Source organism: Calypte anna, chromosome 2, assembly GCF_003957555.1.
Source record: "Calypte anna isolate BGI_N300 chromosome 2, bCalAnn1_v1.p, whole genome shotgun sequence".
Lineage (NCBI taxonomy): Eukaryota > Metazoa > Chordata > Aves > Apodiformes > Trochilidae > Calypte > Calypte anna.
In genome coordinates, this window is record NC_044245.1 from 43,089,468 (window position 1) to 43,233,261 (window position 143,794).

General features: G+C 41.8%; 4 protein-coding genes across 6 annotated transcripts; 2 read left to right on the forward strand and 2 right to left on the reverse strand.

The window, feature by feature from the left end:
- Positions 1–5,690: 5,690 nt before the first annotated feature.
- Positions 5,691–20,114, reverse strand: MTURN (maturin, neural progenitor differentiation regulator homolog). The gene is made up of 3 exons (XM_030445478.1): positions 19,871–20,114; positions 13,798–13,920; positions 5,691–7,673 (listed from the first exon to the last, which is right to left on the reverse strand). Exons 1-3 carry the CDS (start codon positions 20,030–20,032, stop codon positions 7,563–7,565), a joined length of 396 nt encoding a protein of 131 aa, XP_030301338.1. The 5' UTR covers positions 20,033–20,114; the 3' UTR covers positions 5,691–7,562.
- An 11,688-nt stretch (positions 20,115–31,802) lies between these two features.
- Positions 31,803–54,820, reverse strand: EAF1 (ELL associated factor 1). Of its 2 annotated transcripts, none has more exons than XM_008504382.2 (6): positions 54,614–54,820; positions 50,539–50,633; positions 48,220–48,356; positions 45,507–45,670; positions 38,715–38,945; positions 31,803–36,679 (listed from the first exon to the last, which is right to left on the reverse strand). In XM_008504382.2, exons 1-6 carry the CDS (start codon positions 54,714–54,716, stop codon positions 36,633–36,635), a joined length of 777 nt encoding a protein of 258 aa, XP_008502604.1. In that variant the 5' UTR covers positions 54,717–54,820; the 3' UTR covers positions 31,803–36,632. The 2 variants fall into 2 exon arrangements, with proteins under 2 accessions (XP_008502604.1, XP_030300660.1); XM_030444800.1 differs by lacking the exon at positions 54,614–54,820 and adding an exon at positions 53,947–54,160.
- On the forward strand, positions 54,286–63,240 carry METTL6 (methyltransferase like 6). Of its 2 annotated transcripts, none has more exons than XM_030444799.1 (6): positions 54,286–54,370; positions 56,350–56,722; positions 57,377–57,511; positions 58,729–58,899; positions 60,014–60,155; positions 62,742–63,240. In XM_030444799.1, exons 2-6 carry the CDS (start codon positions 56,447–56,449, stop codon positions 62,888–62,890), a joined length of 873 nt encoding a protein of 290 aa, XP_030300659.1. In that variant the 5' UTR covers positions 54,286–54,370; positions 56,350–56,446; the 3' UTR covers positions 62,891–63,240. The 2 variants fall into 2 exon arrangements, with proteins under 2 accessions (XP_030300659.1, XP_008502605.2); XM_008504383.2 differs by lacking the exon at positions 54,286–54,370 and adding an exon at positions 54,660–54,840.
- A 36,335-nt stretch (positions 63,241–99,575) lies between these two features.
- Positions 99,576–116,391, forward strand: PDIA4 (protein disulfide isomerase family A member 4). Its single transcript, XM_030444200.1, has 10 exons — positions 99,576–99,805; positions 104,692–104,863; positions 106,407–106,612; positions 107,217–107,355; positions 107,857–108,062; positions 108,720–108,878; positions 109,954–110,105; positions 110,542–110,698; positions 110,790–111,023; positions 111,613–116,391. The coding sequence occupies exons 1-10, from the start codon at positions 99,694–99,696 to the stop codon at positions 112,026–112,028; spliced, it is 1,953 nt and encodes a 650-aa protein (XP_030300060.1). The 5' UTR covers positions 99,576–99,693; the 3' UTR covers positions 112,029–116,391.
- The last annotated feature ends 27,403 nt before the right edge of the window (positions 116,392–143,794 follow it).

A 143,794-nucleotide genomic window follows, 5' to 3' on the forward strand; every position in this document is an offset into this window, starting at 1 on the left:
TAAACAAGTGGTGGAAGTAAGAAGCTTGTCACAGAAACAATGGAACACAAAGATTTGTGGGAAGAAAGCATAAAATTTGATGTGTTTCCTCAAAGAGCTCATGGAGCTGCTTGGGGAGGCAGGGGGTAACTCTGGACTTCCCACCGATTCTACTTGAAGACAGCTGTGGTGGGAGGCAAAGCAGGAGCTTACAGAGTCAACACAAACTGCACACCTCTAATAGATCTGTTCTCCTTGATACAAAGCCAGAACCTGTCATAACCCTGGAATTTCCTGATTTCCTCACTTGGAGAAGGCATGATGTAGCTCTGGAGAGCTGGAATGGACAGAGCCAGGCTGGGGTAAAAGCTACGCAGATGGATGAGTGTCCCTACCTGCAACCACCACCTTCTGTGCAAGCTCCCCCCCAGAGCAGGGAAGGTTGTTGTCCCTGGGCTGAGGTCCATGTTAGCAGAGAGCTGCTGTATCTGAACTGTCCGTGTTCACTTGACCTTCTGACAGAGGAAAGGAGGTTGGAGCCAGGCAGGGGTTGGTCTCTTTTCCCAGGCAACTCTCAGCAAGACAAGAGGGCACGGTCTTAAGTTGTGTTGGGGGAGGTTTAGGTTGGATATTAGAATTTCTTTACCGAGAGGATGATCAGGCATTGGAATGGGCTGCCCAGGGAAGTAGTGGATTCTCCTTGCCTGGAGATATTTAAAAAGAGACTGGATGTGGCACTCAGTGCCATGGTCTAGTAACTGCAACAGTAGTGGATCAAGGGTTGGACTTGATGATCTCTGAGGTCCCTTCCAACCCAGTCGATTCTATGATTCAATTCTATGATTCTATGAAGTCCATCCAGCAGACCTGAGCAGGCAGCAGGCTCCAAGTTGTCAAACACATGCTGGAATCATCGTCTCTGCTGCAGAAGTGTCTGTATCTGTAGCCAGAACCTAATTGTCACAGAAACTTCCACCATACAAAAGTCTCCCAAGAGGTAGTGGGACTTGTGTTGCCACTAATGTGAGGGAGTCAGTCCTGGCAGGCACTTCACTATGCAGAGGAATGGTTTTAGGGCCAGTTCTGAGGTTTCTGGACACACCATTGGGCACTTAGTTGGCACACTCCTACTGAGTGCTTGTGCCACGGGAAGTGCCAAAAATACACGGTGAAATGCTAAATTAAAGCACTTGCCCCTCCATGGGCTGGAACATGTACTTCAACCCGCAGACTAGTCTCACAACAAAATGTAACAACTGACAGTGTTCCTTCAACTACATCAGCGTGAGAAGACATCAAAGTGACCATTAGAAGTACAGTTTTTAAAGAACAGAAACAAATGAGTTGAACACAATCACCACTTTTCATTTCAGCATAGTTACATGATTCTCAATTAGGACAGATGTCTCCCAAATGTGTACCAAAAAGAAGAGGACCTGGGAGATCTGAAACACTGGCTCTTCCACAGATATTACCACAAATTCCCATTTTCTGACAGCAAATCCACTGCCTCAGACTGCACCAAAGAGAATCATCTGGCATTTCTGAGCTCTGTCCTGCAAAGCAGGACTTACTCTGCAGTAAAACCTCTGGTTCCTTTTACTGCACACATCACAGTTGTGCTTTAGCCCCTCAAAATCCCTGTTCATTTGATTTTGCTCACAGAGAAAACACTCCATGAGGCATGAGAGTTTGGTAAGCTCTTTAATGGCAAACTCATGGTCTAATGACACTGCTGGACTGGATGCCTTGGCGGTGGGAGAGAAAGGAGGTCTAGAAGAAAGGCAGAGCTCCACTGAAGGCTTACACTTTTTAAAGCATTCAATATAAGGGCAACATCTTTTGGCGACCTATTTCACAGCTTCATAGTCCCAAAGACAGAGAGATCTTCCAGCCCGAAAATTGGTAGAAAGCACACCAAAGGCAGCCTTTGCATGGTGTGGCACGACTTGGCTTCTGCTTAGTGTGTTGAGGTCTGACTTGTTCCTGCATTAGTGAAGGAAATCTTGACAACAACAAAAAAAGGTTGCACTGACTGAAATCCAGAGCTGGCATTTCCACCACCTCCCCACAAGGATGAAAACAGACACCCTTTACACGCAGCGTTACCGCAGATCTTTGCCTACATGTGCAACAGCACATTGGTACAGAGAGGGAATTTCCAAGTTCAATGTATTTTACATGAATACAGTGAGCTTTAGTGTAGTCAGCAGTAATTAGTTCAGAGAAGCTGGTTTTTTTTTTTTCCTGTAGATAAATGAACATCCTTTTTGTTAATCTGTATATGTGTTTTGACCAAACTCATACTGATGGTGCAGTCCTACAGTGACGCCATAGAAACGGGGTTTGCAGTAATGCAGATGTGTCCTGAGGGATTCCATTTATTTATTCTTTTTTAATTAACAATGAGAAAAAAGTCAAACACATAGCATGTAAACGAGAAGTTGGCTCACCAAGTGATTGATTGTGGGCACATAAAGAGGCTTTCCTCACACACCTGCCACAGACATCAGGTACCAACACTGTGGCTAAGTCCCAGAGAGTCCAATAAAAACCTGAGGTCTGCCCTCAGACCCTTTCCTATCAGAAGTAAGGACCAAATTTAAGGAATACCTTTATTTTACTATCTACCTTGGAGGTCACATCCCTGAGCCTTCAGCTCTGTGGTGACTCTGCAGGGATCACCTCAATCCCAGCCTGACACAGGGCCAAGAGCCACTTCCCCAAGTGACTCCTGCCTGGATGCCATAGGAAGGCTTTTCAGCTGCAGCTGGCTGCAGATAGGATGCCAGGGAGAAGGGGAGGTCCTGTCAGAATTAAACAGATAAACCAAAGCATTTCCATCTGCTCAGCAACTTACAGAAAGGGGGATCCAGCTACAGCCCCTAAACCCTTCCTGATTTTCCATGTCCTGTGGCTCGACAGAAAGCAGCCAGTGCTGAGAAACAGACCTGGAGGCTGGGCCAGGCACCCTAGTGACTGGCAGCCAAAGAAGTCTCATTTTCTGGATGCCCAGCTTGGAAAGCCTTAATGGCTCCTGATTTTCAGAGACTGGACTATTTAGCTAGGCACTGCTCTCCATGAAAAGACCTTGGGTTAAATGACTGCTCTCTTTTGCACAACCCCTGCCCAGGATGGACCACTCAGTCCTCAGAGGGTAATACATCTCCCTTGGCCACCTTGTGAGAAGGATAACATGGCTCAGTAACACACACTGTGCTGAACCAAGGCTCTCGCTGATGCCAGAGTGGTAGGGATGGAAACGAGGAAAAGATGGACATGGGACCTTCAAAGGCACAGCACTATGCACAGAGGGAAGCTTCCTGGAAAATAACCCAGACCAGGGAAGGAGGTGGAGCTGGAGAAGTCTGTTAGTGTTAAGGACATCATGCTCAGGGGTGTGCTGTTCCCTTAATTTTTGCGAGGAAATGGGTTACAATTTTTTTCTCCTAAGTTCTTTAAGGAGATTTTACTGTACACCTAATGAAGCAGCTTCACGTTCCCTGACTGCTGCTCCTTCCTACTCACACAGTCTCATAAAAATGCTGGGGAAGAGAGGAGAAGGCTTTTTAGTTTGCCTTTTCTCCATCCCTTCCCCTTTCAATCATCTCAATGCATTCATCAGGCAGGGCACTAATGGAAAAACAAACTCAAGGTCAAGGCCCCAGTAAAGTCCAAAGCAGACTTTTTATAAACTGCGTAGGTTCACTAGGCAGACACACAGCATGATGTTTTGAGCTGTCTCAGAAGTCCCAACATCTCTCTGGAAAAGGCCTTGTTCACTCTTCCCCTGCTAACCAAACCAGTTGTTAAATCTCTGAAATCCGCTTTTCTCTGGCACCCCATGTATTTCTCATTCCCTAAGCAGCACTCTGCTTACCACATTCATGCAACCCATATTCAGAAGTGCCAGTTCTGCAAGATGCTCTGCTCTGGTATACTTACATTTAGCTAGAGCATGAAATACCTATGAGCAGGGTATTATTTCAAGTGTGTCCTTTCCCTAAGAGTTTGCTTTGAGGATAAGTAGCGATAATGCTTCTCACCCACAGATCTAAAAGGACTTCATACACTGGTGGGCAAATAATACTTCTACAGAAGGCTTAAGGTGGGACTTCAAAGGAATTACCCTGCTCCCACTGAACTTCATGGAGGTCTGGATCCACAACTGGAGGCCTGACTTGAATTCCCAACTGCTGAGATCCACCTGGAGCTCAGGACAAAGCATCAGCAGAGTTCTGAAAGCACATTTTCTCACCAAGTTCCCGGACTTACAAGTATTTATGCACGTGTTTGCAAATCTTGTGTCTCAGTCTGGCAGCTAAGCCACTGGGTCATGTTACCCCTGGTTAATTAATGAATGGCTACTAACCACAGTATGTGGTGGAAGTGCAGGAAAAATAAAATACAAATAAAATATAAAAATACTTTGTAATACAACTAAACCAGTTCCGCATCTCTTGCATCATTTGGTAAGTTCTGAACAAGTAACACAATAATACAGAAATGTATTCGGTCAAAGTAAGCAATCAGTATTTTCTGATAAAATACATTCTATATTAGTGCTCATTCACATTTATTACACATGTAAATTAAATCTTCTATATATAAAATTCCAGTTTATTCTCAATGCTGCCTGGCCATGCTTCAATTCATGGATAAGCAGCAGGGATAAGCACACTTAGCTCCCAGTGAAGTGAGAGGTGACAAGAGCACTCAGATCTCTGCAGGACCAAGCCTCACACATCCACTGGAGCACTCAGTCCTGCAGGTCATGTTTGAACAAAACCTTGCTGGCTTCAGAGGGAATTTCGCAGGGATGGGAGCTGCAGAAGGGCCCCCCAGCTGTCTAGCACTTGCAGTCTGGTATGAAGGTCACCCAAATGGCACATGACATTCCAAAAAAAACATGTGTTAGTGAATACAGATGAAATATCTACATAATTTACAGCTTTATGTTTGCTTGTGACCACATTAATGCTCAACTGCTCAATTACAATTCAATCCATATGCAAGGAAAGGCAGCAGAGTGCAGTACATATTACAGCCCCCTGTATACAGTGACAAGCACTGGATCTTGCAGTCTTCCTTCCTTTCATGAATTCCTGACTATCCCACTGCCATCCAGAGCCTGATTCTCCACTGAGCCTTGTGCAGTCAATCCTTCACAGCACTTAGGCTGCTTCAGATTGTGTCTGCTCCCCTGCCATGGGCCCCAGACACCATGCAAAGGGTGCAAGTGTCCTTAGCTACCACCCATCCACCCCTACACCTTCCCCTCTGTTGTGCAACCATGTGCTGAAACAAGTGGTGGGACAGATCCGGCATGAAAACTGCCTGTCCCTAAAGAAAGCAAGAGCTTATCTCCCAGCTGGAATGACCCCACAGCCCAACTCATGGATGCAGCCATGCCCAGGGCCTGCGCAGGTATCTGTGTGGGTGCCAGTCACCTCCATCTCAGCAAAGCAGATGCGAGGGGCTGAGCAGCAAACCAGAACAGCAGGACCTTGCCTCCAGCTTGCCCTACTGCAAAAGATGTCTTGTGTTACATTACAACCCCAAAAGATCTACTGGTCCAAGCCACAACCACAGGACTGGATGCTACAAAGGGAAAGGTTCTCCTGAAGCAAGTCTCTGTTTAAGTTTATGGCATCTGTTTTAGCTGGAGAGGAAAGAAAAACTTAGGGACTTAAAGCAGGGATGGAAACCACTGGTCTTAACACTTTATTTTAGTAAGCAAAAAGCCTATTGCTGCTGTACAGTGTTATACAATGAACTGCCACGGTTCTCACGTCACTAGTCCATAGAAATGTGCTGCAACTATCATGTTTATGCCTGCATGCTGAAAGAATGTACAAAGTTGCATTAAGCTCTGTTTCTCTTTCACTTTTTCTCTCTCTTTTTTTTTTTTTTTTTTTTTTTATTCTTAAACTCCCAACTTTTACAGTGCTGCAGTCGCTTCTGTGCATACTCAGGTACCACACACCATCCCAGTAAGGGAAGGTCTTTGCCCCAGATTGGAAAAAATCAAGTGCTATGATCTCTCAAGCCATTATCAGAAATGTAAACCACAAAAAAACAAAAACAAACCTTACTCTGTTAAGTAACCTTGAAAAAAAAATCTTTAAAAAATCTATTGAAAAGGAGACATCTCTAACAACAGGGTTTCCAAAATGGTGCGAGCTGTTTCTGAGAGTTGTCTGAGCATTTTCTCTTTGCCTACTTGTTGCTTTTGGAAAGCTAATTCTGTATAAAAGGGTTCTCAAAGCATGTGACCTTTATTTCACAATTTTTAAAAAATTGGAAAAAAGGAGTAAATTTAGAAATATTTTGCTTGATTGTGGAAAACAACTGCACTACAACAGAATCCCCCTCGTTTCTTATATTTTCAGTACAAAAGGCGAGTGAATAAAGAGAGCCTGCATCTTCAGTCTGGCACTCGTCTGAGTCACTTAAATCTATGCAAAATAGGTATAAAATACGAGGGATCTTCTTCTCCTTTATACCAAAACCTCACCAAACCCTTCTGGGGAGCAAGTCCCCAGCTAAGTAAAACCTCACCAGTTTTTGTATCAGCCAAAGTAGTTGTATTTTAGGTCCCCTCTGACAAGGTGTAATGGCTGGACTAGCTCAAAGGCTAGGGAGAGGCACAGGTCCAGCATAATTTTAAAAGCCTGGTGCTGGTTTATACCCTTATGGCTTCAAAGTTAAGTTGCACTTTAATTCATGATGCCACAAGCTTTGAGTAATTTAGGAGTGTATAAAACCAGCAAAGCTTAAAGTTGTTCGTCATGCAGAAGTGGGATAGACAATAGCTATTTTTTAACTGATTTGTATGAACTGATTTGTATGAAAGCAGCATTTGGCTTTGGGTCAAATGGTGTTGGGGGTACCAGCAGAACAATGTGTATTGCTGATGCTAATTACTACCAGTTATTATTCCAACACTTGTAAACTCAGGTGTCAGTAAAACACTAATACTGCTGACACCAATTTTCCATCAGATTCCCACTTTCTATTATTTTTGTTAGGCTTTCATGTGCACTTCTGCAGTACCAACCACTATTAAACTTGTGTTTTTCAGAAGAAATCTCTCCAAGTTTGATACTTTGTCAAAACCATAGCTGTTGAACTAAGACCATTTAGTTGAACTAAAAAGAAAAGCACAGGTTGTGTTTGCTCTCCACGCTAGTTTCCTTGGAAAGGTCACTGGTGAGGACTCGGAGCTCTCACCACTCACTTCCTACATTCTCAGTACTCTACATTCATGTCAGCAAATGCTACTCTCAAACACAAATTGAAGGAACAAGTCAGCAACAAAACTACTTCTAGACTGGTAAGGGCAGAATGCTACCAAGACAACTCCATAGAAAACCCACTGAAGCAGGAGCAAAATTCAGGTCGCTTCTTAGGAAAGCTCATCACAGATTGTTATTAATTTTTTGTTTGTTTGTTTTAAACCGTTTTGTAAAACCTTTATCTGGATATCCCCTTGTGATGTGCTATTTCAAACAGGCTAACGTGGGATCACCAGACCCCAACTGATACCAAAGGCTTCTGAATTTTTTTAGCTTCTTAGAAAATCACTGCTGACTGACACCCATCTGTTGGTGATCGGCTTCTGGTTCCTCTTCTTCTACATCGGCATTATATTCTTCAAATGCATCATCATCAACATCTGGAAGTCCAAGTAACTACAAAGAAGAGAAGAGACTATGTTACCCACTCTTGCAGCTTTGCTGCAAATCTTTACACAATATCTAGGTGGCACTTCTTGAAAACCTCAAACCCTGGAATAATATTGTTGCATAAGGATCTCAACTCTCTTTCCCCTCTGCCTGTGATACAGAAAGGTTTGAAAATGCACTGTCACACCAGATTAAGTCTCAGAGTCTGGAAGGCAAATAAAACAAAATTAAGGCACTTGCAAAAATCTCCGTGTTCTTCCCTGAGGTTGTGCCTTGAATTGTTTAGACTTGGCAGTGATTTAACTTCAGAAAGAACCATGGTAATATTGTAACGGTAGCTACCTCAGTTTAAGATTATATTTGGCAAACCTGAAAAAGCCAAAGAAGAAAGCATCCTCATGCAGAACTAGCTAATACGAAGCAGTCAAGGAGTCGCTAAAAACCTAAAGATCCCACCATGTTAAGTATTTCCCTTCACTGCATCACACCAGAGGAAACCTTGCATGCTGGGTGAAGCCCTTGCAGTGACAAATACTATGTATTCAACACAGAATCATCCTTGTCCCTTTAAACTTCTGCAAATTTAAATTTCGGCATGTGAAGAGCTGCCAGCCCATCTTCCTTGGACAATGTTTGGACGCCTCCACCTGATGGCTCCAATTACTGCAACAGCACTTCTTTGCTACAAGAAAAGGAGTAAACAGTGATGTCTGAACTTTTCCCCTCCCTTCCGAAAGGTTGCCAAGCCAACAGGAGTCAGGAAGACAGATAAACCAAGTAATAGCCAAAATAACGCATCTGTTGCAAGAATCTCATATTAGAATCCTACACTAGCAGCTATTTATAGCCACAAAGCACAATCATATGCCAGGCATTATTGGGAAGAGCATGTATTTAGCTTGCCAGGACTGGAAAAGCAGCACAGATGCATGCAGCACCCTGTTCAGAGCGTGACGCAGCTGTTAGTGCTTGGAAGAGGCAAAGCCCAGAAAAACCGGGAGGAGGGTGGCACTCATTAGGTAGTAGCATGAAAATGACAAGGCTGTGACAAGGTAGATTTTTAGGGCCTAAACTAATTTAGTCTGTGATCAACAGTCAAAATTCTTCATTGGACACAAATGCAACGCACAGAATTAGCCTCGAGGTCCAGTGAAGCTTGTGTTCCTCACTGTCACTGGGAGAAAACCAGGTTTAGTTGCCGAGTTTCTTTGGCAGGGAAATGGAAGAAGAAATTGCTGACTAAATCCCCTCCTTCGCATTTTCGATACACTGACAGAGAGACCCCAAGCTGAAAATGTTCTTGTTTCCTAAACAGACAAAGAGTAGATATTCCTAGCCATATACGTTTTTCAAATCAAATGCTTAACTGAACACGAAACTACTCAGTTCTTGTTCAGGATGCGGGGGTTTAGTTTCATGTTCAGCTAAAATTAAAGTACCCAGTTTTCAAAATGCAAAATCCAGGCCTCTAGACTTTCTTATCCACCAGTATTATTTCTGCTAAAGTGATTTGGTGTATTCAAATTAAATATAAGTGCTGAACAGCTCTGTTTATATCACCTGGCAGAGCTTTGATCACATTCTTTTTGCCCAGCTATGATTATAATTCCTTGGTTTGCAGGGGAATGAACCACAGAAGTCTTCATTCCATCAGATACTGTAAGCCTTTACCATGCAAAATTAACATGGAAAATACAACATTCACCAGAACTGGAAAGACACACATGGTCCTAAAGGATGACGAGTATTTCCTGCTTTTCACACACCCCCTTTCTCTTTGCCCTCAGGAAACTCAGCTCTCCTTTCTCTGCCATAGCATAAATCAAAGTGATGCTGCAGACATTTGCTATTTTATGAAACACAGGAAGGATGAAGATGGGGTGGGATGGGATGGGATGGGATGGGATGGGATGGGATGGGATGGGATGGGATGCTCCTCCAAGAAGGAAGTACTTTTGGATCTTCAAAGATACCAAGGGAGTTGGCCATGTAGGTCCTTCTTTTTAGGGGTCACATCTCACCGCTTCCCACAGGACTATGGTCCCTCAGTACTATCAACCCCTTACAGCCCTCAGAAGAAATCAGTGAATACCTTGACCCCAAGAGGGAGGACTGGGGTGCAAAGTGCAGGGAGCTTTACAGCTAATGGGTCAAAGCAGAAACAAGGACAAAGTAAGAAAATGAAGGTCACCTGAGTTGACTCTAGACTGTTTCCCACTTTGTCATCAGTCAAACACACTGGTTTCTGCTTCTAGTCCAAGTCTGTGTCCTATAAAAAAGGGGAACAAACCTGCCAGGTTTGGACACATGGGGCAAAGGAGGAGACAAAGGTGATGAAGAGGGAGGGAGGACAACAACCAGCAGTAGTACCTCCTGAACTACACCTGCTTATTCTTTCTGGCCAAACTACCTATCTAGAGGCAAAGAAGAGGTCACTGGGCCATATATGAATTAAATGAATATGGGATAAATGGCTTCTACACTGCAACCTCCCCAGATGGTGTGTAGACTTCTTAGGCTGGAGGTAAGCTCAATGCAGGAGTCCTGAAATTTGCTGCTGAATTGTACAACCATATTTTAGTTCTCTGCAAGCTCTGCCAGCTGGTAAAAGGTCACTCAGGCATTTTTTATTTGTCTTTTTTTCTCAACTCTTTCAAAATGCCCTGATATTTCACAAGTAACCCAGTAGTTTGTAAGTTGCAAACTCACAAAAGCAGAATGACATTGCCTCCTACCAAAGCTGATGTACACACATGCTGAAAAATAAACCAAGTGCAAGACAGAGCTTTAGCTGTTGACATTATGTTATGCTAGGGATAACATGATTCTGTCAAATCCTGGTGTGAAGGGCTTAGTCTCCAGGCAGATGTGTTTACAAGCACCAGCAGAGACACCTCAGATTCCAGAACGACACAGACATTGGAGTAGCTGGGATGCTGTGAGGCAAATGCTGGCATTTGAGGCCTGTGCTCAAATTGGTCTCATTTCATGTACCTGTGTAGTACTTCTGGGTGCTCCCTGAATAAGTGGATAATAAGGCAAATCACAGAGTTTTGTGGAAATCAACCTGGGAAGGCAGAGACAACAGTGCTCCCTACCACCTTCAGCAAAGAAACAGCATGATCTTGTATAGAGCAGGATTTAGAGATATGTTTCAGTTGTCAAGAGCTAATCAGCATTTTTTAAACACCACGTCTATGTAAAGATGCTGCCCTGGCACTGTGTATGCATATAACACATAGGGAAGATATTCCTGAGAGCAGTGAGGGCTGGTATGCAGCCCCCAGACCACCTTCACTACCTTCTGTGCCCAGGAAAGAGTGGCAAGCAGAGGGAAATCTGTCTCTCACTGAGAGGGATGTCAGTCTCTGAGCATTCCCACTCTCACTGTCTCTGAAACACGGTGCCCAGTGGTGTGAGCAGCCAATCCCACCCTGTGCCACAGCCCCAGAGAAAAGTCTGCAGGGGATATGGCTGGGCTGTTATCATCAATGTGCAGAGCAGGGCTGAGCTGAGTTACTGGGCTAAAATCCATCTGGGAGCCCTCAGTTAAGGGAGGGTAGGTGCTTGTGCAATGCACAAGGGCAGGGAGAGCTGCACTGCCAGTGCCTCCTCCTAAATATTTTCCTTCAAAGAAAGAACTCCAACCAACTTTGAAAACTATCTAATAATCTTGGCTGTCTAGCTGGAATTACCAAATGGAAGAGAGTTTCAGAAGGTGCTTAAGGTGCTTACCAAGCACTTGCTAAAAACCTAGCCCCTCCTTAGTGTCTCAGACTGAGTAGCCAGAACAATCAGATACTTCAGAAGAGCCTGGTCTTTCCTGCAGCTGCAGTTTTTCCTAATCTGCCATTTTTCAAACTGAAATTTGCCAGCCTGTTCTCTGACAGCAGACTTGGTTAGGATAGTGGAGAAGAAATGCCCTGTAAATGTACTGTTACCTCCAAGCTGACTGCAAGATGGTTTCATTAGCAAAACAGGTCCAGCAGAGAAAGAATGGAGGACAGCATGAAGTAATGCCAGAGAAATAATTTCCCAATACTGAGGAAAAGCAGTTTTGTTCTGGCAAAGGCTTGAGGGTGCAAAATAACTGTTTCCATGCATCTACTGTAACATCCTTCACTTTTAAAAACCCATTCTACCATACATATGCTATTTCTAATAATTACAAGGGGAAAAATGCCAACACATTCCTTACTAGATCTGCCTATACATAACCATTGCTCCAATGATAAAACTGGTTTTGTTGTACTGACACAAATCTCTAAATACTCAAGAGAGTCAAGAGAGAATGTGAGAAACTTCATCTTTTTGGTACATCCAAGAGAAATCGAAGAGGTACTTAACTACAGTCTGCAAGAGTTCTCTCACAATTCAGGATGCTGGTTTTGAGCAGACAAAAGCATAAGTTCAACAGCTGGGAAGCAAAACCAGAAAAAGACAGATTGCAAATAAAAGAGTTTTTCACAGGAGCAGAACTAATGATAAGAAGAAAAAGTGCCCAGTAGTGCTGTATCTTTTAAGTCACCTCGAGAATTTGCATCCAGACTGGGTGTCTTTGGAAAAGATACACTCCAGCTCAAACACAATTTATAAACACAATTTATGTCGTTGGTTGTGAGAATCATGGGGTGAAATGTGATGTATTAATGGGGGGCCAAGAGTAAATGAGCATAATGGTTTGCCTTGCTTTGAAACTTTTTATTCTGAAGAGTATTTTAGCTTAGTTTGACTGAAGCCAGTTCCTCAGTAACTTCAGTTATGCTGAAATAAATGTGGTTTAAATGAAATGAGTGATCTGTAGCAATTTAATTAAGTCTTTTTGAAGTCCTACTTAGTTAAACCAATGGAAGTTTCTCCTCAAACACACAGCTTTTCTGAGCAGGAGAAAACAGCTATGAAGATCCAAGAGCCAAATATCGTTCTGGGAAACACATTTATATTTTTGTATGTTTTCACAATTACAACCAGCTGTACTGACAGATCAGATTTCCAGTCCTTTCTAAGAAAAGTGTGCATCTGTTCTATTTATTTCCAGTCCCTCAAAGGATTCTTTAGAATGATGCTCTTTTATGTCGACCAGCTGTGGCGGTCTGTGGCAAGGCAATGCAAGGGTGTAACACAGGGAGGGACAGAGTTTTCATATCGGTGCTCCAAGCCCTCCCTTTGGCTCTAAATACTTGGGATACGCTTTCAGTCTTCTCGATTAGGCAGCCAAAAAAAGAGAGGAGAGAAAAAGGTCTAAATTTTCAGCTGAGTATAAAAAACAATCCCTGGGTCAGCTTTCTCAGGGACACTACAGGAGCATGGATCTGGCAACAAACCTCTGCTCTGCTTTGCACCAGCCCCTTACCCAGCCCCAGGCACTCAAAAGGAGAGGCTGTGCAAAAGGAGGATTTGGCAAAAATGAAGGGCAACAGCCAGCTTAAGTCACCTCACTCTGACAAAAAACAGGCTTTGACCCAAATCTTAGTGTTAAACAAGGACAGAGAAAGCCTAGTAGTGGCTAAACAGAAAAATACATGCTGCCTCCCAACAAAACCCAGCTTCTGCTCCAACTTCTCAAGCAGTAACCAAACTGGCATTTGCAAAACCAAATGGCAAGCATGCTAGCAACAAAACCAGGACCACATGGGGGAAAAAAGAAGCCAACCCTAAAATAAAGCAAACCACCAAGGAAAGACTACAATTTCACCTTCCTGGAGGTTTACTTAGATCCTTACAGAACTTCCCAAGTCCAGTGCCAGGAAACAATTCTGACACAAATCCCATGGTGCTGACTTGCACCCTATTCCTCAGACTCAGGCACGCACCACTGGGACCAAAGCTTCTGACACCGGCTGCTTCAACACTTGGCCTCCCACCCCACACTGGAATCTCATTCTCTCAAATGCAGAGATGGAAATGAAAAAGGCAGCTGGCTTCCAAAGAAAAATTTCCAATAGTTCAATGGAACGAGATCATAGAATAAGAACCTGATCATAACTTATGGGCTAATACCTCTCTGCCCAGGCAGCTGACTGGAGATGTAAATCCTTGCAGAAGAAAACCCACCATGCTTCATCCAGTGCTATCCTGTTAAAAGTCACAGGTAACTGTCAATACTTAGAAGAAAAAAAGAGGCACTTACAGGCCTGAAGGATTTGAAGACTTTTTCCAATATCTCATGGAGTGTCTTTTTCCCACAGGAGGAGATGTAATCCTGTGCGAGCTGCAGAAAAGGTAAGCAGTCCTCACTTTCGCTCCACACGTGCTGAAAACCAACAGCAACACAAGAAAGAAAAGGCATTAACAGGAATTCACACTGGCCTTTCCACATGATTTTATAAGGTGACATGTTGTAAACATCTGGCAAAGTACACTGGGCCTGGGCCTCCTGCAGTTCAGACCCACACTAGAGCGGACACTGCAGGCTGCTCCAGATGTCACACTTTTGAGGCAGAACCTTGGTTTAATAAACATGATGCACCAGAAAGCAAGGAAATCAATCCAGAAGAGAAAACACTTTATGACTGCACCAGCAATGATGGGTATGCATGCCCTGCACATGCATCTTTTACAAGTAAAGGTGTTTTTGTTTGACATCTGCCCTGCTCAGCCCTGGTAGTCATATTGGGTTTTCTCTTTTTCTGCATCATTCACTGCAATGAAGCCCTCAGGAAGAGCTAGAGCACTGCTTTGTCTTCCTGGTGTTAGTGGAAATGTGATGAGACCCTGGAGGTGGAACTTGATGTGTAATTCTCTTGACGATGCAGAAGACATAAATACATCCGTGGGTTAGACACAGAGAGCCAAGGGGAGACATTTGGGCACTCACAACATCCTGACACTTCATACCTCCCTTCCTGTTTTGAGGTTTCGTCTTCCTAGACCTGAATCTTCTCTTTGTTGGCAGACACATTTAAACCCATTTGGGATATTCCTCTCACCTTGCCCTTGCTTTGGAGATGCTGGTTCCCTGGCCTGGCTCCGTGAAGCCTCTCCCAAAACTGAATGCTTATTCTGCTGCTATGAGGTTGCTTGAAACTGACCTGGTGAGCAATGGTGGAATCACTCAGGCAGTGAAACTTCTTGCACACAAGGTCAGCACCCAGCACAAGCTAATGCATACTTTTAAAGACCTTCTTTTTGAAGACTTGATACCTGGGACTGTCTGTCTGCTGTAGGTGGTCTGTAGGTGGTCTGCTACGGAGAGAAGCGAAACACTGCAAAATTGGTTTGAGACTCTTACACCTCTGTTTTTGTACAGCAGCTCTTTTTGCCATGCAGCTTTGTACTGTTCTATAAACAGTAGTTTATGCTTAAACAAGGAAAGAATGAGGAAGGTCTCTCTGAAGGGAAAAGAAGGGAAAGAGTCAGAACAACAGATGTTTCAATCCCTAACATAAGGCTGCATGTCGCCTTCCTATCCAGTGGCAAATACCTGCCAGGGATGCAGTTTTACACTCATCAAAGTAACACACCACTTAACATCACTTAAGCTGCATCTTTAAGATGAAAACATCAACTGCCTCACAATGAACCTCACTTGACCTACATTTTCTTTGCTGCTTGTTGCACTTTACAAGCGTAAACATTGTGAAATGTTTTGTCATGAGAACAGCCCTGCCTTACTGAGTAGGTTCTGATCTTTCCATATAACCAGAGTCATCTCTTAACCAGGCTGGCAATAAAAATAAGTTCTTTAAGTTTTACCAACTCTCAAAGGCACATATCACAAGTCTCATGACAGTCCATGCCATCTTACAGTCACGGGCCTTATAGTCCTATAAATACACAACCAAATCTCAGCTTCTGTTTGCAACAACAACAAAAATCTGCACTTTTTGATTTCTACAGGCTAAAAAAGGCAGCGTTACATAAAGTGAGCTCAAATGAAGCCTTTTTAAAATAAAAAATGAACACTTTCAAATAGCAACTTTGTAAGAAAAGCCTCAAGATTTTGGAGGTCTGACCCATGACTTCTTAATACTTGGGTTAGCAATAGTTGTTTGGTTCCTTCTAATCTTTCTGTCAAACATAAAAGCTGGATGCCACAGCTCAGAAATCCCTGGCTCATGCTAAATCTGTTGTAATTGTTTACATGTATAAAACGATTATGACTGCTAATATCCTGATTCTTGCTTAAATTGCAGCTTCTTTTGACTATAAGTGCTATACAGAGGAGCCTCCACATAAAGTATAATCAGGCCCTGCCCTTTTATAAGTAATAGCTAGATTATTCCCCACAAAGTTAACCCCATGTCTTCTTATCCAGTTTTTATAACCTCTTTTCAAGCTGCACACCGTTTTAGACTCCAGCATGAATTTGTCAGCAGTAGCACAGAATAAGATGACATAGCACGAGGGGAAAACCTAAGCAAGTAACTTGACCACTGAGTCTTTGAAGAGACTTTTTTGCATAGCATCCTAAGGCAATAAGAAGAAAGGTTCCAACAGTTCCCATGTCTGCAGAAGACTTCAAACTTTGGCTGTAGTGACAAACACACCAGGAAAGGTTTCACATGCCATTAGGACATGCATCTCATTCAGAAAAGATTTGATTTCATCTTCCCTCCCAACAGGAAAAACCCTTAACCATAGTACAACAGTTCTACAGTTCTCTGTGGAGGTTGAACTCTGCACTGAGGCAGTGCAGGAACTGAGTCTCACCACTGACTCATGCATGTCCAGAGGAACCTGAAAAAGGAATTCTGTCCGTTTTAAAATATAAACACACATAATTTGAAGACTCAGCTCCTCCTAAGAAAGTCAGAGCAGCCAGTAAGGCTGCACACACTTTTCCTGGAAAAACCCTGATGCCTGAGAACCTCTTTGCAGTGGGAGAAGTGAGCTGCTGGCAAACCGGTGGACCACGCAGCCATGGCTGCGTAATTAAAAAAATATTAACCTCATCATCTGAGTATGTTTTCCAAGCTTGCCCAGTTTTGCTCACAGTTGCTTTGTGTCACTATAAAAGCACACAGCCACCTCAGCTGAGGTAGGATCATGGTTGAATTATCTAGCTCGGTACCTACAGACAGGATGCAGCTGAGGCAATTCATGGTGTTGCATCTGGAGGGGTTTGCTTTACCTCTCACACCTTTAGGTGACTCAGTATTGCTGGATGACAGAGTCACTTGCCAGACCATCTTTTTGCTCACCTGTTGAGCATGGCAGCAAGACTTTTTCTTTGTGGGGGTAATTCGACTTGCAGAAAATATTCAGACTCAGTGACTGTGTTCTAAGATATTTTACAGGAAATCTTGCATCAAGGTGGCACCGTATTTTTATTTGCTTTATCAGTTACTTTGAATACCAGCAATAAGACAGTGACAAAACAAATGACAGGCTACAAAGAATAGCAGCTCAATCTTCACCCTGAATGGTTACGTTTATACAAGTCCAACTAATTTTTTGAGAACACCACAAGCCTCAGGAGCTAAATAGCACATAGCTCAGCTTTCTAAAACGCTGATTCAGAGAGTTTTAGTGTCCAGGTGGTACTGAATATGCCAATAGGAATCTAGATGGTTCTTCTGCATCCCTAGAATGTTAAAAACACAGCCCACAGTTACCTTTACAAGAAATCAAAACTACATGATTGTTGTGATCTGCAATCTCTGATTTTATACACAGTTCAGAGTTATTCTCCCCCAGATAGCATCTTGGCAACCTTTCTAAGTTTTTCTCCTCCTCCTGTTTAAGTTCATCATTTCCTCCTTGTAAGTGGGTTATGATGGACTTCTCTGAAACCTGCTAAATAGCTTTTTAAGTCACATCATTATTACGAAATGAAGATGTAAAGAGAACAAGCATTCCAGGCAACAAATGCTTGTTAAATGTGAAGTTCCTTTATAAGAATCACAGGGTGCATAAAGGTTTAAAGTGTGAAACTGTAGAATTTGCTTATATTTACTCAATTTCACACTTCCCCATGTTACTGAAGCCACACAGTAAGGCTGAAGTGCAAATGACAATCACTTCCCTGGCTTGTATTAAGTCTCCTTAAAATAAACTTTAGCCTGTAAAAGCACATAGAAAAGAAACTTATCTTCTAGAACATAAAAAAGAAAATTACTCCAAAAAACAAGATAGCCAAGCTCAGAGCAGAAATTGAGATGCACAAGGGGCAGAAAAGGTGATGCTGGTAAATCAGCTCATTAGTGGTTCTTAATTGCATTAAAGAGACACCATCAAGAGGAAAAGAGATGAGAATGACACCTATCTGCCCATCTTAAAAGTTTTAATACTACAAAAAGTGCTTGCAGTAATTATAACACCACCACCACCAAAAAAAAAAAAAAAAAAAAAAAAAAGGCAGAAGAAATCATTGCCTCTAGTTTTCCACTGTTTACATTCTGGATTCACAGCAGTTGGCCCTTTGGCTCAGTTTTACTACTGATGGCTTTGGGTGGGGAGTCCTCCCCGCAGCAACCATGGAATGAAAGTATTTGCCAAAAAACAAAAAAAAGGGAAAATGTGGTTGCAAACCCACAAAAATTGGCTAGTGTTGGAAGCATGGGAATAGGTTCTGAAACTGCTTTTTTTTTTTTTTACAGCTGACCAGATTTTGTTCTGAAAGAGATCGCTCAGTCATCAAGCAGCATAAAATAAAAAAACAATAAGCATCTAAGAAAAATAAAGAGCTTTCTTCGAGATTTTTTATATCATTAGCATCCAGTAACAGCTTTAGTCCTGCATTTGACTCGTACATATATCCCTGTTTAAGATTCCTGCAGGCGTGGCCCTTTCCAGACACCAGCACTTCTAGAAGGGAATGAGCACTGGGTTTTGACAAGCTCATAGGAGATGGGAAGATGAGTGTGCAGGGCTAATCCCACCATAGACTGGGATAATCCACACCCAGAGATGCTCCACAGCCATGGCTGGCACTGCAGCTGAACGTCTCATGTATCGCTGGACAGATGTATAACTAAACTCCAGACAACTTCTTTCATAATTCAGTGTGACCATCTGCCTGACACAATAAAGAAATGTCCTGCTCGCTGGGATTTGTGGTCCTAGAGAAGTCACCTCACTGCTCTTTGTTTCCATGAACCCATCTGTCAAATGGGTTCATACCACACTTACCTGTTGGAAAGAAAATTAATTAACATTTGTCAAGCAGGTCGAGGGATGAAAGTTGCTCCGGGAAGGGAAAGACCTGTAACATTCCCACAAGAATGGTCTGTACCAGAAGGTATTTCTTTAAAAATAAAATAAAATCCGTTCATTGCCCTTCACTGGAGCTTGGCAGGTTACAAACCCCGTGACGAGATGCCGCTTTTCGGTAACTCTCTTGCACTTCTGCTCACCACCGAGAGGGCTGAGGGGGAGGGGAACGACCCACTCCCCCATCCCAAAGCCACGGGTTGTTTTGCCGGTTCCTTTTCTGCACAGACTTGCCGCTGAACTCCGAGAGGGGCGGGGAGGGGACGGAAAGGGATAGGGCTGGCAGCTCTCCGGGTCCCCCCAGACCCTGCGGGCCCAGGGGGGCGGCGGGGCGAGGGGGTAGGGGGGGGGATGGCGCGGCCCTCCTGTCATCCTGACTCCATTTTATTCCTGCCCATTCTCCATTTGCAGTGACAGCCCTGCCAGCCCGCTCGTCCCTTCACCGTACCCCGGCACCCCGGGAGGATGGAGGGGGCTGCGGGGGCAGCATCAGACCCCGCGGGGCGCAGGAGGAGCGGGGAGGGGCTCGCACTCCTACTCTCCCCCAGAGCCCGCAGACTCCCCAGGCTGCTGGGGTGATGGAGGAGGCCGGGGAGAAGAGGAAGGGAAGGAGGGGGCGGGTGGGGGGGTCGCTGCCCGCAGCCCTGCCCGCGGGGCCGCCCTGCACCGGCAGCGGACTCCATTTTGCAGATCGTGGTGCGCGTTGGGGAGGATCCCCCCAACCCCTCGCCTTGTCCCCGCCACACCCCCGGCCCACACTCCGGTCGCTTCCGCAAACCCCGGCACCTCCTTCCCCCATCCCCGCATCCCTCCAACCCTCCAGGGCACGGCCCCTTCTTCCGACCCCCAATCACCCCCGTCCCCCCCCTCCCCCTTCGGGCACTCCCCCTTCGGGTTCTCCCCCAAGCACCGGGCCGGGGAACAGCAGGGACGGAAGACGGGGGTGTCCCAAAGCGGTGCAGGGACACGCACGAATACCCACGCACACCCGTCACCGCTCCCCCCCCAACCCCCACTCCTCCTCCCGGTCCCCTCCCTGGGGCACTCACGAAATTGTCGCCGCAGGCGGCCTCCGGGCAGAGCACGTAGAAGGAGACGCCGGGCTCGGCGTAGAAGTCCATGCGGCGCTCCGTCTCCTCGGCAGCGATGAGCTGGAAGGGCGTGCGGGCGCACCACCGCTCCGCCGCCTCCGCCAGCGCCTCGAAAGCCATCGCCGACACCGCCGCGACCCGCGACACCCGCCACCCGCCCGCGCGCTCCGCCCCGCGCCCCGCCCCCCACACTCCCCGCACCCCCCCCGCCGCGCCTCTCACCGCCTCCCCCCTCCCTCCCTCCTCTCCCAAACCCCCCCCCTTCGTGCGGGGGGGAGGAGGGAAAGGGGGAGTTGGGGGCTCGGGAAGACCCCGCCCCCCTTCTTCCTTCCCCGTGGGAGGGAGGACGTCCCACAGAGGGGTCCGTTGACTCGGTGTGCAAGGGTCCGTTCGGCACCCGGAGTACGGGTGTGTCTTCATTCCAGTTCGGCAGCCGCGGGAAGCGTGGCCAGTGGGGCGAGGGAGGTGGGTGTCCCCCTCTACTCCTCTCTCTTGAGACCCCCCCACTTAGAGTCCCGTGCCCCCCCCCCCGCCCCCAACAACACAAGAAGGACACGGAGCGAGTCCAGAGGAGAACCGGGAAGATGATGAGAGAGCTGGAACACATCCCCTGTGAAGGCAGGCTTGAGAGAGTTGGGATTGCTCCCCATCGAGAAGACTCCAGGAAGACCTCACAGGGGGCTTCTCGTGCCTGACAGGGCTACAGAAAAGCTGGGGAGGGACTTTTTACAAGGTCATGCAGCAGTGAGATGGGGGGTAGCAGTTTTAAGATGAAAGAGGGTAGATTTACATTAGCTATTAGGAAGAATTATTTCCTGCAAGAGTGGTGAGATACTGGAAAAGGTTTTCCAGGGAAGTTGGGGGTGCCCCTTCCCAGGCTGGACTGGGCTTTGAGCAATCTGATCTGGTGGGAGGTGTCCCTAGGGGGTTTGAAACTAGGTGATCTTTAAGGTCCCTTCAAAACCAAACCATGCTATGATTCTGTTACTTGATGCCTTCTGGCAACTTGAGGAAAGAAGCCCGCCTGGAAAAGAGTTGTCAGCAAGACTATACCTCACTTTGCTTCTCTCTCTCTTTCCAGAAACAATCCATAAATTTTGTCTGTTACTACTAACAAGCAAGTCCACCTAACAATATTCTTTTATGCTAAGTAGTTCAGTACCACTTCTGCTGAGTTTCAGGGACTCTATCCAAGTGCAAGATGTTGCACTGTTTAGACACACATGGATTCAATCCATGAGATGGGAAGGCTTTATAATTTGTGTCAACGATGCTGGGGACTGATGGATTTGCAGTTACGTTCATATTACTCTTCCTAGCATGTTCCAAATGATCATCTGTATGTCTGTCAATGTATATGAGGTAAGAGAGCTGATATGCATTGATAAAGGACCTTAGCTTTGCATTAGTGTCTACTGAAACACAAAGGAAAACAAATCCCCACAGACCTGTGTGAGATTTTGGCTGGAAGCAGGGGATCTCATGGAGGTGACCAGATCGGCCTGTGATGAGCTGGAAGCCCATCATCCTGCTCTCTGGCAGGAGATAGAAGAGTTTGCATGGAAAAAGTCAACATTGTCTTTCAAATAGTGCCCAGTGGCTGTTACTTGTCTCCAGAGTGATATTTAACTGCATTTCCACCATGAGTGGTAAATGCCCATCCAGTGAGGTTTGTGTTGCATATCATATGCTCCCATCATACACATTATTAGTTGGTGCACAAATCATTCAGCCCCTGTTGAAGTTACTGATGTGGTCACGATCTGCAGAGATTATGAGGTTGAGTGGGGCAGCACCAGTACCCTGCCTGCCTATAGCACCCACACTGCTCAGCTGGGCACTGAGGTGTCAGGAAATACTAACAAAGAGTGCTCTGCAACTGTAACTCTGTCCCTTTCTGCACATGGGATGCAATTGCAAGCTGTTTTTTCCACCAAAGGACATTTCATTTACCCCATGCAGATATTCTGGATCTTGTTCTCATTCCTATTAGAGTGGCAAGTGCTGAGCACCCTTCGCTGCACTTCTAGCTGTACAAAGCATAGTGAAAAATGCAAACATTCAAAAACTCATGGCCTAGGTTCCTTAAATCCCAGAACCTGGGGATTCTTTTGTAGGTACTCACCCCACTGCCAACACACATCCCTTTGCCAGGGCAAAATTAAACAACACCAGTCTCCTACCTACTGCACAGGCCTGGGAAGATGGGTGCAGTAGTACCTACAAAGCACTCAGTGGTGATAAAAGATCCCTATGTGGGGTTTTGCAGGTAGGCCAGGGACAGAGTGGTGTGTCCTGGACAGCTAGAAAGGAAATGCTAAACCACTGGCCATTTCCTGAAGGAGGCAGGGGTCCTGCAGAAACCCAGACATGACCACAGGCTGTTGGGTCTCTAGGGGCTGGCAAGGCTGTGACTCCTTGTGCAGGGCTTCATAACTCCAATGGTCTTTGAGGATCTGGTGTTTGGTGGAAGCTTTTTCCAAATGTTTACAGAATAAGCACGAAAATAGGAGATGGAAAAATACAGCCTTTTCTCCTAAAACATGACATGGACACCTTGCCTGCAACCAATGGGCAGGGTGCCACCACCTGGGCAGATATATCCCTCATCACAGGTCAACCCCAGTCCCACCATCTCTTTGCACTTCCCTGAAATCTGGCCTCGTTTTCCATGTTGGGAAAGATTAGGGTGGTGGAATTGAATTGGCCTTCCTTCTCACTTTGCACAGGGTTTGGCATCTGGGTTTGGGGATACCCAAGGTGGACATCCGCATCATCCCAGCCCACAGTGCCCAGGACTGTAGCAGCAAGGGGAAGTTAAGGCTGCATTGCAAGCAGCCATGATTTCAAGTAAACAAGGTCTTGGTGTTAGCACCTATGATTTATGTGCATTTTCAAAACCCCATACAAACATCTTTTTAGTCCTTAAAACGTCACTTTGAAGTATGTGCTGTTCGTTATCTCTCTTCCATGGGTAGGCAAGCTGACAGGTTTTGAATGAGACTTTAAATATCTTATTGCAGCATGCACTACAAAATCCTTTGTCGTGTCTGACAGCGTAGCCATTTGAACTAGACAGCCATGCTCATTGGTTTATTTACATGTGAGGATTCTCTTTGCCCATACACCTGTGCCCCAAAAACAGATTATAAAAGCAACCTGGTAAAGGATGGTAGTTTTGGCAATGCAGGAAATCAGGCTGCAAAAGTGTTGCTTGCAAAGTGAGCTAGGCTTGGTGGTCCTGGCCATCACACCAATGCCAGGGGATGAGGGATGGCAACATGGAGGTGAGGTGGGTCACTACCCATGACACACTTCTGCCTCTTTGCAAGTCAAAAAGCAGAGACACTCGATGATCATGTGAGTAGATGGGTAGATGGGCAGCAGCACTGTACTATGCCTCAGCTTCTCCAAAACATACTGTACAAATCATGTACATGTTTTTGCTCCCAACTTGCTCCAAATATCCATGAGCAACTGTGCCCCAGAGGCTGGCCACATAAGGGGAGAAGCTGTCTTCTTGGGAGAGGAGAAGAGCAGAGGTCAAGGAGCTGTCTGCCGTGGCAAGGACTGTTTGCAGAGTTGAAACCACTCCAGTGGGAAGATATTTGCCCCTGTCTTGCAGAAGTGCACTTCCATTTCCATCTCCCTCGAGGACACAGCAGCTCCAACGCATTTCCCCAATCCAGGCCATGGCAAAGTCAGGGAAATGTTGCTAGATAGTTTCAGAGGGATGCAGCTAGCCTGTAACTATTGCTTAGTGGAAACAGCATTTCCCTTTGAAAAGCATATGGAGAGTATTAGGAAGGGAAAGCACATGCACTGCCAGAGCCATGCGAGTTGAATCTGAAATATAAATATTGGCATTATACAGATGACTTCTGGTTTTATATAGGTCCTCCACCTTCCCAGAAATTAAATTCTCAGGACAAAGGTAAATTAACAGCATGAGTGTTGTGCACATAAATCAAATGTCTGCCGTTTGTATTAGTTGGAGGAGGTATGGTAGGGAAGGTTTTAGAAAGTATGAGGTAACTGGCTCTCAGAAGTTAAATTTACAAAGCCTCACAGGCACCTGGTGATGCGAGTGGTCTAGAAAGATGTAAACTTGACAGTCCTGTGCTCAAAGGAGGAAGGTAAGAGCACCTTGCAAGGTGTTTACTCTTTTCCTATTCCCCCTTGGCACAGAGATACTAAATGATGTGGCGAAGAAGGGACACAAGGGAGGGGGAGTGAGGAGCTGCAGAAGGTGGAGGAGCAGAAGGGTTTCTGAAATGTGCCAGACAAAGAAAACTTGCCCGTGGCTGTGGTGTCTCTCTGAAACACTGAACCACTGTTCTCCTCTACAGTGGGTTAGAAATCTGACAAATCCAGCCCATGGACTGGGCACCTTCAAGATTTTTTTTTCTCTCTTTTCTTCTTATGAAGAGCCCTTATTGGTCTGCTTTTGGTGAACTGCCAAGCAATCCACATTAATTTGCCTGACCAGCTGTAAGAACCCGATTGCCCTCCTGCACCCCTCATTACGCACCCTTCCCACTGATCTAAATACAGAAAGGTCAGGAGGGTGAGCTCCAGTATATTATTAGAGATACACCCTTAATTGCTGTGCTGCATCGGCTTCTTCTCTTCATCTCTACATTATCTCTGCAGTTTGGTCTCTGAAGGAAAGACTTGCCCCAGGAGAGAAAAGGATTGGGAAATCCTGGGGTAAATAAATGGGGCTCTGTGTGTGTATGTGTGTGACCTCCTCATGACCAACCCATCCTAGGCCTTCTTTACACCATGGACCTTGAAGTAGAAAATATTTCTTACTGTAATCAGTACGAGCTCATTTGCAACCTGCATTTCACAGGTCCAGAGCATTGACTGTTGCACTTGCTTGAGAGAGGTGCTGAAACAGCTGTCCCTACACAAGCCAGGTCTATGAAGGGCTTTCAATGGTCCTTTCACCATCATGGCTTCACAGGTTTTCACCAAGCCTGTGACAGCACTAAATGTCAATATTAAATGCAGTACAGCAGCAGTGGGTTCTTCCAGGGACTCAAAATGAGTGACTACTGCCAAAGTAAATCAGCTTTTAACTGCTGAGCATCTACACTGAGTTTATTAAAAAGTGAAAAATTCCTGGCTGCTACAATATTTCCAAACCACACACTGGATGCAGCATCCTCCCCCAGCACACAACCCCAACCATCCCCTGAGGCTGGAATCCAAGACAGCTTGCAAATTGTTCCCCACCTGACTTCCCTGCTCCTGAGGATACTCCTGAGTGTCTAGACAGCAATTTGTGGTTTTCTTGTCTTTAATGAGAAATGCAGCTGTGGTTGCTGTCTTTGCTTTGGGTTGTTTTTTTTTAACCCATTGCCATGGTAAATGGAGTTGAGGAAAGGGCAAGAAAACTGTGAAAAATGATCCAAGCCAAGAAGATGTCTTAACGGGAAGGTGAATTAGGAACGTATGGTTTCTCAAGTTTTAAACTACAAAAAAATATTAGTTAGAAATATACACAGAACGAAGGTCCTGCTGCTCCCACAAATCCTGACATCCTCCTTTTGAAGTCAATGGTTGAATAGACTATTGCTTTGGCAGTAAGAAATCAAGCACATAAATAGTGATGAAGATCTAGGCAGTGAAAAATCCACTTTCTAATTAGCAGCTTTCCCTGGTGGCATTGCCTTCTCCAAAACATGAACTTAGATCATCAAACAAGCCCCAAATCTGTTCTCCTCCAAGTCCCTGCTTTTGAGGAAATAGGAAGATTATGTGCTAAATGAGAGAGAGAATGTACCAATGCACTGTCATCTTCCTGGTCCTCCAAGCAATTTGGGAGTCTATTGCTCTTGACACACAGACCAGCAAGATCGTGCCATGTTGCTGGGCTCTCTGCAGTAACAGGGGAGTCCTTCCAGGCTTGACAGTGCTATGCTTTTAGTAAAGCAGTGGCACGTTACATTTGTGACCAGTGTACTGAAATACATTGCAAATATTTGATGACTCAGCAAACTGAGGGTAATACAAGAGGCTGGATTCACCATGGGTCACTTCACCTGAAGTGCTGTAGAAATTTCTATCCATCTTCCATTCATCCTGACCCTCAAAGCCTAACATGAAGCCTTCATGCCACCACATCAGGTAAAAAAATTACAAAACAAACCAGCTGATTTTGAAAGAAGTTGATTTTGCTTGATACTTTCTGAAGCACAGGCTGTATACACATTTAATATTCAGTGCCCTTTTGGTAATGGTATGGCTCATCTCAAATGTAGACACAATGGCTGGCATGAAGAGCTGTGAACCTTTCTTAGGGTTGGCCAGCTGAGGGTCAGCAAGCAGCCAGACAGACATGGACAGAAATGAGGCTTAGCAAGCCCAGGCTGGAGGCAGAGATGGGAGAAATCAAATGAAGAGCACTGGACAGCTTCTACCCTGGCATCTTTTTTGTCAAAGCTTTTGACATGCCACTGTTTGCCAAAGCTCTTTATCTTTGGAACTGTGTAGACATGAGCAGACCATGTGGCCCCACAAGCCAGCTGTGGAATATGTTCTGAATTTGTTTATTAAGAGCTGAAAGGTGGTTTTGCAAAGAGCTGAATGTCATAAGGCACCACAATCTCTTCGGCAAACAAACAGGATTTTTTGTCAGTTTGCAACCCTTTATGATATTGAAAGGGCATAGAGCTGCAGACTGTCCCTGGTTTTCAGATTAATTGCTCCACTAGTATAAAAGATATTCGCATAATAGTCCCAAATTAGTTGATTGCATGAAGTGCCAGAATCCTTAATGCTCTGCTATTTTAAACACATGGAAATTGATTCAACACTTATCGTCTTTTCAGAGATGTAAATTTATTGAGAAAGATGCCACTTCTTCTTAAGCTTCAGGCAAGCTCTGATACTTAGCTTTCAGGGCACAAGCAGGTTTTCACGGGGACTTGTGAATTTAACACCAGTCATTTATTTTTCTTCTAAAGGCTCAGAGAAACAGAGGAAAATTGTGCTGTCTACAGAGGAAAAAACAAAAACAACAACAAAAAACCCAAACAACAAACAAGCAAACAAACAAACAATACCAGTACAAGCACTGGTGTGAACTGGCACAGATATGGCAGTATCTGGCACATCATACCTGGAGGGTCTTCTCCCAAGCACGGACACTGGCCCAGACCTTGCCCTAACTTCTGTTGCAAATGCTCTGTCAGTAGCTCCACGCTGGTGTTAGAAGCATCACCGAGCTCTGTTACAGTCATTTGCTTCAGGGCAAGAGCAATGAAAAACAGAGAGCAGGCAGTGATGGCAATGACATTGGACAGGTCAACACCCTATGGCAAAGGAAGTTCCCCCTCCCTTTCCCAGTTCATCCTAAGCTTCTAAAAGCAAAAGGTATTGATTGTTCATCTTCAATTAAAAGCTTGTCTCTGAAAGTTAGGCTGGTTCCCAGCTTCAGTCTGCAGGGGACACCTTCCTCCATGGGCAAACCCTATGTTGATGTTGAGGGCGTGCGGCTGCTATTAGGATTAGATGAGAAAAAGCTGCAGCCTGGTCCTAGCTCTGCTGCTGACAGCCTTTTTTTTTAAATTTGGCATAGTTATTTAGCACCTTAAAAGATGGAGACCTATCTGTATTATATAGGAATGCTGTTCATGCCTTAAAGCTTGTGAAAATATGAGTTTCTCCCATGGAAAAAGGTTTGGGTTTTTTTAACGGTTAAGCTTCCGCTAATTGATCACATGCTATCATTCAGCATGATTCATCATTCACCAAGGGACCTGGGAGTCTGGATTGACAGGAAGCTAAACATGAGCCAGCAGTGTGCCCAGGTAGTCAAGAAGGCCAATAGCATCCTGGTCTGTATCAGGAACAGCGTGGCCAGCAGGTCCAGGGAAGGGATTCTGCCCCTGTACTCAGCACTGGTGAGGCCACACCTCGAGTCCTGTGTCCAGTTCTGGGCCCCTCAGTTTAGGAAGGATATCGAGGTCCTGGAGCAGGTCCAAAGGAAGGCAACCAGGCTGGTGAAGGGACTCGAGCACAGACCCTATGAGGAGAGGCTGAGGGAGCTGGGGGTGTTCAGCCTGGAGAAGAGGAGGCTCAGGGGAGACCTCATCACTCTCTACCAACTCCCTGAAAGGAGGGTGTAGCCAGGTGGGGGTTGGTCTCTTTTCCCAGGCAACTCTCACCAAGACAAGAGGACACGGTCTTAAGTTGTGCCAGAGGAGGTTTAGGTTAGATATTAGAAAGAATTTCTTTACCGAAAGAGTGATCAGACATTGGAATGGGCTGCCCAGGGAAGTGGTGGATTCTCCATCCCTGGAGATATTTAAAAAGAGACTGGATGTGGCACTCAGTGCCATGGTCTGGTAACCGCAACGGTGGTTCAAGGGTTGGACCTGATGATCTCTGAGGTCCCTTCCAGCCCAGCCAATTCTATGATTCTATGATTCTATGATCTCTATAAAGCCTAATATTATGCTTCTGTGATCAAGCAGTATTTCTTAGTGTCTTTCTTATCCCCGTATTTTTGCAGAAAAGCTGGAACGGGACCAGTTCACATAAGGTGCCCACACACCCATGGTTAGCTTAGGTCAGGAGAGCATTTCCAAAGCAAATGCCCCAATCATCCCCACTTACTTTCATAGAATCATAGAATAGGCTGGGTTGGAAGGGACCTCAGAGATCATCGAGTCCAACCCTTGATCAGCTACCGCCACAGTCACTAGACCATGGCACTGAGTGCCATATCGAGTCGCTTTTTAAATGTCTCCAGGGACGAAGAGTCCACCACCTCCCCAGGCAGCCCGTTCCAATGTCTGATCACCCTTTCCGTGAAAAAATTCTTTCTAATAGCCAATCTGAACTTCCCCCGGCACAATTTAAGACCATGCCCTCTTGTCTTTTTGAGAGTTGCCTGGGAAAAGAGACCAACCCCTGCCTGGCTCCATCCTCCTTTCAGGTAGTTGTAGAGAGCAATGAGGTCTCCCCTGAGCCTCCTCTTCCTCAGGCTGAACAGCCCCAGCTCCCTCAGCCTCTCCTCATAGGATCTGTGTTCGAGTCCCTTCACCAGCTTGGTTGCCCTCCTTTGGACCTGTTCAAGGACCTCAATATCCTTCTTGAACTGAGGGGCCCAAAACTGAACACAGTACTCAAGGTGTGGCCTTACCAGGGCTGAGTATAGGGGCAGAATCACCTCCTTGGACCTGCTGGTGACGCTGTTTCTGATACATGCCAGGATGCCATTGGCCTTCTTGGCCACCTGGGCACACTGCTGGCTCATGTTCAGCTTCCTGTCAATCCAGACTCCCAGGTCCCTTTCTGCCTGGCTGCTCTCCAACCACTCTGTCCCCAGCTTGTAGCGCTGCATAGGGTTGTTGTGGCCAAAGTGGAGGACCCGGCACTTGGCCTTGTTGAAGCTCATCCCATTGGAGTCAGCCCATCTCTCCAGTCTGTCCAGGTCCCTCTGCAGAGCCCTCCTGCCTTCCAGCTGATCAACACTTCTCCCCAGCTTGGTGTCATCGGCAAACTTGCTGATGATGGACTCAATCCCCTCATCCAAGTCATCAATGAAGATATTGAACAGGACTGGGCCCAGTACTGATCCCTGGGGGACACCGCTGGTGACCGGCCGCCAACTGGAAGCAGCCCCATTCAGCACCACTCTCTGGGCCCGGCCCTCCAGCCAGTTCCTAACCCAGTGCAGAGTACGCTTGTCCAAGCTGTGGGCTGACAGCTTTCTCAGGAGGATGCTGTGGGAGACGGTGTCAAAGGCCTTGCTGAAGTCCAGGTAGACCACATCCACAGCCTTCCCCTCATCCACCAGACGGGTCACCTGATCATAAAAGGAGATCAGGTTGGTCAGACAGGACCTGCCCTTCCTAAACCCATGCTGGCTGGGTCTGATCCCCTGTCCATCCTGCAGGTGCTGTGTGATTGCCCCCAGGATGATCTGCTCCATAACCCTGCCAGGCACTGAGGTCAGGCTGACAGGCCTGTAGTTTCCCGGGTTTTCCTTTGTTTTGCCTTGCATCATGGGGAGGGTGCACGAGGTGGATTCCTCTCGGGTAGGGAAGGTGGATGCACATTGCAGTCTCAGCACTCCTCCCAGGCTGTACTAATTGCTAGCATAGACACAACTACAGTACATTTACTGCACCTTAAAATCTCTGGATGGCATTTGGGAAGTGAGTTAACTGGCTGGATTAAGCACCAGGTCTGGGATGGATCTGGTTAATGCTTAATCGGGGGATTTGTTTTCTTGCTTACACCACTTTGTTTATGATGTTCAGTCTAGCCTCAGAAACAAGGAGGAAAAATCTGGTTCCATTCCTGAGGTAAAGCATGTTTGACTTTTTCATAAGCTTGAAATAATTTATTCAGAGTAAGGGGGGGTTACCACAGAGATGGATTTTGGAAATGCCTATTCACTTCTGGAGGTCAGGTTCAGTCAGTATCTTTTCTCCTAGTAGGAAGTGGTGGTCTCTCTTAAAGACCCATTAGCTTCAATTTGAAAAGTGAAGGGAAACACCAGAGTCTGCTACTGCTGAATGGTCCCCACCCTTCCCTTTCCCCTTCTGCCTTCACTCTGCACCATCGCAACCCAAGCAACCAACTATCTCCCCTAATTATGCAATGACTGCACGCCTAAAAATACCTATTACATCATGAGGAGGGTGACAACCACCAGCATCTTTCAGAGCAAAGCCTTTCCCCCGTACTGGTGACTTATCATGTTGATTGTGCTGAGCTGCTACAGGGCTACTGTGTGACCTGGCTGAATGGCCCCTGTGGCTGGCACCACTGGATGGACTCCCACCTTCATGTCCCCTTCACCTCAGTCCCACCAACAGCCCTGCTGTCATCTCCTCTGTGCAAACCACTCCCAAACATCTCCTATTCCACTTCCCAAAGCACACAGGGCACATCCTCTGCCTCTGGCATACACAAGAATTCTGATGTGTGCCCAATATACACTTAAAAATTTTGACCATCTTTGTTACATGTGACAATTGTCCAGCCCTATTATCCCAGGCTCGGTGTTCTTAACAGACTATCACAATCCTGAGATTTATTAAAAGCACAGGAGTAAAACTCACGCTTCTCACTGAAGTGTTGCGTATCTTTTTTCCTGAGCAGATGATTGTTTATTTTTGTTAGTGATTATAATGTCTGGCAGTAGGTAAGTGTTAAGGAGGTATCAGAGCTAGGGAGAAAAAAAAGCCAACTCCTAAGTTATGAGGGGTGATGGCATAATTTACAGGATGGATGGGGATGCAAAGAAGTGGACAATTATATCTTATTTGCAACACACATGCTTACTTGCAACATGCATGGATCATTTTCTTGCAGACCACGCCTGTTACACATGTGCCTTGAAGGCTTCTGCACAGGGTCCTACAACAAACCAAGCTGATCATGAAAGAAACACAGGACAAATTTTCATGTGAAGCTTTCATCATTGTTTTTAGTGCATTTTGACACCCTGCCTTGCAGAGAGAGCCATTTTTATAAAAGTTCAGGAGAAGGAAAGTCACTGGCAGGTGTACCTGGTCACAGACCAGGTGTCTGTGGGTTTTCAGGTCAAATTAATACAATTCCTTTCAAGATATCCCATCACCTGTTTCAGTTTGTCAGTGCCATTCTTAAAACACACAGTTCAAATAAATCCAACAGCTACCACAAAAATTACCACACCAGCCTCACTCCAGCCCCTTCTTCCTGCCCAAAAAGTCAGGCAGACATGGGCTCTCTCCTTATGTACAGCATGTGAAAACTCACAGCTAAATGAAACTCAGCAGGGCTAAAACATCTCACCAAAACTCTTGTGGAAACCCCTTTAGCAAGATATTTGTAACCCGCTTCTTCTCCCAACTCTATTTCTCCCAACCACAGGGCAGCCTTAGTGATGAATTTTGTTTTTTATTTACAAGGATGCTAGAAGATCAAGTGAGCATAGCTCAGACCATGGCTTCATGAGAGAGCTCCCTCCAGGTATGAAGCAGCAGCTTGAGGTATTTCACCATCTCATGTTACATCACTTATTTTTTGTTTGCTGCCCAAAGAAAAGGTGTTTAGTCCCAGTAAAGGCCAAGTCAACGAGCAAGAGGAAGATGGGCCCATTCACAATGTCTCCTGTCATTTACAAAACGTTTAGAGCACGGATGAATACAGCTAATACATTTGCAACATTTCAACACCCACACTGTTTTTCTGTAAATTCATGCAGGATTCTGGAGGCAGAATTTATTTCCATGTGCTAGAAATAAAGGAATTACAAAATAAAGGAGGGGAGTGCAAGCACTGGAAACAGGAAGAACAGCTAAACAGATGCCTTTCAATGTATACACACAGCCTTCTTACATAAACCAGAGGTAGTTATCAGCTAACTAGTAGTTCATTAATCAGCTTATCTTTTGTGAGCAGAGTTTGGGTGTACTTAACAGTCAGCTACTTTAAATTCATGTCTGTCCCAACGATAACCCAACAGCACCACAGCTTCTGTTTCTAAGGTAAGCATAAACAATTTTTTTTTTTGCTTTAATATTCCACGTTTCTGTGTGCATATAAGAAACTGTACACAAGCAAGGTAGATTCCTCATTGTTAGGAGCTGAACCCAGGACTCTCCGAGTTATCAACAGGAGCCTTCATCTCCTCAAGATGCCCATTGCTTGGCAGCTGTGTTTTCCACAGGATCTCTGACTCAGTGACTAGCAGGAAATGCCTAGCACATTGAACAATGAAGCATGGGCAATTACTGAAAATAAGTGTTCTCCATTACAAGTAATTCCAGGCTATATTTCTCTTAGTACAAAAGAAAAAAAAAAAAGAAAAAAAAAAAAAAAAGAAAAAAAAAAAAAAAAGAAAAAAATGCATGGACTGGTGAACTTATTTTTTTATTATTATTATTCAAATAAATGGACTTTGAGGGAGGAAAAAATTATAAAGCATTGCAAAGTGAACTGTGTTTGTGTGTACGTAGGTATAAACAGTCATATAGCTAGTCTATAATAAAGCTAACTATGAAAATCAATTTAGGCACAGACTCTTGAAAAGGGATGCACTCCCCCCAGTTAAGCTCTGAGCTATTCCAAGCTGTGCTGGAGAAAACCTTTTCCTATCAGTCTGCTCACTCAACAGAGTGGGTTCTGCCATGGTTCTGGTCAGTATCAGGAGTGGGTCCTGATACTGACAGGAGTAGGGTGCCTTGGTGGAGCAAGAGAGGGTCCTGCTGCATTGCGTGACTCCCTGGTCAGGGGACTGGGACATGTTTTTCCCAGAGATGACCATGCCCTGTGGTTTAGCTGGAGTGAGCCTGCTCCCAGGGCTGGTGAGCCCTCAGGGGTGGAACAAGGGCAAAGGTGGGTGGAAGCTTTTCTGCATGACTGGAATTTGAAACACCAGCTTGGGTGCTGCTGTGATAGTATTTTAAGGTGTCCAAGATGGACAAGCAGGTGACAAAAACAGTTCTTGAAACAAAACATTTTTATTAAAATAAATATTCACAACTATAGTTGAAATTATAACAATCTAATTGAATCAATTTAAATTATTATTGACTATTACTTGTAGAGCAGTTCTAATTATGGGAAAAGGTTATAAGTGGGCCATGCTTGCTGCTGAAGTTTTAAGCCAAGTCAAACCACTGAAATGGATGAAATCACTAAACTGAAGAAACCATCATAATCCAAAGCTGTCTTGAACTGCTAACCTCACCATAGCCAGCAGGCAGCCTTCCTATGAATGCCAAGTAATATTTACTTAGTCTTGGTTCATTTGGATAATTGCTTTCCCTATGAACTGCTAATTCACATTTAAACTAACTGGCATATAAAAGATGTTCCTACTTTATGTGGAAAAAAGTAGTGTAAGATGGCAAGATCTGCTAGTGCTAAAAAACCCTGCAGGATTAGAACCTACCAGGAATGATCAGGACTATATTGTTCCACTACCAGGTTTAATCAAAACATACTTTAGTCAACTTATTTCTCCAGCACGTTACAGGTATTGCCAGCTAATTAAAATAATTCTAAATAACTGATGTTTCTGCAAGTAAACTGAATTCCAATTTCCTATCCGAACAAAGCTTGCAGCAAATAATGAAAAAATGAACAACCATCCAATAGATAGGGATAAGCAACTTAATATATGAAACATAAAATTTTAAGAGACCAAACCAAAATGTCAGTCTGGTGATGGCCTTTACATGTGATAGCCTCACATGTGATTAGGGGAAAAAAAAAAAAAAAAAAGGGCAGACACCCCTTCTGATCAGAAGTTGCCTTCTGAGCTTTCTACATGGTTCATCTTCACAAAACACACCCCATATACCTGTGAGAACTGTGGGAAAGGGGGAGATGACAGGGAACTTCTGTCAGGAGATGCCAGAAGCCACTTGGGACACAGTGGCAGGGAGGGACAAGCTGGTCTCACACCCATAGATAGAGACTGTGCTGCTTACACCCATGAGCAGGCTGATGGCCCCCACATCACTCAGCCAGCCCATGGACAGCCAGATGCTGTTGTCTGGTTATGGGATGTGTGGCTAATGAGCACACGAACAGGGTGGATGCTACAGTGCATCTCCAGGGGGCACAAAGAATGGACAAATGCAGTTTAAGAGCTGTATGAAATCATGTGAAAAAATGCTGGTTCTGTTACCAACAGAGAAGAAATCTCTTATGGTGGGAAAAGCTGACCTAGTGTAGAAATGCAAAACAAAGCAGACATTGATTATCTGAATGAAACTTTCCCACTTGCTGATCTAAACCATAAATAAATTTGTGATGCAGCCTCATGTTGTCTTATCCTCTTAAGTTTCATATATTTTATGTACACATAATGAATAAACTTCCTATGACATGTCCTGGATTTTAGAATGCATGAGTAGCAAGTGAATGATAAGCACGGAAAATGCTGCTCTGCATGCAAGTTCAAATGCTGTCAACAGAATTCAGGAATAAGCTCCAGTAATGGGGAAATGACATCAGAGAAATGTCTCCCTGCTTAAGCTGGGGAAAAGTCAGGAGCAGTATTAGCATTAATTATACTGCTAGCTACCATGCAGATCTCCTGTACCAATGTGTAAAATCTGAACTGGTACCAGCTTGTTAGAATAGAGCACTTTTACTGTCAGAGGAGGAACAGGGGGGGAAAAAAAAAAAAAAAAAAAAAAAAGGAGAGCAATTGGTGGGTTTGCATCAAGCATATTTCCTAACTGTCTGTTAAAACATGTGCCCACATCATAAAACACTTTTTAAAAAAACAAGTATTTTTAAATGTATGTACAATAACGCAAAAATATGCCTCAATATGTATCTAATACAAAAAAATAAACAATTTATTAAATTCTCCCTGCAAATGTCCCCTTTCTCTTCAACACCTTAAAAGAAGAAAGAGCTCAGTAAACAAAGAGGAGTTAAAACAAACTCACTGACAGGCAACAGCAGTGCTAAGCAGACGCTTAAGAATGGAGCACCACTTGTCCTATGCCAGTTATATTTTTGTTCTGAAAAGCTAGCCTGGTGTTCCAGCTATGAGATGCTGCCTGTAGCTCTCGTTATCCATGCAAGCAAAAAAAGTTAATGATAATCCAACTAAAAGCACCCTTTAAACCCCCTTAAACAGGGGCGAATTTCGTCCTAGGCAAATATTTCATGTTCTGTGTAATCCTGCCAAGCACAGAGATCCTGTCCAACAAACAGTATGAACTTAAGTCTACCTGGACACGTGTGGTGGGAGAGTGACTTCTGCTGTTTCACAACAGTTTTGTCATCTCTTTCTCCATACACCAGGGCTTAATTTTAAGTCCAGTATCTCATATTTGTGACACTCTAATTTCACTACTAATCAGACTCCTGAGTATTTCCAAAGACTAGGTCTGAATGTCTGAGTCAGATAACACACTTCATGTGTGACTCAAGGAAATGGCCACCTGCTTCTTATTTGGATGTGTTCAGGTGACTGATGTACACCCTTTATCTTGCAAGAGTACAGCTGGCTGTACATGAAATATAGCTCTTGTTTGCAAAGGAATCTGAAGAGGTTTCAGTATTGCTGCCTATAGGAAAAGTGGCAGGAATTGAAGCTCTGTTAAAAAAAAAATACACAACTGCTTGTAAGGCACTGGTGCAACAAGGTTTGTCATGAACATGGTTTCAAGATCTATCTTTTTCAGCTGTTTAAAAGTCCATTAAATCAACCATAAATAGCAATAAAAATATATTAGAAAAGCCCCAAACCAAAGTAATCAACTTAGCATTGAAACTTGATATGACAGTTCCACTTCAGTGCACACAGCAGATTCTGCTTGTTTTTTTAAAACTCATAGTTGGCTCATCCACACCCTATGTACAAAAGCTGCCTCCCCCCCATCCCTCCCTTAAGTTGTGATGGGATGAGTATCTTCTACAAACAATAACTTTTTAGGTGACATCATAAACTTACACATTAAACTTACAGATCATGGACAGGAACATAGGAACATATACTGGCTTACCCACTGTACATACCTATTTAAAGCTTTAAAAGAATATACACAAAATATACACTTAATTCACAAAGTAAAATAGCCCTCAACATCTGCTGTTTTGTAGGGATTATGCGCTTCCTCCATTAAAATTCCACACATGGAACCATCTCTGTGCCAGCTCCTCTTCGTAAGCAACAGGATCACTTCAAGGCAAATTAGTTCTTCACTTATATGTAAGAGAAACAGCAAAAGCTCAGCCTCTAGTCATCACTGTCACTCCCAGACTCACTCAACTGCAAGTCATTTCCTATAGAAAACAGAAAAACACAACAAAACACCAGTGGGAAGGCGTTAATTCACATTTCATGGCAACCAAACCAAAGAACAGTCACATTTACGCTGGAAGATTTAAATAAGAATAAGACAAGAAACGAATGCAAACATCAGCTGTCATTTAATGGAACTGCTCCCCATGCCCAAAAACATTAAGAGCTGCATGGGGCTAACATGGAGCTGGATCCAGGCCAAACCAAATGTCCTTGGCTCTAAAGCCACCAAAGATGCTCCCTGTTGGGAGAAGAGCACTCCCCACACTAGCACCTGTGGAAGGGATTCCACAGCCCCCTCCCAGTCAAGCTCCTGTATACGGCTCTGGGACAAGGCCAGGGAATTCCCTGGCTTTCTCAATCTTTTTAAAATACATCTTTCTGGTTTAAAGCCATTTGGGTAGAGAAGGTAAGGAATCTGTATGTCACTAAGCCAAAAATGTCTGTCAAAGCTACTGCAGCTCAAGGCTATCCACTGGGCTAAGCCTGACACATCCCATGACGGTGAGGGCTCCCCTCCAAGGTGCAAAGGTCAGAGAAAAGGCGGCCAGAACACGGATCTCAGCCCATGGTCTCAGCCCCTGTTTTGCACAGCACTTGTGGTTTAGTGAAGTGGAAGGGATAAAAACGGGCAGGAACCATGCTTGTGTTAGAATAACTGAACCCAGCTCTTCAGCACTCTCCCATGGCCCTACCCCAAACACAGGTCCCCTGCAAAGCAGTTATACAGTGGCTATGCCCTGGATTTCTTCATCTCCTCTCCCCTTTCATGAAACTTGGATTGGGGGTGATTCTCCCCATGTAGATGGTCACTAGTGACTTGAATAGGAAATATTAATCCTTGTCATAAGAATCTTAAATCCAAAGGCAAAAATCATCGCATGAAAGAAGGAACTACCCTACAAGTTCCCAAGTTCCTCAGAGGCTTCTTGACATTAAATAATCTATGCAGTATAGTTGTAATGGCCCAGGGAAAGCAGGGAAGAGGCAGCTCACAATCAGAAACAGGGAGAGGGAAAGAGATTACTATTGACTTTGTTGACCTCTGGATTTCACTTTGGCATCCATTACCAACACGAAGACTGATAAACCTCTCTAGTTTTCCAGCTGGCCTTTTAAAGTATTGTCTGCACAATGTACATGTCTTCTCAAAGCTGGAAACCCCTACATTTAAGCCCTATTTAAACTCCATCTCTTCCCTAAGTGTGGGTGCCAAGAGATGTACACAAACATGCCTCAGGAGGAATTAAGAACAATTTCTAATTTCTTGTAAATGCAATACTTTAACTCCAAAGAGTTAGAATGTATCTGACCTTGCATAAGGAAAGAGCAACACAGCTGTACACCATCTCCCCAGGGAGAGTCATGGGACAAAACTACACTTTAAAAATGTTTTTTACACTTTTTCAGCAGTGGAGTAAGCTTGCACTGATTCAATGCTTGCAAATGGTAACATCTTAACAAAATATGTGGCACTTTAAATTTTCCTTCAAAACTTGTTATTTGTGAAAATGCAGCTGAGACAAGCACAGTACAGAGCAGATACTCTGACAAAGCAATACAGCTAATGGCGAAGACCACAGGCTGCATTTATGACCACAGGACAGCCTTGTACTGTACACAGTTCTTTACAGACCTTTAACTGACACACGTTACAACCCCAATATTCATGCCTGTGTTTTCACATGAAAATAATTCCCATCCCCTGGTGCAGCAGACCCTCCTGCACTGATGCTCTGCTACCCACACATCCCACCTGGAAACCCTGAATCAAGGCTCAGCATGGTCAATGGTGGCTGTAGCACTGATGCCTACACGCTCCAGACCACACTAGAACCACCTCCACACCTTCAGGCAGGTCTCAGGCTTGTGTTCCAAAAAACCTGCCCACTGCATTTCAGCCAGTACAACTCCACAAGACCACCATTTGGCAAGCTGCACTTCGTGGAGGTAGCCTAACATGCTGAGAAAAGGAGTGGCCTCCAGCAGCTTCCCAGAGTGATAAGATTTACTTACTGAGCGTGTTCATGAGCTGATTGCTTCCTTGTGGCCTGCTGGTGCCATTAGCAACAGCATTCCTGTTGTTATACTGCTGGTGTGGTGGCTGGGAAGGAGAAACATGTGCTGACTCTTCCCCCTCACTGCTGGAGCTTTCATCTTCACTCCCAGATGAGCTTTCCGAGTTCGATGAGCTGCTTCCGCCACTGCTGCTCATCTGCTCAATAATTTCAACCTCTGCTCTCAGCTCTGAAATAAAAGGACATTCATCTGATCAGAACCACAAAAAGGGCCCCACGGAATTTAGGAAAAGAATGTGAGAGTGCAATAGTTTTGTCAAGTGTAATTCATCATATTAAAATATCTCGCTTGAAAGAGAGAGACAGGAAAGCAAAAAATTCTGAAAACTTTTTCACTGAGTTGCTGTAGCCAAATTTAAAGAAGCAACAGCATGTTAGTATCATAAAACCTTCACATCCACTATTATTATTTCTACCCTTTACATTGCTGAAATCACTTCCTGCTGCATTATTTCTGACAGGTCATATGCTCTACATACAAAGTAAGTACATTTCCTGATGGAGTTGTACAGGCCAACAGTCAGCCCGTTTTTCAAAAGCATCTTGATGTGAAGGAATCTATATTGCTCCATGTCAGTGACATTTAGGCTTTTGGAAAACACAAAAGCAGGGGCACAGGTGCATGATCACAACAGAAACTGCCTTGACTTCAGATATGCTCCAGCACAAACTCACACACAGCTCATTTTAAACAAACTTCAGAAGCAGATGGATGACACTGAATAACTTTGCAGAGGGGCAGATGAGACTAGATTATGATATTCACATGTTGTGGAGTGGTAATATTCTGCCCTAACCTCTATAAAGCTTACAAATAGCAAGAAAAATACAGAGACTACTCTGAAACTATGAAGTTACTCAAGACAGGCACACCCCTCTTCAGGGTTTCCAGTGCAAAGAAACACTGGAATACCATGACAACCACATCAGCAACAGGTAGTGTTGGCTAAACAACTAGTTACCAAACAGCTACTAAGGTAAGTCACCTCAAATCATACCATATTGTTAAAGTTGTCATAATTCCAAGTGGCCTAAGCACTATTAGAGGACAATTATTTTGTATGCACCCACAAAGTTGAGTATGTAATGACTCAGTTCACCCAAGCAGGTCTCCTGAAAAAAAAAACTTCACAAATATGTTAAGCATGGGACAAGAGACCCTCAAACTTTAGGTTTTTGTTGTGCTAGCAGTTCTGTACCCACAGAGTTAGAATTCAGTGGTTGGCTGCAGAAGTCAAAGGCTAAAGGGACAAGAATGAAAGAAGGGAGAGATGAGGTATAATCTCTACCTGACAAATGGAGAACATACCAGAAGTAATTCACTTTAGGTCAGCTGTGTGTCAGACTGAGATGAACTCCTCCTCAGCTGGGGACATCCTTCTTTTGTATAGTATAGCCAGAAATGAGTGTTTCCTTTATGTAAAAATGATGCTATTTTAATGATTCTTTTATTCAGCCCCTGCAGCATTAAGTGTGAGCAAATGGAACTTTACCCTTTTTTAGTAAGACCCCATTTTCCTTGGTTGGCTTTACTCTATGAGTCACACCTAGGTTTTCAGCCTCCATATTATTTGCTGGACAGAGGTCCTCTAGTTCAGCAGGTATTAGTTTTAGAAATTAAGTTTCCTTTTGCAATATTAAAACCACTACTTTTCAATTTCAAACGCTATAATTACATTGAATCAGAGGCAAAGGAGGTGTATGGAAAAGGAATAACCATATGTCTTAACTTCAGCTGAGTAATTTAAGTGTAGTGGGGTGGTTCCTCCAATTTACTTCCTGAATCTAGATTCCTGGCTACACCACCTGTGTTCTCTGTATATTATTTGTGTACCAGGCAAAACTTTTCTACCCTAAAGACAAAGCATAAGAGACCTCTGGAAGAAGGAGGAAGATTATATGAATAGTCCAACAGAAGATACGGCTTTATACTACTACTATCTTTCTCTCTTACTGCATCTTGACACATCTTGCAGGTTTTAAAAATTCATTTCATGCCTGGAGTCTGATACACAGACAAATTAACACTTGCAGGTCACCATTCTTAGTCCACGTGCATCGAGGATTTCAAATGGTTACTGTTCTCAGTGTTCAAGGCTATGAAATTGATAGAGAAAGCTCAAGGAATACTAAACAGAAATAAGGGTTCCTACCCTTTAAATAGCCCAGATTGACTTTTTTTCCCTAGCTTAATGGTGTAAAATTTACACATACCTCTAGTGATGATTAGAGTAAGTTATAGCAGTAATAATAATATAGTATTAGAATATTCTGGATTTGTACAGCATAGTCCCTACCACAAAAAAGATTTAATAAACAAGTCTAATCATAGAATCATAGAAAGTTAGGGGTTGGAAGGGACCTTGAGAGATCATCAAAGTCCAACCCTGCCTGCCAGAGCAGGGTGACCTACAGTAGTAAAGGACAAGTGTCTGGGAATTGCACAGATATGCTCAGAGCTGAAGGGTCTATGGCTGAAACAGAGGATTGTTGGTACACATGCCAAGAACACAGCAGCCCCGAGAGCAGCATCCAAAATATCATGAAGATGGTGAAGCAATCTAAGATGCATTGGTGGTGAAAGAGAAAAGAACTACAGAACAAGAAAAAATAAACTTAATGAGAAGTTTGAACTCAATACAGCAACTGAGGAGAGAATCGAAGGATATGATACAGTCTGATAAATGGGAAAAGCTGATTTTAAACAGAATTAGAGATTAGCATCAGAATGACAAGTGAGGGTTTTCTGCTGGGCAGAAACTAAGGACCACATTAAAAAAGTGCTGGTTATGAGGAAGGAAGGAAAAAATGCCTTGGAAGAAGTGGTGATGCTCACTGTGCTGAAAAGTGGCACAGAAAGCAAAACAGCACCAACATCACAGGCTTCAAGGACTGGCAAGTTAAGGGTGTTATCAGTGATAATGGTCACTGGTGGAAACTTGGTCTGAGCACATCTTCTAGTTAACTTTTGCCTTGCAGGCTGTCACCTCAGGTCTGTCTTGTGTCTTAATTACTTGAGCCCAGAATTCTAAACACCTAGTCTGGGCAGATGAAAAAAAAACTCTAATTGTTTCCACAAATATTATTGTGGCTGCTACCTGGCTAAAAGTCTGCCAGGCAGAACTCCAGCAGGACTACTAAGGGAGTGTGGTCAAAATTATCTCCTGTCCCCATGTCAAAAAATGATGGCTAAGCCACACCTGCTTGAAAATTGTCTTATTTTCCATCTTCCTATTTGCCTGCTAAGCTTAGTGCAGTTTTGGATACTGAAGCCTTGGCTAAATGTTTCCTCTTGGTGCCTCCAATTAAAACAATTTTGTGCATATACAGATATGCTAAGCTGATCAACAAAAAAGTCAGAACTTTCCTAGATATTTTGCATTGCCAAGATCAAACATCTCATACTGATACACATTTACGCTTTTAAGCAGTGAGGTTTTAAGAGTGAGGATGTGCAGCAGCTACTTTTAAGAAAGCTTTCCAGTGTAGTTTTGAACACTTGGCTTAATTGAGCCTACATCACCTGAAAAGGCTGACGTTGCTAGATCAACCTTATCTTTTGTAGAGTTCATGTTACAACTGTAGGCTTTCTTTCAAGAAAACAACATGCCTTACTGTTTTATCCTGGCAGCCAATGCAGTAAAAAAAAAACCACAAAAAAAAACCAAGGTCAGAAGGTCAGAAGTCATTATACAAACAGAACAGCATTTCTCAACAGGGCTGTCTTCCATACATATTCAGTCTCGAATGCCCTAATTACTTTCCACAAACATATCTAAGGGTTCTTATTTCTTCTCTCAATTCCAATAGCCACAATTTTTAACTAAAGCCCTAACCTTGGGCTGCAAGAACACCAAGGACATTTGGAAAGAAAGTAATTCAGTTCTAGGAAGGATAAGATTGTATGCCCATAGCAGAATGCTGTTAATGATATGCAAGGTGGAGAGAAATGAACTTGAAACTGGCACTTAAGAGTATGCAGAGACTGCAGCTAGAAGAGGCAGTATTTTACACCAAAGTGCAAAAAAATTGATAAAGGTCTCAGGAGACAAACACAGCACTGTGGAATAGTCCTTACAGACTACAGCTGCTTTTTAAGTAAACAAGATTTGCTCAGATTCTTAAGCACCAAATTTATAGGCTCCAAACCAGAAATAAGCTCCTGTGGTTTGTTTTTTTTTTTTTCTTCCCAAGTATGGCATGCTGCAATTATGTCAATATTATTAAAAAACATTTCTGTTGTGGTCAAATATGTCTGACAAAAGCTGATTCTTTCAGGCAAATAAATGGCTGCTTGTGGTATATGTGTGTAAATGTTTACTGCCTAATGAAATGTTATCAGATGTAGCCAAGTATTCAAAAGAACAAGCTTTCTTATTCTCTCTTTAGCTCCATTCAGGAAGGAGGAAAATATAAGAGCTTGCAGGGAAAAAGATTTCCCTGGTGCAGGACCCTAGACACAGCCTCCCAAATGCCTCTCTGCATGAGGGACTGGTTCAGCCCCTACATACTCTTTCTTAACTCTGTCCTCCAGCACTGTTGTTTGGATAGCTGTGTAATGGGACAGAGAAGTGACCTACCTGGAAGTTTGTTTCTCAGATAATCTGTAAGGGGATCTTATGGGAATACACAGTGGAGGGTACAGGGAGAAAGCAGAAACCTGCACTGAAGTTACTTCAAATTATCACTAAACATCAGACACACCCTTAAGTTGGGCATACTGGGAGCAAGAGTGTTGTAAAGCCAAGGATGTTTTCAACCACCTTCTTTGGGGAAAAAAAATATCAGAAATTTCATCCTTACATTTATCTTTCTTTCATACAAAGGGGTACTACACCCAAAAGGAAAGCAACTGCTTCAATGAAAAGAACAGTCTCATCAGAACTTGCAACTCTTTGTTCAAAAAGAGATACATTAAGGGAAGAAAACTGCACTGAAGCCTCTCTTGCAGATTTTACAATTAAGTTTCATTAATTATTTTCATAGTCTGATGGTGCCATTTTAGTTCTACCTTTTCCAAGTAGGCCCTTATAATATAAATGGTTCAATAATTCTGCTGCAATGACAGAAAAAAGTTATAAAAAGCACTCACTGTAAGCAAAACAACCCCTGCCCTGGTATTTGCATTCTCTCTTTTTGGGCCTCAAATGACTCTCTAAAACACCAACTTGGAGTCATATTTTTAGTTTAAGTCAGCTGTTCTTTTGCTTGATTTTGGAAAGAAAACTCTACAGGTTGTTTATTTCAAGATACTTTCCAATAAAAGACAATTCAGTGATAAAAATTACCAAGATAATTCTGAACAATTTGACTTGTATTTTAGACCACTACAAATGGTCTTTGCAGAAGAGACGTCACATTAGACAAATGTATTTTACTCTAATATGACCTTTACAAACTGCTGTACATATAAGAGTGCTCCAATGGTTAACTAACTTATTAAACCCCACAATAAAAGATACCTAAAATTCATAAGCAATTAAATTTTTAAAATAATGTTATCTTTCTCCTTACCTATTGCACAGAAAATAAAAATGGCAATGCAGCCAAGGGAACCATAGCTAACAGACTCTCAGATACTGACTGTGCCTGCTGATCACCATCCAGGCATTTAAAATACTACTGCTGTGAAAGAGTGAGACCAGCCAGCACCTATGCAAACACACAGAGGTAGCAGTAAATATGTCACCTAGTGATTACTATGAGATGAAAAAATACCCTACTAAGTAATTAATATAGTCTAGGCAATTAACACAGGCTAAGCCTACCGGCAAAAATAGCTATATGGGACAGAGGGGAAAAAAAAAAAAAAAAAAAAAGACCCAGAAAAAGAAAAAAACTAGGCAGAAAGAACAGTCTTAAAATAAAATTACATGTGATGCCAGCCAAGAAACACAAGAACAAAATAGAAATTTAAATTTAGTCTTCCTCACTCTGACTGTGTTATCCACAGCAAAACCAGATACCACACCTGTATGAAAGGGAGGAGACTGGCAACAAAAGCATGCCCTGCCCACAGCAGAACACTGACCCAAAGCATTGCTTGAGCAGAAGATTGATTTGAGACAGTCATCCCTGTCATCCCTTTCATTCCTTCAAGGAACTTTAAGAGTAAGCATAGCAACTATATGGCAGAAGTGATCAAAGCTGCAGAGGAGTGGTTGTGGTAAAGGTGAAGATGAAGGATTGTTCACCCTCTCATCCCTCCCCTCCTAGCACCCCTTGGCAGGGAACAAACGCCAAGTCTTGTGATGAGGACACAGCCACCCAGCCCTTCTGTCCCGTTGGCAAATGGCTCCAGCCTTACTCAGAGGAGTTACTTTCATCCAAGTTACTTGATTGCATAACTACATCTTGGACCATTGGCTGTTGTTGTTATTGTTGCCTAAGACACCCGTTCAACTTGTGTAGTGCTCAGCTGCAGGTTTCTTAATTCAAGCTTATTTTGTCTTCTTTTCAGAAACGAGAAATAGACTGAAAGAGAGAAAATTATCCACCAAGAGAAAGTTCTCTCATGCCAGGCAAACATCTATGCTGGCACAGGAGACTAAGTAATGCACTCAGATGCCTTATGACAAGATATAAAGATGACAAACCAGCTGTCAAAGTACTATCTTTTAGACCCTGAACATTCTAAAATGTTTTTATAAATTGCATAGTCACGGGTTTTATTACAAAGAAGAAAAGACAAAAACAACCAAAACTGAGACAACTACAAACCCTCCTTTACCTCGCTTAATGTCATCCAGCTGAGGCTCAGGTGAAGGATTATCTTTCAAAGGAGAAGTTTTAGATCCAACTGCTGGTTTGGTTGGGGCTCGGAACTGTGGAGGCTGAGATGCTCGAGCAGACTGTTGTTCCATCCGGGCTTGGATCTTACTGCTGCCCTCTGCTCTGAAAGAAAAGCCAGAGATATTCAGCAGTATTGTGCAACTACGTTCTACTTTCTCAACATCCTTGCACTAATGCATCATCTGCGACTTCCTTTTGTACAGACCCCTACTTTGTTTTATAAGATAAAAGGTGAATTACAGCTTTCTATAGATAACGCTTGCTTCCAATAGCAAATACGCATTTACAACAGCACTGCAACACCCTTACAAAATCTATTTTCAAATATGGATGTGGTTCAGTGGTACCAAATTCTCTACTTAAAGAACAATGAAGGCTTTAATTTAGCAATCAGTATTTGTACTTTTAAAATAAATGCGATCATATTAATTTAAGGTAACCACAGGATAAAGCAAATCCATTCATAACAACTTCCCATTTAAAACAATTGCAGCAAAAGAAACAATTTTCTCACTTGCAATTAAATCATCTCAAACTGAACTCTCTGAGGTCAACCTGACTAGAGCAATCATTCTTACTGCTAAATACAGCATGCAAACACCTAATTCCTATTTCTCATTCATTTGCTATTATCCTTTTAAAAATATTTCAACCTGATTCCTCAGTGGGAAACAGTCTCCAGAAGAAGGCTCTGCCTAGCTGTTCAATTCAGGCCAGGTATTTCTTCCTTTTACTGAATCAATGACAGAATTCAGATTGTAGGACAGTCAACATCCTTGGCAGAAAAGGACCTCAAAGCAAAATACTTGTTCATGTCTCAACCCCAACGAGGCTGAAAAGTGCAGGGCTTTTATGGCATGACACCAAAGCCTTTGGGTGTGTGGCTTTAAGCAGTGTAGCACAGAAGCAGCTCATGTGGATATTAAAGAGTTCAGTTCCAGTCCCAGCTCAAGCAGTGTGAAATTTTGAGCCTGTCAGATAATTCCACTGAGAAACAAATTAAAACTAGCCCATGTGGAACTTTTTGAGACTTGGCATAAACCACTTCTGGTATCTGAGCTTGTACATGCAGCACTGGGTATCTCTTGTGACCCATCAAATGGTAGCTGCAATTCCCAAAAATAGGCACTGAGCCACCTCTTCTTTCATCACCAAAATGCAGCTATTAGACACCACATTAATACAGAAGTGAGGATCTGGTAACATGCTCACTTTATCATGTGAAAGGTAAAAGATTCTTTCTAGTGTTAATTATGCTTTTGGAACTATATGTTGAGTGAGTGCAACTACGCCCCTGTGAATGTCATTAGGAAGTTAATACTAAAAACTCTGCTCCCTCAAAGTGTCAATAGGTCACTAAAGATCAAAGTAGTCATAAAAAAAAAAAAAGACAATGCTTCTGATCTACAAAACTGAATGACTTCGCAAAGAGCTACTCCTCAAAACAGGAATCCTCAATTTATTGACCACCCTGCTACTGGTTGAGAAAAGCTGAAATATTTTTCACCTCACCAGGGCCAAAACTCAGTGGATTCAAACACTTCACTGAACCAACCCCTCCTCCACTTCTTTGCTCCTTTCTGACTTAAGCTTCACCTGGACAAAATCCAGTGGAACTTAAATTGGAAATTCAAATGTCATGTATGACAAGCTGATATCCACTGGACAAGATGAATGCCACATGGATGAGTTTTCACATCACTGATTCTGAGGAGTGTTACACTCTATTTACCTTGGAAAGAACCCGAGGTGGTGTTCTTGGCAAACTTCCAGCCAGCTGCTGATGAGCTGTAACCCACATTTATAGTAGTTTAGTAAAAGTTCTACACTGCAATAGTTTTTTTTTTTTTTTTTTTAAATGTAGAACTTGTGAAATTATTTAACAGTTGCTTCTTCATGTAACATTTGAGTAACTGCTTCTTTGTCTTTAGATTTATCCTGTGGCCCACTGATGCCTAAAGAACTGTGCCAGAGACTTGGGGTGCTTGCAGAGCAGCAAGACTACAAAAATGTTCCAGCTGCCCACTTTGTAGCATTTGTGCAGTGAAGAAAATACTGGGTCAGAGAGGATTTTTGGCCTCAGCAATTCTCACAACAGCAAAACCTCACAACTGTTACTTCTACAGTTTTCTCCCCTCCTCACCCCCAGCTGGAGGCTGTGGACTTGGGTTACACTTTATATATCACTGACCAAAACCAGAGATAAGTGGTTTTTTTTCCTGGAGAGTGTATTAGTAAAGCATCATGACTCCCACTGCAAGCTGTAGGGAACAAATCTAGAAACTCTAATAATCCTTTTGACAGCCTAATATTGCCATGTTTTCTTCAGTTAGGCAGAGATTCCTGAAACATATCTCATCCTTCAGCCAGCTTCCGAAGCTTCAAATCATCAGAGGTGTTTCTTTGCAAACTATAATTACGTCCTTTTCAGCAGTGAAGAACTGACAAATTCTTTACTCTTGGATTCACACTCCTATTTGCATTTCTGGCAAGATAATTGGCCATGTAAAGCCCTTAAGGCTTAGTAATTAAATTTTGAAATTAAACATCACTACTAAACAAAAGAAAACCAAGTTCTGGTTCAAAAGACAATCTGAAGAAGAAACTTCACCAAGAATTCATCCTACCAACAGCCCTGTCCCCAGCTTTACCTTGTTTTCTTGACTTGAATGCTGCTATTAAGTTTTTCCAGCACATATTCCCCAGTGTCATGATTGATAATAAGCACACAGTCCTTCTGATATGGCCTTTTATTTCCTTTAAACACAGTCATTGGTGGAGTTGAACCCTGGTATCAGAGAAAGAGCACACATTTTGTTTGTTATATTCCTCTACCCAAAAGTTTACAAACACCAAGAGAAAAGAATACATGTATCCTTCTGACCAAGAGGCTAAGAAGCTAATGTTTGGTTCCTACAGAAAACACTCATTCATGAAAAGGGAGAAACACAGTTATAGGCAGTCAATCAGACATTTCCTCATAGCCATATTATGCCTTTCATAACTTTAAGTGTTTCTGCAGTGACAAAATACGTTCTCAATTGTTGCCATTATTTACAGTTTTCATTCCCAAAATGGTAACCTAACCAAATTTGCACAGCTGGCTCTGACAAGTGCCAAAGCTCTTCCTGACATTTTTGCTCTGGAAATCTTGGGTCCAGATAGGAAAATAAAGTCCTAATTATTTGTGTAGCAGAACTGTTGCCTAAAGAAATACATTGAAAAAAATAATTTAAACTGCTCTGTATTTAATCTCAAAAAAAAAAAAAAAAAAGGCAAAAAAGGATTGTGATTTTTGGCTAAAAATTTAAGCAGAAATAAAATCCTGCATAAGCAAATAAACAATCTCACCCTTTTATTTAAAATTAAATGTTTAGGGTTTATGTTAGTGACTAAATAACACTGGCTTACAGATCTTGCTGATTACAGAACAGGAGAAAAAGGTAGCTGAAACAGGTGACATTTCATAAATTTGTTTTCATGCATGAAAGTTTTTAAACAAACAGAAGTTCTTCACTTCCCCAAACAAGACTATTTATCAAATACTAAAGCCACTAAACCTATGTATAGAAATAGTACTTCAATTTATCCAAGCAGCAAGGGAAAGCAGAGTATCTCCACTGGACAAGCTACCAGAGAGATCCTCAGGGACCACTTTCAAAAAACAACTTAGAACCTCAATCCTACCCAATTGTTCAGCAAATCTTGTCTGAGTGAAAAGATCTCAAGACTTCTCACTCTTTTCCTGTATGCTGAGTGTTCTCCAGCTCTCCATCTGGAACAGAAAGCACTGCACGTTTGCTGCATTTATTGCAGCCAACTACCCAGGCCTCTGAAGCACACTATAAATTCAAAAGCTGTCCATAGTCATGGAAAGACAATCAAATTAATCTCATCAGTACAGAGATTTGGAAAGGGACGTTACAAGAGATGTTGTCCAATACAAAAGATAAGTGTACCACACTGTTGCCAGTCAATCCAAGATGAATGTCACTGCTACTAATTGCATTGTTACCTGCTCCCAAATAGCACAACCACATTCATAATTTTTGTAGTCAGAAACCCCTATGTGACATCCTGCAGCAACAAAGGTGACCAAACTCACAAATGAAATAGAAGCTGGGAAAGCAGGCTGAAGTCTCATTCAGAGACAATTATCACAGTACCACCACCTACCAATTAAAAACACCAGCATGCCAGAATAAACAATGCCAAAAGGATCTGACACATGGCTTCCGAACTGACTGGTGCCCCCCTGCAACCACTGAACTCATTGATGTCTGTGAATTCTAGTTTATTGGCTTGACACACAGCATTAGCTTCAGCTAATAAACAAATCCAGTTCCAGCATGCAAGCACTTTCTTTTGTTTTGGAAAGGAAACCACTGAACCTTCAATTACAAAGCTGCTGCAGCTGTAAACAGTTTGATCCCTTGTTTTACTGCTCTTGTTTTACCATCCTCCTCACAAAGCAGATCTTTATGGCACCATTTGAAGAGGAAGTGGATGGGAAACTACTTCATTGTCACTCACCAGAACCATTCCTCTTGCTTTCACTGATAAAGCTAAACCTAGGGAACCCTCTATGCTATCTGTATGTTTTAGTAATGGCCAGAATATGCTTAGAGGCCTACCCGTGGCTTCTGAACACCAAACTAATGCCCAAATTACTCTGGCTTCCTTCATTAAGCCATAGCACTAAAAATGGATGGAAACCAGGTACGGAGCTTCATCTAACAGTAAAAGTCTTCTTGTTATTCAAGAAAGAGCAGGAAGGAAGAAGCCAAAAGTAAAGAACAAACTGGAACTGTACGGTCCTTTCCTGAGGTATCACACTACAAATCTGGCTGCTCAAACATTGAACCCACTGGCATTCACAAAGGCAAAAGTGAAAATAACATTTACACTGGATTCTAACTATTTGTAGATTTGTTTGAGAGTAAACAAGGACATATATATAACAAACTTACTGGAATATGTGGCAACGTGATTGTTACGTCATCTCCTTTACCAACATGGAGGTCCCCCTCACAAGATGTGTCGATCGATGCTGGCTTAAAATCATCTGCAGAGGAAAACAACTGTGATTACATTTCTTAGAGCCTTCAGAAGTGTGATCCTGCCCCACCAAGAGTCATACTCACTGCATATTCACTGTGATTATAGGGAATGCTGAAATACACACTGCTGTTTACAGCACACGTGGGATAAGGCAGCAGTACAACGTCTCTGTGCTCGGCACCCCAGTTACACGGTGGTCCTAGATTCTAAACCTCTTTTTTAAAACAGCAGTAAGGTTCTAGACCTTGTGTTTTAAGACCAAAGGCAGACTTCTCCAAACCTCAAGCTTGAAGTGACACTTAAGTTTGCAGGCAAGTGGAAAACTGGACTATGTGCCTAAGAAGAGTATTGACTTCCGAGACGCAGGGCTCTGAGTGGTTCCTGCCAAATATAAACCTGAGGATCCTCTCTGTGAAAGATTAAATTAGTAACAACATCCTATTTAGCCTTACTGGTATTCCTGACTATCTAACATCCACCTTCCCTATACAATACCTCCTTAAGGGTAAGTGAGATCTTGGATCTCACCTGAGGAAGTCAGAGGTGCTTTCTTACTTCAGCAGGCTCCATGCTAGTCCAAAGCCACTGTAGATGGAAAGCATGACTAAGGTGAGAAACTAATAGCTTTAAACTAACACTAATTTTAAGTATTTTTGCTGACAGTATAGAATGCTTTGTCCCCCACACAAGGCACTTCTTTAGTGTATTTATTTGAACTAAGAATTTTTTTAATTTAAAAGTACTTTCCCCTCCTTACTCTGTCGCGCTGATGAGCTATATAAAAACCAAGAAAAACTATTAGAACCTGTAATATTTTGACAAAGGATTTAGATAAAGTGTAATAAGATCAGAAAGATATTAGTGGGTCTTTTTTGTTAGTAGTGGTATCTGGTTTGTTTGATTTGGTTTTTGTTTGATTTTGTTTGTTGTTTTTGGTTTTTTTTCTTTTCTTTTTCCTGGTTTTGTTTCATTTTTGCTTGAAAAAATAAACCTCAATTCAATTCTAGCATTTCTGGATATGGAGATGTACAATCATATTAATGATTAAGGCTTTTACTTACTTACTGCTGCATTAGCTAAGAAACTGGTATCTCAGAACAAATGTCAAATAGAATTCCACTATGAAGAGCACATTTGCAGGAAAAAGAAACCAATGCAAAAACCTCAGCTTGTAAAAAATTCTCATTAAGAGGAATTTAATGTCTGAGTTTTACTTTGACAGCACAACAAGCAGAATCAGGCACACTTGACTTAATCCTCATGCCTTTACTGCCAGACCAAATCATACCCTTCATTTTCATCTCAGCAATCTATCTCCAGCTATTGTTTTCCACCTAGTTTATGTGCAAGCTTGCTAAATAAAACAAACCAGCTGTACAAGAGCCGGTGTCTTTGCCAAAAAGGGATCAAGAGTTTCAACAACGCAGTCACTAAATTAAAAGGAATATCACTGTCACACTTCTTTCTTGGGTATCAGCAAAATACAGGTACTGTAAACACACACTCAACAAACTGTTTTAATTTGGTTATGTTACTAGGTGTACGTGCTTGGCTAATCTTGCTGTAGATGGAGAGATTATGTCCCCCTAAATGTACCCATAGTCCTTTTCCCAAAACCCAAATGTTTTAAAGATGTGTTTTCCAGGGCTAATCCAGTCTTTCACTACTTCAGTATTTCATGAACTCTGCTGAAAGGAATGAAGTATTTTAAGGAGGCCAAAACAAATTCAGACTGAAAAATCCTCTCACTGTAGTTCATGTGAAGAGGATTAGGGGGAAAATCAGATCCCAGATAAAGCATTCCAGATCAAAAATTAGAAAAATAATTTATAACCAGGAAATGAAGAGATCTCACTTGATTAAGTCATGGTTGAAAAATACAACATACAGAAAGCTCTTTTGAAATAAAACTGCATTCTTTCAGTTGTAGTCTGAAGAGCTTTGGCTTTGCAATCCCTTAGGAAATTAATTATTCTAGAAAACTAGTCTGGACATGGCTTAGGTTTAATTCGTTCACTATAGACAACAACCTCATTCATGTCATAGTTATGCTGTTAAAATTTGGAATTATAAGTGGAGATTTGCCAGCATGTTAGTGCTGGATAAAACTATTCAGTGCGGGATAAAACTGTTTAACTATTTAGTTAAACGCACCAAACATGTGGTACGGTATTTTTTTAGCACAGTCGAGTTACATATAACCACAGAGGTGAAACTCACAGAGTTTAAATGATAATTCACTGAACTGAGTTTACTGTTGCACTTTCATTCTATACTGAGCTTTATTGCTTCAATCACTGACCACCTGCTTGAGTAACAGCTCAATCTAGAAAGCTTCACTTTCAAGTCACACTCAGGTGATTTAATATCACGGAAATTACTTACTCATAGTTTATGAATACAGGCCACGAGACTGGGCCTAGCATCACAAAATGAAAAGTCCTACTGTTAACCATGTAAATCCCCCACCTTAATACAAATCTACTGGAATCCAAGTTTGGTTTTACTTTTGTTTGCTGTTGATGATTTACTATTAATTTTAAATTCTGGACTTATTCAGGGGAAGAAAAAGCAATTCCTTGCCCACAAAATTCAAATACAGAAATACAGAAGGTTATCTGCAAGAGGAACTAAATAATATGAAGCCAGATGTACCCAGAGCTAAATACGAGCAAACGGGATAATATCTGGTGTCTTAAAAAAAAAAAAAAAAAAAATCCCCACCTATTTTTCCAATTATTCAAAAGCTTCCTAACTGCTCAAGACCCTACCTCAGGACTTGTCTTACAGCCATCAGGCATGCCTCTGAGTCCTTTCTGCTCACTTTTCTGTGAAAAGACCGACCAGGGATGGGGCTGCTGGGTTACATGTTGCCTCATCACAAAAACAGCCAGTTAAAAATCAAACTGCGGGTGTTCTGGCTGCCAACCTGCCGCGCTCATCCTCTCCAGGCCGGGGCCTGAGGTGACTTGTCCTGCAATTGCCATTAAAAGGAAAAAGTAAAACAAAAATGGCAAGCCACCCCCTTGCGAAGGGAATCGTCTTACCCTCCCCAAGCGATTCACGCACATTTAAAGGAAAATTAAAACAAAAATGGCAAGCCACCCCCTTGCGAAGGGAATCGTCTTACCCTCCCCAAGCGATTCACGCACATTTAAAGGAAAATTAAAACAAAAATGGCAAGCCACCCCCTCGCGAAGGGAATCGTCTTGCCCTCCCCCAGCGATCCACGCACATTTAAAGTAAAATTTAAAAAAAATGGCAAGCCACCCCCTCACGAAGGGAATCGTCTTATCCCTCCCAAGCGATTCACGCACGTTTAAAGAAAAACTTCCCAAGCTGTCGGTCCGCCCTGCCCTGGTTCGCTGAAACCTCCTCCCTGCCAGCGCTCTCAGCACATTTCCACCTTCCCCTTCTCCCCTCAGGCTGCCAGCCGGGGTGGGACATTTCGCTGTGGGGAAGACACTATCGGGGGTGACAGGGAAGGAAGAAAAAAGGGGTGAGGACAGCGCTGAGGGGGAAGCGGGAAGGAGGGGGACGGGAGCTGAGGGGTGCGGGAGGGAAAGCGGGGAGAAGGGCACTGAGGGGAGGATGAAGCCTCCAGGGTTGCGATGCGAAGGAGGCGGTGAAGGAGGAGCGGCGGCCGGGGCTTCGTTCTGGCGAAGTCCGCCGCAGGCTGGCATGGAGGAGACAGCCCTAAACGAGTAAGAAGCCGAGACGGGACCCCCGCAGGAAACCTGGGTGAGGATGGCGGGGCGCCGGGCTGGTACTGCGAGTCCCCGTGCCGGTGCCGGTGCCGCCCGGCGGGATGCGGTCCAAAGAGAGGGGGGCTCGCCGGAAGGAGGGGTGGGTGCGGCGGAAAGATGAAGCGGAAGGGAAGAAGGATGAAAAAAAGGGGACGGGACGTGGGGAGCAGGAGAAGAGGAGGGAGGAAGGGGGTGGCGGCGGAGGGGCCCGCCGGAAGGGTGAAGGGGTGGTGCTCACAGCGAATGGTGTGGAAAGAGGCCTTGGGCCGCCGCTCGAAGCTCTCGCCCAGCTCCAGCGGGTGTTCGTCCTTGTCAAGCAGCGAGTTCGCCGAGCCGTTCATGTCCCCGTCCCGTTCCGTCCCCACCCCTCCCGACCCGTCCCTTCCTCTCCTCCGTGTTCTGCCGCCCGGCGCCCTTCCGGGGGCCGAGTGCAGCCGGGAAACTGCTCCGGAGCCGGCGCAGCGGGTAACAGCAGAGGGAGGCGAGGAGGGGTGCTGGGCCGAGCAGGGGGATGCTCTCCCGGCGGAGGGGGAGCGGGAGAGGTGGGAGCCCCGGCGCTCCCCGCCCTAGGGAGGGCAGGGCAGGAGGGGCCATCCCTGCCGGGATATCTAGCGCGGAGTTGGTGGCCTCGGCCCCTCGGAGGGACCCGCTGTTGGCGGGAAGCCGGGGGCTTGCCCAGAGGTATTACCTGTTTGAGGTAGGGTTGGGTTAAACACCTTTTTAAAGGCTTTTCAGACTGAAAAAAAAAAGGTTGTTAAAAGCCGTGTTTATCATCGTGTTAACTACCCCCCCCCCCCCAACACACACGCAGCGATTCTCTGAGAGCAAATGGGTCAGTGGAAGGACCGCCGTGGGTTTCCTCTCCCTCTTCTTTCCAGAAATACAAGTGCTGATCTTTTTGTAACGTGCCAGGTACATAGTAGAAATTTTGCTGATTAAGCTGGGGTTTTTTTGAGGATACATGCTTCTTAAGGAGACTTTCTTTCGAGGCAACCTGTTATCTGTAACCTTTTCCTTTCTTTTTTGAGTTAAAGAAGTGTCATCTCTCTCCTGTAAAGCTGGATAAAGTTTTGGAAGTTCTTTATTTCTTTTGCATGTGTTTGTATTCTATGTTAGTGCTTGTATCATGTCAGTTAAAGTATATAAGTGAAGCATCACTTTTTTACTTCTGGGTGGGAATTGGTGGTTTTTTTCTCATGTGCAGCTCTGGCATACATGAGTGGCATATTTTGGCTGCCTGGGTTTCACGAGGAATTACTGTTTTTTTCAGGATTTAATTCACATGTTCCAGCTTCCAGGATCGCGATGTTTGTGGCAGGGTAGAGGTCAGAACTAGTTTAACAGCAGGGAAAAGATTTGGATCTCTTCCTAGTCTATGCAGAACAATTTTCATTGCTCCATTTTGGTAACTTCAGGAAGTAAACCAACTTGTTAAAACCAGTGTGGATCCTCAGGAGGAGACAGTGGAAAGAGTGCTGGCACAGGTCAGCTATGGGCATTTGTGCTGCAGTACTGCTTTTGCTCACTTGGTGCTTTCACCAGTGTTTTCTCACAAAGATGAGGGCAGGCAGGAGAAAGGCTAACATCCATACAATTTGTTCCATCAGTTTTAGTGGGCCTTCTAAATGTCACCTGTTTTTCAGTTAGTTTCTCTGAGGTGTTCTAGCTAAATTTAATAAGAAACAAAGACCTTGCCTTCGTATTAGTTTTAGTGGAAATAAGCTTAGAGCTATGCCATCTTTCTCTTGTTCCTCCTTTAGGGAGGCAGCAGAGGGAAGACCAGCAGACTCTGTTAAGTATCTTCTTAAACTTTGACATCAGTGTGATGTTGTATGCAGTTAGTTGTTTGGAAGGAAGGTTTCTTAAATGAAGAGAAATGTGGTGCCATTACAATCCATCAGGTAGGGGAGATCACTGTAAAATTGTAATAAGTGCCCACTGTAACTCTTTCTTATTTTTTTCTCCTTCTTCTAGAGCCGTGGTTATTTTACCTAAGTGATGGAAACATACAGTAAAGAAAAAAAATCACCCTTGTATCTTTGGCATTCATATTTGTGTGAAAGAATCCGTGATGTTCCAAGAAAACACATCAGCCAATTGCTTAAGTATAATAGCATCATCTACTGAAGATGGACAGAAAAAAGGCCACAGTGCAAGAATCCTTAGCCCAGAAGAAGCTGAGAGATTGGCAAAAGATCAGGTTTTGGTGTCTGAGTTTAAACAGCTAAAACTGGAGAAAGAGGCACAGAAGAACTGGGATCTATTTTACAAAAGAAACAGCACCAACTTTTTCAAAGACAGACATTGGACAACCAGAGAGTTTCAAGAGTTAAAAGCATGTCGGGAGGTGAGATTTATACACTTCCTCTGAAAAGATGGGATTGTTTGTTTCCAAAGGATTTACTAATACTTCGAACACAGCTGTTAGGGCAAGAGCTGTTACATGTTAAGTTTGCAGTGCCCTGTGTAGTCTCTTAATATCAAAGATACCTTCTCAAAATCAGATGCATCAGTTTGGTTTCAGTTTATAATTGATGCATACTAGATTATAAGAACGAAATCAGGAATATTTCTTGTGTGTCCTTTATGAGCAACTTGTCTGCCTGTGATGTGATGTTTTCAGATGAAAGTTGGTCTGCTTTAACTACGTGAAAGAAAAGCATCCAGAATTACAGGCTGATTGCAAAGCTTCATTAGGGGGAGTTGCCAGATGAATCTGTTGTTCATTATAGCTGAATGAAAGACAAGATAGAAATGGTACAACAATCGGTTGATTACTTAAGAGGTAGATGGCCAAAATAATATTGATATATTCTGAAAAGATTTGTAAATTTGCAGAAATCAAGATTTCTGTTTTGTAGTGTCAGATTATCCAGTGGATGCCTACTTCAGGTTTTTAATCCATGATAATTAAAATTGGTTATAGCTTTTAAAAGGATGATTGAACAATGCTCCTGCTCATATCATGAAGAAAACGAAAATCTTGGATATCTCTTTCCAGTTTGCAGATCAGAAACTGACCATTCTGGAGGCAGGCTGTGGGGTTGGGAACTGCTTGTTTCCGCTCTTAGAAGAAGATCTGAATATTTTTGCATATGCCTGTGATTTCTCTCCTAGAGCTGTTGAGTATGTGAAGGTTGGTATGATATTTGGAACTTCTTTTAGAGTGTCTTCAGAAACTTCTGCGACTACAAATTACAGGAACTGCAGACTTCTCTTGCCTTCCTTTTTGTAAGAAGGGTAGAATAGCTCATGCCAAAAAGGGGAGGCTGATCTATTTCAGTGGAGCTTCTATTCAAGAAGCTGAATCATTGCTCAAGACATAGTCTTTCAATGTCAGATTGTAGTATTACGGTAATATGTGCATATTACTTGAATGTTTTTTTGAAAACAAGACTTTTTTGGGTGCACTACTATGTCTCTGCTGACTGTGCAGTACAAGCAAAATTTGTTTGGGATGGAAACTTGCCCTTGATATTTGTGGGGGAGAGGGTGTCCCAAGGAAAATCTTGAAAACAGGACTATGAAAGTTATTGTCAAGGTTATTTGTCTGAAATAGGTATTCTTGTACTTATTCCTAGGTAGATGGTACTGTAGTCCAAAGTTAAGTCTTCCAGGACAGCTGATGAGGGCTTTGGGTTTTAAAACTCTCTTTGGGTTTTTAAAACTCTTTTATTGAGTTTGTAATTACAGGTAAATTTCTATATATCTGTTATTTGAAAGGTGCATACTCTATGTCTCATGGGAAACGTAGGAAGAAATATATGTAGCAAACTGGAGAGGACAACAGCTCCCTGGGTTGCCAACAGCTGAGGTTGGGCTGAGTGTGTACTTTGGGTTCTGAATGCCTTAAGAGTGTTTGCCACCACATCTCTTGCTGACCTTTCTTGCCAAGCTTCCTTTTACCTGGCAGAACTGTGGGGCTAAGGCAGCCCAGCTGCAGGTTCTGTGACATGAACCTGAACTGTTTACAGCCGACTCAGGAGATGTACTTTGATCACCTTGTAATGCAGAATTTCTTTTAATAATATGCCTGCGTTTGTAAAGAGTAGAGGCAGTGGTAAAACAGAAATGGTATATTTTCTAAACTGCCTTAACACACATTCCTTCTCAGGTTCCTGAGAGCAGGAATTTAGTTGTGCTTGTTTCCAGTGGTTGTAGGTTCACTACTGTAGTAATTGTAGTTTCACTATTGTAGCACGCAGCGAAGAATTTCTGGTGGCATTAGTCACCTGTTGCAAGTTAATCTTCTTTTGCCACCGTGTTTTGTGTTGCTCTACTGATTTTTTACTTTTTTGCTGTAACAAATGCTGTGAATTTTCACTGAAAGCATTTTTTTTTTCATTTCCCTAGAAAAATGCCTTATACAGTACTGAAAGATGTAAAGTGTTCCAGTGTGATCTTACCAAAGATGATCTTCTGGAAAATATACCAGCAGATTCTGTGGATGTTGTCACACTTATATTTGTGCTTTCTGCCATTCATCCTGACAAAATGCATCTTGTCTTGAAGAACATTTACAAGGTAAAACCAGCTGATTTTACAGCTTTTAAAGCACTTCCTTTTTAGCTTGAAAGTGCAGGTTTGTTTGGTGGGGTTCTTTTCTGAGAAAATGACCCCACTTGTAATGGTGATTTTTAATATTACATTCCATGGATGTGTTTAATTCTTTCACAGAAAATATGGGACTAATTCTATGTGGGATTTTTTTCTTTCTTGGTGTTATGAAGTTGTTTTCATTCTGGCCTGATGTGTGTCATAAACGTAACAGAAAAGTATGATTTGGGCTCCTTGGTTGAATGTTAACAAATAATGCTAATGGCTCACAGGCTCACAGGAATGTCTGTGTTAATAAGGTTTGAATTACAGTGAACCAAAAGAGACTCCCAGAAGTTAAAGTCACTTCCAGTTAGGATGTTATTGTTACTGTTAAACGGGTTTGATCTGTGCTGATTTAGAAGCGTGGGGTATTCAGAGATCAACTTTAGTCTAGAGACACTCCTCTCCCTCAGCTGCCTTTGTTAGGTGATAGACTAAAATAGGCCCATCCAGAGGGTGGTTTAAACAATCTGAATAGTGATCTGCGTTTTCCTGTGGTGCCATATATTGACTGCAGAGGGAAATATGCATAAATAAAAAATTATGTTGACTAGGAATGCATTTGGGGTTTTATATTACCAGCTACCCTATTTGTTTTATCATCAGTAGTCTGAAAAAGGAGTGACAGAGTTTTTGGAATATCTCCATCTATTTTCCGAAGTCAGGATTGGTTTTTAGCTTGTGCACATGAAAAGGCTGATTATTGTTTTCTCTGTGAAAATACCTGGCTCACTTAACTCACTGGTATGTTTTTGCACAAATTTGCAAGAGGCAAGAACTCCTTTTCTCCTTTAACAGATACATCTGGTATTTGATATGGTAATACAGTGATTATAATAGTTGATAACAAGTTGATAATTCAGTTCATACACAACTTTTTTGTTGCACAAGGAATGAATTGTATATATATCTCACTTCTGTACTGAATGTGTTAGGATACCTTGCTTTAGTTACATGTGTCTGTATGTGTATACAAATAAATATATACATAAGGCTAACTCCATTTACATTATTAAAGCATCTGTGTATTATATGACAGGTATTAAAACCAGGCAAGTGTGTCTTGTTCAGAGACTACGGACTGTATGATCATGCGATGCTGAGGTTTAAATCTGGCAGCAAACTTGGAGAAAACTTTTATGTTAGACAAGATGGGACAAGATCGTATTTTTTTACTGAAGGTAAGAAATACTGTAGAGTGCTTTCTCTTCTGTAAATCTTCTGTTTTTTCTTACTTCAGGGAGTTGCCAACAGACTCAACACAAATTTTGTCTTACACAGATGAACTGTGAAGTCGTGCTGTACTTCATTTGCCATTTTTTGTGGGGAGAAGGGTATTTAGACTGGCAGGACTTTTTGGAGCACTTTCTTGTTTACAAGCTTCTTCCATGTGCTGTACTGTTTCAAGAGCAGCAGTTTCTGAATCTGTTGAATTTCATTCAGATTCGTTAGCTAAGGGAAAAAGACCAGTGGTCAGTGGCAGAACTGATCATCTTTGTAAAACAACTAAGCTATTACCTTTGCTGGGTTTCTTTGTTTTTTTGTTTTTTGCAAGGCTGTTCTGGTGTTTGATGTGAGGGCTGCTGAAGAAGTCGATGGTTTCTAAAACAGAACCATGACATAACCACTGAGAAGCTTGTGCACTGAGAAGCTTGTGCACAATCCTGCTGTGACAGCACTGACCAGCTGTAGTCACTCTGTCTTCTGTTTGTTTTTTTGATTGGGTTTTTTTTTTTTCAGTAAAGATGATTCAAAAAGCATTTCCATGTGATACTGTGTTTAAATACTTTTTTTGTTCAGTGCTAGTAATGCTTTGGGAAGGAAGGTAGTTACTGCAATTTACTGGTGGAGAATTTGAAGCACAGAGGCATGAAGGAATTTGCTTAGTCTCTCTCTCAATGAGTTCGGATTATAGTTTGTGTTTAACTCCCAGTTCCTCATGCTAAACTTCATTGAATTGTTACTTCCCCCCATCTATTGTAGGGCATTGTGTAATAAGAGCTGTGTGTTTATTTCTGTGGGGCTCATTGTTCTTGGTCTAAAGCAAAATATAGCAACTAAAGAGACCAATTTGGTGCTAAGTAAATGTTATTCATATTTTATGACATAACATATTACCTAATTGCTTCTGATATGTAAAAACCACTAATCTTGTCTGAGCTCTCTCTATTCTTTATAGGACAATGATGAAATCTAAGATAATGCAGGCTGTGCTACAGCTTCAGTAAAGCATTTCTAGAACTGTTATTTATTGAATGATTTTTAGTTCTGTTTAAATAATTTGCTCTTACAGAGAGAATGGATGCTAAAGGGAACAAGTAAGAGAGTGAGCTAGCTGTGGAATTTTAAATCCCATTTTTATTGTGTGTTAGGATTGTTTCTGAATGAGAAATTCCTTGCTAGTGTGCATGTTTGCTTTGGGGAAAGAACTGATGTAGGGAGGAGAAAGAGGAAGGGAGGATAAAAGAGAGAATTTATTTTATATTGTTCATGTAAGCAGTTGTTTTGCCCTGGGCTGGCTTGTGACTGTCTCATGGACCACCTCTACTCCCGTTTTTAATCATTGTGATCTCATTTATCTCACTGATTTTCATACAAATATTGCTTAGCGCTTCAAAATTCTTTTGTTACCAGAAATATGACTCATAATTTCCCCACAGTTTTCTTACATGGATACAAAAAAAAAAATCCATTCTTCCACTGTTTGAAATAACGCTATGGCTGAAATTCTGTGTTATGAAATTATGTGCAACTTCCTCACAATGGGGTTTCATTAGGTCCAAAATTAAATGCTGTTTGCTTATATTTAATTGAGGTGGCTCCCCCACTTTCCATGAGCACACTGTGTTTATAACCAAGGCATGTGCCTTTGTGGTGGGCTTAGGCTGATACAAACCTGCGCTACCACCAAAGCGAGTGGTCTCATCCTCCTTCCTCAGCACGTCACCTCTTCTGGGACTGGGGTTCCTGTGCCCACACCTTCAGCCATTTTGTCCATCAGATCCCCTAAGCAGTGAAAAAAATGTCATGTCTTTGCTTTCTATCAAGTGGCACAAGTTTCGAATGCCCTGGATTTATTGTGAAATTACGACCTGAGTAAATAAAACCAAGTGCAGGAAAGGAAAAGCACTGATCTTTAATGAGCAAGACAAGTCAATAGCGTGAGCAACCCTCTCTGGTGCATATGTCACCCTGTTTGGGAAGTACTTCTGCCTTCCCTAAAGAAGATATGCTTTGAATAATACTCTTTTGTTTCTGGAAAATACTTGCAGTTTGACTCAGTGGAGACTAAGTACCACTGTATCCACTTTGTTATTTTGTTTGTTTTCCTGTTGAGCAATGGCTTATGAATGTCTGGTAACATCGGGCAGAGAGGCATCTACAGGGCTGGATTACCTTTGAAATATTTGAAATGAGTGATGTGTTCAGCTAGTGTATGTCAGCTGCACAAATGTGAAAATGTGCTGGCATCAGCCAGGAGGAGAATAACAAAGCACAATAAAATGAGATGTGGCACATTTTGGAACCTAAGCTGAGTATCTAGCTTAAGCTCCAGTTTTGCAAGCAGTTTTGCTTAGGTTGATGTTTCTGAAGATCCATATTGATTTTATTCAGCAGTCTGTGCACAGAACAGCTTGAAATCTGAAAGCCTGTGTGAGTTTCATTCTGTAACACGTAAGAGCATATGCTTATGGAAGTGTTGACTACTGTTTTAAAAATAGCTTAAACATAATATTTGATCTTTTATTTTTTTAATTCCCTTCTAGAGTTCTTGTCTCAGCTTTTTAAGGCTGAGGGATATGAGCAAGTGGTCAGCGAATATGTGCAGCGAGAAACTGTGAACAGGAAAGAAGACTTGCGAGTTCCAAGAGTTTTTCTTCAAAGCAAATTTCAAAAGCCTTCCAGTAAGACATAAGCTCTTGCTGATTAGCAACAGCACTGCTTGTCTGGAATGGAAGCCAGCACATAGTTTTTCCTTGTGTGTTCTCATCTTTCTGGTAAACCAGAAATTACTGCATCCAGTACCTCTTGCTGGTTTTCATCCTCAGATATGAAGTATGAGTGCTATTTTTAATTCACCTTTAAGATGGTTTAGTGATGCAGGCAAACTGTTGAGTATCTGTATTCCTGCTTCTAAAGTAAATCCTGTGCAGCATTGCTGGAGGATCAGGTTAAACATACTAAATATGGTAAATTTTAAGAACTAGTTTTCATTAGTTACTATCATAATTGTTATTTCCATTTTTATTAAAAACTATTTAAAAAATAAGTATCCTGTGTTTCCTATCACTTACTTTTCTGTGGCCTGTTGAAGTTACAGTATTTGTAGGGCTTGCCTATGATTTCTCAGAGAAAGGAGTGACACAGACTCAGTGAGTGCTATAATAAAAGCTGCCTTGGTATTTTAATAATGGCATCTTTTTAATGTGTTCATCATTTAGATAAGCAAGCAAATGTTTATTTTCTAAACATGATTCTAATTTATCTGATTTCATGCCTGAAGAAAGTTGTTAGAGGATCAGGTTGTCTTTATTCCTAATTAATTTCAGATGTTCTTAATTTGATAAGCAGATATAATAACTGGGCAAGTCAGTTTACCATTTCAAACTGAAAACAGTGACTCAGAAGTACTTTCTTTTATATCAAGTCTAGTTAGCTACTTCTGTCCTGAGCCAGAGGTCTCAATTCTTTTCCATCTCTGTCAGGAAAGGTGTTGGTCTTTGCTGTTCCTATCACTCCAAGCAACTCTATTGATGCTGTGGCTCATAGCTTGCTACAGACCTGGCTGCTTAAAGGAACTTCATCTTTTCCTTTAAGTAGTCTTGGTGATAAGCATTGCAGAACCTCTCACTTGTTACTCAAAAACATGCCTAAATCTTTAACTTGAATATTGAACAGCTGCTCTGCAGCAGAGGAAGCTTGGAATTATCTGGTGACTTGTGCAATGTCCTGTGTGGGTCTTGTGTAATGCCCACAAGTTGCAGCAAGGGAAACTCCAATGGAATACTAAGAATTTTAATTTTTATATGTAAGAGGAGCTCAGATGCTCGGACACAGCCCAGGGAATTGTGGAATCTCTGTTCTTGGACATACCCAGAAACAGACTGAGCAAGGCCTTGAGCAACCTGTGGCTTTATTTGAGGGTGGCCCTGTTCTGAATAGGGATTTCATCTCTTGCAGTTTATATTACTATTTGATTGATTTACTCAGGCTGTCACACACATCTGATGTGGACCAGAGGTGACTATTTGCCTCAAAAAAGCCAAAAAATGTGATTCTGTTTTTTTTTTTTTTTTTCCTTCCAGCACTTTTAACTCTGTGTGTGCATGGAGGGAAAGAAGTAGTTAACTTTTCCAGCCTAATGTTACAAAGTTAACCAGTCAGATTTTTATTTTATTTTTTTTTAACAAATGGGAGCTGCTAGAGCTCTTGCTCAGTTTGTATGTTAATAAATACATTTGTAGCAGATCACTGCTCTGTGTCAGGGCCCAACACCTTTTTTTTTTTTTTTGTTCTGAAACTGTGAGCTCCAAAGCTGGATTTGTTGTATTTGTTATTACATGACATCTCATATTTTTATGGAGAATATCATCCCCAAGATTTATGCACTGCTGACCCTTGCTGCACAACCCATTAGCCCTTTCTGCCATACTGGTAATAAATATCTAGTAACATTTCTAGTAAATGAAAAAAATGTGTTAAAAAGGGGAAGACAATGATACCATTATTCTGTTCTGAGCATTCATCATTTTGTGGCTTCCCTCAGAAATGTTCATCTTTAGTACAGCAGTTCTGTGATGATTGTATCCAGTTTGACCTCTATTGATTTTTAGTGGGGTTTGGAGCCTACAACTCCAAGTGCCTTATAGCACATAAATGGCACTGAAGGATTTCCTTCTGCTGTGCCACTGACAAATGATTGTCAGCATATGCAAAGGCATATGCACTGAACCAGGCATCCTCAAAAGAAAATTAAATATAGACAAGTGTTAAAAATATTTATCAGAATGTTTGAATCAACCAAGTAGACTTGGATGCAATCAGCCACTGACTTCCTTTTTTCACTGAACTAATGATTGCCTGCACAATAGTTTACATTTTTGTGGCTGCCTGTAGTTTCTGTGTATTTCTACTTGAGGGACTACGGCCACTTTTTCAGTAGCAGCACATTAAATGGAGAGCAGTGTTTCTAGTTTTTTTATTTCTCATTTGGTCTCATTTCCAGCCAAACATGGAAAATAAAGTAGTGTGCATTACACCCCTGCCAGAAAGGCCTACAGCTGTAGTTATCATAAAACAGAGGTTATTTGGGGATGAGTGGTCAGAAAGCTTTATTTGGACTCTATGATTCTGCTTCAGTCAAGTATAAATCATTGCAAGGTTTTGTAACTATGGTAAAGTTTGAGGAAGTTGAGTCAGCTCTAAGAAATCCTTGCCCCATCGTGTGAGACATGGGTCCATGTGGTTATTGCAGTGCTGAGTAAAATTAATATACTCCCCTGCAACCCTTCAGCCTTTCCAAGCTCATGTAACCTCACTAGAGGTGGCATATGCCAAGGAAACCCATACCTGGTATTCTTTACTGAAGAACTATCCTTAGGATGTGGTAATCAGGGTAAATAGTGTCAAAAAGACATGGAAAGAGGATACACGTGCACTGAATCACAGAATCATAGAATCATAGAATGGTTTGGGTTGGAAGGGACATTAAAGACCATCCAGTTCCAATCCCTTTGCATGGACAAGGACACCTGCAGTTACACCACATAACTCAAAGCTCCTGGCCCTGAACACTTCCAGGGAGGGGATAGCTACACCTTCCCTGTTCCAGTGCCTCATAGTGAAGAATTGCTTCCTGAATGCCTAATCTAAATCCAGCCTTGTGCTCAGCTTGCACAAACAAGCTTCTGTGCCATGATGGTAATGTCTTGATTGTAGTTTGATTTAAGTTGTCTTCAGTCAATGGGGGCTGCTGATACTGACTGAATTGTCTGTAGAAGACCTTCCTTTTTTTTCCTTTAATCTGAACTAGCTCCTCTATCTGGCAAGCATAAATAGCAAGTTACTTCATGCCACCACCTTATTTTGAGAATAGAAGCAAATTATTATTGAAGGAGTAGTAGAACTAAGAAAACCCAATTTATTTGTATAAATTTCTTTGTCATTTGATGCACTGTGATTGCATTCTCTGATGTTTAATAAGGTAGGAATTGTGGCTAAAGTTTTCCTGCTGTTAGAGAATCCTAAATGTCATATTCCAGAGTGAGATTTTCTGATATCTCTACTAGAACTGAACAGCATATATTTAGGGATAATGCTAATGGAGCAGTGTGCCACTGGGGACATTAGTAAGGTCTTTTTGTTGTCTCTTTTAATCAGATTTGCTGAAATATAATGCCTTTGAGTCTTCTGACATTTTGTGTCCTTTACTGTTGTCAAATGTGATTGCTACTGTCCAATGTGTTAGACAACAGGCTAAGACCAGGCAGAAATCCACACGTGCTGTGCATATGCTGTATACATCGATGGCCTTTCTTCCCTGAGGAATAAGGGTTACTGAGAGAAAAACAGTTGAACTTTAAAGTAGTGGTACTGCAGCAGGTTTTGTGTGGTTCATTTGATAGATAAAAGCTATTTCTATGTATCTTTCAGCTACATGATAGTTCCTGGAGTTTTAAAGGCATGGTATTTAACTAGTTAATACAACGCTGTCCCTGTGGTTGATAATTTCTGTGAAACAATGTGTAGTAAGAGTGGGATCTGAAACTCTGGCATAAATAAGCATCTGCAGACAGCTGCTAAACACCAGTCTTGGTCTCACAGGAGGAAACTGGTATATGGAATATGAAAGGTCATTCACAGACCTAACTGATATTCTCTTTTTTTCTTGATTTGTTGTACAGTTTATACACCTGAGTATAGTGAGAGATACAAGTTAACCCATTAGGAAGTATTTTACTTTAAAGGTTATTTGAAGTATATATCTATATATTTGGAGAGGATATAGTTGCTGGATATCAGTATATGAAGGAAAAGAGGTAAGGCTATATTTAAGCTTCTGGTGGAAAAAGAGTTTGAGTTTCACAGGCCAGGGATGACACACAATTAAATGAGTTGTTCATCTAAAAGGTAAATGTTTGGGAATGAAAGTCTGCAGCTTTCAGTACTAGGCTGATATTACAGGCACACAGAAGGGTAACATCTAATTGTGTGCAGTGTTAGGAATATACATAAGACAATCTAGGAAGCTGAATTTTATATTGGAAAGATTGCATTAAAATACAGTTGATGAAAACAGGTCTCTGTTTATGGATTTTTACTTTCCATGATGTAGCTATGATGAATTTTTCACTGACCACTCTTGTTATTATTAAGAAAGATTGTGAGCCATTTCCAACATTTGGCAGCAATCATTTACTAGTTATATACTCTTTAAAAACATCTGGCCCTTGGTGCAGGAGGTTCAAGGTAGGAGTATGTTTGTGCTCTGTATTTGTAATGCAAGTTCATTTGTTAGAACCAAGGCAGATGGTGAGCCTGTACTGTTGGGAGGGCTCACAGAAGCATTACTTGAAAAGATAAAAGCTGTTATCCAGGTGAGATGTTCCATTGGAGAACTTTTTTTACTCCTACTTCCAAGGCTCATGTGTACCATTTATGGTGTTTGCAGCAGAGAGAAAAAACTGCTGCTGTGAAATCAAGGGAGGTGTAAGGAAAAGAGTGTGTGACTTTTTTTGTTGTTTTTTTTATGACTAGCAGTTTCGTATACCTTTACTTGAATGATTGTTGGTTGAGAGCATTTATCCCCTTTTCCAGCAAGTCTTAGTAAAACTGAGTCACTTTTGAAGGTCTGCCACAGACACAGGTGTAACCAATGCATGCCTGTAGAGTTTGTGCAGGGAAGGATGGGGAAAGGCAGCTGTGGAAATGAAAATGTAATTCCAGGTTTGTTTTTCTCCTTTGACTTGTAAAAAGCTTTCTACTTCACATTCCCTGCACTTTTGAGCACACTTCCCTGTGCTTTTGAGAGTTCCCACTCTGGAGTGTTGGTGTTGTCTTATCCTTTTTTAAACCTATCAGCTCCAACTCAGGTTTCCAATATCTGTCGTATCCAGAGAATTTAGAATAGGAATGACTGTGGGTATTTGTAGGGAAAAGTCAGAGAGCAGACAAGTCACAGCCAGACTGCTATTTTGGCTTCACTCAGTACTTTTCTACAGTTAGATTCTCTGGACCCCTTGGGTTTCTGTAAGGGATTTTGAGTAGTAGGGAAGATGCTTTCCAATGGGTTAATAATGTCTTCATGCATATTGGATTGTGCATTTGAAATATAAGGATTTATGTCATTCTTGATCTGTACTTTGCTGAGACATGGCCAAGAGAAAGCCTATTAGAAATATGAGTAAAACTCGTAAGAGTGAAGAACCCCCTTTGAAGTAAACTGAAACAACCAAGCTGATACAGAGCCAGAGTGTATTTTAGAAATACTAAAAAAATCTTCCTCTTACAACCATAGTTTGCTCTATAAAAAGTATTAGCTTGCCCTTTTGCTCAATGGGTCCTTTTCAAGCCATTAAATAAAGTCTTTTAAAAAAGAACATAACTGAACCTCAAAGGAAAATACTCTGAACAGACTCTACAATCTCTTAAAGAAGGGCAGTGGTGTTCTCAAAAGCCCACTGAAGGAGGTTAAGCTTGTCAACTGCTACTGCTACTGAGGGCTTTTACCTTGATTCTGTAATGCACAGTAGATATTTCATTTGTACACACTTCTTATGGGAGCTCTTTCTCTGATTGGTCACCACTAGTAGATCAGTGAAATAGATTGATTTCTGCAGTTATAACAGAACTTTAGATGTAGTAATACTTCTGCAAAAGAAAGCCTCCTTGTGAACAGCGTATGAATTGAAGGAGCAAGACTGTCTTGTCAGTGCTAGCAGCAACATGGTTTGTTCATGTGCCATTCAAGCCTGTCATTTGGCAGGAAATGCAATGTCAGGCAGCATTTTGTAGTACTGCAATAAAAAAATCCAAAGATGATCCTTTAAAAATTTTGAACCAAAGCAAATCAGCTTTCAAAAATTTAAAGAGAGGAGTTAGAGTGTGCCTGGCATGCTCAAAAAGCATGCAAGAAAAACTGTAGCTGCATCTGTGGTTCTATTTGTATTTAAATACCAAGCAAAGCTGAAGATGTGCAACTTTACTCTAGGGACACTAAAATGGTTTTACAGCACAGGTAATAGTTGTGTAGCTGTTGCTGTAATGATAGTGTTTTGTTTCATGTAGCTTTGTAAAGAGCTGGGAATATGTTACTGTTGACTATGTTCATAAATATGAGTAAAGTATGAGTCATAAATATGAGTAAAGTGTGAGTAAGTATGAGAAATTGGCTTTTGTAGCTTGATTTGACATTTCCTGGAGCCTTTAACATTGTATATCCTTACTTCAGTGAAGTTTCTGTTGCTATTGATTTTATGGTGCATGTCTTGAATATTACAGGAGATGGGAAGAAATATAAAGTGCTGAAATGGTAGAGTGCAGAACTACAGGAGATTTTCAGAAACCAGGCTGAATGAAGCCCAAACGTCAAGTTTAACACACAGTGACTTTCAAAGAGGATTCTTTTTAACAAAGACCTTTACAAACATTCAGTGCATGCTTGTTGTGGTGATACCTGGAAACCCACGAATGGGACAGCATTGTGGTGAGTGCTATGGACAAAGAAAAGAAGAAACAACCCTTGTCCTAAAAATTGTAACCATCCAGTTATGCAAGATGGGTAAGAAGAGGAAAGAAATATCCGATTTGGGATGACGTAGAGATCATTATTTTCCCTACTCCAAATTTAAAGAAAGTTCTGTGAAAATGGGACTGAATAAATAATTTCCCATATCTTGGTTCAGTATCCTAATAGCAACCCATCTTGCTGCATAACACATGCTCTGATAATGCGACATGGAGGAAAACATGGTTCCTGAATGTCTTGTCACTGCAGCTGGAAAGACTGTACCATTCTTAACCCTGCTTCTGTTTTCCTGGGTCATTTCAAGATTTGTTTCTCATTTTCTGCCCCCTAGGGAAGAGGGAAACATCTTGGAGTGAAAAATGGTACGTAAGAAACAAGTAGCAACATTTGCTGTGAGTTCTAAGTCTCCTTGTTTTCCTATTGCTACAACCATCAAGCCTTTTAAAATCTAGGAGATGAAGAAGTAACTACAATGCATCCTTGAAAAAGGAAAGGATTGGGTCAACAGGCAGCACTGGAAGGTACTTTTCCACTTTGGAAATGGGCATGGTAAGAGGCTCCATCTGTCAAAGTCAGTGGGAAAATTTCATCTGACTTCCTTGTTGAAACTCCAAGATGGCAAAGGAAATTGCAGTTTAGGGTGGGAGATCCTTCCTCTTGCTGACCACTGACAGGGGCAAACCTGGTCATAAAAACTGATGAAGTAAGTGCTCAAAATACACGCCCTGGAGGAAGGGGTGGGGTGGGAGAAAAAGATACAAAAATGCCTTGATGAGGGTTACACAATAAATATTTTTTTTCTTAGCAGAAGTGTTTCAGCTAGAATTGCTGTGGGGGGGGGGGGACAGACAGTGAATCAAAAATGTTAGTGAGTTGTGAGCAATGGCAGTGCTGTCCTTTCTTTGGCTGATCTCTTCTGTCTTTCCAGCCTGTTGCTGCTTAGAATACAGGAAATCCAACCCCTGTGGAGGCCGTAAGGACAATGGAGAGTTTGTGATCCCTGGGTTTGGCAGCCTGCTGGATTTATAGCATAAACTCTTTTCTATCTGATAGTTTTAGTGCAACCTTGTCTTCCAGTGCTGCTTGAAGCCCAGGGTCGAAGAAACACAGGTTTTAAAGAAACTGACTTAAAAAAAGGAGGGAGAGTTTGTCAGTGCTGGTTAGCAAAGTCTGTGGCTGACATGATGTGTATTTCTTGAGTAATGGCAACATCAGGTATTGTTTGCAAAGCCAGGAAAAAGGAATAGCTTCCCTTACACATCTCTACTGTAAAAGAACTTTCTTCTCTCTAAACCGTCTGTACTTTGTTAAGCTCTTATCTGGCCTTGTTGGAGGCTTAGTTTTATGCTTTATGGCTAAATATGGAGCTGTTAGGATGAAGTTATTTGTGCAAATGTTGGATTTCTTTGCCCTCCCCTGCTGTGCAAGTGCAGTTTGACTAAAGAGGGTGAAGGAAGAGAGAGTGTTTGGGAGTTTGTTCACAAGATGGCACTAGCCACTAACCAGTATTCCCTTCCTTTTAACTCTAGCCCTAAATTGTTTAAATCTTTCACAGTGAGAAGATAGAGCTGTTAATGATTAACTATAGACAAGGCAGCTAGAGTCTTATATGCAGTTAAGTTGTCTTTTTGTCTACTTAAACAGCTCTTGGATCTCAAAGACAGAAAACAAGTTTTTTTTAACAGGAAATACAGTTGCGTCTCAGAGATACTTGTTATTTAGAGGGACTGTTCCTAGCACAATGTGAAGAATGAAGTGCAATACTATTACTGCTAATGCCAGCTGTGATCCTAATTGCCTCTGCCCATGAGGCAATAATTTGTTGCATTGACAGCTACAGTTTGTTTGTGTTTTGAGTCCCTCTCAACTGGGACTTTGGAAGATGCAGTGACTTCAGACAGATTTCAAAGTGCAGTGCCTTAGTACAATTGTTTTTTACCTCAAAAATTATTAGACACATAAAAAATATTAGACACATTTCTGTTCATATGAACTGCTCCTCTTACCGCTTTTTTTGTGTTCTAGATGAGCTGCTCTCCAGTTGAGCAAACATTCAAGCAGAGTGGTGTAAGATGCCTGTAGCGGGAAGAGCCTTTCTTGCTCCTGAGGCTTGACAAGCTGCTGACCTCTCCATTGCCTCACACCAGAGTGAGCTGCTCTCTGTGGGTGTGTGTCCCACCTTTATTGGCCCCCTGGTAATAGGGGGCCTGCCCTAACCAGGCACAGGTGGACTCACACCCACTCTTTGGCAACTCGAGGCACCTGGTTTATCTTGTTTCTCTACAGATGCCCATGACCAGAGAGGCTGCATCTCTCACATTAACTGCTGTGTGAAGTCAGCTGTAGTTCAGTTTGCCATTTGGCAGTTCTTCCTACTTTAGTTATCTCCAAGCCCGTTTTGCTTCAAGAGAAAGAGGAAGAATAGAATGAATCTACCTTTACATCTTCCTGGTTTTACATCTCACTTTCAACACATCTACTACTAAACACATCATGGATTTAGTGTACTCCATTGCCAGGTAGTGCTAATAACCTACATGTAAAATAGCCTCAATTGCATTTTATGCTACAATAATTCTTGTGGATGTTAAATATTTGAATTAGTGGAAATGCTGATTATCTCAGTGTATAAAGAAATTTGTAGAAAGGCGGCTCTCTCCTTGCCTTTGTTAGTCTTTCTCTTCTCTTCATTTTTGGACTGGCTTCTTGCATAAGTGAGTGGGATCTGCCAACCCTAAAACAAGGAGCTTCATGGAAAGGCTTCCTGGAGTGAAACCTCGTTACTGGGCAAAGCACAGAGACTGTATCCTAGATGGTTGCTTCCCAGCAGCTGGATGATAGGCAGAAATGGAGCAGATTGAAAGCTGTCTTTTCCTGCTTCCCAGGGCAGTGGTGAGTGGGACTAATAGGTGTGTTCAGCCTGAGAGATGTGTTGTTAAGGACTCTTTTTCCACAGGCACCCTCTCCAGGAACTGTTCTTCTCTGGTCCCTCTCAAAGTCCTGTGGCTGTATACTAAGTCAACTTGTGGGCTTTCCTACTCTGAGCGTTATTTGCTAGCAAGAGCCTGATCCTACAAATGCTGAATTTTGCCATCAATTTCTACTGACTTCCATGGAGGGACCACAGCATTCCACATGTCTGGGCCTTTAGACTCCTCAAGTAAAGGTTACTTTGATGGGGAGCTGCAATAGGGGTTTACAAGTATTAATAGTGCAGTACTGGAGCCTTGCACATGGTACTTCTCTTCCACCAAACTTGTCCTGATTTCTGCCCTGTATAAGTAGTATCTGGACTACCACTTCCTCTCTAGATAACCAGTGGTCAAAAATAAAATGTGTCACAGGCTGAGAGAACAACAGACCCAGAGATGGTGCCAGCTGACTACTAAAGAGGTTGGGCAGAACAAGAAGTCTTCTCTTTCTGGTTAACATAAGATGCTGGCGTGCCTCAGAGCCCACTGAGACTGACATTTCCCCATTTAAGTCAAGATTGTGTTCAGCCTTGACATGTCTTTTCAGTAGACACTGAAACAGCAGCAGAGGAGGTATGTTGAGCAGTACCCTGGGCTGAGGTGTTTCTGTTGGCAGGTTGGTCTGTGTCACACTGCCTGCGGCTCCGAGGATCCATGGCCAGCTCACAAAGGAGAAGGATGAGATTGGATGCTTGAATTCTATAGTGTTTGCAGCAAGGCAGGTGCTCAGTGCCAACAGCCATACAGCCTGCAAGAGGGCATTTGCCCATTATTCAACAGGTAGGATGATCCTGTTACATACTTATCGAGGCTGTATCTAATACATTGTTAGTGACAACACCATAACCCCAGCCTTCCCTCTCCCCAGCCTTCCAGCATTCTCTAACACCAGGCTCAAGTGTAGAGTAACTTGGACAATTTGTATCCAGAATATGCAGTGCTTTGCACTGCTCCCAGCCTCTACCCTTCTTCCACATATCCAGCATGAAACTGGGAACAAAAGGCATCTGGAGGCTAACAGAGTGCTTTCTCCCTCCTCTCTTCAGAGAAGCTGAATGGAAAGCATGACTGGTTTGTGTTGGAACTAACTGGTGGTCACAGCTGCCTCTGAGACTGTGCAGGAGTGTTGTACCCCTGAGAATCCATGGGACAAGCAGTTGGAATTGGGTGCTGTGGTGTGCTGTGGCTTACGTTGTGCCCGGCTAAGCAATTAGGGGCTCTTCCACTGAATAAAGCAGACTGTGGCCAGGCTTGTTGGCACTGTATGACTATTGTATGGCAGATGGTACACTGAGTATAATGGGCTAAGAAAATACTCTGAGTGGGGAAAATGTCACAGCTAAGAATGTCACCACAGCTGATGTTCTCTGGAAAAGCAGAGGCCAACTGAAGAAGTCTTTCATGCAGACAGTGGGTACCAGCAAAAATGAAAATAGTCATGAGATATTTGTTTTCCTCATGTTCTGAATCAGTTGATGCCTCTTGGACTTTTGAGGCATGCTTCACCCTGCATGATATTAGCCAAATAAAAATAAAAGAGGAGTGTGAGGGTTTTTTTTTTTTAGTTGGTTTTTGTTTTTTTTTTTTTCACAGAAATACAGTATGAAAATGCAAATAGAGGTACCATCTTTTTCCATCGGGGAGTTAACAGTCTCTGATGAATTACTGTATGCTGACTGGGATCTGAGAGAAAGCAATCAGAGAAAGGTTATTACTAGAGAACACAAAACTGACCAGTTATATGACAAGTTAAGTGAAATTTATGAACCCTGAACAACTGTCCAGTACCATGGAGGCACTAGAAAATGAAAACTATGGACTAGATGTAAGAAGCTGAAATGCAGAAAGGCATGCCAGAGCTGAAAACTGGGTCCTCAAGAAACAAAATGTGACAATGCAGAGACTCTGGCAAACATTGTGATACAGGACATTTGAAAGAAACATTCAAGAAAACCCGTGGCTTGTATTTTAGTGGCAGCAGTGAGAATATGTTGGGCTGGAGGATGGTGAGCTTCAGGAAGGAAGGAAAAGTGGATAATGCTGTAGCTGAAGCTGTATCGACTGATCTCCCCTAAAGCAGACAGGACATCTGTTAACAATGAGTTAGCCTCTGGGACACAAACTGATGTAAGAAATGGGAATATCAATATTGACATAATTCCAGTAAGGCTGAAGGGAAAAAGATCAAGTCTGATGGTAAAAGATGTGTACTGACTATCTTGAGAAGTTGTGAGTGGGCACTATTACAGTTTGCTGGGAGATAGGAGAGGGTAAGACAGAAATTTTTATGGGAATCTGGGACTTAACTGGTTGCTGAACTCCTCACATAGATATACCCATTAGAGAAGCAGGAGGCAAAAAAAATAAATTTAAAAGAACTTGAGAATGTGTTTACTGATCAGCAGTATTTGTAGCACAGCACCAAACACAGGTAGTCCAACTCTTCCATAATTTACACCTTTAGTAAAGTTCTTTTTGTCTTGAGGCTGAAGTCTGGGGAGAGGCAAGCAGATTGATTGCATTAAGAATCTCTAAATCAATAGTAGAGCTAGCAGAATGGATACCCAGTTGCCCATTATGGTGGGAGACAGCAAAAACACACAATCATCCACCTCATATATGAACCCAAAGAAATTTAATAATAATTTAGAGAGGGAGCATCTTTCCAAGACCCAGAAAAATTCTTGAAAATGTCCAATATTTTTATTAAGCTTAGTGCACCAGCAAAGTTCTGAAAGGTGTTCCTAGCCTAAAAAAATGGCATGCATGTATTCAACAGCCACATCCTTTCCATCCCTTTCCCCCATTTTCTGTAATGTCCTTTCTAATTCTCCTTCTTCAGAGAAGCTCTGGCAAAGTAAATACTCTGGCAAAAGCAGTGCTGCCTTCGTTGGTCTCAGTTCCTGATGAACTAGCCTCATTTGCTAGGATTCTGTGCTGGAGGAAGTTGCTCTACATCCAACACAGGGTTAATTGCTCCTTATTATACCCTTATTCAACATCTCTCTGATTTTTCTTTATCTTTTTCTAGTAAGTACTACAAAAAATGTTGACAATTCAGATTATTTTTTTCTTTAATGAGCAGTAACAGCCTTCTCTGGCTCCTTGTTGCCCTGACTGGCAAGTTCAAACAGTTTGATGTCACTCTTCATGTACAGCTATTTGGAGTGTGTCATCCACCCTTTTCTCTTCAGTTTTTTGTTCCCATCTCAGCAAACTCTTTGGATCTTGAAGATCCTAAATTGCATTGTTTGGTCTGTGAGCCTTCATGTAACACAAATGTCAAGGTTTGTGAGGCTGCACAGAAGGAGAAGAAACCATTCATTGTAAGGTTATGTTTTAATTTCTTTCAGCCAAGTGGTTCTTGCAATCATTTGTGTAAAGAAAGCACCTGTTCTCTGTAGAGCTAGGACCACTGCCTATTTTCCAGTTTTGGGTTGTGTTCCCTTCAGAAAGTAGGAGTGAGAGGAAGAAGGGCCCAGCTGAAGAGAAGTGGGATATTTTGAGGATGAACTTCAGCTTTTAGGCAAAACAGAGGAGGAGCCTATTTGAATTATTGGCTCTGGCATGTATGAGAAAGATGACACAAGCTGGTAGGCTTCTTCTTTGGTTCCAAAAAACAAAAGTTGTGGAATCCTGCAACCAGGAGAGAAGCATGAGTAGAGCTAATTGTTACCTGGAGAGTTGCTTCAGGTTAGGAACTTTACTGTAAAATGAACATGGACAAAAGGCAAGAGTGCTGCAAGACAATGTAAGTGCTACTGCTAGCTCTGCTCTAGCCACTTTGCTTTGTTCTTAAGAGTTGCCTGGCCAGTGGGATTTATCCTGGCCAGGTAACTTGCCTAACTAATATAAAGCTGGCTAGCAAATGAATGGTAGTGCCTTACCTTATATGCACGAAATCTGTCTGGAGAATCTCAAACAGTAGCTTGTGTTTCTTGAGGCAAGGGAGGAATAAGCAGTAGAAACTGATGGGCTGGGCTCACCAGCAGATGTGCATTGCTGAGACTGTATACTGAGACAAGCCAGGCCCAAGTGGCTGCCAACTCTGCTACCCTGCAAGGGTGTGGACAAGGGAGAGAAAGCTGGGTTAAACAGCTCTGGAGGAATTTTCAGACACTCTCATGGGCTGTTAAGGATGTGAGAACATGACCAGAGGGATGTAGGCTCTGGTTTTCTTTGAGGCTGAAGTTTCTTGCCTGTTTGCTTGTTTTCAGCTCTGTGGCTCTCTGTGAGCTTGGTCAGGAGCATAGCCTGGGTGTCAGACTGGGCTGAGAGCTGCTCATATTGCAATCTTCATTTCAGTGCTTGGGGCAGGGGTGGCAGCAGCAGCTGGGGTCAGGCTGTGGCAAGCACAGGAGGAGGTGTGCTGGTTCATATATTTATTCTCCACTTCTCTTTTGAAAGAGGCAGAGGGATGGCTCCAGCCAACAGTCCTCCAGTGAGGCCAGGTGGCTTTGTGAAGACACCAATTTAAAGTGCCTGGCTGAAAACCATGATTTAGTGGAAAAGCATTGCAGTGTGTTTGCTAAATTATTCCAATGTAAAGAATTCTTGCTGTTCTAAGAATAACCTTTCTTTATATAGATTAGAAAAAAAATCCCTGCTTGTCTACTTTTTTTCAGTAATTTTCATAGAATTATAGAATTGGCTGGGTTGGAAGGGACCTCATAGATCACCGAGTCCAACCCTTGAACCACCGTTGCAGTTGCTAGACCATGGCACTGAGTGCCACATCCAGTCTCTTTTTAAATATCTCCAGGGATGGAGAATCCACTACTTCCCTGGGCAGCCCATTCCAATGCTGGATCACTCTCTTCGTAAAGAAATTCTTTCTAATATCTAACCTAAACCTCCCCTGGCACAACTTAAGACCGTGCCCTCTTGTCTTGTTGAAAGTCATCTGGCAAAAGAGACCAACGTCCACCTGGCTACACCCTCCTTTCAGGTAATTGTAGAGAGTGATGAGGCCTCCCCTGAGCCTCCTCTTCTTTAGGCTGAACACCCCCAGCTCCCTCAGCCTCTCCTCATAGGATCTGTGCTCAAGTCCCTTCACCAGCCTGGTTGCCCTCCTTTGGACCTGCTCCAGGACCTCAATATCCTTCCTGAACTGAGGTGCCCAGAACTGGACATAGGACTCGAGGTGTGGCCTCATGGCCTCATTTTCTCACGGTAGTCTATAGAATGCAGACTTATTAGAGAAAGTGTTTCTATTTTTCTACTGAATGGAAGAATCAATGTTCTTTGTTGTGAAATCAGACTGTAAATATGTAACTCCTGAAAGCTTAAAGTTTATCTCTTGCATAAGGCAACAAATGCATGTCAGAAGTCCAAATTTCAAAGTTGTGTTTATGTACAGTTATCTTAAGTTTTAAAGATTAGTATTTTGAAGAAGTAGTGGATATAGACTAATAACATTCCAGAGGAGAGTTCTGAGCCCTAACTTTGGTGTTCCCCAGCAATGTTCAAAAGTTCCTAAAGCTTTGCTTATTTTTAAGCCATTTATTTACTTTGTCTGTAGTTGAATTATCATAAAATTAGGAAACACATTAGCTACACATCTGTTATCAGAGTGGCTTAATCAAAGCCTGATTACAGCAATTTTAAAAATCAGGTCTTATAAGTGAAGTCTGTAGCACCTGTTTTCATCAGGATAAAACATAGCACTTTTTTTTTTTTTTTTTTTTTTTAAGAGGAATTGATCTAACTCTGCACATTTGGATACCAATTAGGAACAAATTACCTCTGTAAAAGCACAAAGAAGAGTGGGTGGAAGGATGTACATTTCTTTAAAAAGGAATTGAAATAATACCCTTTTTACAGTTGTGTTAACCATGTGAATCACAAAATGTAAAACTGAGTGTGAGGAAGGTGCACCTGGAAACAAGGCATAAGCAATGAAAGGGTGCTGTACTGCTCTGCTCCAGCAATCAGGTACAGTTCAGTGTTAATGCCATGTATTTCTTATAGGTGAAAGCGTGATGTGCAGAATCTTTGTACCCACCATTTATGTATTTTTGGAAGAGAGCCTGTTTCCTCCCCAAACAGCTGTAGTTACTGTAACCCTGAACAACCCATATCATCAGCTTAAAAGGAACCAAGAATGATGTTGCTGTTTGCCATATGGGTGTAAGGTCAGCTGCAGTTTGCAGGCCCTGCAGAAGACTTAGGTATTGGAGTCCCAGGCATGCTCAGCTGTGTTGCCTTCATCTCCAGCCTTGTGTATAACTGGGGTGGAGGAGAGGCTGCAGCATTATGGTGCAGCTTGGGGTACTTTTTGGAGCCAAGGGACCTTTTGCTAGAGGGTGATTTTCTATCAGTAGCTTTGTACCATGGCCCTTCCTCTATCCTGCAGGTAAGAGCTGGCCTTGTGCCCTGCCTTGTGATGCAGCCAGTGAAGCCTTGAATGTTGGACTGAAAGGAAGTGGGAAAAGTCTTCACCTTTGTGCCCATGGGTTCAGATGGGCATGCAAGCTATGGTGTGCGTGTGGTCCCACAGTGATTGTCCACAGGCACAATCCTGTCCCTGGGGAAACATAGGGGAATTTGAGCTAACGTTGCCCTTCTTCTGAGTGTCTTTTCCTGTACAAAGAGGACCGTACTACCTTGTATCATGATTTTTTGCATGTAGGCAGGTCATGACTATACCCCTTGCTTCTGTATTGTAACATTGACCCTGCTGCTGATGGGGCTATGGGCAATCCTTCCTCCCCATAAATGACCCAAAAGAGGTTACTCTGCACTTTTACCCTTTGGGGCTCTTCTGGCTCCTGTCTCCTCATCTCTGGCATGCTGAACTGGCTCTTCAGCTGGGAGAGGGGCACAGCTCCCTTCAGCTCAGTGGGGTTTTGCTACTGTGAGTGAGTGTCGGATATGATCCATTATTGTTAGTGTTCCCAGGGGGTGATTCATGTCCAGATGCTCTTACTGTAGGCAGGGGATAAGACACCACAGTTGTGTCCTCAATCTGTATCTTTGTAATGTGATAGTGGGGGGGAATGGTGAAGAAGCATCTCCCCTCCTCTCACTTCTGTTAGTGTTTACTCACGGGTGTGACAAGCTTCTAGTTTGTGTGAAAAGTGACACTTCATTTCCCTTCTCCCCATTGCAGCCTTGCCAATGTATTTGCTGCATGAAGATATAGATTTGTATTCATTTCCCTAGCAGATGTCATAGTGATTCAGTGCAAAATCTGCTTGGGGGCATGATTATAATTGAATTGTTCTCCAGAAAGGGGAGATAAATGCATGGGTATTTTCTGCTTCTGTTACAGTACTAGAGCAATGTATTTCAGATCCTTGATTCGAGGTTTTAACTTTCCATTTTGCACAGGAAAGAGGCAATGTTTGCAACTGTTTTAAACTCTTCAGAAATTCTGTAGGACCACATATATAAATAATGAAAGTATCTGATCCTAAAGCAATAATTTAGATCTATGCTGGTTTATATGACAAGACTCTGACTGTCCAGGCAGTGGCATATAGTGCAAGCTGCAGTTTCTAAGGTGTTTTAGACAAGGTTGGATGAGATGTACTGACACACTGACATGAATTTAAGATGATGTTTCCTGCACATTACCTAAAGGTGTTTAGGAACTGACTTTATATTCAGTGCCATGATAAAGTGCCAATAGTTTGATATTTAGATGCACTAAAGTCTTTATGAGTAGAACACAAGTACTACTGTTATTAAAAATAAGGTTTAATTAAATGCAGCTCCTGTTACTCAGAATTTTACTGAGAATGCATATCTCCTTTCTTTCACTTCTGCACTGAATTTACATGGAAAAATCATTCTCTGCTGAGGCAGTGGCTCAAGAAGGTTTGGCACTCTTATAACAACATAGCAGGGGCACTGCTTCCCCCTTCAGAATGCAAGTAATTATGTAACTGTTGCAAAATAATACAGGAGCCAAATTTAAAAAGAATACAGAGAAATTTTTAGCTACTCACATTGCTGCTGCTATGCTGTATTTTTTTGATAGCTGTATAGTTGATGTGTGGCTGTGATACACAATCTCTAGTTTGTGTGCACGCTTGATGTCTATATATTCTTCCAGGAGCTCCCAACTGCCTGCTATTTTCTGTTGTTGTGAGTAGATGCTTACATAGCAATGTGCCTCCAGCTGGCTCTTGACCAAGCCTTCTCAGGGCTTGTGAAAAAAACCCTCCTTTAATAAAGTTAATACTGGTTGAGACTGCCACCTTCAACCATTTTGGTATCCTTGGCACAAAGGAAATGCTGTTTCTGCCCTCTGGAGGATTAGGCAGCATTAAAGCTGCTCTGCCTGTGAAGATTAGCACACTGCTGGGTGGGTTGTTTTTTCTTCCTTTTCCCCCCCTTGAAGGAATTATTGCTCCAAAGGGGTGCCTGCAAGGGGAGAGCTGTACTGCAGGCTGCCTGACATCTGCTTTGCTCCTTTTGCTTTCTCTGCAAAATGCTTGCATCTAGAAATCAATTTAATCTCCTGTTGTTTGGAGAGAGCGTTCCTGTTCTTGCATCCCCAGCACTGTGTGACAGCAGTTGGAGAAACAGCTGTACCATGGCAGCTGTGGTCATTCTGGGGGTCCCTTCCCATCCTGCTTGCTGAGACTGAGAAGTGGCATGGATGCCAGACTGAGAGCAACTTCTGTCCTTCTGTGTCAGGACTGCATTTCCATTGTTGACAGTCTTCCCAGTCTGCTTCAGAAAACTCAGGGAGGAGCGCTTTGCATTCCCAAGGTGCTGAGCACACTGAACTCTCCCTTGTGATGGTGACCAAGGAGGCAGATCCATCTCCTTTCTGGCAGGCTTGCTCTTGAGAGATCTGTATATCAAACATCTTCTAAAAATATTTTGCAGTATGTGGATCCTTCTCTAAGTAAGTCCTGGATGACACCTGTCAAACACAACCTCCCTTGAACTACCTTCCTTTTTATCTGTGTTTTGGCTGGTGACCATGCCAGCCATTCAGTCCATCCGCTGAAGCAGACCTGGCAACAGATCACCTGGGTATCATTTCCTTTCCTAGACACTGTGCCTGAACACCTCTTTTTTACAAAAAGCAATGTGAAAAGTTTAGAAAAACAAAGGTACCTTTTCAGATCAAACTTCGGACATGAAAAATCCCACTGTCCTACCCAGAACCCACTCCAGGTATCCATTATGCCTACCATTTCTGGGCTATTCAGATTCTTTCCATCACAGGAGAGCTGCTTGTACCTTGTCAGCTCATCAGAAGTGTGGGTGTAGAGGTGTATGTATGACTTCTGATGCTAACAGCTCACTTGCAAGGAGTTACCCCTTGGGAAAGTCAGAAATTAAAAGATTGCAGGAAAGTGGAAGAAAGGCCAAAGGAGCTACAAGAAGCCTGAGAGGTCACGTTTTAGATTAGTCCCCAGAGTGGAGGGATTTGTGTTCATCTGCCTGTTAATGAACAACAATCTGTCAGGCTTCCCCCGTGGTCCTCTTGGGCAGGATTTCCTGGAGGGTTGAAGCATGCTCCCTTATCTCTTCCTGCTGTTGTGAAGCTTGCTCCTGGGATAAGCACTGCCTCTTGTAGCTGGGAAATGGCCTGCCTGCACATTTGATCTGGAAAAGCACTGTTCTGATATAATCATCAGCTGAGAATGAGGGAAATGTTATCTTCCCTCCTTGTGTCAATAGAACAAGGAAAACAAAACAAGGAATGGCCTTTTGGGAAGAAAGGGAGCAGCTTTGGAATCCAGTCATTTGAAGCAATTGTTACCTGGCACATAATAATCTTATACAGGCAAACACCCCCACCACAAAGGCTTGGCCTTTAGAGGGAATAAAACAAAAAATTTTAAAAAAAAGTGAATTTCCTGACTGTTGGGTGAGTTGCAGGGCCTCCCATGGTGAGATGTTTCACTTCCACCCCTATGAACTCTTATTCAGTGGGACTGTAAAGCTACCCCCATACTGGAGAGATTTCAGTGGAGAAGAAGTTGTAGCACCTTATGTTAGTCTTTTCTAGGGTTAAGAATGTTTTCTGTGGCAAAAGAGACTCCTCTGGTCTGGGGAGGATTAGCATAATCCAGGTTGTACCCTTAGAATTTCCCAATATCTACAGAAGGCAAGAAAACACATCCTTAAAACAGGAGTTACAATGATGTAGCATCATCATTTGGACAAACACTGGTGCTGAACCATAGCTAATAGCAAGTGCTAAGGAACAGTTTATATGACAAGAAAAGAAAGCTGTTTTGGAAATAATTTATCACCATTGCAAGAATTAAGGTGTGTGAGATTTTTTTGTTTAGCTATGTAACTTGTGCTATGGAAATCTTAGGGATTGTTTTAGGGACCATGTGGTAAGGCATTACTGCTAAATAGGTAATTCCAGTTCAACATTATTCCAGTTCAATTTGCAGAACTAGAGGAATGGAGCAAGGATGAAATGTGCCAAAAATGAGAGTGTAGAAGAGAGGTTAAAACTAGAATTTAAAAAGTGATGCTTGCGGTCAGATTTTAATCTTGCCATAAGATTCTTACATGCCTTTTTGGAGCCATTTAGCCTCTATATCTTCATGGCTTTGTCTGAGAAGTAGATGTGACAGTAATACTGGTACAGATCTTCTCTCAGTCTCTTACCCAAAGCTACTTCTGTTGGCATTCTCTGGTACAGTGCTTGTTTTTACCATCCAGGGCAGACCACAGCTAGCCCTGGGACCAGGTTTTTTCTAGTATATTGAATTAATATTTTTAAGCCTAGGCCTACAACTTGTGTGCACCTGCTGGTGTAAAAGAAGAATCTGAAGCAGGTCAGCTAATATTGAGACCAGGTGCAGGTGTCTGCAGTCTGGTAGCTTAAAAGGTTTGGTCTTGTGCCTTCAGAGCTCTCCAGTTGATGGAGATGCAAACCACTCAGTATCATGAAAGTCTGATGGCCTTTTTCCCTCAGTGCTCCTGCATATCTATCCTTCACTTTCCTGACAAAATGCAAATTTGTACAAGCTGTAAGGATTCCCTAATCCTTGGAAGTCCACAAAGCAGTGAGAGCAGTTTTGCTTGCTGTTTTTTTTGTTTGGTTGGTTTTGGTTTTTTGTTTTGGTTTGCTTTGGTTTGGGTTTTAGAATCAATGCTGTGTTTTCTTGCTGCTGCCTTTGTTCCTCTTGGTCCCTCAGGCATCCCCAGCACTTTCTGCTTTATGCCTTCCTTGCCTTGTGTGGCTGCAGGATGCAAGAGCTGATGAAGGGTGGGATGGGTGAAGGCCAGCCTGAGGATTGGTGTCTAGTCTGGGCTGCAGTGCTGAAAGAGTGCTGCTGGGACTGTGTTTTCATGGTGAGAAGTTGGGGGGTGGGGAAGTGAATGAGAGATGGGGTGAAACAGAGAGAGAGGAAAATTTTAGCTGGAAGTGTGAGTTTCTAGGAGAGGGATTTCCAGGACTTACAGTTGGAGAAATCAGAAGAAGGGCTAAGAGAAATCAAGGACCAAGACAAATTAAGTAAGGAAGGAAGCAATGGATTAAGTTATACTTGAGATGGAAAGAAGAGGAACATATTAAAGCTGTGGAGAAAAAAAAAGAGGATGAACTTGGAGATGAGGGACAGGCAGAGATGGCAGAACTGAGGAGTGGGGAGTGGAGGTGAGAAGGAGAGCCTGTTATCTGCACAGCAATCCTAAAGTGTTTAATCAGCTCTTGGAGATGTGAGGCACTTGGTCAGGCACTGCCAAGAGCACAGTTGTGGCAGTGAGGCTTCAAGACCTGCCCTGGGTCACTGACTCTGGGTCAGGACGGGTGTCAGGTGCCTTGGTGCTGCTCTGAGCTGCTGTTGGGCACCAAGGTGAAAATGCAGGGAAGTGGCTCCCCAGCAGCACGACCCTGCAGGTTGTGTCACAGGGGCAAGCAAGGAGAGGGAACTCAGATGACTGCTGCTTCTTCTCCTGATATATGAAGCTGGATGCTAGAACAGGCTCTGCTTCACTCCTACATACAATGTGCTTGACTGCTTGATTTTTATGTAACAGGAAGCACTGTAGAGCATGATTCTGCCAGGCAAGAGGGTGGAGGGCAGAAAATCTTGCTATTAAAGGTAGGAGAGGGGGGGAGGGGTTTTCTATACAGGAATCATTTCACTTCTACACACCTGAGACAGATTGATTTTTTTTTTTTTTAACATTTTAAAGGCTTATGGATTTCCATACATATCTGAAAGGGTCTCTTGAAGTGTGGACACTTAGGATCTTGCAGGCATCAAAATCAAATTTCTTAAGCTGACAATGTTTTCTCTATCTGGATACATGGTGAGTTAATATTTTCTGATACAAGGTAAATCAGGCTATAATGGGCCTGGAAATGGAACTAAAGGCAACGGTAGAAAAAGACATTTCCTCATTCTCCTGTTACTGCTTATGGGGTGGTTAGGAAGCAAAGAGACTATGTAAAAGCCTTTCTTAATATCTTACTAATGAGTTTTGGCTGTGGAAGGGCCTGTTGCCCATCTCTGAGCTTCACAGCTGTTTCCCTCTTGTCTGCCAGTTTGCCTTCACAACTCAGAGGCAGGAGTTCCCCTTCTGTTACCAGCCACCATCTTTTTTTTCCTCTAAATATGGACCAGAATTCTGCTTTTTATTTTTGTACTTGAACTGGTCATGATGATAATGAGGTCTTTTTGTAGCTACCTGGTCTACTCAGCCCTCCCTTTGAAAGCTCATTTTGAATAGGTGTCTGTTTCCCTGATCCTGTGGGCCATCCTTGAAATACCTGTGCTGTTTCCCTCTACTTAATCAATTAGCATCTGTAAGAAATAGGATTTGTGCAGGAAACCCAAGGGAAAACTGGATAGCTGGTGCTTGGAGGAAAGCTCTGAGATCATCTGATGAAAGGTGCTTCTGGAGTCTCAAGGTGTTAATGTTGTGCTCTCATCAGCTTAAAATAGGATATGGGTGAATTTCCTGCCTGATAGCAAGATTACTAAAAAGGGAAATCTGTGATCAGAGAGCTTTCAGCTCTCAGTCACCAGGCTGCTTTTTCACAGCACTGTGCTCCAGCCTGCACACACGGGGTCTGTTCTGTAGGAGGTGCCTCACTGTCAACAGAAAGGTACTTGTGAACAGTGTCACTGAGCACCTCTCAGGAGCATTGCCTGTGACTGGGATGTGTAAGGAGCCCCTTTCCTGGTGAGCTGGAAAATTACTTTGTGCTGAATGCCTGGAGCAGCCATGCTGTGTGAGGGAGTGGTTGTGGAAACAGCCACCTTTGGGCAACTGTTCACAGCTCTCACTGAAGTACACCAGGCACAGAAACACCCTGAACCAGACCTACAGGAGCTTCTCTACGTGGAGTTTCTTGTTTGTCATTATGTTTTCATAGTGCTGTGTTGCAGGGACTCCTGCCTTCTTCTATCATTGTTTCATGAGTAGTGTGAACTGGTGGCACGAGGCCAGTGAGAGGATCTTACCCTTTAAATCTACCAGTGGGAAGCCTACCACTATAATTAAATAGCCACAGATATGGACTAAGTCTAAACATTAAGCAAAAAAAAAAGACTGGAAAAAATGAGATGTATTCTTGCACGTGGCTAATATTATTAGAAGTGGTTCCTTAAATAAATGTTTTACACATGGTTGTAATAGATGTCTAAGTATAAAGAATAAATTGATGAGGGTGGGTGTTTTTATACTGAATAGCATTGATGTATCCACAGCACTGCAGAAGCAGGACTGAGTTGTCAGGCAGGACAGAAGAGAATGGCACTTGCATCTCATTCTGGCTCACAATGTAACACCAGTCTAAGGCCTTATTTTGAGTACAGTCTTAACACCTTTGCATTTGATCCTGCAAGAGATCAAACTGATAAGTGATGAGACTACTCTTCAAGGAAAGCAGACCACAGGACTGGGAGCCTGGGTGAACATATTCAACTTAAAAGGGTTAACTGAATTTATTAGACTGTGTGGATTCAATGGCCTGGCACATTAGAGCCACAAAAGTATAAAGCCTTGGTGGACACTGGTGCACAGTGCACCTTAATGTCATCGAATCAGAAAGAAACAGAATCCATCACTATTTCTGGAGTGATGGGGGGAATCTAAAGAACTGAGTATTGTGAAGGCTGATGTGAGCCTCACTGGAATAAGGTGGCATAAACACCCAATAGTGACTGGTCCAGATGCTCTGTGCATCCTTGGCATAGACTAACTCAAGGGAGGTGACTTCAAGGACCCAAAAGGGTACTGGTAGTCCTTTGGTACTGCAGCTATAAAGACTGAGAATGCGGGATGGCTGCATGCTTTGTTTGGCCTTTCAGATAAGTCCTTTGTAGTGGGGTTGCTGAAAACTAAAAACAAGAAGATGCCATTTAGCTAATTCAATAGTGCATCAAAAGCAATATTTCACCAACAGAGATGCTGTGATCCCCATTCACAATCTGATCCAGCAACTAGAGAGGAGTGATCAGCAGGACTCACTCACCCTTCCATAATCCTATATGGCCAGTGTGAAAGCCTAATGGAGAGTTGGAGGCTGACAGTGAACTATCGTGCCCTAAACGAGGCTACACCCCCACCAAGTGCTGCTGTGCTGGACATGCTAGAACTTCAGTATGAGCTGGAGTCAAAGGCAGCCAGGTGGTATGCTACTACTGACATTGCTAATGCATTTTTTGCTATTCCTATAGCACCAGAATGAAGGCCATAGTTTGCTTTCACCTGGAGAGGTGTCCAGTACACTTGGAATTGACTGCCCCAGGGGTGGAAACACAGTCCTACCATCTGCCATGGACTGATCCATGATACCTTGGAAAAGGGTGGAGCTCCAGAACATCTACAGTACATCGATGACATCATTGTGTGGGGTAACACAGCAAAAGAAGTCTTCGAGAAAGGTAAGAAGATAATTGAAATCCTTCTAGAGGCTGGTTTTGCTATTAAAAGCACAAGGTCAAGGGACCTGTGCAAGAGATACAGTTTCTGGGGATTAAGTGGCAAGATGGAGGTACCCACATCCCAATGGATGTGATTAACAAAGTAACAGCTATGGCCCCACCAACTACCAAAAAGGAAACTCAATCCTTCTTCGGAACTGTGGTTTCTGGAGGATTCATATTCCCGCTTACAATCAGATTGTGAAACCTCTCTACGAGGTTACTCAGAAACAGAAAGACTTTAAACGGGGCTCAGAACAACAAGATGCTTTTGAAAATATTAAACAGGAGATTGTGCAGGAAATGGCCCTTGGACCAGTTCAAACAGGGCCAGACATTAGCACATAGAGCACAAAAATGTGCTCTATACCGGAGCTGGGAGTGATGGTCCTACATGGAACCTCTGGCAGAAAGCTCCAGGAGAAACTCAAGGTCAACCTCTAGGACTCTGGGGTCGAAACTATAAAGGCCAGCTACACAGCCACTGAAAAAAAGAGATATGGGCTGCATACGAAGGACTTAGAGCTGCTTCAGAAGGGATTGGTACTGAAGCACAGCTCCTCCTGGTGCCCCAATTACCTGTACTGGGTTTTATGTACTCAGGTAGAGAATCTTCCCTTCATCGTGCTACTGATGTTACATGGAATAAATGGATTGCCTTACTCTCACTGAGAGCTAGAACAGAAAGACTCAGTCATTCAGGAATTGTAGAAGTGGTAACAGACTGGCCAGAAGGCAAACACTTCGGAATGCCACCAGAAAAAGTGGTAAAACAGGCTGAAGAAGCCTCACCATACGACCAACTACCAGAGAAATGCAAAATAAGGGCAGGGGCCAGGTGATGTATAGATGAAGAACTCATCTGGAAAATTTTGTTTTCTTCTAATTTTTTGTTTGTTTTTTGTAAAATAGCAACATGGAATATTCTATTGTGTATTTGTGATTCAGTTACTTCACTCTATAAGGAAACTTAAATTGTAGAATCTAAAATATCACTTTTTAAAAAAAGAATGAGAAACTGGTCTGTGTTTCTGCCCCAGCACCCTCTCAATTAACTTTATGTGTGCATAAATAGACTAAGTTTTTAAAACATTCTGATACTTCAAATTTTATTTTTAACTGTTTTTCAAAACATTAGCGTTAGCAAACAGCATTTTTAGATGCTATCACTTTTATGTTTAAATGATGTGTATTCTAAACTTACTACTAGGTTCCAGCAAAGTTAACATAAAAATATTTGTCTTTTTCCTATAAATAATGCAATACTGCCAACTAGAGGAATTGGGAATGATCAAATTCTTGTCTTACGAACCCCATCAATGAATTAAAGGGCCGTATAAACATAAATACTTAAAGGTTGCTATTTACAGAAATCCCCCCCATATCCTGCAAGAACAGTGGTGTTTGTATTTAATTGTCTTTAGATTTTGGTACTTCAGTAAGTCATTTATTGAATCCAAACCCTACATCACATCATCCAGAAACTCAAACATAATCAAGTCAGATGCCAAATTAACTTCAGATTCTTCAAAGTGTTACTGAGCCATTCTAGCAGTTTTTGGAAATAGAAATTCACAAGGCATTGCAAGTATTAAAAAGTTTCAAATTTTATGCGTATGTATTATTTTCTTTGATCATTTTCTCAGCTCACTATTTAAATTAAACTTCATAATTTATTGGAGTAGAGAAATCATAATCTATTCAGGTGGGCTACAAACAGATTGCTCTCAATTTTCAGCTCTGTAAGATGGTTCACACTTTGAAGAAGAAGGTATTTGTTCACACCTGAAGCAGTGAGACTGAAAACAGAGAAACATGCACTGGATCATAAAGACTTAGTTACTGCCTGCTGCATGTAATTCCATGATATGCATGTGCTTGCTATATCACTGTATGAGAAGAGGTCCAACACAAAGCTGTTGAGTTTGGTGCACTGTGCACAGACCAGAGACTTCAAAGCCCCACTCTGTGGCCCCTGTCCTCTTCCCTGCCATGCCCATGATGGTAGGGGCAGCAGTGTGTAGCTGCAAGTCCTCATGCCAGCCAAGGTCCAACAGAGCCTTGGAAAAGCTCATTCCAGCCTCATTCCAGATGCACTTGTCACTCCTCTGCCATATCACTAAATCAAATGTAACCCTGGGCACAGGGTTCTCCAATAGGGAGGAAAAGAGTAGGCCTGAGGGATGGTCCATACTTCCAGGATTATTCGCTGGGCTTCAGACTTAGAGCGTGTGTACAGTTCTCCTCTTTTCTCATTAAGAACAGCAAACAGAAAACAGCCCAGGGAGCTGTACCTGTACCAGGTACCTTTGGAAAGCTGTTTCCAAGGAACTCTTCTGAGATGGAGAAACAAAAGCAGGCAGGTGGCAACCCTTAGTGTTCCTTGGCAACAGTCAGCAATCTATCCAGCCATATACAGAGGAGAGAATGTTGTATCCCTCTCCTGTGCTGGAAGCATGTGCCCTAGGGTGCACCAGGAGCTTGGGAAGCCAAAATGGTTTCCAGGGCTCTTCCTTGCTATTGCTCTGTGCTGATACTCAGATGGAGAGATGCCTGGTTCTAAATAATATGGCTTTTCTTTAGCAGAAGCCTAGAGGTTTGGTTGAAACCTCATGGCTAGACCCACAGTATAAGATGAATATCTGATGTAGCAGGGCAAGCTCTGCCTGTCAGAGCTCACACTGCTTTAAATAAACACACTGTCCAGAGTCCCTTTTGGACTGAAGGGAGGAGCCAACACCATGCAGCATTAGTTTGCTATTGTTTACCAAAACACATTTATTCTGTAAATCTCAAAAAAATTAATGACAAATATTAAATTACATTTTTCTCCTGAGTGTCTTGAGAGCTTCATATCTATAAAAGTGTCTGGGAAATCTGAGAACCCTTAGAGGGCAGGAAAATAATCTTGTTGGGAAATGAAAGCCAATAGACAGTAGTGACTCACAGAGGCACAGAGCTGCAGACCAGCTCACAGAAAGGTGAGAACCAGGTTTTCAAGGACTGTACCACAGACCAGTTAAAGGATGGAGGAACCAGTTTCCCAGAAATGCAGAGAAAACTCTGAAGGGGGTTGGAGGTGACAGTACTGGAATAAGATGAAGGCTTAGAAGTGAAACCATGGACACTGGCCTGGAATGCAGAGAATATGGTTTGCAGACAGTATAAACCACTGTAAAAACCAATTCAATAAATGTTTTCCCAGTTATATTATTATGCTTATGTTCCACAACAATGTCTTTACAGGAATACAAAGCTAAAAAGTACATTGATCCAGTGGAAACACACCTCTGGGAATCAGGCAACACAGGAACAGTTTTTCACTTGAGCGTTACATGAAGTTATGCTTTTAGGAAGGAAAAAACAACCCCAAAAAAGTGTATCTGTTGTGAATCACCTTGTAATACCAGAAGCGACATTTCCACATTGGTGACTATTTTGAAATGCACACAGAGAAACAAAGCAGTATGCCATATCTAGATTTCTGTAAACACCTTTATTGAAATGAACCAGAAGTTTTCTAATAATGATTTTTGGCTGCAAGTCAAAACCTAAAGCCAATGGACCCAACATCATTTCTGCACCGGACCCTGTGCAGGATCAGTGCCATCCTGAAGAACCTGAAGCAAACACGTAGCCCAATTGTTGGTGGTGCTGTGGGTAGGGTTCCATGGGTTGGTGAAGGCTAGTAAGAGTTTTTGGTGGTCACTCTTTGCATTTGAATTCCAGGTGTGTTCATGTGTGCTTGTGGAGATAGTATCCGTTAAAGTGGAAGACAGTCTAAGGAGGGGATGGGGCTCTCAAATCATTAAGATTTTAGGTCCTAAAGCAAACCCATCACCCAGTTATTAGTGGTGCAATGGGTAAAGTTCCATGGGTGGGTGAAGGCTAGCAGGAGTTTTTGGTGCTCAATTTTTGCGTTTAAATTCCAGGTTGGTTCTTGTGGACTTGTGGAGGTGGTATCCATAATGGTGTGAGAGTGGCTGAGGAGGGAGACGATGGCAAACTGTTGAGGTTTTAGGTTCTAAAGAAAACCTGTAGATCAAGTGCTGGTGGTGCTGTATGTAGGGTTCCATGGGATGGTGAATGCCATCAGGAGTTTTTGGTTGTCACTCTTTGCATTTGAGTTCCAGGTCTGTTCTTGTGGACTTGTGGAAGTGATATCCGTAACATTGTGATACTGGCCAAGGACGGGGGCTTGTTGAACCATTTAGGTTTTAGGTCCTAAATGTAACCCATAGCCCAATTGTTGGTGGTGCTGTGGGTAGGGTTTTATGGGTTTGTGAAAGCCAGTAGGAGTTTTTGGTGGTCACTCTTTGTGTTTGAATTCCTGGTCTGTTCTTGTGGACTCGTGGAGGTGATATCCATAACAGTGTGAGAGCGTCCAAGGAGGCCGTGGATGTGTCAAACCACTGTGGTTTTAGGTCTTAAAGCAAAGCCATAGCCCATGTGTTAGTGATGTTGTGGATAGGGTTCGATGGCTGGGTCAGGGACAGCAGGAGTTTTTAGTGGTCAGTCCTTGTGTTTGAATTCCACGTCTGTTCTTGTGGACTTGTGGAAGTGATATCCGTAGCAATTTGAGGGCAGCTGAAGAGGGGTGGAGGTGTTGAATCGTTGAAGTTTTAGGTTTTAAAGGAAACCGTTATCCCAATTGTTGGTGGTGCTGTTGGTAGGGTTCCAGCAATTGGTGTCTGTGCCTTCATGACTTCCATCATATGGTGCTCCGTATGAGGAATTCAAGAAGAAATTGAAGGACTCAGAAGAGTTCTGTTCAATTCCACAAAGACACCCCCAAGTGAGCTGAACAGGAAGATGAGCAAAGACATGTCCATCCTCGAGGAAAAGTATTCGAGAATTGCAGCCAGGGGAAGAATTAAGATGGGTCTGTCAGTGACCCGATCCCAGCAGCTTCATCATGAAGTTTTGCTGCACATAATGAGAGAATAGGGTTTTAAAATGAGCCCCCAGAAATTGACTTTATTATTATCATGGATACGCCCATGGTAGAATCAGGGGCTTACAAAGTTATAGAATGGCAAAAAGTGGGTGGCGAATTGTTAAATGCACAGGTTGCTGGTCAAGATTTTTTACCCAATCACCTGATAACATGGAGAATGCTAATGACTGCTATGAGCGTATTATATACTCACCTGACTGACTTGCCAATGCTATCTGATTCATGTCCTGTTGCTTGAGAAGCAGGGTAGTCTGAGAATGCTGCCGACAAGGAAAAGACCCAAAAAAAAATCTTATGTCGTTTGTCACAGAAGGCACGGGAGCTATAGCCAAGCCGCTTGTCCCTACTGTGGAGGGCATGGCTGCCACAACCAAACCACATTTTCAATAGAGGACTTTGTTTCTCCAAGGGATGAGGACTTTTTTGATCTGGGGGTATTAGATATAGAAAAAGAGCCAAACTTATACTTCCCCCTCGCCGGGGGAGGGGAGTATAAGAGCTGTGGCGGTAAGTTCAAAAGACATTCTGACAGCAGTGCATATGAAAAGCAAGAGAAGGAGGGAGGTGGAGAGGGGCTCTGAAAGAGGGTCTCTGTGTTTGCTCCTGACACCTACGGCACCTGTGCTGACCCCTGCAGCATCGCTTGCACTGACACCAACAGTGCCGGTTGCGCCCGTACCACATGGTTTCAGAAATAATGTTAATCCTTGGTATCCTATGCTGGCACCTTGTTCTAATGAGACTTTACAATATTCATGCAAATTAAATTAGATGTTGCTGTAATACATATCCCTATCACGAAAGCAGATTTTGATATAGCTATTCAAATGTCTTTCAAATTGCCTTGGAGAGGTACAGTTCAACTTGCTGAGTCACAAATTTTTAGTCTCTGCAAGAGCTAACAATCCAGCAGTCAATAGTACCACTAGAGGGAGGTCATACTCAATTCCTGGACGGATCTGCACACTCACGCAAAGCAGTGGTAGCTTGGCATGGTTTTACTTCAGACCAGTGGCGATCACATGTGCTACGGGAAGGATCAGCACTGGTCATAGACTTTCGTGCAGCAATAGAAGCCTTTTGATTATTTTCAGCAACAGATATTAATATTGTAGTGAATTCTCAGTATGTTTATGGAATGTTAGTTAGAATAGATGCTTGCTATCTTAAACATATAGATAATAGACCTACCTTTACACCGTTTTCAGAATTGTTGCAATTGGTAAACACTCAGAATCACAATTATTATGTTATGCATATCTGTTATCATACACAGTTACCAGGAGCCATCACTGAAGGTAACAGGACCACAGACTCATTAGCAGCAGTAGTGCAAGTGCCAAACGTACTGCAACAAGCATGCCTGATGCATGATTTCTATTGTAATAATTACAGAAGTATAGTGAAACAATTCAGCATCACAGTAAGGCAAGCCAAAGAAATGGTTCAAATGTGTCCTGACTGTCAATTAGTTACACCAGCTCCCACCTCACTAACAGCTGTTCCTAGGGGGCTGCAGCATGATGAGGTGTGGCAATCAGATGTTATACACATTCCTGAATTTGGTTGTCTTAAATATGTGCATGTATCCATAGATACTTCATCTCATTTCATAGTGGCTACTGCTCATGCATGTGAAAAAGCAAAAGACACATGCCTACATTTTTTGAAAGCAATCACTACTATGGGTCTGCCATCTCTTATCAAAACTGGTAACAGTCCTGCATATGTATCTGCTGCTCTTTTGAAATATTTTAAAGAATAGAGAATTACACATCATACTGGCATTCCTCATTCACCAACTGGGCAAAGTATAGTGGGAAGGTCCCTTCTTACATTGAAGTGTATGCTAAGTAAATTAAAAGGCACATTTAGGTCAAATGCTACACCCCCTGAAAAATTAGCAAAGGCAATGTTTGTACTCAATTTCTTAAATAGAGGGGATGACAATTACACACTGAATGAAAAAAGACATTAAAACATAAGTGCATTCTCAAGTGTGGTTCATTCAGATAAATGTTTGGGTCAGGTACAATTACTGACATGGGGTTGTGGTTATGGCTGTGTTTCTCTTTCAACAGGACCATATTGGCTTCCAGCAAAGCAATTTGCCCTCATCATCAGTTGCCACCATCTAATAATTAGAAGGGATGAAACCATGCATCATTTGGTTGATGTGGATAGCATCTTTACCATAGACAACAATCAAAGCAGATGAAAAAGGCAGAGTAGTGTACATGGCTCATCTGCTGAATCCACCACTATTTTGACCATTCACATGATGGGATGCATCTTTCCCAATCACCAACAACGATACTATTTGGGCAGGTGGCATCTGGGTACAGCTGACAGTGAATCAGTTGAGAGAAAATGTCACTTTGTATAAGGACTCTTATACAGTAGATAAGTGGCCTGTCTGTGTTACCGATGCTAACAACCACACATTCTGTATCACATTTACTCCTCAATGACATATATTAGCTGCATGTGTGACTGATAAGATTACTAACTACATTAGTATTGATTTGCCAGGTGTTACAGGGCAAGAATATAGTTTAACTCACAGAACTCTTTATCCTTAATGTAAAGTTGTTAAGCAAACAAATGTAATCACACATATTACTTGGGAACCATGCATGGGATTATTTCCTAGACAAGCAAACTTGAATTATACTGTGAAAGATACAGAAATTATGGACTGGGGACCATATGGAACATTCATGAGGGTTGATTCTACCAAGTGGAACAATGACTTATTCTGGACCCATATTGCAAGTGTATCGAAACCATTCTGGTAGTATGGTTCAAGCTAATCTACGGTGACTAGCATTCCCTTTTGTAAACAGAACCAAGGCTCATCTTATTCTAAACAAAGAGGTGTTAGAACTAGATGATCTTAAAGGTCCCTTCCAACCCTGAAAATTCTATGATTCTATTCAGAAATTGCTCATTACTCTGTGAGGTGTCATACTTTCAGTGCTACTTTGCTCTCTACAATGGCTGCAGAAGTGACTTGTATGGCCATTTTTTCACATAAGACATGCAGTAAGAGACCTGTACAATTCCCTTTTCCATGCATCCAACCTACAGATGACCCTATACTTAGTCATCTGCTCTTGGCTCTGTTCCATCTACCTTCTTCCTACAGACCCTCCTAATAAACAGGAGGGTTTTCATGTTACGAACTAATGTGAAGAGTGAATACTTGTCAAAAGACAGCAGTGCTCTTATCAGTACTGTTTAGTTCAGAGCATTTTCAGATCCATATGGTCATCCTCACATCTAAGTAAGCCTTTAGAGAGCAGGAAGGAATCTATTGGAAGACCTGCACAGGCAGCACGCTCTTTCCAGTGCCCAGGGTACTTCATAATTGCACGGACCTTACATCCCATATGGTCTATGGTGTGCTATTTATGACTCATGGTGCTACCCTGTGTTATCCCAAACTAGGAAGACAGGCACAGCCACGTTGGTTTGAAGACAGACCAGACTACAATCCTTTGCCAAGGCCCTGTTTGTCTAGTGGGATCTGCCTAAGATCCAGCCTACCAGTACTGTTAAATTCATTCATGGCTTGGCTTCACAAATGAGATTTCAGAAGGGCTCTCCCCAGGCTTGCTGCAAGCACACTGATGGCTGATAAGGCCAATGTAGGGACAGGCAGTTCAGCTGCAAAAGGCCCAGCAGAAAGTCACCTGTGAGGGGACAGCCAAAGCACGGTTCTTTCTGCACTCTCTTTTCTCCTCGAGACTGATTCTATGTGTGTTCTTAAAGGAGGCAGCAGCACTATGGATGGTGTCTCCATGTGTCCCCATTGGAGGCCAGAGTGGACCACTGCTGGCAGTCAATATGGCCAAAGCTGAGGGATTGTTTCAGGGATCCCTGTATCTCCTCTTTGGCGCTCCTCTGTTGCGGCAGCCGGTGGCAAGTTCACTACAGAGCACAATCTTAGGGAGGAGGTGATCCTCCTGGAGATGTGCCCTGCCCAGTGCAGCTGTGTCCTCAGCATCATGGCCTCCATACTGGCTGTTTAGGGACAGTGACATTGGTCATGTAGTCAGTCCATTGTTAGTCCATTGTTAGGACTGTACAGAGGCAGCACTGATGGAAGCGTTCAAGAAGTCGCAGGTGATGGCGGTAGATGACCCATGCCCACACAATTAACCCACAACTTATAAAATATCTCAGTCAGATGACCAGGCTGTCCTTGACTGAAGAGGGATTACAGGGACACTGTCTTGAAGGCTTTCTTCCTGCACTTCAAAGAAACAAATTTTTAAATTCCTGTGTTTGTGCTATTTGCACTTCCTTTTCACTATCTAGATGGATTTTGGTGTTTGACACCTTTGACTGCCTAGCAAATCTATTAATCTAACTTTTCAATCTGGTTAACATCTCTAGGCATAAAACACAATAATTGCAACCCATTACAAAAGGAAAACTATTTAATACTGTATTTCACATTCTAACAGATGAAATTAATACTTACACCACTTTCTCATCTTACTTGACTATTTTTTTGGCAAGATTTTTTAATCTGTTTTCCAATGGCCTGGACAATGTTAATTATGAAGTACTGGGCCTCACAGAAGTCTTCTACCTCGACAGGTGACTGGATAATCTCCATCCTAAATCAGTATAAAATGGATTACAATAGCCACTATTTCTTCTATAAACACTGATGATAAAGGCACTAAATATTTCACACACCACCACGGTATTCAAATCAAGAGTTGTGATAACAAAACAGTGAATAGATTCTAATAAAAAATCCCTTTCCTACTCTGATTTTTTCCCATGTCCAATCTGATTATGTGCTATTATCATATTACTCACTGAACCACTGCTCTGTTACAACCTAGGTTAGTAAGTCCAGTTTCACCACAGCTTTTTGGAAATACAAAGTTAAGCCTAAGACCTTCAGACAGGTGACAGTATGCGAAAGAACAGTGGACAACACGCAGATTAATATAATCCAAGTATTACTGTTTATTGAGAGTAGCAATAGCCCTTTTATACACAGTCAGGCTGATAACATAATACAAGCATTTTGCTGATTGGTACAACACATTCTTCATATGCCGCAGTGCACTATCTAATGGGTTAAATACAACTCTTTATGTGTTGTCTATGCAATGCTTTCCCAGCCTGTTATTCTTCTTTTCTACTGCCAACTCCCGTATCTTTTGCACATAGCTGATCTTTCAGTAACCTTGCAGCTGGGCCTCCAGGCCCTTACCTCACTCTGGTTAAAGCTAAATAGTCAGGATTGCTCATATGCCCGTTTCCTTCCAAAAACTCTCCAGCAACAGTATGGACTGTAATAATTTACATATAAAGTTATATTTGTTCATTTAACCTATGTAACTTTGTTTATAAAATAGAAGTATTAAACGCAAAGTTATGTGCCAAAAACATTGTGTGACTGTGACAAATCGTAATAACTTACATATAACGTTTGCTCATTTAACCTAAGTAGAAAAATTTTAGTGTATTTACTTATAAAGGCAAGATAGAAGTAGTGAAAGAAGATAAGGATGTTAACTGCAGAATGGACTTTAGAGAGAAAAAGCGTATTGTGACAAAATGCTGTGTAATCATGTTTAAACTTTCTTATAGAAAACCTTTGTAGAAAGGGGTTAATCAAAACACAGGATGTGTCTGCATAAGAAGAATTAGTGTAGAAAAGGGTTAACCAAACACAAGATCACTCTCTACAACTCCCTGAAAGGAGGTTGGAGCCGGGGGCGGGGGGGTGGGGGTGGGGGGTGGGTGTTGGTCTCTTTTCCCAGGCAACTCTCAGCAAGACAAGAGGGCACAGTCTCAAGTTGTGCCAGGGGAGGCTTAGGTTGGAGATTAGAAAGAATTTCTTTACCGAGAGGGTGATCAGACATTGGAATGGGCTGCCCAGGGAAGTAGTGGATTCTCCATCCCTGGAGATATTTAAAAAGAGACTGGATGTGGCACTCAGTGCCATGGTCTGGTAACTGCAGCGGTGGTTCAAGGGTTGGACTTGATGATCTCTGAGGTCCCTTCCAACCCAGCCAATTCTATGGTTCTAAGATGTGTCTGCATAAGAAGAATTAGTATTGTCTGCTGTGTCTGCTCAAGAAGAATTAGTACTGTAGACAGATTCCGAGCTTTCCCAGCAACATCGGGCTCACATGGCCATAAAGGACTATAAATACCGAAGAAACTTTAAGGAAGTTTTGCTGTCTTGTCGGAGCAGACTCCCAAGCACCCAGCACTGTTTTTGCTTGTTGTCGCCTGCTAATAAATTCTAATTGTTTTTTAATTGGCATGTCCTGCTCAAATTTTATGGGACGTAATTTATAACATGCACCCTTACTCTGCCCAAGGCCTGTAACACTTTTGCTTACAGTCACTAATTACAACATGACAGGTGGAACTGCTACGCCAGACACCCATTAGCCCTATGGGACACCCTGCCCCCCTAGCCCTATCAAACACTTCGGGTAAGCGGCACTAGGTTCCAACATCAGTGAATACAACTTTGGGACCTCCTCTAGCAGCAACCCAACTCGGCCTTCCTCACAATCTGCCCCGAGTTGCTGGCACCGGCGCCAGCAGCACCGGCGCCCCCAGCCCAGCCCAGCCCAGCCCCGCCTCCCGCCCGCCTCCCGGCGGCATCCCGCCAATCCCGAAGGGCGATGTGGCTTCTCGCTCTTGCTTCCCGCCCCTCCACCTCCACCTCTCCCTGTCCCAGGGCGGCTGCGCTTTGGGCCGCGTGGCAGCCGGCGGTTGGCGGGCGCCGCGCAGCCAATGGGGGAGAGGCACCTCAGAGCACGCGGGGTAACTTTACGCGCGGCGGCGCGCGCTCTTCCCCGTGTTCCGTCGGCTCGCGCTCGTTTCGCGCGCGGCGGCCGCTGCCGAGGAGCCGGGGGGCGGCGGCGGGAACGCTCGAGGGCTCGAGCCCCCCAGTGACGGAACAGCCGCCCTCGCGCGGCCGCAGCAGCCTCGGAGGAGGGGGGCGCGAGGCGATTGGCGGCCGGGCCACGCGCGTCGTAGGGCGCGTCAGCCAATCAGGAGGCACTGCGCTCCGCGAGGGGCGCGCCGAGCCGGGCCGGGCCGGAGCGAAAGAAAGGGAAAGGAAGGGAAGGGAAAGGAAGGAAGGGAAGGGAAAGGAAAGGAAGGAAGGGAAGGGGTTACGGCGGGATGAGGCCGAGTGGGGTGCGGGTGGTGTTGCTGCTACTGCTGCTGGTTCTGGCCCAGATCGCCGTCCCGGCGCGGGGTGCGGCAGCCGAGGAGGACGACAACGAGCACGGAGGTGAGTGTAGACACGGTGTAGGTTGAGTGCGGGTAAGGTGGGGGACGAGCTTGCGGCGGTGATACCGGCGGCTGCGTGGCTCTCCCCGAGAGACGCGGGTGTGACTTCGGCTCTTAGGCCCTGCTGGGAGCCCGGGCTCCGTGAGGCGCTGCAGAGGCTGGGATGGCTGGCTGCGACCGGCGGCTCTGGGCAGGCCTGAGCGGGTCGGGTGGCAGCACGGTGCCGGTACCCCTCCGCCAAGGCGCTGATGTTTCGTAGGGCCTGCTTGTCGCAGTGCTTTTCGTTTCTCCGATGTGCAGCAGCCCTGCCCCTCCGAAGTAGGGAATTAATAACTACTAATTAGCCATGCTGACCAGTACTGCCTTTTAATTTATCGGTAAATCGCCATTTTGTTAGTTGGCGGAGCGCTCTTTGCCTCCCCCCTTAACTCAGGGGGATCTCTGCATTCAGTGTGCTTCAGACCGATTGTTTTTTTATTTCCTGGAAGGAAGGCGGTGTGTTGCTTGTTTCGTCCCATCCTCTTTGAAATTCCCTGATGCATGTGTTCTCCTTTTCAAAATTAGCTGAAACAAAGCTGCTCGGGCTCCCCAACTTTAGCGCCTGTACGTAGGAGGCGGGCATTTAAAGATGTTTCTTTTTTAGTTTCATTTAAACATTTTTCACACGGTTTTGAGAAATCCTACATCTTCAGTATTTTCTACATTAACACTGCTGAATGTTAAGTACCAGAGGGCATTCAGGGAGACCGGATTATGGATTAGTTTATGAACTTATGTCCTGCAAATTCTTGCACAGTGAACAGCCAGTGAACCTTTAAGAAATGCATTTATGCCCGGTACCTGATCTGTTTGACGCTCTGTATGATCTGCAGGATAAGGATCAGGACATTTTTGTTCTTTTATGTATGGTATCTACAGAAGGAGATACAGAATTTTTTGGTGATTTTTTTTTTTTTTTTTTTTAATTCTAGGCTGAAATACATGTACTATGTCTGCTTCTCTTCTTTAGGCTAGAATACTTGGATATCTGCTTTTAGCATATGGCAAAGCCCAGTACTAGTTTCCTCTGCTACCTACAAATGATGAAATAACACCTGTGATGTCACACTAAAGCCTCTGTCCTGTGGCTGACAGCAATATTTCAGGTTCTCATGGGCTCTCAGCAATGATTCCCTTGTAAGCTGTTCTTACTATAGAAGTTCTCAAGATCAAAAATGCACAATGATGAACATACATTCTCCTTTCTGTGCAAGGGAAACACTAATCCATAGCACACCTTGAGTAATTTTCTTATTTCTGTTGTATATCTCAAAATTGTAAATAAATCATTAGCTAGGCTTTACCAAACATTTGCTTTAAAAATTGACATAGTGAGGGATTTCCATTTTTACCTTTGAAATGCAGACCTGTCTGAAGTTAACAGGTAAGACTTTGCAACAAGGAGGTAACCTTATGAAAATTGATTATTCAGGAGATTAAACTTTCAGATGGAACCAGGCTTGTTACACTGTGTGGTTTTAGAAGTGAAGCTTGACTAGGGCAGTGAGGTGAACATGCTCTCAGCTAGGTTAGCCTAGGTCAGGATGGTTACACTCTCTGAATCCTGATGAAGGAAAAGGAGGGATTGTGTAGAGGATCCACTACAGAAATCCTGGGGAAGACTGCAGTCATTAAAAAAGCTACTGAATGCCCTGAGAACAGATTACAAGGCTTGACTTTGGTGTTTCTGAAAAGTGACCTTATCCAGTTCAGAAAGACATTACAGTGCACTCCTCAAAATGAAACTTTCAGGAAGAATCCAGAAGTCATTGATAATCTGGATGAGGCTTTTTCATGCAGGACTCACCCTACTTAAGAAAAGCTACTAGGCCAGACTAATAATAAAAGCTGAAAGTTCAATGACATTACTGGAAGAATTGATTCTGGTTAGAGTAGCTACCAACTTGAAGAAGGCCTACCAGCCAGCATCATATGCCAAGGGTCTTAAAATTTTGAGTGTCATCTTCATAGGTTTTTTTTTTACTTCTGTGATAATGTGTTGAAATTTGTGGAAGGGCTTTGTTGGAGTAAAAGGGACGGTGCTTCTCTTACTGGAGGACAGGTTTTACCCACAGACATCGTTTGTTGGCTTGTTCACATGCTTTGCAAGTAGCTTTAAGAAAACAAAGTTGAGGTGCAGCTATTTTATTTTTGTTGGCTGTCTTATGCAAATATTTATTACCTACTTCTGCCATTTTAGGGGTCACAGTTAGACTCTCTAGTTGTTACCTTCAAATTTTGAGTTATTAAAGCAGAGGAAAGTTTCTTGCTTTTGATGAAAATAGTACTTAATCAGGTCCTTGAAGCAGGTCTTAGAAGTCTCTTTACTAAAGGGGACATTAGAGGTAGGCATTGGTGAAACTGAAGAGTACAAAGTGAGTTTGCTCTCTGCTAACCAGATTGGAAAATCTGGAATTATCTCTGAGAAGTGGATGTGCATAATGCCTGTGACATCGAATCACTGTCAAGAAAGTTTTATGCTGGCAGGCTATACAGACACCTATGAAAGACAGAGAACAATTTCAGTGATGGATGTTAGGTCTAGTGTTTTAACATTTTCCATTTGTGCAGGATGTTTTCATAGGTGTTATTTCATTCTCAGCTTTCTAAATCATGAGCTTGTGCCACGGTTGCTGCAGTGGTCTTTCTCACTTCTTGGGGGACAAGTGATTAGCATAGTGAGCAGGAATGACAGTGGCAGCCTGATGGTTAGTTTCAGAGATGTGTGAGCAGAATTGGCTGCATAGTTTTGTTTAAATTCCTTTGTGTCATGAAATCCAAGTCTGCAGTGATTTGCTTGGAAAAGCAATGAACATTGCACAACTCACTGGGAATTCAGGCACAATGAAATATAGCCCTTAAAACTGCTGGGCACACTTGTAAGCAGAAGTTTTGATTTCTGAGCCCCCTGAAAACTAGATTTTATCACCAGCACAGTCCTGTGGGTGCATGACACTGTAGATTCACTTTAAGGGTGTTTGACCGTTCAGTCACTTCACTGGAAGTGCTCAGAGATGGCAACACAGGAGGCATAGTCCACTTGCAAGTAGAACTTTTAGTTGCGTTGCAGATCATACTAAACAGTAGTAGTTGTTAAGGAAACTTAATCCTAAGTGATTCCTGTTGTGTGATAAATGAGCTCTTCTGTGATCTCTCCTCTCATCTAAAGCTTTAATATTTTGGCAGTGTGTAAAGCTGGGTTCTAATTAAAATTAACTTCTTCTCTCCAGGGACACATCCTGTTACCTACTGGCAAATATTTTTTCAAAGCCTTCTTCCAACAGAGAAATTACTGCTGCAATTTAATGACATAATTTTATCCATGGTGAGCTTGTCCCTGTGGTCTGCTTTTGTACAGAGAATAGTGGGGTTTGGTTTTATCACTTCTCCATACCTGTATACTGCATATTTATCATTCTTAATACTCAAATTCCAGGGAAATCAGGCAATATTCAGAAGTCTTGTCCTAAGTAACTTGGACATACATGATTTTACTGTTTTACTGTCCTGTTTTACTGCAGTAACTCATGTAAACTTAGTGAAGAGCCAATTAAAGCACAGAATAATTTTGAACAAGAAACCTTAGTACTTTCTTTTGTGGTGTTTTTTGTATGTTTGTTTGGGTTTTGTTTGCTTGGGTGTTAATTCTGGAACTCCCAGTGGTTGAAAGGGCCTTGGCTTCAGTGTTGTACAGGTTTAGTTTGGCTTGAGGTATTGTCACTTGTTCTGTGACAGTAATTCAGGAAGGCCTACTATCCTCAAATGATACATGTGAAAGATCAAATATTAAAGAAACCATCTCAAATTCCAAGACTGAATAAAGATTGAACCAGCTGAAATGTCCTGGTTTCAGATTTTATGTGTTAACTTTGCTTAGGTAATTTAGCAAATCTGCTTTTTCCTTGAAAGTCCTGTTCTGGACCAGAAGTTTTGGTCTGCCTCCCCAAAATTTCTGTGAAAGATTTTTTTACTCCATTTCTTTTAGAAGAGTGCCTTTCCTCCAGGAGGTGATCAAGGTGCTTAGGAGTGTGACTGTCACTTACTTGATTTTTACTATTTTACTCTCACTCTTGCTAATGCAGAGCAGAGTGATTCTCCTATGGGTGGAAAGCCTCTTTAATGAATTACAAATCTGAAGCCATCTCTGTAACTGAAAGCCAGATATTGAGGTAGTAGGGGTAGGCTTGAACAGTCAGGAACAGAATCATCATTTTCAAGTGCTTCCTCTAAATAACCTTGCTAATAGTGAAAGGATAGCATTTGAGTTTCGAGCAAGGCTGTCATTTATTAGAGCTTCACTCAGACTGGCAGAGCATAGCAGTTGTGCTGTTACAGGTGTGAGTAACTGTACAAGCCCTGGGGACAGATAGCATCTGCTTTTTGGGTAAGGACAGCTGTTTTGCTGCATGATGGAGGGCTTCTGACTGAATTCAGGTACCATCTGTGTGTTCTTCTTGCCCAACAAAACATGTCTGGGTGCCTCACTTCCCACATTTCAAGAAGATGCGTGCAACAGACCTTGGTAGCCATTGTCACAGAAGTCTGTATGTATTAATTCTTGTTGCATCTATTTTTCTAGTTGGCCCTGAAGAGTGAAATGGACTTTGACTCTTAACTGAAATACGGATATAGTTACTGGCATACTGTGGACAGAAATTAAATGGGACTGCTTCAAGCACTTTGCCAACTGAGGGAGCTGTTACTGTATATGGAGCAGGAATTAACTTGTGTTGATACTTTTTTTTAACCACAGAATATATTTAACCCATCTTCAACTTGGTAATGTTATTTTAATATTAAACTTGCCACAAGAGAATCTGTATTGCAGTTATACTTTTCCTTCTCCAGAATCAGTTACAAAAGAAGATGATGATGATGATGATGATGCTGGCAGTGAAGATGATGATGATGATGATTCTGAAGTTAAAGAAGAAAATGGTGTATTAATCTTGAACGATGCAAACTTTGACACCTTTACTGCAGACAAGGACACTGTTCTGCTGGAGTTCTATGCACCATGGTGGGTTCACAGCCTGTGGAATCTCCTTAGATTCAGAATGGGGTGGCTGTCGGGGGCTTCCCTGACAGAACACACTGCTAAAAAGTGAATTTGAGTTGCAGTTTCAAAGGTAACATAGGAGTAGCTTGCCTACCTGAAAAGCACTGGGTTCTGCCATAGTCTGAGGCAGGAGACTGTTCTGGTGGTGTTAAGGTACCTTTTTCTCTGCCCCTGTACCAAACGACAAATATCTTCATTTACAGATGTGGGTTGTGTTGAGGGATCACATACCAAGGGAACCACAACCCTGGTTCCGTCCTTGCTCTGTGCCTGTTCAGGGAACAGAGACAGCCCCAGTGAATTCCAGAAAAGTTATGCAGTGTTGTCTTGCCACCTGTCATCATGCCCTTGTGCTGGCCCACTGATAACTGTGAGTTTTCTGATCTAGCTGGAGGAATGGAGGAGACTTCCCTAGCAGGGGAATTGCTAGAAGGCTTTCCTTCTCAGGTTCAAGTCTCTCGCCTTGCCAAAAAGGTGTGGTGTGAGTAAGGACAAGCTAATTCGTATTACCAGTTTACATAGCCCTCATATCTCTATGAAGTTACAGTAATTCTGCTGGCATACCAAGATGTTAAGAGTAACACTAGTATGCTCAGAGGAGCTATGGTGGATTCACCTGCATACAGCTGAGACGAAGAATTTAGACTGGAATTTACCTTTTCTTGCATTCTTATGAACAAAAATAATGGAGGTGGCTAGCGAGGAAAGAATAGAATATATTGGCTGTCAAGCTGCTAACTTAGTGTTGCAAGCCAGCACTCCTTTTGTGGCTTAGTGATACAAAGTAGACTTACTAGCTTGTCCTTTTCTATTCTTCAAATAGAGGGAAGAATATGATCTTGCATGACATAGAGTTGCATTTTAACTGTTGCCACTCTCATTGCAGAGAATCCCATTCCTGCTTGGCTCTAGGTAAAATTTTCTTCCTTTCACCTTCAGCTTGTTAAGCTATGTTCATCTTTTCTTATGCTGGTATCCTCTGTCAGGCCAGCTTTTGCAGCAGGAGCTTCTGTTCTCCCCAAAGAGTTCTAGTGTGGCTAGAGAGAGAGCAGGTGCTGAGATATTGTGGGGGGTGCAAGATTTCATTAGGCCAGCTTAACAAGTTGTTTATTTTTCCCTTTAGTTCAGTTTAAGATCCTGGACAGAAAATATGAACTCGTATTAGGGAGAAGCTGAAGTCTGAATGAGACTTCCATATTGGGGGGCCAGGGAGGAAGGAGAAGCACAGTAGAAAGTTTGCAATTTTGTTCTAAAAGGAATTGTTAATTATTGTTTTCTTACAATGGCTTTTGTAAAGCATATATGGAAATGTGTTGCATTTTGAATGGAAGAAAAAAAAGGGTTTGGACGAACAGCATAGTAGCTACAGTTACTCTCTACCTCGCTTAGCTTGATGTCCTGAACATCTGTCAGAAGGCATCCTGGAAATGCTGAGTAATTATTGTGTAATATTCCTGTGGGTCTTTTGTACATTTATATATCTATTTGTGTCTTTGTCTCACAGGTGTGGGCACTGCAAGCAATTTGCTCCTGAATATGAAAAGATAGCCAAAACTCTGAAGGAAAATGACCCTCCTATTCCAGTTGCCAAAGTAGATGCTACTGCATCAACTTCGCTAGCAAGTCGTTTTGATGTCAGTGGCTACCCAACCATCAAAATCTTGAAAAAAGGCCAACCTGTTGACTACGATGGTTCTCGGACAGAAGATGGTAAGCACCAGTCCTTTGCAATTCTTTGTAAGAAAGCAAATAATTGTATGGTCTTGCTTCATAATGTGACTATTCTGAAGGAATGTAATCTTCATTTATCTTAAGCAGAATGATATTGCAAAGGCTGAAATTTTGCATGCCTTCTCAACTGTCTGTTTTAGAGGACAATGTTGGAGGAAGTGGGTAGTGCTGTTACTTATGAAAGGTTTTCAGAAGTAGCCACATGCTTGCCTAAGAAACACCTGGTCCATATATGGACTTTATATAAGACTACTTGTTTCTTGCTTAATGAATGTGGCCATCTTCAGTCAGAGAGGAAAAACTACATTTTCTAACTGTTTTGACATGGAATCGATGTGCTGTGGTGCTGCACAGTACAGATCTGTGTTCAGCATATGTAGAATGCTCTGTGGGTGAAGAGAAGGCCTTCTTGGCAATATCAACAATGAAATAAAGCATAAAAGAGTTTGATTAAGAAAGTGTTCTTTTTTAATCTTGACATGTAAGCTTTGGTGTAAGACCATGCTCGTCACTCTGATTGTAAATTCTTGATACTCACTCTTGCATTCCCAATTGCTAATTGGGCTTTTGAACTTTATTTCAGCAATTGTGGCCAAAGTCAAGGAGGTTTCTGATCCCAATTGGACCCCTCCACCAGAAGCTACCCTGGTATTGACCCAGGATAATTTTGATGACATCGTGAATAATGCTGACATAATCCTGGTGGAGTTCTATGCACCATGGTAAGCAAGAAGGCAGTCACCTGTACTTTCCTGGGACAGCTCACATAAACACACTTGGTGAACCTGTTTTCAGTTGCTATGCTTCTTTTAAAAAAGCTTGCCTTGTGCAGGTATGTGTAGCTCTGGTGTACCTTAGTTCTAATCTAGACCTAGGTTCACATGACAAGTCACTTGAAGACTTGACAGTATATATTGCTCAACAAGGGGTGGTCTGCAAAACTTCACTGAAGATTCTCATTTAGTATTTTGGAAACACATTGCGAGATACTGAAAACCAAACAGAGTTTAAAAATTAAACCTCTAAAAATTAAGCTACCTATAGTAATGTGGGGCTTCTGCTTGGAGAGACAAGTCTTACTAGACTTTAGTGTCTTCTGTAGCTTGAATAATCCCATTTCTACTTTCTCCATTCTGGAGGATATAACCCTTCCAATTCAGAGGTAGAAGGTACCTAGCAGGACTCACAGATTGTAAGAACTGCCCTTCTCCCTCCTTTATTAGGTGTGGACACTGCAAAAGACTTGCTCCAGAATATGAGAAGGCTGCCCAAGAGCTCAGCAAACGCACGCCTCCTATTCCTCTGGCTAAAGTCGATGCCACTGCTGAAACTGAGCTTGCCAAGAAGTTTGATGTTACTGGCTACCCAACTCTGAAAATTTTCCGCAAGGGCAAACCTTATGACTACAGTGGTCCCCGGGAAAAATATGGTACTGCAACTTCTGCTTTTTCTTATTTTCTGAGGGCTTGACCAGAAATGTTTTGATATGTTTATAGAACTTGCACTCTTGTTAACATCACAGCAGTGGTATTTAGGGAAAGATGAAAAACTGCTCTCATACCTACTTTGGACAGCAGTATAAATCTTTTCTCTAGGCATTGATGTCTTATGGTGGTACTATAAGCTCCTTTTAATATAAAGTAAGTTAAATACTCATGGTGAAGCAGTGGCAATACAAGTAAATGGGTAACCTTTCATTTCACTGATATGTAGCATAAGGGCCAGCAAAGTGCTCAATATTGAGGAAGACTTAAGACTATCCATATAGTTTGGCTCATAGCAGTCAGGAGATGGTGAAGGGTCTAGAATGTTCAAGGTTTACTTGAAAGATCAGTGGGTATTCATAGAACTTGTGCTTGATCACCTCTTCTGAAACCAACCTGAAAGAGAATATCCAGAGCTGCAGTTTTAAAAACTTGAACTGAGGTCTTGCTGATTTAATCTCTTAGTTACTTAGGGAGGGATGCACAGAAGGAAATGTATCCATGAGAAATGTGGTATTAAACAAGGTCATACAGGGAATGCCTGAACCTTTCAGTTCAATAAATGTTCTAAGCCCCTTTTTGGGTATATGCTTGTCTCACAGGTATTGTTGAATACATGACTGAACAGGCTGGTCCTCCATCCAAACAGATTCAAGCAACCAAGCAGGTACAGGAGTTTCTGAGGGATGGGGATGATGTCATCATCATTGGTGTCTTTAGTGGAGAGAATGACAAAGCCTACCAGCTCTATCAGGAAGCAGGTAAAGAACATTTTAAATATTAGTGTTTTGTTGAGATTCTGTTTAGGACTGTAGGCACAAAGAGATTCTTTATTTCTGCTCTTGGTTCAGTGGGAGAAGGTAGAGAGGAATGAGAGGAAGAAGATGGAACAAGCTTACACTACATTTTGAGGCTGTAATTGAAGTATGAGCCAGTCACAGGAGGTACCACCTCTTGGTACTATGTCCATAAAAACATGCAATCTAGAGAGGACAGACAATTCTAGCTGAGGAGCAAATCCCAACTTCCTGGCTTTAACCCTTCCTAGTTTTGCCATCTGCTGTTGTTCCATATCTGGCAGTTCCAGAGGCTGGGCTCTGACAAACTTGTATGGAGCCTGGAGAAAGAATACACCTCTGGATTAGTTTAGCTATATTCTTGGTATTGTTAATTCTTAAAAATGACTTTGATGTGACACAAGGACAGTCCTATTAACAATAATTTGCTACCACACAGAAAAGGCTAAGCCCTTGAAGTGTTTGGTCCCTGTGTTTCACATGATCAGACTTCTAACAGCCACTCTTGATTTCTTTTAGAACCTTGAAGAACAGTATGGGCAATTCTTGTCTTGGTTCCTGGGGCTGCAATCATTTATAGTTGGTTTAGGAGCTGATTTGGTTGCTGCAGCATGGCAAGAGATTGAATCCCAGGCTGCCCCAAAGCAAATAGATTAAGCTGTGAGTTCCTTTCCAGCTCAGCTTTTTGTTATGTGGGAAGAAGCCAAGAAGAGTGATAAACAAATGTCTGTTTCACTGTGTGTGTTTTGGAAGCTGTTCAGCCTTTTTGAATCTGTAGAATAACTCCCCAGGTAGATGGGTTGTTGAAGAGTATTCAAATAGCACTATGTGAATTGCATGTATTTTTGCAAGCTTCTCACCTCTGAGAATGAGAGCTTCTCACCTCTCTGAGAATGAGCTGTTCTCCACGACTGAGTGTCTCTGTGTTCCACAGAGAATGGGAAGAGAGTGTCCTTCCAGTGCCATCTCAAGATTTCAGCCAGAGGCTGTCAGTTCACTTCCTGATGACTTTTCTTTCTCCCTAACCTTAATTTTTCAGCTAATGGTTTAAGAGAGGATTACAAGTTCCACCACACCTTCAGCAATGAGATTGCAAAACTGTTGAAAGTATCTCCAGGAAAACTGGTTTTCATGCAGCCAGAAAAATTTCAGTCAAAGCATGAGCCCAAGATGCATGTTTTGGATCTTAAAGTGAGTAGCTGTTCAAAGCTAGAACATTTGTGCACATATTAAAGATTCTCTTTCTTGGTATATATTTGCAGTTGTCATCTTGCTGTTGGAATTCACTAGGTATTTGAGGCAACCTGCTTGTCCCCTGAAATTGCATTGGTTGGTTCAAGAAAGCTTTATAAAATAAACCCAGAGGTTATATATGTAAAAAATAATTTACCATTACAATATTTTGGGGTTTTACCATTATAAATATTTATCATTACAATATTCAGTTTAAGGGTAGAATAAGATATTATCTTTAGGACTCAAGGCTTTTAATAACATGGCAGCAGCATTTCTTATAACATGCTCCTCTTCCTCATTCATGTATGCATCCATGTTAATTTTCAGTAGCTTGTAATAGAATTGTCATTTAAATCAGGTTTCTGAGCTTTTTCCCCATTTTCTGAAGCAGGACTCTGCAGATGGATCAGAGATTAAAGAGCATGTTCTAAAACATGCTTTGCCTCTAGTGGGTCATCGCAAACCTTCCAATGAAGCTAAAAGATATGCCAAGCGTCCTCTAGTGGTTGTGTATTATTCTGTAGACTTCAGTTTCGACTATCGTGTTGGTAAGTTAGCTAAGATGGCCGTCTCCATTTCTGAAGGGAGCAAGCAATAAATAACTAGAAATTACAAATCTTCCATTCTGCTTTTTTTCAGCTACCCAGTTCTGGAGAGGCAAAGTCCTGGAGGTGGCCAAAGACTTTCCTGAATATGTGTTTGCTGTTTCTGATGAGGAAGATTATTCTTCTGAAATAAAAGATTTGGGCCTACTTGAGAGCGGAGAAGATGTCAATGTCGCCATTCTGGATGAAGGTGGCAAGAAGTATGCCATGGAGCCAGAAGAGTTTGACTCTGATGTGCTCAGGCAATTTGTGCTGGCATTTAAAAAAGGTATAGTTGTTGAAATAGAGGTCTCTAAGCCATTTGGTTTGTTTTCCCTTCCAAGAGTTTTTCCTGAATCAGTGACTGCAGTAATATAGTCAGTGACTGCAGTAAAGTACTGTGTGCAGTAAAGCACACAGCCTTGTGTGCTTGTTTAAATGCATAAAGCTTTTTTCTTGCCTTGTATTGTTTTAATCTCAGTTCATGAACTTTGCCTGAACTATTCTCACACTGAGCATATTTGGCAAGCCTAAAATGTTTTTGTTGCTGTGAAGTGTGAGCCAATCATTCATATTTGGAACTAGTGTAATAAATGACTGTCTAACACACGGATGGACAGTTGTAAAAGGATGATATAGAAAGGTTCTAGGAAATTGTGAAACAAATTTTTGCCCATATTTTGTAAGACTGCTAAGCTAAAACATCATCAGCAAGCTTACCTGTGTTTCTTGCAGAGGTTCTTGCAGAGTTTCTTCATTTACTGGTGTAATGCTTTTTTCTTAGTGGGAGGGTGTACTTCTGCCCTTTATTCCTGGGGGCATCATAAGGATTGCTTTTACTGTACTCTAACAATGGTGTGTATTTTGCTTCTTTCTAGGAAAACTGAAGCCTATTGTGAAGTCCCAGCCAGTGCCAAAAAGTAATAAAGGGCCTGTGAAAGTGGTAGTGGGCAAAACTTTTGATACTATTGTAATGGATCCAAAGAATGATGTTCTCATAGAGTTCTATGCCCCGTGGTGCGGACACTGCAAGAAACTAGAACCCGTGTATACTGAGCTAGGAAAAAAATACAAGAATGAGAAAAATCTTGTCATCGCCAAGATGGATGCTACTGCCAATGATGTGACAAATGAGCACTACAAAGTGGAGGGATTCCCTACTATCTACTTTGCTCCAAGGGAGAAGAAGAACAACCCTATTAAATTTGAAGGCGGTGACAGAGATTTAGAGCATCTGAGCAAATTTATAGAGGAGCATGCAACAAAACTCTCTAGAACAAAGCAAGAGCTTTAGATAATATGAGAGTGGTGAAGAAAAAGTGCTTGTACATTGTAGTTAAGGGCAAGTTACTGACAACTTTGAGAGAAGAATAAGCAGTTTGAGCAACAAAATTCCTGAGAAGTAAAGTTTCCTATTGCAGTATCTTTTTTTTTTATATGGCATAAAAGTTTTTCTGGACACTGAACTTCTCTGATATGAAAGTCATACACTAGTTACGGTTTTGGTCTTTGGAGAAAAATACATCCTTTATTTTTTTTGACTATTCTGAGCTTGATCATTTTACTCCAGTGCAACTGTTTTTTAATGTAAAAGGTATTACCAAAAAGAGGGAACCAGATCTCTCTGCCAAACAGGTTTCTTTGTCTTATTTGTTTGTATGGTTATTGGGGGGAACAGTGTTTTGAGCCAGTCTCCTGTTTTATTTCTGTATACCTATTGATTTGACTATTTCACTGTATTAATTGCTGAGGGTAAGAACGGGAGTTTTCTAAAGCATCAGTGAATTATTTGGTGCTATTGAGATAAGACTTACTAAATGTGCTTCTAGACCTGGCTTTTTTTGCTTTCTTCCTCTCTGTAGAGAGTGATGCTAAAATAGCAAGTTTTTCTAATGTACGTTTCCTTACTAGTCCATATGGACTCATTTATATCTTAGTCTTCCCATGTATGTTTTGGAGTAATTGGAGTGCAGCAGAAAGCATCTAGTTGGGTAGTGATGCTTGGATTCTGGTGTCAGGTCTGTTATTGTTTCCTTTTGCAGAAAGTGTTTGCTAGTAGATTGTTCTTTGGTGAAGCAGATCAGTACCTTCTGATGGACTTTATTTCTGTGGCAGTTTCTGCAGGTACAAAGGATGATCACATTTACTCTGTGCTCCACTTGGCAGTATGTGCACTTGAGAGTGGATTTTGATGTTGAATGCCCTAATACAGTTTAGTCCATACATTTATGGGCCACGTTGGGTTAGCAGGCTGATGTGCTACAGAAGCACTGTCTGCCTCTTCTCAGAGCTGTGATGCTGCCATGTGTGTGACTTGAGTATCACTGAGGCAGTTTTGATACATATTTCATTCTACAGGTAGTGCTTCCAAGTGTTTCTTAGTTTTACTCCTTTTCAGTTCTTTGGAGGGTGTGCAAATCTAAAACCACGACCCAGTCTTTTTTTGTTTGGGGACATAGCCTTGTGGTTAGCAAAGGTTAAACCCATGTCCAGTAAGTTGCTGTTAAGGTGTAGTCTAAGGACCTGAAAGGGCCTTCAAGGGGATAATCCTTACACTTTCTGATGTACCTCCCTAGTGCCTTGACCGGAGTACTGTTCCTGACTGTTAACAGCCTACATAACAAAGTGTGCCTATTGAATTGTTCTTACAGAGGTCTTGCATGAAGGCTTTCTCTTAATTAACAATTTACCTGAAGCTACTGAAAAAAGCTTACCAGCAGATGATGAAGTGTATCAAATCTCCATGCAGTGCTGGGGTGTGCTTGAATGCAGTTCAGCTCCTGTTGCTTAGCAGCAAAAACTGGGAAGTGATACGCAGTTATAGAGGATCAGATCTCAGTTGCCCCTTGGTGTTAAAGCAGTGCAAATCAGTCATTTCAGGCCCTGCGACTGCCAGTCTCCTTTTTGTGACAGCTTTTTCTCTTCTGTCCTTAAGTGTAAAGGTATGTGTTAAGCTTAGGCGGTATTTCACCTCCAAGACACCAAGTGCGTTATCTTTCCATCACTTGTTCTTTTCTGTTTGCAGCTTTTCTGTAGAGCCTTCAAAAGGTCTGTGATGAATGCACGGAGGCCACAGGGACAAGATCAGACTTAGCTGAACACAAGCTTACATTAGAGGTGACTTTCTTCAGCTTTAGAAAGTATCCATCAGACAAGTAGTAAGCTCTGTCCTGCCTGCATGTTGAGATCAACTCAAGTTTAATAATCCAACAAGTAGGCACTGACTTTCTAAATCACTTCTTAAACATAGTTACATCCCTAAGCAAATGCCTCGCTAGGGAAGGAGGGAACTAAATTGCTCTTGCTTATTAGCTGCAGGTTTGTAGGCATTTATTTCAAAACAGATGTCATCTAACCAACAGGAGTACATGGGTAAATATGGAACATGTAGATGGGAGCGTATGAAGTCCCCTATTAGTGGGGACTGTAGTCTGGGCTGAAGCTCCATACTTTCCAAGCCAGTGTCAAAATGGAGCGTAAGTTTCTCACCTGCCTTCTTGCAAGTGCTACCTGATTTTCCTTGATTTTCACTTCTTACAGAGGAAAAAAAATAAGGCATGCACTGCAGAAGAACAAGGGAGCTTTCCTGACTTTTTGTTACCTACAGCTGCATGAGAAAATGGCGTCATTTCTAGTTACAGTTCCAGATGGAAGAAAGCCTGCAATTTATGCTTCAGCACAGGACTAATTTGTGTGGCAATAGTAGTACCTAGCCTGGCCTGTTGAAAATATCTCCCCCACACACATTCTCTAGAAAACAAAAACATTTCTGTAAACCGTAGTACATTTTTAAGTAGTCAGACTTGGGACTTCTTCAAGGCTGTATCTTTCACTTCCAGGACCAAGGACTAAGGTAAGCGGCAACTCTAGCACAGCCAGTGAGGACTGAGTTTTTTCATAATGGAAGATTGATTGTTAACAGTAGAGGGCCAGGTCTTTCTATAATCAAGGTTATTATTTGGTTTCCACTTTAAACAATTTTATACTTCAAAAATGTTAAATTATTGTGATGCCTGGATATGACCCAAGATTGGACTAGTGGCATGCAAGCAAGGTACTGCAGAGCTGAAGACTACACACGGTTTCTCTGTCCTCTTGTACATGAGGCTGTGTGTTCAGGAAAATGGGCTTCTAAAAGTGGAACATAAGTAAGAATATATGATATACCCTCAAGGCTTTTCAGAAAGTATCATGGTCAAAGTCAAGTCATCAAACTTGCGTGTAATTTCTTTTGTGGCAGGCAAGGGAAACCCCTACAAGCTGTCCATGGTTCAGAAGGTTTTTTGTTCACAGCCTGCATTGGTAATTCACAGGGATCAGAGGACCAAGTACTGAGTCCTTGATGTAGGTTAAGGGGTACTTCAAGCCCTGTGCAAACTACTTAATCCACCTAGTGAAACTAGTACAGTGTCTTGAATTTGTTAAGCAGTTTGGCTTCTGTTTGCTGTGCTCCAGTTTTCAGTGCAGAACAGGGATCTGTGAGCAACCCTAACCGAAGGCACTGAAATGCTGGAGCATCTTTTCTTATTTGCCAGGCATTTCTGGGACTCAGCTAGAAGTGCTGCACAGCTTGAAGTATGGACATGTTGCAGTCGATGGTTAGGGGAGGGCTTTTGATTACCAACTACTGCAAACCTTGTCCTGCCTGGACCCATGAAGACACACAGCCACAGGCAGAGAAAATGTTTTCCTGGCGTGTGTTACCTGTCTTGATACCTCTGTGCCCAGAATCCCACAAAACTCACAATGCACCTTCTTTTTCTTTCAACTTCTTCAGAGGTTTCTCTGTGCTGAAGCTGCTTCCTTTAGACATGGCTGTGAATGTTCTCAGAGGCCATGGACTGATGTCACATGAGTGTTTGTTGTGCTGGAGTTTCTGTGCCATGAACAGCGTTTTATAGGAAGCCACTATGTTGTTATCTAACCCTTAGCAGCATTGTTTTTTGCACAATTCCTAAACGTCTGGGCAAGCTCTGTACACACCGTGAAATCCAAAATGTCTTTGCAGAGTCTGGGTGAGACTGCTTGGTTCTGGAAGGACAGGGTTCTGTTTTAAAGTGAAGGAGAAATCTGCTCTGTGAATTAACCATGAATCCTTACACTAGAAAGGTGGAAGTTTAAGAAATACTCTTTGTTCAAATCCCAAGCTGTGTGTGACTTGATTAGCTTTATCCCCTTTTATGCTATATTTAACCCAGTCATGCAAAGAAAACCCTTATCTCCATCATTAACCAAATCCTCTGATGGATTTCCATATGCTGGGTCTTGAACTGCCAGTTGTTTCTTTATAATGAAAGCCGATGCTTGTCAGCTTGCTCATGATTAATGCTCTCATACTTGCTTTGTCCAAGTTACAGTAGTTTTCTTGAAATTTAGTATGTTTTGCCTTTACAGTAGGGGAGCTCTGCAACACAGCCTGGTAAATTGCTGCTTAGAATGATAGAATCAGAGTAAAGAAAAACACAGCAGAAGGGTAGGTTCAAATGGAAAGCAAACGATAACCCAAATTTCCATAACACATCAAGGCTAGACCAGACCATTTGCTTACTTATTTTGATTGCTTTACATATTGGGTCACAAGTTTTCAGCTGTTTACTTTCTATGTTCAACCTGGTAACTTGCATTTAACCTATGTACCTGTTCCAAAAAAAAAAAAAGGATTCAACAGAACACACACCTCTGCTACGTACTGATTTCTGAACTACAGAATGCATTAAAGAAATGGAATATGACTCAAAAGTGGGGCTGCTCTGAGTAAGGAAGGCATATTAAAATTCACTTCCCATGAGACATAATTAATATGTTAGTACTGCTAATCCCTTGAGACAGTAGATTTTACTTATTTTAATGTACAGTCTGGGTCTTTCGTTGTCTGAAGATGGGCTAACAGCTAAACGATAGTCAGTAAAACTCCTCTAGCTTGATTAAGCTGTAGCTTTTCCCAATCAGCAGAACTTCACAGAGGGCCTAGTGACAGGTGCATTGAGCTTTGTTCAAGAGCCTTTTAACAAACCTAAGGGAGCAGTAATAGAGCACATAATTACAGCAGATAGAAATCTAGAGAGGTGTTTATTGGTGTATTAACCAGTCCATTGAAATGCAAGTGGCATTACTTTCCTACCTCTTTATTTTTCTGGGAGATCACCTTCAATGTTCAAATTTGGACAAACCAGACAATCTTTAAATAGAAAAGCTACATTTTAAATAAAAAAAGGTCTCTGGGCTCTTTTTCATTCTTTTCACTTCCAAGATGTACCAAAAGTATTAATGATACCCACAAATAATGCTGTTTTCCACAGCAGCACAGAAGTGGTTGTAAGGATCAGTATTTCTTTGATCCGAGTTACAGGTCAGCGGCGTCAGTATGAGTAGTTCAGTGTTTGGGTGTTTTTTTTCCCAACAGTATAGTCTGTTTTGATGAGAACTGTAGGAATGGTCAACCTTCATCAGACATCTAGTACTTAAACACCTCAGCCTGAGAGGATTCTGTTGAACTATGAATAAGTCATCCTCTTGGCTATGAAATGTTGCAGTTTGACATACCAGACCTAACTTGCTGATGGCAAACATACTGCTTGGAAAGGAAAAAGGAAATTATGATAACTTATAAAGACCCTACACATGTGTAACCGTGAATAACAGGCAGTACCAGGCAATACAGTCACCTGCGTATGCCCCTCGCAAATATAGATAAGTAACTATGTGAGTACAAGAAAATCTGGGAAAATACTGTATCTTTAAATGTATCAGATCAGTCGGAGAATAAGATGTTCTAGTGGGGAACTGCAGATCTTGAATTACATGGACTTAAAAAACCAAACAAAAACACAAACAAACAAACTGGTTTGATTCCAATCTTGCTTGTTTTCAACTAGCTGAAATCAGTAACTAATTTAGGCTACACGTTTTAAATGGTGACAAAAGAATAAGCACTAGGTGACTTGGGAGGTGCACCTCTAATAGGCAAAGAGACTTAACAGCTAAATTTAGTTGCTTCATGGAGTTTGACTTCAGAGGTACCATCAAATGCATTCATACTATAGGATTCATTTGCTTTCCAGAAGAAAAAACATTACTATATGGGTCCATGGTGTCTGCTAAAATTCCTTTCTTCTAGGTGAATTTGTTTGTCTTCTCTTTCATAAACTGAACTCCGTGTTAATTAACCTTTTGGAATACAGCACTGTGGTGGCAACAAAGGTTTCCTTATCCCAAGTCATGATTTATTAAATCCAGTAGAAGACTCAGTACCTAAACATCATTAGGTGACTGGTCCCCACAGTGGGATGTGAAGTCTGAAGTTTGGTATCTGGAATACACCTGCAGGGAAAAAGTCCTCCAGGACTGGGAAAATTAAGCACCTCAGACATCATCCGAAGCAAACAAGATAGTGAGGAAGGATCAAGCAAGCTCCAGCCAGCATGAGATGCTGAGGGAAAAGGTGTAAAAGCCACTTCTCTTTCAGGCTTAGGCACATTTATTGAGTCTCTTGTGATCCTCATCATAAAACTCCCTCTGGAAAGCAGGTGACTGACATTGAATTAAATAATTTCTCCTTAAGCAGGAGGTGTGACCTTCAATGTTTTCATAACAGTGGTTATGTCACCTGTCCATGGGCAAGGAGTCATCTTCCCATTCTTAAAAATATTCGTATGTACATCTTCTGAGATGATGTTCTAGGTCTTTACCTATCAGAAATAGCTAGGCTGTCCCTTTTTCTGCATCTGTTAAGGTTGAGTTAGAGAAAGAAAACAGAAGTTTGCCTGATAATTGATGGAGAGGACCATTTTGCTGATCTTGTTTGGAAGGCAGACAGGTCCTTCTTGCCTTGTGCTGCCCAAGAGGCAATGACTTGGCTGCCAGTCTTGGTCCATGGGGCTGCTGCTGTTCCCAGCCCACCCAGACAATAGACTCTGTGGCTTGGGAAATGCTGGAGGGTGCAGCTCCTTCCTCCTCAGATCTTCATGTGAAGCCAAGGAAGTGGGAGGAAGGGGTATTTTGAGAATTACCTTTCTGTGCCACTTGCTTTGAGGGAGAGACTTCTTTAAGGAAAGTGTTGCATGGGGCAAGGAGGTATGGAGCTGAAGGAATGAAAAAGGAAAAACTGATGGAAGGGAACAGAGCACTAGTGATAAGGGAAACAAGGTGGGATGAAGAAACTAAGGTGGAAAAGTTAAGTAAGAAGTAATTAAGTAGTTATTTTAAACCTTCCTTCTTGTAACAGCCACCTTCTCTCCCTATATCCCAAAACTACTGATTACATTTCAATTGCTAGACCCCTACCCCTCATGATTTGTGACTTACCAACAGACTAAATGTACCTTTAGAAGGTCTGCAGTGTGCTCTGAAACTCCTTGTATCTGACCAGATACCCTTTCCAAAGTGAAGTTCTTACACTACTTCTCAGAAATACTTGGCAATATTTCTGATTGTCCTAATGAAATAGTATGCATTTATAAAACGTGTTTGTATTCATAGTTAGTTTACAAAACTAAGTTAACTACTTTAGATATTTCCATTACTTCAAAATTAGAGAGAAAGAAAAAAAAGGTTTTCTCTTTTTCCCTGTGTTGTCTGACCTTCCCCCAAACCACCCTCAGCTTTTAGATTCCCCGAATTCCTCAGTTGTTGGCACTCCTGAGGTCACCACACTGTCTGAGCTTAGATTTTGAATCAGCCCTTTCCACAAAAACTCAGGTTTTCTTCTAACACACATGAACCTGATAAAATCTTGGGTTCCCCCTGGAGCTCTAAAATCCCACATTTTCTGACTCATTAAACCCCCTTACTTGCAGGAGAGACAGACTTTACACTGCCAGTGTGCTATTGATTTGCTTCTGACTCTTCCCCATGTGCAGCCCTGAGTAAAGGGGTGCAAAAGCCCACAAGTGCTTTAGTTCATACAGCTAATGGGAGGCCAGTCAGTGGCTGCAAGAAGTGCATGGAGCTTTCATGGCAGAGAAATCTCCATCCTCTCTGTCACCCTGATCCCCAGACAGGTGGGAGAAATGCTGGCTGCTGTGCACTGTGCTCAGCAATCCCAACACACTGTTTAGGTGCCATAAAGTGCAGTTAGGCTTTATGTAGCAAATTTTTGAATTTTTTTTTAATCAGCTGGGTTGGAAGGGACCTCAGAGATCATCAAGTCCAACCCTTGATCCACTACTGCTGCAGTTGCTAGACCATGGCACTGCCACATCCAGTCTCTTTTTAAATATCTCCAAGGACGGAGAATCCACTACTTCCCTGGGCAGCCCATTCCAATGCCTGATCACCCTCTCTGTAAAGAAATTCTTTCTAATATCCAACCTAAACCTCCCCTGGCACAACTTGAGACCATGCCCTCTTGTCTTGTTGAAAGTCGTCTGGGAAAAGAGACCAACCCCCGCCTGGCTACACCCTCCTTTCAGAGAGTTGTAGAGAGGGATGAGGTCTCCCCTGAGGCTCCTGCAGGCTGAACTGACAATTATGTTTGTCTCAAAGGGTCATCTCTGTCAGGAGTACCTGGTGCTTTTGGCGTGTCACTAAACGAATATAAAGAGATTATGTTGTGTTCTCCAGAGGTTGCAGTCAATTCCAGGGGAACCTCCGTTGAGAATTTGGAAGCGTGAGTATTGCAATATCAGGCAGTTGATTCTTGTTAGTTTAAAAACTTCCACTTCATTTTGCGGGTGCTTTTCCTTTCATCTCAGACAAGAGACCCGTGGTGGTCGTGCGGCGTTTCTAGGGCGGGATAGAGGTGCAAAAGACCAGTCAAGGTTGGTAGTGGTAAGGGGGGAAGGAGAGCAGAAGGAGATCAATCTGTAACTGACTGTGAACAATCGATTGCGATAGCCACTACCTTCGGACCAGCCGAAGAAACTCTGCACTACAGAGATATTTATACCTGTCCCATCTCAATGCCTCTGATGTTGTGGCTAGTCGCACGATGGGACCTCAAGTTTTCCCGAACAGCGTATCTAGGTCTCTACTCCCATCAGCGCTACGAAAGCCACGATTGCAAAGAAGACCTTGAAGTACAGCAGCGAAATTCCGACATCGCCCCAACTCCGGGCGGCCCCACTGCATTCCGGGAAATGCATTATGCAAATCTGGAGGCTGCTCTCAACACCGCCTCCCGATTCCCCTCTACTGCCAGCAGCGTTTCTTGTTTCTCATTACGTCTCGGAATTATTACTTTTTTTTTTTTCCATGACCCTTATAAGAACGGGCGGGTTTTTTTTCTGGTTTTCTTCATAAAGTTAAGCTTCAAGTGTTAGGCTTGGGTACGCTCAGAATTGCTGCTTGTTTGCCTCTTCTGTCATTAACGTGTTTTAATAGCTTCTGTAGATGGAACTGCAAAAAATAATACCATTTCTACGAGCTGAGTGGGAACTTATGTCCAGCGGGAAGAAGGGAGCTCCTAGGCACCCTGACGGAGGGAAGTTTCACAGTTTCCAGAAAAGATATTTAAAGAAAAAAAAAGCAAGCCAGTGAACATGCTTCAATTACGGGAAGAGCTCCCATCAGCTCTGTCCAATACCTGAAGTTTGCATTAGCTCACTGAGAATCTTGATGAGCACTGGAGGTAGCCCAGGAGCACATGCTTAGGACAAGTCAGCTATGGCACCACCACACCTGCCAGAAGCAAGATGTTAGATCTGCTCAGCTGCAGAAAGGAACTTTATGTCTAAGAGCCTCCCTAATTTTCAGGTTTCTCTGCACATAACAAAGATATGAGTAAGCACTGATTCATAGAACTTACTTTGGCCAAGGCTTCATTCCCTTTTCTCAAGAAGGCTGCTTTTGCTGTGGGAATACATCCTACCTCTTCTGCCAGCTATGTTCTCTCCTTCCACAAGTGGAATCAATCAGTAGTCAGTCTCTTTTATTGCTACCTTTTTCCTTCCCCCCAGGCCCGTGATTATTGCAGGAAGCTAGGTTTTCCTGGACTTGGAGGGCTTCTCTTGGATTTTGGTTCCAAGATCTCTGGGTACTTGTCTCCATTAGTCATTTTTTAGGTCTGGTGCAATTCTTCAGTGTTTTCATAACTGACTTCACTGAAGTCAGCCAAGACTGTCTTCAAAATCTTGAAGTTTCCTCAGTTAATTATGTCTGAGATAGAAGTTAATCCCGTTAGGACCTTGTATTGGTTACATTGTTCTAGTGGAAAATGAGGTCTCAGCTGCTTTGTTCACTTCTTTCTCAGTTTAACCCTGAATTTTACTGGTTATGAATACAAATTCATTAACATATATTAGAAGTTTTAAGGAAATTCACACAAACAGCTTGGCCTGATCTCTTCTCCTTACAGGAGTTAATCCTGTCAGGATCTTTCTCTTTTTCAGTGCCAGCATGCATTCTGGTTAAAATCTATTCTGGTTACAGGATGGGTGGGAGAGCATACAGATTTTTTCCTCATGGTTCTACTCTGGTGGGTATATAGTAAGATATAACATGTTCAAGCTGCATGTCATGCAGAAAAAAGTATCTGATTCTTTAACCTCCCACACAGGCAGGAGGAGACTTAACTACCTATGCCTCACCCATTGCTGTGCTTTCATTCTCCTCCTTGTCCCTTCTCAGAACTATGGTGGTAGGTGCTCTGGCAAGCTGCCACTTGCTATTGCAGTGGGAGCTATTGACAGAAGCCCTTGTGACAGTGTGATGAAGCAGATTGTTAAAAAACCTAGTGACTGCTGTGGATCTGGAGTCACCCGTGATCATGGCCAGTAACATGAGATGGGTAAAACTGACTGTAACAGGAAAGGAAACTCATCACTCTGTCAAAAAACAGCTTTCAGAAGGGCTGTGTGTTACACGAAGAAATGATGATGAACTCTTCTAGCAGTGGTTAAAACCTGAAACACAGAAGATGGTAATGCAGAGAAATCCTTCCAAGGGCTACTCTTACCATGCTTGGTATATATGTGCTTGCATAACCATATGATAAATGCTCCTTGTTTTCCTTGAATGTTCACTTTCTGTACAGCTGAAAATACCCACCTGTGGAGAAGAGATGCAGTAGAAGGGTGGGGATTAGCAACGGATGGGTGCTTATGGTTTGGATTACCAGTAGCAATGTTTTGACTTTCTGTTTTGAAGCAAGAGCTGCAGCATTATTAGCTATCCAAACTTAAATCTTCATATCTGATCTTTATCTCACATTGTTGCTGCATGGTCTGCAATTAAATATAGTCACAGATGAGCAATGAGATACTAAGATCCTACACTTTTGTATCAGTTTAGTTTTTCTTCTATTAACGCTTTATTATATATCATCACAAATTGAGTAAGTTCTGTTCTATTTAGTTTGGGTTTCTTTTTTACTTGCTTATTAGAAGACCATGGACTTGGATCATTATCTGAACAGCTTTCTGTTCTGGAACCAATTACAAGAACACAAATCAGGTCTGACTAGTTGCCTACTGCTCTCTACAGTGAGAGCTCTCTACAACAGCAGAAAGTATTGGAAACTATTTGGAGTCCACAAGTGCCATTCACTGTGGCTAGAGAAATTTTCTCAAAAAAAAAAAAATTTTTTTTTAAATTATTTTATCCATACTGTTTTGCTTCTCTGATTTTTTTTCTCAAGGGATTGTTTCATGTGGTGTATCTGCATTATTCCAGCTAGCATGTGAATAGGCTTCCATTTTATTTAATTTTTATACTTGCTGATACTTCTATAAGTGTAAACCAATCTTGCTTTATTAACACCAGCTATTGTTATTTACATGTAAAAAACATTCGTCTTAACAAAACCAGCATTCCCTCTGACAGACAACAGTTTAACACAGGCAAGAGAGACTTGCTTGCAAGATCCATAAGACAGAGATTTAACACCTTCCCATTTACATCAGCTCCAATCCTTGGATTATTCACAGGCCTAGAAAGGTGACAAGGAATAAATATTACACACTTAACCACAGTGCATTCTTAAAGCCTGTCTCCTTTAGATGTTTAACTTGCCACTGTTCTAAGTTGGTGTGGAACAACTTCTTGAATTATAGGTATGTATTTTCAAGACAAGAGAGAAAATTATTTCATGTGACCCTGTTAACAGCATTTCCTTCTGAGGCCAAGGAAGACTTGAGTATCCCCTGGTCAGGGTCTCAGTCCTATGTCACAATGAAAACAATTTGTGTTTTCTGGGATGGAAAAAATTGTGAAATATGTGGAATTACATGTCTCTTTTTCTTGCATACCTTCCATACATTTTAGAGCTTGGTAAATCTCACTCCCCACTGGGAATTAATTAAAGTAACTTTATTTAACCACTGTGGACTATAGCTATTTGTATATTCAGAGCCTTCTAACACCTTCCCCTAGAGAATACTTGCTTAAAGAATAGCTCAGCTTTTTCAGTGTAGGTAACGTTTTGGCATATTTGCAAGTATTATTTTCTACACTAAGCATCCAAGCCAATATTTACAGGATTCAGTTTAAACAACAAAACAAACTCCTAGTGAAAGGATAACTTTGCCTAGAAAGAAAGTACCATGTCCAACTCCACTTTGAACTATTCTGTTCAAAATGTTTGTTTTACCTTAATGAGAGAATCCATTAGCCTTATGTGATTTTCCTAGCACTCAGCTAAAAGAAATTGAATAAATTTCACAAGAAACTTGGTCATACAAGAGATTATTTTATGTATTTTTGTTTACCATGGTTCTGTCTTACAGGTTGATGGTATAGATGTTGTGGCCAAAACAATTGTGATTATGCCTAAGGACTGATGTGGAGGATAGAGAAACAAAAGTTTTCCTTTTGCATCAGATATCGGGTACAACTCCCTTCCTGCAGAGGTGTTAACAGTGCTGTAGCTTCCGAGGTCTGAACTGAGTCACAGTGGTGGCAGGTGCTGCACAAACAGCATTAGCAGAAGATTGAGCTTTCACACCTTAATGTGTCTGATTTAAAAATCTCTTCCATTATTGTTAGAGGTAAAAGACAGAGTATAGACATCAGAGGAATGTTTTTAACATTGCTTGCACCCAGCAGGAAAAGACCATAGAAATTTGCATTTGCATAGCCATAAGTCTTAAGAAACCAGTTTATATTTGAAGCTGCTCACAACAGCAATGATGTGCAGAAACACTTTATTCAGTGGTTATGTTTATTACAGCACCGGGTGCAAGGGGGATCTCTCCTCCTAACTTGCACACTACTGCTAAATGCAAGCAGGTATTACACAAACTTATACATATGCAATACATATGTATATGAAACATGCATATGCATACGAGAAGTGAGGTTATTCAAATCAGCTATTAACATAAGTTTCCACCCATCTCCACGTGCACACTCTCCCCTTGGTGGCCAGGGGCAGGGGTGTCTTTTGGAGGAAGGCTCTGAGTCTTCCTCAGGGTCTTTTTCACCTTTGCTGAGTTGGCAGGGCTCCAGACCACAAAACTGGTTTCTGCCCACTTAATGCTCCTCTTAGTCCCTGTTACCTGTTATAGAGAATAGTGAGCTGAGTAATAGGGCTTCAGTATTTGGCCTTCTACATTTTAACCCAATATTTTCTGAATCAGCAGTAAAGTGAGCAGTAAAGCAGTAAAGCAGTAAAGGAAAAGACTTACTGCCAATGACAGAAAGAAAATGACCAATATGCTAGTTATGCCTAGAGATATCTATTCAGCTATGACTGCTGGTGCATTGGGATGACACTTTCCAGCAGGAATAATGTACGGTGAGGGATGTCAGGGATTAACAGCACACTGAAATGAAAGAGGATACTGACTCTGCATCCTGTGAGGACCCTAGGGAGGATACTGCTGGGTCTCATTTAAGAGAATTTCTTTAAAAATAAGCGCGTCTGCCTAAATGATTTGGCAAGTGGGAAGGAGAAGTGCTTAGAAACAGAATCAAGATTGGGTTTTGAAAGAGGGAAAAATCCATTTGAAAGCAAGGCAGACAAGAATCATATACTGTAAAATAATTTTTAATATATTAATTACTCTGAATGCAATGATGACAAATGCAGGTGTCCTTCCTCACACACTGGATACTGCCTAAGTTTTGGGTTTTTTTTAAATATGTCTCCAGCAGCACACGTTTTACACAGCACTTTTGCAGAGAGTGGGGTGAGTTGGTCACAGCCTCTCTCACCGCAGACATAGCAGGGCTGATGCTGAGCCAAAGCCAATCATGGCCCTGCCAGTCCCACATCATGCTGGCTGAAGGATAGGTAGTATCCAGGAATAAGGCAGGCCCCAGCCATGACCAGGGAGGTCAAAAGCTGCAATAAGGCAGGAAAGAGAAAATGTCAGCAAGACCTGGCCACCAACGAGCCACTGCAGGCCATTGGCAGGACAAACGAGCTGCTGGCACAAGCAGGGAGGCACGATGGTGAGGAAGGACAATGTCAAAAAAGAAGGGGATACTTCCTGCCCCTCACAGAGGTATTCCACTTCCAATAGGCTCCCAGATACCACTCTGCCCCTGGCAGCACCACAAGTGGGGCTGGCCCACTGAAGTATTGCTGCCTACAGCTTTGGCTGGTCAGGATAAAGCACCCAAGGGCTCTATGGTTTCCTTGAGGCACTTGCTAGCCCACCTCCTCCCAGAAAAGGTGCAATGTTAAGTCAGGAACCCATCTCTAGGCAAAACATCTAACAGGACACCAGATAGACAGCTGTGGGTGTTGCAACATTGAGTGAACTTGCGGCCTCTTCGCTGGGGATGACAGCAGGCACGATTGGATGGGCAGCAGATTCATGGTCAGCAGCCCAGCCGGGGTATGTCTTGCATCTCAGCAGTATCCCCGAGGCACATATCCCTTAGGATTTTGAATGGCTGTGTCACTGTGGAAGAGAGGAGAGGGCTCGTGGGTGAGGAACTTTTCAGGGCTCTGTGCTGGAGACAAAGTTGACTGCAACCATCGTATTCATTGTCCAGCTGGGAAAGGGAGCACAATTATCATCATGTTGAGTATGTGGCAAAGGGGAGACAGTGGAAAGCTACCTTTAGCCCTCATTAAGAAAAAGTTTCCACACTCTACACCTCTGTGTGTGTAATTGAGAACTGGTAAAGAAAATCCTGAAGGGAGAGGTGATAAATGACTGGATCTCTCATAGCAGCAAAGGAGACTCAGTTTTATTTTGGCAAATAAAGGCAAGCAAACAGCGCTGGGTGTGTAGGGAGTCTCCACTCCACTCACATACACACCGTAAAGTTGTGTGTGTGCTTTTGGCTTATATTGCATACTTTAATACATATTCATAACTGCTCTAATACATATTCATGACCATTCTAGGAGTAGGCTGGGTTATGTTTATTAGTTCTTGGAAGAGGCGGGCCTTCAAAGGCGCATGCCCACTTTATCTCTGGGGGTCTTTTTCACACCCATCTGGAGGTCATTGGATGGAATCAGTAGTCTGCCTCAGTCTGCCCTCTCCTTACCCTTCGATTCAGCACATGCGCTTCTCCACTCTTTCCTGTGCAACACTATGCAGTCAGCAGCAAAACCAGTTTAGATTATCACAACAGGATATTCATTGTAGCCTTTTTTAGGGTACAAGCCTTGTAGTTATACAAGGAAAGGCTACATCTCATTCCCCTGATTCAACACCGTGCCATATCGACAGGAATCTGTGTGTTTGCATATTTCACAGGGGAAAAATATATTTGATTTAAATCTATTACATCATGCAGGTTTGTACCGGTATATTTGTGTCATTTGGGCTGACATGTTGAAGTATGTGGTTCTTTATTTTCAGAGATGTGCCTACAGTGCTTGTGGTGCAGTGGCACTAGGTGAGCACAAGTGAGATCCTCCCAACCTGTGCATGTTCATCCTGGTGACACAGTGAGAGACAGGTTTAGGTGATAATAGTATACAGGGCAACTTTGCCTCTGCTTTGTCCACAAAAGGAACCTTTTGTTTGTAGACTTTGTATTTGCAGGGTTAGAAGGCATTTATAAGGTAGACATACCTGAAAGTAAGGCAGTGGGGAAAAACCAAAGGGTCACGGAAAACAAAGAAGGCAAACAGGAACAACAGCATTTTAGCCACCAGGCTTCAATAATTGTAAAATAAATGCAGGTTTCAAATAGATGACAAATGCTGATATAAAGAACCTACAGGAGAATTAATCTTCGGTGACTGAGGATATATTCCTCTCAGCACAATTAACACCTCACAGCTGACCTTAAAAAAAACCAAACACATAGCCCCACAGGTCTAGAAAAAGGGGGCTGAGATGACTCAAGGCTGTGAGCTTCGAGCTACCACCTGTGGGAAGTAATCATCAAAGAAATATTTGAAGCTCAAAATGACCAAAAAATAAAAAGATGTCCACATTAAATGATTGCCTCCACCTTGCTCGGTTGCTGTGTTCTCTGATAATCAAATGGCACATTATCTTAAAGCACTTAGAGTAGAATATTTTTGTCTTGTATGTGAAAGGTTTAGGCAGGCATCACTTAATTTTGTTACTTACTCTTTTGAATTTTCCATTTAGTTAACCTGTGAAAAGTATCTTTCTAGTTGAAGCAAGATTTATCAGAAACAAACCCCACACAATTAAAGAAGAATCTCAGGTAACTCCTCTTTCTCCAGTAACACTTTCAACTTCAATTGCATAAATGTCTTTGAAGCACAGTGCCTGTGTTAGCAGTGGTGCTAGCTTCTCAAGTGAGACTGGGGAAGAAAGGGTATTCTGTGAGGAATTGAGATTAAAAAATACATACTCGTTGCAATGTGAACTTGTTCCAGAAAAACAGAGGCTAAAGCTTGTCAGTCATTAAAGATGTCTAGTGTTGGAAATATTCCTGAACTTGTGCAGCTCCTTCACTGTGTTATCCTGCCTGTTGGAGCTTCATGCAGCTTTTCTATACCGTCAATTGTGAAGTCATGTTAAAAAACATAAATGCTGTGTATAACAGCAAAAGACCAGTCAAGTGCAGCAGTGGGCGTGGATAAAGAACAAAGAAATCTGTAAGTGACTGTGATCAATTAACTACAAACACCACTGCCATCGGACCAGCCGTAGAGCCCTTTGGAGGGCACAGTATTTATATCTGTAGAAGTGGTGTACTCTCGATGTTATGGTGATATTGACAGGATTATTGGTTTCGCTAAGCAAAAAGCTTGCAGTATTCTTTCTTTAAAATAATGCAGTCGTATCTCTCTTAAAACCCGGTGTGTAATACGTTTTGTGTGGCTCTTTTCCTTTAAATAATCACAGACGGTAGTGCATGATGGGTAAATTATATGCAAATAAGCAGCCTCAAACGGTAACCTGGAAATTGCTGAAGAAAAGTGCCCTTGTCTCCTTTTTTAAGTCGCCAAGCAAGCATTACAGATGATATCTTAATAGGGAAAGAAATATCCTCCGACAGTCTTTATTCCTTAATAAGTTAAGCATGCAGGATTTTTAGCTGCCTGAGTCCTGCTCTCGGCACCTGCAGGCTTCAGTACCTGCAGCCTTCCAGAGACAGCAGAGCAGTCAAGCACAAATATCTTCCAGCTGTATCTGCTGTAGTTTATAACAATACAAATGTTATAAACATTTGTTTATATGGAAATGGCTTTTCCTCTGCCAGAGGGGCAGCTGGAGCAGCTCACTGTGGGCAGTTCCTGCTGCACTACTGAGTGCTCCAGATGGAGAGAGAAGGAGGCCAGGAGCGAACAGGCACGGATGGGATCTTGATCTCAGCAGCTGTTAGAAAGCTGTAAGGAAACTATCCCTGCAAGACAGAACTTCTCATCTAGGAATAAAGAATAAAATTTTTTAAAATTCCATTTAGGAATAAAGAATAAATGCCTCAATAATATAATTTTCTATCTTTCTCTCCTCCCTCTCTCACTTCTTTTTTTCTTTTATTTTCTTTTTCTCCTTTCTTTTTCTTCCTTTTCTTTTTCCTCTTCTCTTTCCTTTCCTTTTTCTCTTCTTTTCTTTTCTTTTCTTTTCTTTTCTTTTCTTTTCTTTTCTTTTCTTTTCTTTTCTTTTCTTTTCTTTTCTTTTCTTTTCTTTTCCCTTCTTTTTTTCTTTTCTCTTCTTTTCTTTTCTCTTCTCTTCTTTTCTCTTCCTTTTCTTTTTTCTTCTCTTTTTTCTTTTCCTTTCTTTTTCTTTCTTTTCTTTTTCTTTCTTTTTCTTTTTCTTTTTCTTTTTCTTTTTCTTTTTCTTTTTCTTTTTCTTTTCTTTTTCTTTTTCTTTTTCTTTTTCTTTTTCCTTTCTCCTTTTCTTTCTCTTTTTCTTTTTTTTCTTTTTCTTTCACTTCTTCTTTCTCTCTCTCTTTTTCTTTTCCTTTTTCTTTTTCTCTTTCTTTCTCTTTTTCTTGCCATTGGTCTTCCTCCTCAGGAACTCAACATTTTTATCTTTCCTGTTCTAGCAGGAAATTGTGATTTATTTTTTTAATAATTATTATTATTATTTGTCTCCTACAGAGAGAAATATATAAACCTATATAAACCTACTGAGAAGAATGGGTGGCAAGAAATAAAACCAAACCCAACCAAAACAAAAAAAGAAGAAAGTGACCCAGCCATTTTATAAAGCCTGTTAAAATGCAATGCAAGGGGTGTACACAGAACTGGGAATGATCCCTGAGGTTATTTGCTACTTCTCTTGGTCAAATAACTTGATAATGCTGTAAATATTTCTGTTAGGGATTTGTTTGTGTGGCACAGTTCATTCACGTGGTTTACATCAGTAATATTGTATTCAAGCTTTTCAGATTATTTCCTAATCTAATAATATCTATTTAAATTATACCACAGTTGGAACACATGTTACTTGTTACTGTTTCAAAATCTGTTCCACTGTGAAAATTATTACCTTCAAAACACTGCAAAATGAGGCCCCTCTCAGCTGTTTCGGTGTTTTTGTGCCATTGTTACATCAGGCTCCTGCACTGATCTTTTCATTCAATTTTAGAGGTCCTAGCAAGTGAACATACACTGGAAGGCATCTCTGTTTTCACCTTTAAAAGAGATTATATACTTTTCTTGAGTTTTTATACCCCTGTTTTCATTTGTGTTTCTTCACAACAGGGCTCTACTCACCTTCACAGATACATCTTTTTGTTGTTGCAGAGATTTTCAAGGGGTGATAGAATCACAGAATCATAGAATTGGCTGTTTTGGAAGGGACCTCAGAGATCATCAGGTCCAACCCTTGATCCACTACCGCTGCAGTTACCAGACCATGGCACTGAGTGCCACATCCAGTCTCTTTTTAAATATCCCCAGGGACGGAGAATCCACTACTTCCCTGGGCAGCCCATTCCAATGCTTGATCACTCTCTCCGTAAAGAAATTCTTTCTAATATCTAACCTAAACTTCCCCTGGCACAACTTAAGACCATGCCCTCTTGTCTTGTTGAAAGTCGTCTGGGAAAAGAGACCAACCCCCACCTGGCTACACCCTCCTTTCAGGGAGTTGTAGAGAGTGATGAGGTCTCCCCTGAGCCTCCTCTTCTTTTGGCTGAACAGCCCCAGCTCCCTCAGCCTCTCCTCATAGGGTCTGTGCTTGAGTCCCTTCACCAGCCTGGTTGCCCTCCTTTGGACCTGCTCCAGGACCTCGATATCCTTCCTGAACTGAGGGGCCTAGAACTGGACACAGTACTCGAGGTGTGGCCTCACCAGGGCTGAGTACAGGGGCAGAATCACTTCCCTGGACCTGCTGGCCACGCTGTTCCGGATACAGGCCAGGATGCCATTGGCCTTCTTGGCCACCTGGGCACACTGCTGGCTCATGTTCAGCTTCCTGTCAATCCAGACTCCCAGGTCCCTTTCTGTCTGGCTGCTCTCTAGATTAGAGATATCTAGAGATATCTAGATTAGAGATTATCTAGATAGATAGATTAGACCTGAGAGAATAAGCCCATATCATGGCAGAGACCCAAGATATTTGTAAATCCTCTCTTACATCGGGAACCGTGGGCCAGCCCACAGGAAGACATCAAATTGGTCCCATGCTTGTTATTTCTGGTTTAATCTTTGGCCTTGTTGCAGCCAGGTCTCTATGTGTCTCAAATTCCATATTATTTTAGCACACTAACTGGATACCCCATAGCATAAACTGAGGTTCAGGGCTAAAGTAAGGGATATGTCATCTTCTATATAATTTTTTTTTCAAAAAATGTAATAATGTAATAATACAGGCTGGAGTCTTGCTATCTGTTTCAGAGGACCCCACCTACAGTGGAGATCCACAGGACAGGTTTCTAGAAGAGCTCAAAAGGATTTATAGCTTGTGTTAATTTGTTGCAGACCACTGCTCTTCCAACTAGCCTTATTAAATTTAGAGATGACTTCTTATCTTTCATTATCCCCTACCTATGCATTTAGCCATGTTTGTAGAGACTTAACCTACAATACAATTAAAATATTTGACATGTTAAGTGGGAGAGTTAACGTTACCACAGAAACCTTTATTATTACTTACATAGAGTTAGTTTTAATTAATTTTGGTAGACTGAGAAAAAGGTGGAAAAGATTATGTGGTATGCCTCAAACATAGTGTGCTACACAGCTTTTCAACTAACTCTAATGATGGGGGTGTTACTTCCCACCCCACAGATAGAGGAGGAAGGTAAAGGAGGAAGGATTTGTGAATCCTCTTGGTCAGATTAAGGTGAAACAAGGTCCTTATTTAAACATTAGTTTTATTTAGAACTATAGAAGGAATAATTAATTTTAAAATTATATGGTATGTACTCAGGCTATGTGATCTGAAAGGCTGATACTTTCATTATATATGTTAATTATATATATATATATATATATATGTTAAAGCTGTATGACCTAGGAACAATCATGGTGGATATGCCTTATATTACTTAATGATTTTTCAGGAAAAAAAAAAAATAAAGAAAGGAGAGTGAAAGATACTAGGGAAGAAAAAACTGATTGATTTCCATACAGCCTTACTCTATATAATTAATATACAGGAGTCTGGAGCCAATGAAAGACACTTTCAAATGTCTGGCAATAAACTTGCAGTGGATAGGGGAAAAGCCCCAAAGACATGATTTTTTCTTCTTTACCTTCTATTTTATAAGGAAAATACAAAGTTTATTTTTTATGTTTTCCTGAATGGCCCTGGGCTTGTACAATTTTAAAAAGCATCACGACTGTAGCCAAGTAATGGAAGTAGAAACTGTGGTGATGCAAATTTCTGACTGAGCTTTCTGTCCAAAATCAACCAACAAAATAGGACAATATGGCATGAATTTCCTTTTTGTTCTTTGTAGCATGCTGGCAAGCTCTCTAGTTTGTTAAAGCCTGGGAAGTATTCTCTGAAGACAGTGATGTTCAGAGTCTACATTTCTCTCTAGCATATACTGCTTTCTTCTCAGGAGTTTTAATCAGTCCATAGTATTTCAGAATTATCAGAAATCGTGTAGCAGTAGAACAACAATTCTGGTTTTATTGTTTTTTAATGTATAAATGCATTAATAAACAGCAGGATATTCCAGAGATTTGAGGGAGTGATCAGATGGACAAGATGTAGTTGGGCAGAGAGTCTTTGTAGTTTTATGTAAGAGAAAGCCTATAAGGTGGCATTTATGCAACTGGAAATTTGAACAGAAATATAATATTTTGATAATTTTCAGACATGGCAAAAAAGTTTTTCTTACTTCTCTCTTTCTGGTTTAAAGGTATAGCATGATTTAGTGTGTTGGATTGGCTAAATGTTACAATTTATCAGGACAACAACCTTTGCCACCTCTAAAGGCCAGATATAATGACAAAAATACTTAAAGACTTCTAATGCTTCTGGTTAGTAGCTTACTTAAAAATTATGTGTTCGGAGACTAAAGCAAATTTTATTTGTTCAACTTCAGGAAAAGTTGAAAATTTATTTCTATCAATTTCAAACAATAAAATTATAATGCCACTTATTTTGTTCTGACAGCCCTGACCATCTCCACTCGGAGATTTTTATTTCCATTTAAATTGCCTCCCAATAAGTCTCTTGTAGTCTCTGTACATCAACTTTCTAATCCAGCTTGTTCTTCCAAAGTTGAATTGATATTGCGATTTTCTTATTTACGATGACAAATGATTTCCTAATTTATTCAGAAAGCCATGGATGCCGAAATACTTATAGTGTTAGTGTTATACCTTGTGTAAACTTGTATATTAATTACATTTGTTATTCAGAAAATCTGAGTTGAATGGCTTTTAGTAGGCCTGATCAGAGAAAAACATTTTGTCATTTTGTCAAAGAATAGGGATTTAAATATAAAAATACAAATTATGGCCATGAATGCCAATAGAATCATGTTCCAAAATATCTCTCTTCCAACTAATAAAGATCTAGGACTGCCCCTCAGAAGTGCTTAGCAAATCATAGTTTAACTTAGTGTTTCAAATAATCTTCAGTATCAGTATTTAGCTGGCCTTCAAGAAATAAAAAAAAAAAAAAAAAAAAAGTAATGTAGTGAAATGAGGCAACCAGGTGCCACTGATTGCTGGGGAGTGGCATGAGCTTGTGTCAAGCCCACCTGTGCCTGATTAGGGCGGGCCCCCACTGCCCATGAGCAGGATTAGGGGACCAATAAAAGGTGAGGCCTGAGACACAAGCTCAGCTCAGTCCTGAGCAAGCCAGCAGAGAGAGATCAGTCGCTCTCAGAGCAACAGCACCGATCCAGGCTGGTCAGCCCTGTGGCCATAGGCTCGGAGCACTGTTCGTGAGTCTCTGCTGGAACACCTGGTTGGACCTTGAAGCGCCGTGCCCTCAAAGAGGTTTGTCTTGCTACAAAGTAATAAGACAAAAGATACCTCTTTGTGTCAGATTTTACTTGCACTACATATTTTTATAAAGGTTACAACCTTTACTATATACTCTGTTTATGACCATATGCAAGCAGTTAAACAGTTTATAGCACAGCACTGCTTAGTCAAATCTCATTTTGTAATGGTGTCAGCTGAAATCCTGATCTAGCAAAATACTTAAATGTTGGCAGTACTTTAAGAATGCAGTTATTTCCTTTGATGCTGAAAATATTGTGCATGATCCTAGTGCTGAACTGAGGCACTGTGCTGCCGTGTTTCATTTATGCTGTTTCCTAGACTCTGTCATCCTGCAAAGGCTCTGGCATGCTGCCTATTTGTGCTACAAGTGGAAAGTAGTCCTCAACTTGCCCTTTCTCAGTAACCCTACCCAAAACTACAGTGTTAGAAAAAACAAAGGCTTAAAGACACAACATGTGAGGATAATTCAGTCTTTGGCAATAAGATGTGGAAGGCCTCCTAAATTTCTGTGCCTAAATGCCTCTACAAAAGTAGGTCTCAATTATGTGCTCAGTGGCTTTAATGAAAAAAAAAAAAAAAAAAACCCAACAAAGTATTATTTCCCCTTCACTCTCTTCTCCCCTGCAGCCTAGGTTTAACACTGACATCCAAAATAAGGAACTTAGTATGCTAGAAACCTAAAGAATAGTTGGTCTCTACACTTCAAAATTGTGCTACAGAATTTGAAAGTTGAGTTTTTTACAAAGTCTGCAGTACACTAGGAAAAGAGGAATTAAAAATCTGGAAAGATACTCAGGTTTTTTTTATATTGGGGGAAATAATAATCACTGTGTTACTCTTAAACTAACAACTCCATTTTTAAACTTTTATTCTAAGGTGTCAGTCAAAACTAATGAAGAATTTTAACTTTAGTTGGAGGTCCTCTGAGAGACAAAGTGAAGTTATATATTCCTTCAGAGTGCATTTCAATAGGCATTGAAGAGCACTGAGCAAGCACATCCACACACATTACTGCATATACTCATGCACATGTGATGTTTATGTTGCTGCACCAGTCAGGAATGACCTAAGGGGGCCCCATTTGGATTTAGTTTACATTTATAGTAATATAGGCTTTTATCCATGGTCAAGCCAGAGATTGTAATTCCAAAGGTTTTCCTTATAGACTTTTTTTTTCTTTATAGACATTTTTTTTTAAGATCTGTTATGTTAAAACTGGGATGAGAAATTGAATTTCCTTCAGAGTTTGGGTTAAAACCACTGCATTCTTGCCTATGAGAACATACTTTAGTACTTTTATTCAAGCTGAGCAAATATGTAGAAACATAGCTTTTAAATTATTGAGTACACAATAACATTTTCTTTTCATCATTAGTTGCTTGTTTGTTTAAAGTTCATATAGAAACTGGTGAGAATATCTAATGTAGAGTAATGAAGATTTTTTTTCTTGTATTAATATAATTTAGCTCAGTAAAAGGCATAAAGCATCTTACATGTTTACAGCATGGGCTCATGACTGTTGTACAACATCAATTTTAGATTGACACTGGTTGGAATATTTAAACTTTCTAGTACAGACAAAGCTTTCTATAGGAAACAGCCCCTGTATACTCCTTAACACAATATGTTTGGGATGAGATGTACTTTGTGAAGTGTATTCCCAGCATTTCAGAATTGTGATCTCTGCTGTCCTGCACCACTATTGCAAGAAGAAAACATTTTGAGATATTGGCTGTTTCAGACTACTAACTGTAAATGCTGTTATTTCATGTCTTTCTATTCTATTTTTTCCTGCTACTTAGCAAACACTACCTGATACTCAACTGCTATAACGAGAGCCAGGTTACTTAAAAAAATATACACAGCCTATTTTACTGACAGCTTTTCCTGCTGGGTGTTTCTTACTCAACTTATAACTCATTTGTTATAATCTTATGTTGTGGTCCCTGAATCATCCTGGCTTCTGGAGAACAATGTAAAGCCCTACAAAGAAAATTTTCAAACTAAAAATCTTATAAAAGGGGTGGAATATGCGAAGGGTTAGTTAAACTAACAGTACTAATTTCTGCTCACCCACTAACATCAAACCAACCAGTAAAATTTGCCCTTTAGCTTTTCTCTCTAATTCTTGTTCCATCCTAGTTAGGATGATTTATGTAAGTAATTAAATCAAAGGAGATTATCAATCTACATTATATATTTTATATCATGAACACCAGTATATAATCTCTCTGTCCTTTTGCTGCATTTTTTTGGCATTTCAGGTGGTAGAACTAGTCTTGGATTGCCACAAATTTCCATGATGGGCAATATAAGCAAATGAATGAGTTATAAACTCTCAGTGCTATGAAAACATTGTTTGAATTGAGAGGATATGGAGAGCAGTGGTTTTAGTTACTGAATCAAAATACTACCCGGCGCTTTGGTGCAGAGAAAAGGATTTCTGTGGGGCTTGTTCTACTTCCTGAGCTCTTCGGAAGAAAATTAAGGAAAAAAACCCAACACAGTTCCACAAGCCTGCTGGTAAAATGCAGCAGGTGGCAGTAATGTACAAAGGAAACACGATACTTTGCTTATCTCAGGCTTACCCGGGCATACAGATTTCACCCTTCCTCACACTAACTGGCTGGCCTAGAGTTGCTAAAAGTCTCCATTTCAGTCATCTAGACTTCTACTAATTTTATTTGTCAGCACGTGTGTTCAACCACAAGTGAGACAGGAAGATTCAAAGTTGAATGCCTTTACAAGTTCAAAAGAACATCACTGAGATGCCATTAACATACACAAATAACCTGTAAAAAAATTCCTGCTGGTATTAAGACACACCTATTCAGAATAAGAATGTCATCTTGACTTCATTTTAGCCATATGTTTAAAGCATTTGTGCCTGCAACTAAAAGGGTGCATCAGATAAATCGAGTTTCATGGCTTTTAAAAAGCAGGTTTACTACCTATTTGAGAAAGATAGAGTAGTACAACTCTTGTGAGTTATTGGTTACAGAATTGTAACTTATTGGTTCCAGAATTTCATCATTTTCTGCAAAAAGTGAAAAATTTTCACCTAATATAGAGCACATTTACTGAGAAACATTCAGCATTATTGACATGGTTCAAGAGACAATGACATAATTTTTAGCAAATACAAATATTTTTTTACTAAAAATGAAGGGAAAAAATAATCCTCTGTTTGATGATGTTCAGAAGACCTTCAGGAATGAGATCTCCTGAGTTTTTCCCATAAAGCCACTGCTCATTCTTTTTCTGTCAGATTATTAACCCTTGGCTCCAATTTGCAGCTTGTTGGGTTTGTGCTGAAGCTTTATGACAGAATTCAGCAGACTTAGGTGAACTGTGCTGCACCCAGTTTGCTGTAATGTGTCTCAGTCCCGAGCTCAGTGATGATCAGCATTAATATGTTGGGCTGTGACCTGTGACAGAGGAGTTGTGGCCAACCTGGTCATTTGACTGTGGGTGGTGAGAGCCTGCACTGACAGAGGGGAGGAGCTGCAAAGTGTCTAGGACATGAATTGTCATACATTTTGTATTATGAGCTTATGTATACTCAGATTTCAACTCCCCTGCAGATGCTTCTCAGAGCACAACTTAAACTCCTGAAAATCACACACAGCCAATGTGATCTTGGTGCACACTGAGGCATGAGCTTGCAGCTGCAGCAGTGACTGATACGTCCTATAGAGACATCCCTGTTGCCAGACTCAGGAATGCAACTATCACCCATCAGTCTCCCAAAAAAATTGTAAGCACAGCTCTGAGATTAGGATTTAGGAAGGAGGCAAGCTAGTTGTATACACTTTGGTTTGCTGACCTTATTGGCCCTGGGATTTTATGTATGTAAAGGGTAGGAAAAAAATGTTATGTGATGGCAAAGCCCAGACAGCAGCTAATGGAGGGTACTGAAGTTACCTTCTTTCTCCCCAATGAAATTGCCCTTGATTATAACCTCGGGGGCAAGAAAAGTGCTTTAAAAGAAAAGACAGATGAGGTTCATTATTAATTACAGCTCAATAAACCCCACTTTTTGACAACATTTTTAGTCCTTGTCTCTCTTCAGTGTTCCTGTGGCCCAGTCACAGGTTTTCCTTCCACTTTCCTCTCTCTTTGGAATGCCACGAGTGACCCATGTTTGGCTAAAGCTCTTTAAGACATAGAACTCAAGACAATATTGGATGCTGTCACTCTTGACAAACATTTTTTAAGGAGCAGTAATACTTTCTTCTCCTTTATCAGTGATTAAGAAAGTAAATTAACAGCTTCATCACCACTTCACATCATATCTGCCTTTTTTTCACAAAATCACTGCAGCTGCCAACTCCATTGCAAAAAATTTAAATTTAATTATTATTGCTACATCATAATAATGACAAGCATGTATGGAAAGACAATGGTGACCATGATATGCTGACAGAAAACGATGTTGCAGGTAAAACTTAAAAATATAAAGCCCATTTTCACTAGTAGGTCAAATACTTATCATCAAGTCCAAGCAAAAAATATTTTGATAAAGAGAAGTTGATCTACCAAGAGTCCTGTAGAACTCATGCCACAAGACTGCAATCATTGTCTTTCAGAAGGGAATCACTGTTTCAACCTAGAAACTTGAACACAGAAAAGCAGGTATCTTTTCTGTCTGGCTGTCATCAGCTCAGACCACTGATAGTTCAGGTCATTGTGACACTGTCTTCAGAATGAAAACACTGTGTTCTTAAAATGGTACATATTTTTAGTATACATACCTGTTGTTTCCCCACAAGAAAAACATATTCTTGCACAAACCTAGTCAATGAAAAGGAAATCAATTATTTTGTTATTTTAATAATAACCTGCCTGTTGATATCCCATACAACTACTTCATATGAGAGCATTTATTCTTCGGGTTTTATCTGTTTAAATAGTATACTGTAATATTATTCCCAGTTAGAGAAATAGAGAGAAAACAATTTTCTATTTGTATTGTGGTGGATGTAATGGAATACTATCATCTGTAAAATAAATTCCATCAAACAATGTAAAAACCAGACTTGTTTTGAACTGTGTTCAGCACAAATATCTAAGCACTTATGGAAAATCATCTACAGGCTTCACATTAACTACAACAACTCTTTAGCCTTGGGAAGGAAGATGATACTACACTGTATGTATCAAGTACAGAGAAGATACAAAGATTACTAATATAAGCTTAATTATATTGGATATATATAACACAAAATGTAACCTTTCCATTCTTTTCCAGCCAGTGTGCCATATAGACTCTGATCTGCTGCTGCTGGCTGAATGCTTGCAGACACCTGTGTTAAGAGAAAGTATTCTTCCTACATTTTTGTGGATTCTAGTTTTAAGCTATGCTTGTCACCTTAGTGTCTTTTTATGGTCTATTTTTTACTTTTATGAGGAGTACTAGACAAGGATTTACCCAAACCAACTATATTAAAAGAGGTATCTGAGCCAAATTAGTAATATAATTATTCACAGGTTTTTTTTTGAAAAACAATTCTAAATTTAGGTTTTCCTTTGGATAGGGTAAAACAGAAAATATCTGACAGTGATTAGCCATACTGAAGAGTCACTTGTTCAAGTCATTCTCTGTGTAATAAGGCATGGCTCTATTTCCTCTGCAGATAAATGCAGAGATGGAGATGGAATGGATAATTACAAGAAATAGTGACACAAAGAGAGAGAATGTATTCTTTAAAAAAACAGCAAAATACCAGAAGCACAATAAAAAAAAAACTGGAAATAAGAAAGTTCAAAAGTAAAAAAAATTAATTTGATCCTATAATTACATATTCCTGCATGTAGGAGTATCTATTCCTGCTCTGTAAGCAGCAGGAAAAGTTAATAAAAAAATGTGAAACCTATTGGATTACACAAGTTTGTTTTCTGTGTGTAAAATGTATGCCTCATGCAAAAATTACATCTGCTTTTGTTTTACTGTTTAAACTGCTTTACTTTAAATCATGGCATATACTACTTATACAGGATTAAACAGAATATTAGTTAGAAGTGATGGTTAAGCCCAGATAAAAATCAAGATGTTGAGTGAGTAGTCTCAGTGGACATTTATAATTAGAATCTGAATGCATAAGTAGACATTAATTGCAATCTGACAGAACAAGAATCTATCGTTTTGAGTATGGAGGGGTTTGGATTTTATATGATTGCATTTATTCATGCCTCAAATCTGGATAAACAGGTATTTTCTCAGCTGTCAGGTCTTGTGAACTGTCCACAGCAAGCAGATTTTCTTAGTGTGTGTCATGACAACTACTGGTTTGGTTTTTTTTCTTTCTCAGTCACAAATGGAGCTGGCTAGAATTTCCTTGACTCCAGGACACGGGTAACTTTTTACAAATCCTCCACTGAGATGAGCTGTTTATGTGCCAAGTGTATTTGAGCAACACGTTTAAATAGTGTTTTGCTGACTGCACCCCAAGAAGACAGTAGCACGAGTGCCTAAACAAAGTCTCACTTTATTTCTGTACCAGTCATCACGTGGCAGTCTGACAGCAACCAGAGCACTTGCTCCTGGTGGGAAAGGAAGTGGAATTTAAATGATAATTTCATTAGGGATTCGCATCTCTCAGTAATACCCAGCTGACTCTCCATCAGCTGTGCAGCTCCTGTAATGCTAAGAGTAGCTAAGGATCCAGTTTTGTTTGTAATGCAAACATGTAAAAGTCAGGAAGAAAAGAGATCCATGATGTAGCAAACCATTATTTTTTTAAATGTTTGAAAACAAGAACTCAAGATCATTTCTATTGTCTAAATAACAACATATGATAAATCCAGTGTTCTAAAAAAATTCATTATGAATACAGTTTAATTGCTACTTTTGTAAAAGTATTATTTTTCTAACTAAAAACACATTTCAAAAATCAATGTTTTTCCACTGCATTTTCACCTGTAGTAACAGAACTCAAAACAGAAAATAACACCATTATTAATTTAATCCATTGTCATCATTTACCACTACATAACTTACAGTAACTTATTGTATATTTAAAAAATACTACTTATTCCAGAAGTATTACTATACACTGCTTTATTTATCTGCATAAGGCAGTAAAAAAAAACCTGCTTCACATGAAGCAGATAACCTGAGCACTCATATTTTGACATCTAATTGTATTTACTTTGGTAAGAAAAAATTATTAAAATTAAACAACAGCAAGAAGTGGGAAAAAACCTAAGTGCAGTAAACTGTGAATTATAATCATCATCACCATAGCTGTCATTATAATTATTGTTTTCATTGGGTTTTGTAGGGAATATTTATTATTAAAAATAATGTAATATTAAGATAATTTTTAACTTATAATAATTTAAGTCTCAATATTCTGCCATCATCAGTATTCTCTGATAACAAATAAAGAAAAAGAGGTGTAAAAAGTATGAATTTCTCCAAACAACACAATATGGCTGGGAGAGCAAAAACCAAACTCAAAGCCTCCTGACTTCTATCCATCTCCTCTCCTGTGTCACCAATAAAGCAGAGCAATAGTGAGACACAAAAAGGTTATATAAGGTTTACATTTCCACAAGTGGATTCAAATAGGAGGTAATAGTGAGAGAGTGCTGGTATTCATTTTCCTGACAGGTGGCAGATGAGCTGGTGGTCTTCACAAAACCCATCAGCACTTCTCAGGAGATGCTTGGGATGCACATTAACAGCCAAGGAAAAGGAGACCAGAAGCAAAGCAGGAATATGAATTCAATGTTATGCACCACAAAGTAAGCCCCAAGGGCTGAAGTGATAAGATGTTATGTTTAGGAGAGAAACCTTAAAAGTGATTTTCTAGCTCATCTGGTCTAACAGTATGCTTATCACGAGCACCATATCCTGTAATTTACCTTACAAACCTAGCTGGGTCCACAACTCTCCTTTCGCCTATTTACAACCTACTGGACATCTCGATGCCTTTCCCTCCCCCACTGTATGCATCCCCCCCTTTTCCCTGGTTTTCCCACATTTACATGCAAATGTTTGTATTTCTTCTTCTTTTCCACTATGACTTCCCATCAATGGAAATGGGATGAGGGAGAATTTGTCCCAGATCTATCCCAGAACATTTAATCTTTCAGTGTGCTTGAGAAACATCACTTAAAAACACTGCAAAAAACATGTGGAGAAGTAAACCTTTTAGTATAGAGAAGTATTAAATAATAGTTACTTGTTTATGCAGTATCTTGGGTTCTACTTAGTCATGGTTTGTTTCTAGCCATTTTCATAAAATGCTAGGGATGATTTTATGTCTTTGTAGATGTCTGTAAGTAAAAGAAGTTTTTCAACAACTTACTTGGAGATAGAGACTTCTCCATAAAACATAAAAACGCTTCTGTTTATGCTGCCCTATGAAGTTGATTTGGTGCTTTTGATGTGGTGTGCTCTGTGTGCTGGCTAAGGGACACAAGGATCAGTGTTTCTAAAACGTGAAGTTTAGAAGAGCCCTCTGAACTGCCACCATCCTGTGGACAGAGCTTGCATCTCAGGTTTAATAGTTTCTCAGGAAAACACTGTAGATACTATAAATAATAGAGCTACTTCTCAGAGAATGTCTAAACTTTACTCAAAGCATGATTCTGAAGCTGTTCATGCGAGACACTACAGCAGCATTGTACAAACTGGTTTTAAAGATGCTGCTTTTTGTAGCAGTTTTCTGGTCCCTTGAGTCTATATGAAGAGGATGGCAGCAAAAGCTGGTGAAATAAATTTAGATGCTTACTGTCTGTCAAAGAGCACCTGTCAAATGGCAGCAGTTCTATATTATTGATTCTCTTTATTTTCACACCAATGTGAACTTCTCAACCTGCAAGGGGGCACTTTGTGAAAGAGTCACTACAAAAGAGCATGTGATGTACAAAACATATGCATTTGACCTCAAGATTCTGAGGAAGCATGTTGAGAAGTCTGAATCAGCTACATGAAGTATGGGCTAAGAAGGTGGAATAGTGCAGCACTTCCATAACGTGGTCCATGTACAAAAGCATTCATGAGGTTCTGCATCACTATAAGACTGAGGATCAAATATGTTATCAGTCATTCAAATTTTGATTGAATTTTGTCTATTAGCCTAGTTTAAAGACCAGAGAGCAATCTGATAGTTGCATGCAGTAAATGCTCTTCAGATAAGCTCCATGATCCGTAGTAGATGTTGAGCCACAGCCAGGCTGTGACCTTTTGAAAATCTGCAGGAATTACATGCAGACAAGCATTTGCTTGCTGTATGGTGTACCAGACATAGCACACTGCCCTTTCTTTATCTGAAAAGTTGATCCAGCTGTGGGCAAGGTCACTCTCTTCACATATTTGGCCACCCAAAGCAAACATTACATGATTTAACCCCTACTTATCT

Excerpts from the sequence above, each read along its gene's own strand:
- PDIA4 (XM_030444200.1), top strand. The coding sequence starts at position 99,694 with ATGAGGCCGAGTGGGGTGCGGGTGGTGTTGCTGCTACTGCTGCTGGTT. Across the intron at positions 107,356-107,856 it reads GTGGAGTTCTATGCACCATG|GTGTGGACACTGCAAAAGAC; the intron begins GTAAGCAAGAAG and ends CTCCTTTATTAG. Across the intron at positions 108,063-108,719 it reads TGGTCCCCGGGAAAAATATG|GTATTGTTGAATACATGACT; the intron begins GTACTGCAACTT and ends CTTGTCTCACAG.
- EAF1 (XM_030444800.1), bottom strand. The coding sequence starts at position 54,076 with ATGTCCCACCCCGGCTGGCAGCCTGAGGGGAGAAGGGGAAGGTGGAAA. Across the intron at positions 50,634-53,946 it reads TGGGAAGTTTTTCTTTAAAC|ATGATTTTAAGCCAGCATCG; the intron begins GTGCGTGAATCG and ends TTTCCTCTGCAG. Across the intron at positions 48,357-50,538 it reads TCACGTTGCCACATATTCCA|GGTTCAACTCCACCAATGAC; the intron begins GTAAGTTTGTTA and ends CTCTGATACCAG.
- METTL6 (XM_030444799.1), top strand. The coding sequence starts at position 56,447 with ATGTTCCAAGAAAACACATCAGCCAATTGCTTAAGTATAATAGCATCA. Across the intron at positions 56,723-57,376 it reads AGTTAAAAGCATGTCGGGAG|TTTGCAGATCAGAAACTGAC; the intron begins GTGAGATTTATA and ends ATCTCTTTCCAG. Across the intron at positions 58,900-60,013 it reads TCTTGAAGAACATTTACAAG|GTATTAAAACCAGGCAAGTG; the intron begins GTAAAACCAGCT and ends ATTATATGACAG.
- MTURN (XM_030445478.1), bottom strand. The coding sequence starts at position 20,032 with ATGGCTTTCGAGGCGCTGGCGGAGGCGGCGGAGCGGTGGTGCGCCCGC. Across the intron at positions 13,921-19,870 it reads CCGCCTGCGGCGACAATTTC|CACGTGTGGAGCGAAAGTGA; the intron begins GTGAGTGCCCCA and ends GTTGGTTTTCAG. Across the intron at positions 7,674-13,797 it reads TCTTCAAATCCTTCAGGCCT|TTACTTGGACTTCCAGATGT; the intron begins GTAAGTGCCTCT and ends TCTTCTTTGTAG.